A 144179-nucleotide genomic window follows, 5' to 3' on the forward strand; every position below is an offset into this window, starting at 1 on the left:
TGTTGGTGGGTTTTTTTTTTTTTTAATTTACAGCTGGGAATTCCAGGTTCAATTGCTCTTCAGAGGCAGGTGACTATGTCAAACCACCTTTTCTCTCACTTCTTGGTCTAATTTTTATTGCCCCGGCCTCCCAGACCCACATGCTGACTCAGAGGCAGAGCAACAAGTGGAAAAAGCACGGAAGGCAGAGGAAGACGAAGGAAGCAAGACAGACCTGAGAGATGGGAGAAGCAAGGACTGCCCCTGTGCACAGTGGCTTGGTCATTGCAAATTTTACCCTTGGTAATGGCCAACCCAGCTCTGGAATGCGCAGGGGCTCCACACTTTCCCACAAGTAAAGTCCCTAATCCCTAGGTTGACGTTTGGGACTCTTGCAAGTATGGCTCATGGATTTCTCTTTTGGGTTTCTGTTCTCACTTTCATGCTCTGTCCCTATTACAACTTCTCTCTGAAGTGCCCTTCCCCCACGTTGGCCACTCCAAGTCCTCTCTGTCACTTCTGACCCAGGGGGCAGAGATTTCTCTAGCTGTTTTCTCTCACATTGTAACTTGGAAGTTAATCTTTCCTCCTCAGCATTCCTTCCAAAGTATTTTGTCTCTGTCTCCCATTTAGCACTTAGCATGTTTTAGCACGTTCATGTCCAGAATTCTAGGTATTTTGTGTGTGCGTGCATGTCATTTCCTTTCTTGTATCCTTAGAAATGTTGATGACAGGGGCTGCACCATATTCATCTTGGTGTTGTTTTACCTTCACAGAACCCAATGTGGTGATTCATATGTAGGAGACATTAAAACATATTTATTAACTGAATGAGCAAAGGGAGGAGTACATAGAAGGAGGGTCACATGATGCAAGGAAATACCATTACTACCAGCCAAGGGAGTGGGGGTGAGAGAATTATGGGTGAGATTAACTGAGGAATTGCAGTTCAGTGCGGAACAAGATGTCACCACTATGAGAGAGTGGGACTAAGGGATGTGTGAAACTTGGACGGGACAGCCATTTGCTCTGGTGTTTGATCATGCCCTCTCCTCCTCCTGTTACTCCTCCCATCAACTCATTCATAAACCAGTGAATAGATACTTCATTTTATTTGAATTCAATACCTAGGAAATCCATTAAAACAATGTCCTGCTACAATGTAAAGTAGTGCCTGTGAGAGTGCCTGAGTATCTGCAAGAAAGCTGAGAGGACAAATACTTGTCCTGGGAAACCATCACAGTAAAGAATCTAGGAGAATGATCTGCTAACTGGTCTCTGTAACTTGTTTCTTTTCATTTTGATTACTCCTCCTGGAGTATCTAGATTTTCCACCACTTCTTGATTCAAATACCAATGGTGTTTTGAGGATGAAGTGGGGAGAATGCAGCTGCTGAATTCCTTGTTTTATTTGCACCCCTCCCACTTACTTAACAATACACACCTTAGCACATATGGTGTCCTTCCATGCTCTGGCCCCCACTCCTAGGAAGAGAAGGTCCTGTGCCTCCAGCATTGAGTCAGTCTATTTGCCATGGTGCTCATCATGCTGAGCTGTGACAGCATGCAGATCACACACTAGCCCGTATGAAGGTAGGAATTTTATCTTAACTCATTATTGAATCTGATCCAGCATCATAGCGTCTGGCTCATACAGGCTCATTAAAGAGTTGTTGAGTGAATATATACAAGCATAAGGGAATGAATAATACAACAAAAAAATCACTTCACTTTGGCTTGCTTGAAATTACTTGGCAACTCTTACCTTAATTTTATTTTTTTTTACTTACTGTAGCCTTTTGAGAATTGTCAAGGAATTTGGGATGTTATGATTCTCTTAAATAATAGGCAGAAATGCAATTTTACAAAGATTTAATGAGACAATATCATTGCCAGCTGGTTTTTAGCACTCACGGAATTTAATAGAATTTGTAACATTGTCTTTAATTTGTTTAAATATTTATGAACATTGCTTTTGAGAGAACGTATCTGGGGTTATTGTTTTATATAATTCATTCTGTTGTGGTTTCAATGGTTTGGTGGTTTAACTTCTTTTAATAGATCCTGCTAGAACTGTCTGTAAATGCTCTGGAGTCTGAGTGGGAGTCTTTTTTGGATCTCATTTCTTCTTCTTCCACCTTCCAGGGCCCCAGATTAAGTCAAAGTTTCTTCCACAAGGATCCTGGGACATTTGGGACAGCAGATCAGAGCTCATCATCTTCTGATATGGAATCTAGATAATCCGTGTCAACATAGAGGAGAAATCCGGAGAACAAGCTGTCTGCCCAGCCTGGGTCTGAGAAGAGGCCGTTCTGGTCAGTGAAGAAGATCTCCAGCCAGACTTCATCCTCTGGCTGCAAGTAGATGACCGTGGACCCCGAAGCCACGTCATGGTTTCCTGTGTTGGCGTCAAAGGTCTTTATCCGGTACTGCCCGTTGTGTACCAGCCCAATGGCCAGATGCTTATTTGCCAATGTGATATCATAAGAAAAGTAATAGATCCCAGGGAAAGCACAGATGAACTTCCCTGTTGCAGGGTTGTAGTGCTCTCCCTCATTGAAGAGGACCTTGTTAAATATGATTGGTAGCCTTTCTTCTGGGTAGCTTGTGGTGATGCCAACAGAGAAGGCAGATTTGAGCACGATGCTTCCACATCTACAAACACCAGGCAGCCCCGGGTCCCCTTGCTCCCCTCTGTCTCCTTTTGGTCCAGGAGGCCCAACAGGACCTACTTCTCCTTTCTCTCCCTCAGGTCCCATGGGTCCTTTCTTCCCAGTCTCTCCCTGGTCCCCTTTCTCTCCAGCAAGGCCCAGTGGTCCGGTCTTACCTCTCAGACCTTCAAACAGAGTTTATAGTGGAATTAGTAGGTTCTGTAAATATAGAGTCACAAGCAACATGCCCACAGACCCTAAATTTGTCTTTTCAGTCAATTTCAACAGTATACTACTAAATAATTAATATTTTAAAAAATCACTGATGCATTAAAGTGGAAATAGAAAAATCTCATCAGAACATCAAGAACAACTTCTTGCATGTGTAGGAAGTCATTTAAATCCCAATTAATTTAAAATAATTAACCATCATTTTGATGATGGATCACCTGCTGCTAAACTAGTCACATACAGATACTCATCACCACAGGAGGAATTCAGTGGGCACAATGATATTATCCCCCGGAGTGGGATCATGGGGGCAGAGAGAACAAGACGAATGCTTAGAGGCTACTTAGTTTCATGCCCCATTCTCCTTCTATCAGTGTTAATAATAAAAATGTCAAAATTAGATGAGCTCATATTTATTGAACATTTAGCATGCACCAGGGGCAATGCTTTGTGTGCATGCATTATCTTCTTTAAGTCTTGCCATAACTTTATGAACTAGGATTTCATTTTACTTTCACTGTAGATGAGAAAACTAAGCCATGGAGAAGGTAGTTCGCTCAAGGGAACAGAGCTAGTGAGTGATGGAGCTGTGATCTGAACTCATGCCTGCCTGACTCTGGTGCCTGAACATCTCCTGGGGCAGTGGCCAGAGTATAAATTGTAAAGTGCACCTGCAACACAGCGAGGGCTCTTCAATATGGCACGATAACTAAGCAAGGATGACTGTCAGCACTGCATGTAGTTCTTTTTTGGAGGAGAAAACTGAGTCCCAGAGAGGTGAAGAAACTTGCTTTAGTAGCAAGGCTGGGACTGGAATCCAAGTTTCCCCGTCACCAAAATGCCTCTTACCTTTGGGGCTGAAATGAAAAAGCTTTAATTCTTTTTGGCACCACAGCTAAATGGTTGTATTATTTTAGATAGATCTTTTAATTTCTCTGGGTCTCCATGTATATAGAAAAGATACGAGAGTTGTGGAAGGATTTCAACAAATTCAAAATCATCATACAGGAATATTTTCTGTTTGTTCAGATCTTTATATCTACAGATCAATCAAAGGCCAAATGGAGAGAAATTATGATCATGGTTTGAAAGTGATAAGTAAAATCTATTTAATGTTTAAGTCATATATGTAATAACAGTGTTTAGAAGCATCAAAATGTCATTCAATTTTTTTTGTCAAAAGCATTCCATAAATAGTGCTTGTATAATGATACTTTATTGAAAAGTATCCAAATTATTGGTAATTTGTAATGCAATTTTGTAGTCAGGGAAACTACATTGTTGTTACATTGCATAGCTTTACTCTTAACTATATTATCTGTTCTGAGGAACCTTTATGAAGCTAAGCCTTTTATCTTGATAGTGCTTTAATATAACTTATTTGAATATTACACATACATCAATATGAGTCTGACCATTTTTTAGTTATTTGGCAAATTTAGCAATGAAGCATTCTGGATACTACAAGTTTTAGGACAATGAAATCCTCACCCTTAAAACATCAAGTTTTTTTTTAATAATTTTAGAAGAGGTTGTTTAATAATTTGTGATGCACGGAAGATGCTAATAATGAATTAGCAACTGTGTTTTGGTGACTAGGGTCAGCATTGTTACTGACCCCAGGACCATCCCCCGGTTCTACATGACCTCTGTTACTAGGTTGAAATTCCACTGGCCCCAGTCAGAACACACTCTGGTATTTATTTCTTGAAATAAGGCCATGATAGTCTGATCTTTCAATGTTTGCTTCTTTTTGGTAGAAATGGAATATGAGTACTATTTTACTGTTAAATTAACTTTGGAATCAAGGACTAACACAACTTATACGTTGTTATTTTATGTTCAGTAGGAGCTTAACTTTTGCTGTCTTAATCAGTGACCTTAGATACAGCAATAAAAACACATTTTGACATCAGTAAAAATTCCTACCATTAAATTTCATTATGTATTGAAATTCCTCTGCCTCTATAACTTTGGTCAAGTCACTTCTTGTCTGAGTTTCAAATGACCCATTTGTACTGTGAAGAAATTGGATCTAAATCCAGTCTAAACCTAGTGGGGAAAGTAGTAGACAGTGACTCAGTAGACTTGAAAAAGCCCTTGTCCAGCCCTGGATTAGTTAGATGAGTCTGAAGAAAGGGCTTTGTCCTTCTGACTTTAGTTTCCCGGTTCTTGAAATGAGGGTGTTGGACTAGAATGCTAGAGGTCTCATCCTCTTGAAAATTCTTTGAGACCAAGCCAAAAATACTAAGATACAACTTTATAGTGTGAGCCATGAAAAAGTCTTTACAATCTCAACACCTGGATTTCTGTAGCTATTTAACATTTTGAACTGCTGAGAGTTAGCTAATCAAGGGCTAGCTGTAATAATTTATTGAAATTCTTCCTGTTTGCATAAAGGATTTGCCCTTGTGATAAGGGACAATTAATAAAGAACGGAATGAAGGGATAAATCATCCTCCCCTCCCTATTCAGGGCAGACATCTGCTTGGTAGAGAGGAGAATTATGGAGTGTTAGTCTATGCTTAGATACTGAAGCTTGGAGAGAAAGGATTTCTTCTTAGTTCTTCATGAAATGAGTCTACAAGGAGTTTTTCTTCAGTACCATTTCTTTTTTCCATCCATCCATCCACGCATCAGTCCATCCTAGATTTACATGTGCATGCATGCATCCATCTAAACCATCTAATACTGACTGATCATCCACTACATGCTAGGCACTGTGCTAGGGGCTGTGGGTGATTGACACGGGAAAAAAGTGAGAACTACTGAATGAGCAGAGGACAACTGTGTGGCTGTACAGAGCTATAAGCTATAAGACATCTATTTTTTTTAGCTGTTACAGGACAGGTGGGAAAGTGTTGAACTGGGAAAGATAGGCTTTTTAATACTACTGTCATGTCGTCTGTGAAAAGCAAAATCTAGAAGCCTTTTTGTGCCTTTGTTCAGGATATTAGTGCAGAGCAGGATGGCCTCTGTGCCTCTGGCTTCTAATTTCTGCCCCCGCTTCATCTGTCTGTCTCCTCCCCATGCATCTGTCTATCTATCCATCCATGCTCTCACATCCAGCCACTGCCTGCTAGCTGCACCAGCCCAGCAGTCACGGGCTTCAGGTGTTCCAGGAGAATCCAGCTCTGTGCTTCACTAGCAGTTCACTTCTGTCCCCATTTATGCGTGTCGTCATGCTATCGCTCTGTATTCTCATCTGTACAGCATGATCACGGCCCCTTGAAGGAGCTGTCATTACAGTGAAATGGGAATGCAGGTAGACAATTGGGAGCAGAGTCTGAAGCGCAGTGAGGACTCAGTGAGTTGCTATGATGAATAAAGGTGACGTAGAGTGGGGATTTAAGGAGCTAGTCTTGTTAGAAAAAGAGACAAAGCAAGGGAGTCATTTTAAGGTGGGGGTGACAGAGGAGTGTTTATGGAAATTCATCCTTTACCTGCAGCCCCCTTTTCGCCTTTCTCTCCTTTCCTGCCGTCTCTACCGTCTCGTCCTGGGAGGCCGATCCTACCGTGGGGCCCCGGGGAGCCGTTTGCGCCAGGGGGGCCTGGAGGTCCGGGTAAGCCAGGAACGCTGCAGATGTATTTGGGGGAGTAGCTGTCCCCTTTGAACTGATGGCCGCGAGGCTGTCCACTTGCACAAATGGCAAAACTTGTGACATAGAGCAAGACAAACATCTTTGGTTCTGGAAGAGAAAAACACGGACATAAATGCACCCTCTTAGGTGGGGGTTCTGGCAGACCTGAACATGAGAAAGGGCATTTGCAACAATCCCCCCCAGTGCTCACCTCTCCACGCGTGTCTAAAGCCCCTGTTCACCCTCATTATTCCACTGGATCAGCATGTTATTGATGGAGAGTTCTCAGTGCCCCACACAAGGGTGGGTGGAGATGAAGTACTGATTTAAAATATTCCAAAATAAATCACTTTTTTTGTATACATATCTTTTTTTGAAGTGTAATCAGTTTACAGCGTTGTGTCAATTTCTGGTGTACAGCACAATGCTTCAGTCATACATAGACATACATATATTCGTTTCCATATTCTTTTTCACTATAAGTTACTACAAGATACTGAATATAGTTCACTATGCTAGAAAGTATGAACTTGTTGTTTATCTCAAAATAAATCACTTTATTGCATTTTTTTTCCTGCAGGAATCAAAGATGGACTTTTGAAAACAGATGTCTTTTCTTTGAAAAAGTGCCCATTTTTTGAAAGAAAATTAGAGATGCAAATGAATAGGATAAACATTAATGTTATTCCTACACCCAGAGATAATTACTCTTTACATTTTGATGTCTACATCTTTCTGGTCTCTTTTTCTGTGCTCTGAAGAAAATTGCTATCATATCATTCCTGCAACTCTTTAACTTTTTTCACTTAGTGTGTCATGAGTGTCTTCCCATGTCAAAAAGTATTCAGAAGATTAAAAAACTGTTGCATTTGTCCTGCTGTTTTTTATGTACTCTGTTCCCTGTCACAGACATGCGCTTCCAGTTTCTTGCCAGTATAAACACCGTGCTAGGTAGGCATCCTCGTAGCTAACATTTGCATGCACCCGTGGTCGTTTCCTTAGAATTTATGGGCTTTTTAAAGCAAAAGAAAGGAAGTGACATTTTCAGGAAAATCATGTTTTTCACTTGAGAATCATGTGTCATGCCAATTAGTGCTAATTGGAGAACTCTGCATGTCCTGAGTCACGGGGGTGTCTCAAACTTTAATTCAAAACCTGCAGGATACAATGCCATGATATCCCATTAATCTGTTAGCACTGGGGTTCCCTTAAAGAGCTGAGTGAAATTAATCCATGCAGAGCCACGTGCTCCGAGTGAAGCAGGCAGCAGGTCCCTTCAGCTGTGATCCAATGAGATTTGGTATTTCCCTCCACAAAGCTGGGCAGCTGAGAGTGATGGATCGTTTATTAGCATGGCATTTGGCATATAGGCTGGGGACACAATTTTCTAGGCTAATGGTCTTTAGGATTATCAGCATCGAGGATGGGACAATGCATATATGTGGTTCTGGGGCGGTGTAAATGAGTGGTTTTTGCATGGTTGGGCCTGTGCTTTAATAAGAAACCTGTGCGAGGCTTGACATACATGCCTGGTGCATACTTGCCCAAAGGAAATAATTATAACATGTGGGAAAAGCAGTTGGATGGAGTTTCTGTGTGTTCTGACAGCCACACCAGAAAATTAGCCAGCACACTGTACCACTTTTATGGTGCCCAGGGGGACATTGCAACATCTTGGAATTAGATATAGAAATTTGCCAGAGCATTGGAATGACAAACTGAGAAAAACACAGTGTGCACATGTCATTTGAGATACATCTGATTCCTAGAAATCTTATTAGTGAAAAACTGAAGCAACTTATCCAAATACAGGTTCTGTATCCTTGACCAAACCTCCACGTTACCAGCGTCCTGTCCCTTCCAATAAAACCAAAAAAAAAAAAAAAATCAAAGAGAACATTTTTGCTGTCTACTTATAGAGCACAAACTCAGAATTACTTATCCCATTATTCAACTGGGATTAAGGCACTTTCTTTACCAGCAGATCTGATAAACATACTAGCCCTTCCAAAGGTGCCTCAGATGAAAGAAAATGGAAAGAATCTTTTATCCAAACCTCTGCCAGTTAAAACAAGACATGATGATTAAATTGCTAGTTCTCCCTTGGGGAAAAAAAGAAGAACAGCTGATTAGAGGAGGCTTCGAGAAGGGATTTGAAAGAAGAGAACAGATATGTATAAGGAGGGTTTCAGCCAGGCATGGGATGAGACGCTGTAACTGGGGCCAGGAGCTGGTTCTAAGCGGGACTAAAGTGATCTGGAGAGAAGGTGCTTTGGGCAGTGGCATCTCAGACACTGGTGGAGATGTTGGAAACACACATGCCAACAGGTGCGGGTCAGTCTATGATGGAGCATGCAATAAGAGTCAAGATTATGGTGATAGAGGATGCAGACATTTTAAAGATGTGCTCAGAAAAAAGGATGTTAATGTTTCCAACAGCCAGGCCACAAGGTGCTCAAAGAAGGAATAAATCAAAACAACCAAAACAGATGCACTCATCGAACAAATGAGTTGCCTTTCGTTGACAAATGCACTGGAGAATGATCTGTACGCAGTATGAATGCTGAAAGCATCCCCAGTTGAAGATTTTTTAATTTTTATTTTAATTTTGTTTATTTGTTTTTAAAAATTTCGTTGAGGGGGAGGTAATGAGGCTTATTTATTTATTTTTAATGGAGGTACTGGGGATTGAACCCAAGACCTTGTGCATGCTAGGCATGCACTCTACCCCTGAGCTATACTCTCCCCTCTCCCCCAGTTAGAAGATTTTGAAAGACACTCAGAATGGTTGTCCATTAAAATCCTCATCAGAACTGAGGAGCAAGGTGATGATGGTATGGTGGTGAGTGGCCAGCCGAGGCTTGTGACTCAGTTCACCAAGATGACAACAGGCGTGGATTACAATGGAAAACTACAGTGGCATCACTTTGTAAAGGTTTTTCATTTCATTTCAAAGTCAGAAGCCTCATGGTCCATGGTCCTCAAGGCCCTGCTTGATTGGTCGCCCACCATCCTCATCTCCCAGACTTCATCTTCCTCTAATCTCCTTCCCATGTCCTCAGCTCCAGTCACTGGAATCCTGGATGTTCCCCAAAGATGCCAGGTATGCTCTGCCTTTGGGCCTTCACACTGGCTCTTCCCTCTGCCTAGAACTCTCTTCTCCAAGATGCATTCATGTCTCACTCCCTCATCTGCTTATGTCTTTGCTCAGATGCTGCCCCTTCATTAAAACCAACCCTCACCTCCTTACCCAACATTACGAATGACCTGCTGCTATTCCTGACCCTCCCTCATTCTGCTCTATTTTTTTCTCTTCTCCATTCTACTCATCAGCCTCGAACTTACTAGATTATTCTTATTTTTATTGTGCTATTTAAATATTATATTCATGCATCTGATAGGATGTAACTCCAGGAGGGCAGAAATCTTTGTCTTAGCCTTTGGTATCTCCAACTGCCTAGAACAGTGCTTGGCACAAAAAAAATTCAGGCTTGGGGAGAAGTTTTTTTTGGGGGGAAGGTGTGGTTTTTGTGGAAAAAGAACTAGAGAGAAATTATGGAATATGGGAATACTACAAAAGAAAGAGAAAAGAAAGGATTTAGAAAAATATTCCTGGGATCTACAGGTCTCTTTTGTGGTGTTTGAGAAACACACATAAAGGGCTTGAGTTGTCTTACTTTCATATGGTCTAGAGTATTCAAAGTGTTTTTTTTTGTACAGATAAAACATGCACAGTCATAATTTTTTTCTATTATTATTATTATTATTATTATTATTACTTTTTTAATTGAGTTATAGTCATTTTACAATGTTGTGTCTTCCAGTGTAGAGTGGAATTTTTCAGTTATACATGAACATACATATGTTCACTGTCACATTTTTTTTCACTGTGAGCTACCACAAGATCTCGTATATATTTCCCTGTGCTGTACAGTATTATCCTGTTTATCTATTCTGCATATGCCTGTCAGCATCTACAAATTTTGAACTCCCAGGTGGGAAGGGACAGACTAGGAGTCATAAAATTTTCTGAAAAAGGATATACAGTGAAAAGGAAATCTCTTCTCCTTCCTTCCCGTCTCCCAGACATCCAGGTTCCCTCTCTAGAGACAATCACTGTTGCTGATTCCTTGTGTGTCCTTCTGGCACACTGTATGAACTTCTTGCACTTTGCCTTTTCACTTATCTTGGAGATCTTTCGATATCAGTATATAGATAGAGCTACCTCATTTTCTTTTTAGTAGCTATAGAACATCCATCATATGAATGTATTATATTTAACTAGTGCCCTATTGATGGACATTTGGGATATTTTTATTCTTGCGCTATTATAAACCACAGTGCGATGAATATTTGTATATATCTCATATATATATTATTCCTTGCCCTATGGTTCATGACAGGAGCAGCAAATAACTTTTCCCAGTTTGTTTTTTTCACTTTGTTCATGTGTTTTTAAAAATATTTTTATCATGAAAACTTTTTTTTTTTTTTGAGGTTCAACTGTGTTTAGGCGTTCCCCACTTTGAGATGATAAAAAGAATTCTCCCACTTTCAGTTCTTTGTTTCATTTTTAAAAAACATTTCCAACTTGAGGCCTTGGAATTTTTCTGATAAAAACTGTGAGATAAGGATCCACCTTTACATTTTCAACACCTTGTATTGAATAATCCATCCTTCACCCGCTGTCTGACTGGTTTACAATGAGTTTGGTTATTTTGGCTTGGAATGAACTGAGTCATGGCTCTATACACATTACAATATTTTAAAACAACTTATTTGAGATTTAACTTAGCACATCATAAAACTGACCAATTTAATGTACACCATAATCTAATTTTAGAACATTTTCAAAACTACAGAAAGAAACCTCATGCACAATAGCAGTCACTCCTCATACAAAAAACTTTGAAGGATTGCATTGCATTATGCAAATATATGTAGAATATGTGCTCAAATGTATTTCTTCCACGAATACGCTCCTTTGGAGTTAGACAATCAAAGCTCTGGAAATACTGTTAATTTGAACAGATTTGTCCTGGATGTTAATTGTAAATGACTCTCCTATTTTTCTGTAGGAATTACAAAGTAGCAGGTCTTTAATTCTTAAACACATACTTAAAAAATTACTTTGTGGTACTGTAGATTTCAAAGCCTTCATGTTAATGTGTGTTTTGAATCTGTAGGGCAGAAACGTAGTGTCAGTGTTTTGTAAGCTTTTTAAGCCATAGAATCCTTTGTTTTTGCTGCACTAGCTGTGGAAAACATTTGGAGAAATACTAAATAAATCAGTGCATAGATTTAAGTTTGAGATCTGTTTGTAAATAGCATGTTTTTTCTTTATTTTAAAATAAAATAAACTCATCCATACATGGTCAACTAATCTTTGACAAGGGAGCTAAGAGTACTCAGCAGGCAAAAAATAGTCTCTTCAAAAAATGGTGTTGGCAAAACTGGATATTCATATGCAAAGTAATGAAATTGGAACTCTATCTCACACCACTCAGAAATGAACTCAAAATGGATTAAAGACTTAAATCTAAGGCCCAAGACATAAAACCTCTGGAAGAACACAGGGGAAAAGCCCTATGACCCTGGCCTTGGCAACCATTTTTTGGACGTGACACCAAAGGCATAAACAACAAAAGCAAAAATAGACAAGTTGGGCTACATCAAACTAAAAACCTTCTGCAAAGCAAAAGAAATGGTCAACAGAATGAAAAGACAACCTATGGAATGGAGGAAAATATTTGCAAATCATGTATCTGATAAGGGGTTAATATCCAGAATACATTGAAAAAAACTCATACAATTCAATAGTAAAAGCCAAATAAGCCAATTAAAATGGGCAAAACATCTGAAATGACATTTTTCCAAAGGAGACATACAGGTGGACAGTAGGTACGTGGAGAGATGCTCAACATCACTAATCATCAGGGAAATGCAAATCCAAACCACAGTGAGGCCCCACCTGTTAGCATGGCTGTCATCAAGAAGAGAAGAGGTAACAAGTCTTGGTAAGAACGTGGAGAAAAGGAACACTGTGCACTGTTGGTGAGAAAATAAATCCGTACAGCCACTAGGGAATCTTGAGATTCCTCAAGAAATTAAAAACAGAACTACTATATGATCCAGCAGCCTCACTTTTGCATAGTATATATCTGAAGGAAATGAAATCATTGCCTTGAAGAGCTATCTGAATTCCCATGTTCATTGCAGAATTATTCACAATAGCCAAGACATGGGAGCAGCTTAAGTTTCCATTGACAGATGAATGGGTAAGGAAAATGTGGTAAATATATATTTATACATACAATACACACTGAAATGCTATTCAGCCACTAAAAAGAAGGAAATTCTGTTAATTGTGAAAACGTGGATGAAGCTTGAAGGCATTATGCTAAGTGAAATAAATCAGACAGAGGAAGACAAAGTATCTTGCTTATATGTGAAATCTAAAAAGCCTAACTCATAGAAACAAAGTAGAATGGTGGTTACCAGGGGCTGAAGTGTGGGGGAACGAGCTTTTGGTCAATGGGTACAAATAAAGGATCTTCCAGTTATGAGATGAGTATGTCTTGGGGATCTAATGTACAGCATGGTGTGTATAATTAATAATACTGTATCATATACTTTAAAGTTGCTGAGAGAGATCTTAAATGCTCTCACTAATCACACAAAAAAAGATAATTATGTGAAGTGATGGATGTGTTAACTAATCTTATTGTGGTAATTTTGCAATACATATGTGTACCAAATTTTCATGGTTTACACCTTAAACACTCACAATATTATATATCAATTATATCACAATAAAGCTGAAAAAATTTAAATGTAGCTGAAGTAAATGTAAAATAGTTCAGCTGCTGTACAAAACAATATGGTGAGTCCTCAAAAAATTAATAGAGAATTATCATATATTCAGCAATTCCAATTCGAGTATACCCAAAAGTAGTGAAGGAAGGGTCTCAAATGGATATCTGTACCCCCATATTCACAGCAGCATTATTCACAATAGCCAAAAGGTGGAAGAAACCAAAGTGTCCATCAACAGATGAATGGATGAACAAAATATGGTACATATATAAATGGAATATTACACACCCTTCAAAAGGAAGAAAATTTTGACACATATTACAAGAGGGATGCATCCTGAAGACTTTAATGCCAAGTGAAATAAGCCATTCACAAAAGGACCAAAGTTGTATGATTCTACCTATCTGATAAATCCAGAATAGTCAAAACTGTAGAGACAGAAAATAGAAGCATGGTTGCCAAGGGCTGGGGGTCAGTCGGGGGATGAGGAGTTAGTGTTTAATGAGGACAGAGGTTCAGCTGGAGAAGATGAAAAGTTCTGGAGATGGATGGGGGTGTGATGGGGGTGTGATGGGGGTGTGACGGTGGTACAGCATTGTGAATATACCTCATGCCATGAGACTATAGACTTAAAAGTGACAAATTTTGTTATGCATATTTTACCACAATAAAAAAAAACTAAAAAAAGATGAATTGGGATGTATGGAACACATTAGTATTCTTATTACTGAGGTAGGTGCTCTAAAGACGCCATTTCCCACTCCCCACACCACTTTTAAGAAGTAGGGGCTGGTTCCTTCACTTTACAAATAAGAAAACAAAATCTGAGGGCTCAAGTCTACCCAGCTCTAAAGATGGCACAGGCAGGATTTGAACCAAGCTCTTTGGTCTCTAAACCCTTGGGTTTTCCCCTACATCACATGAGGGAAATTGGAATCTTCATGACAAAGGGCTGGCCTCAATTACTAATTCAAGTTGAAAATGTGTTTGGCCTGGAAATGATTAGGAAGAGGATAGGTAACCATGGCAGCCAAAATGGGACACAGCCTTGTCCTTCAGGGAAGAGATTTCACAACAGCAGGCTTTGTCCTTCTCTGGCTGCACTAGGAGTGGCACTGCTGGCAAGACAGGATGGGACCTCAGGTGTTCACATCCCAGTGCCTTCTGGTTGGTGCTTCCTCAGCTCTGCCTTTGGGGCTCCAGTTTTCCCCTTCAAAACTGCTTCTCCTGTTGGCCATGAACTCCCTTCCCCTCTCCTGTCACTACCACACCCTGCAGAACCAGAGCACACTGTGTTACGGCTGACTATTGCTTTTTCTCCACCCAGATGTTAACTCTGTCACCAACACTTAGGACAAAGACTGGTCTACAGTAGAGGCTCATCAAAGGTTGAACGATGGAAAATAATTACCCATCAATATTTATTTTTGTCAGCAGTTCATGATCTATAGAGGTTTGGCTGCTTTCAGTAAAGGGATAGGATATCACTAACAGTAATCAATCCTGACATGTGTCAAACATTTTGTTGTCCACAGAGCAATGTTAAGCCCATATCATCTTCCCAAAGACCCTTTTGCAGTTGGTTGGACAGGGAATCAATATCTAGAGAAGTCAGGTGACTTGTCTATGGTCACAAAACTAGTGTCAGACCAGAGATTTGAACCCAGGTCTTCAGTTTCATGGATTCTTCTTACAGAGGCATCTGTTTAATAAACTCAAAAGCTACCGTAACAATACAGGACGTTGCAGCTACATTTGCCAAAATTCTAAAAAAAAAGAGTAAACACCATACCTTGCTCTGGGATGGTAGGTTGCTCCAGAATTCTAAATCCACAAGAGACTGAGGATCTTTCATGAGAGCTCAGAGAAAAAACTTGCTTTGGTACCAGACAGAAAAACAGATCCAAGTTCTCAGAGGTTTCCAAATAGTTGTGCTAAAAATAATTCTCTCCTTTCGTCCCAAAGAGCCAGAGGCCCTGGAAGTCATTCATTGGGTGAGGCTCGATCCGGGCCAGTTAAAATCACGGTTTTGTTTGAGATAAACCTTAAAGTGCCTGCTTTCCTTGATCGTTAAGTGTAGAGGCGCCTCCATCTCTGTGTGTTGTGGCCTCATTTTCAGATTTGTTTACTTAAGTTTTCCTCTCTTCATTTGTTTTCCACTGAGTGGATGTCACAGGAAAAAAAATTAGTCACTGGTTGGAAATTAGTTATTAACTGAGAGAAAAGAGTCTTTTCCTACTTGAGAATTTTCGATACAGAATCTTCAGATTCTGGACGTAGGATTGTGTCTTGTGGGATACCAGGGAGAGTGGCCCCACTCCGGGTAAATATGGCAGGAGAATGGCCCCTCACCCTATGTGCTGCGAAGTGAAAGAGGGTGGTGAGTCCTGTGCTGATGTTTTCTTTGTTCTCTGCTGAATGGATAAATGATTGGGGATTTGTAGGGAAGATTAATATGTCTTTGTTCCTATAGAGAGCTGATCACAATGAACTCAAAAGGCAGAATGGTTCTCCAAACCCCCTGACGACTCATCTTCAGTGCAATCAATTTCTCTTTGTCCTTTTGATAGGAACCTCATGCATCTCCTTAGCAACAGCAATGTGTGATTCATGCTGTCATTTATGGAAATAAAGTGACCCCAAATTTCTTTTTACCTTGCTGTCCCCAACATTCTTCTCAAGCTATTGAGAATGAAAATTGGAAGAAATGCTTTCAGTTGGGGAAGCGGGCATTAATCACAAATGTGATCAAGAAGATCGGCGGGTTCCCCATTCCAATAAGCTTTATTTTGCCTTAGCTAGCCACCCTCCCGGCCGGAGGAAATCGTCTTTTGAATTTGCTGGCTGTTCAAAATCTGAAGGCCATCACTGGGCAGTGAAGACCATGCCTTGAGCAGAGAAGTAAGACACAGTTTTCGGTGAAATTAGAGTAGGACCTTAATCAGAGAGAGTCCCTGGGTTTGTCTTCTCATCCTCAAAATACAGTGGTTGTCCTTGATCATTTCTGCATTTTCTCACAGTTCTTAACATTCTCTCATATTGTGCCTGCTGAGTTAGAGCTTAAAAAATAATGCCAGAACCCTATGCACAGAGGTAGAGCTCCAGGTCAGCTTGAAGGAGATGTTTGTTATTATTGAGAGCAGCCACTCAGGTGTCTCTTCTCCCTAGTGCATAAAAGGAGGCACTTGCCAGTGGCTCGAGGAAGGTTTTCCTCTCAGGGACGCTTGGCTGGAGAGGGGTTGAGATTACTTGCTTAAAGTATCCAGGGCCCTTTGGAAAAGGAAACACCAAGGACCCAACTCCTTCTCTCCAAAATGTAAATTTAGGGAAATTAGTCATTGACAACAGGGTTGTTGGCCTGGTCCAAAGCCTGCTGCGAAGAAAGGACACTGTGGGCCACAGGATGGAATTGCCCAGGTGGCACGTGGGGCTCTGGGCCAACAGGCCTAAAGGATTTTGGAGTGGCAGAGTATGTGAACGAGGCTGGAAGTCTGCCTTCTTTCTGTCATTCTGCCATAGCAGCTGTCCTTTGGGAAACAGTGGATGAACAGACGACGGTGAATTGAAAGGGTCATTACACTGAAGCTTAGTAAGAGGATGAGACCGGGGTCAGCAAGAGCATCTCCTACCAGCGGACAAGCATGTCTTAGACTCTGCACAGTTAGTGTTCAACAGTGGAGCAGTTTGGTGGTGACTAAATCAGCTGGGCGAGCGGACAACCAAAGGCTTTGCTTTTCACTTTCTGCCTGGGTTAGAATTAGGAATGATCCCATTGGAACCAAGAAAGCCCCTAGAATTCTTAGATCATTCGTGGAGGGGAGGATTTAGATCTTGACTAGTCTACCTGCTAATAAAAGTAAGTGGGATCCTGAGAACGAATTGGAAGGAAAAAAAACGGCATGACTGTATTTGAACTTGAACTGGCAAATAGATCCTAGAGGACAAATGCTTTCATTAGTTCACTCCTCGCATAAGATCACAGAACAACCCACTCTCACGTGTAAGGAAGCCCTGCCTATCTGACTTAAAGGAACCTCCCCACACTCCCCACTGAGATCTTCTAGAAGGCTGAACTAGAATACCTGTCCTTATAATCTTAATTTCAGGGCTGCCGGCTTTGGAGATGGTCATTTATTTGTCTACAAGTGATGACTTCTTAAGAGGCTTTTCTCATCCACTGGTCTTAGGGTTGGCACAATCTCTGTCAAAGAGCTTAGAAATGGATGCGTTTCTTGCCACCCAAAAGAGATAGATGTGCTCATATTTTCCTGTCTTAATGTGGCCAAGGGCTGATACAATTTACAGGTGTTCACATTTGCTTGTTCTGAGTCATTCACAACTTCCTTCAATTACCTTTAGTGTTTCATGGTAAGGTTTCAGATATTATTAAAGTGTCTCAGTATTTTTTTTCATTCTGCAATATTTGATGTTTTTCTTTATTATTTCTCATCTCAGGTAACTTATACTCTATATCTTCCTGGACTAACTCTTCTTCACAGATAGAACAAACCTTTGAAATTGTCTCCGTGAGCTTTCAGACCTCAGATGCAGCCACAGCTTGTGAGTGCTTATCACTCAATCATTTTCACACTTATTCTAGAGGCAGTGGCAAAACATGATGGGTAGAAAAATACACTGAAGGGAGGAGTGCTGGCTTAGAGTGAAAATTTGGATTCCATTTTCACCTGCCACTCAGCCAAGGTCAAGGCCTTATTCTTTCCTAGGCAGATTTATTTTTTCCTTCCAGCCTGTACTTTTGTTTTCCTGCGGCCTTACCTCACTTTTCAACTGAACTTAGTTCAATCTAGACCAATCCAATCAACACTTACAGAGTATCTAACAGCCTGCTGGTAAACCAGCTCTCGAGAGAAAGGTTGGGATTTGTAGCTTCGTCAGTTTCCTTGGTGTGGAGACTCCCACCACGGCCAATTTCAGACTCCCAACCTGATCCTCACTGAATGCAAAGCTGTGTGGATTTGGCCCTTGTTAGCCAGTCTAAGCTGACTCAGCACATCACTGGAAACATACATAAGCCTATTCCAGAAACTAAAATTATTTAAAAAAAAAGGAGGTTCTAGCTGATATATCGTGTGTGCTTACGAGCTAAAATATTACATCACTTTCTCCTTTAATGCTCACCTCTTGAGGTGAGTATTTTTATGGCCTCCTTCTGTAGATGAGGAATCTGGGCAGTCTGATCCACAGTTGGCCCACTTAACCCCTAGGATGTTGCTAACTTTATGAGACCGGGTTTCTGCATCTAAGCAGCTGGCAGGCAGGTGGACTGCTCCCCTGACTCCGCCTCCTCTTCCCCAGACCACTGGGACTGGGCAGGAATCTAATTTCTCCCTAGCCTCAGTGCTCTGCTTATATCATCTCCTCTGGCCTGCAGGTCCGTGCCAGCCGTGTCTTTCCCGTGCCGCTTTCTTCATCTGCTCACTTTTGTCCTCCTAATGCGTCGCTTTTTCCAGGAAGTCTCCCTGACACTCAGCAGGTCCAGCCTTGCTGTCCCACGACCCCTCCCAGCACGTTATGGGATCTCTCTTATGCGCCTTAGCTCACGGATTCTTCACTAGGTCTGTTGAGTCAGCAGATTAGCTCTACGTGTTTCTCTATTTCAAAAGCTCTGTGGGTAGTTCTGATAAGCCGCCAGGCACTGGGATCTTTGCCACATCTGCTTTTGCTCAGATGATGCCTCCTCTGTTAGCCCTTCCAAACCAGGGAGTTTCAGTGGTAGAAATCTGATCTGGTCTTCTCACTCTTTCCCCCTGTTCTTTTAGTCATCATCTCATCACATACGTGTTGAGCTCCTGCTATGTGCCAGATACTGAATGTGTGATCTTGGTATTCAAGGAGAGCAAATACGGAGTCCTTAGAGAGAGAAAGTCTAGTGGGGAAGACACACTCATCAAATGATCACAAAACTATGTTTAACAGAATGTTAATTGGGACTTTCCATCAGCTTGGAGTTTCAGTTGAGGACTCAAAGCAGAGACTAATGGGCAATCAGTGCCCACACATCCATTTAAGACTTGCTAAAAACCAGCTGGTTCTGATACTGGCCATTGCCCACTTTTATCCATACAAGAGAAAATAAGAAGTTCAAAAAGGATTAATGATTGGAGAAAGACATCAAGGTAGAGGGCAATTAGCTGATGAAGGAGTGCTGAGGACCTCGCCCCTCTCTTCCTACAACCCGCCCCCCAGCCTGGTGGCAAGGACCCTGAGAGATCACTGATAGTATCAAGAGGTTTCTGCAAGAAAGAAACCATCTTGCTCTCCAGTTGGATGTTAACTTTTGAGTCATGAAACTGAGAGCCTTGCCGCTCTCTTGGGATCAGAGAAATGTGGGGGCGCTTGACTCATCCCTAAAGTTTGATGTCTTATGTGAGCATAGAAACTAGGGAATTCTGAAGGCAGGAGGCTGTCAGGAGAAGAGAGAGCAGTGTAGAAGTGGCAGTTGGAGAGGCAAGGATGTATGAATTTCCCAAGAGGCAAATGGTACTGAGGGTGGCAGCTGAGACTCGGCCATTTAAGTGGGACCTCTTCAGCCAGGAGAATCTCCTAGGGTGAGAAAGCCAGTCAGAAGCCACTGAATATATCACTGAGCACAGAAGCTGAGGCTGGTGTAGGTGTAGATACCGTGCGCGGTATCACTTAAGGAGTTTACCACCCATATCAAGAACCTGTATAGTGTGGAAGTCCCTCAGAAAGCCTCTAATGGCCCCAGGAATGTGTTCTACCAGAAAGCGCCAGTGTTTGAATACCTAGGACATACAGCAAGCATTGGCAGCCAGGAAAGAACCGCACAAGTAGCACCGATTAAGGAAAAATACTTGACTCGCCTTTTTCTAGTTTTCCCATCTTCTGATCTGACTTGAGCCACGCCCGAAGTGGCAGAGGAGCTAGGACACGGGGGAAGGTGAGAGAGCAAATAACCTGCTCTGAGACGAAGGCTTGGAGGGACAAGCTTCGGGTTGGGTATGATATTGAAGTGCTGATTTAGATTTGTCTTTTTAATATCTGAAAATGAGTCGCAGTTGATTAATGAGATTGTTCATGTAAACGAAAGTGACCAGAAGCTGAGGAATTTGCCTGAGTTGTCACAAAAGGGCAGGGGAAAGATCCAACAGAATGTGACTGGAAGAAGTGGTGGGAGGAGAATGAAATGGTTTCTAATCTGTATCATAGTAAGGACAGAGAAGATCATTTGATAAATTTGGTAAATGCTGGAGAGTGTTCTGAAGGGAAAGTAAAGGGTATTATGGGAGAGTTTAGCAGAGCCACCTCTTTGAAGAAATGACATCTGACCTGAAATATAAAAGGGGAGAAGAATTAACCAACAAGAAAAATCGGAAAACACTTTGAGGCTGAGGGAGTGAAATGTGCAAAGGCCCCGAGGTAGAAGAGGATGATTTTGAAAGAAGGTCATTGAGATTCAGGCACAAAGGAGAGCATGAGCCTAGAAGGAGGATGTGCCTGGAACAGACAGGGTGCTGCTGGCCATGAAAGTTTCTGGGCTTCATCATGAAAGGATGAGGGCAGAGTTTTACGAGCCAGGCTGTCGACCCTCCCTTGACCCCAGCTGATTACAATAACCGAGTTGATACAAGTAGAGCTCGTGCTTGTTGCCGCTTCCCTGGCTTCTCAAGGTGACGTCAACAAGCTACACAGAATCCGTTTGGTTTATGAACTGAATCTGCTTTCATTGTTGAGAAAGATGTAAGTTCTTGTGAGAAAAGTCTTTTGCATATTTCAGAAAAGGTGGTTCACGCACGCACTGAATGAAGTGTCACTGACCCCTACCGTGTGCTGGGTGCTGCCCCAGGACCAGGAGAGAGGGAGTTGAAAGAGGAAGGCAGGGGTCTAAGGCACGCGGAGCTCATATTCTAGAGGGAATTTCGTGTCTTTAGGGAAGGAAGGGGTCTCTGAGGGCATCTGCCTGACTTTCCCATTTTATAGCTGAGAAAACGGGTTCAGTGAAAAGTGACACTTCCAAATGTCTTGTTTATACGTAAGACCAGAAGTAGGACTCGGGTTCCCCGGATCATTTCCAAGATTATCTCCTCTGTGTAGCATCGCCTGTCACCACGACCTGATTCTTGACTTCATGTGGGGAAGACACTGCAGTGTTTTTTTTTTTATGAACATTAATCTCCATTATTGTGGATAACTAAGAATTAATATGATTGTATTATCCCATATCATAGTCCTTGATTCTCACCTTTCTGCCCTGAACATCCCTTCTTATATTTTAAATCCTAAGAAAGTTCTTAAAAATTACAGGAAAACTTTAAACTTTAAACATACACAACAGGAGAGGTCAAATGGACAATGAGCTGCTCCACAGTTACCCGAGCGGAACACCGCTTCAACAACACCCCTGCTCGCATATCCTCACTTTCCCCGACCCCTGCAGTCGGTATGTTTTAAAGCTAATTCCACACATCATATCATCTATTACATAACTATTTCAGGAAAACCTAGGACTTTTTATCACCCTGGATACTAAACAGCACAGTGACTGACACCACGCAGCTTCAGTGGCCCTTGGGACTTTTAAAACCCCAAATGGGTGTCCTTCAGAGAAGTCAAAAATGTCTTAAGAGCACTTTGCTCACCAACTTCTATACTGTGCGCTCAGAGTTCTGAAACGTAATTTTATGCGGTTGTCAAGCTTTCTCAGTGAGGTTTTCGGAGTTCTTGGGATGCCTCCAATGGCTTGTTACAGAAATTCCAAGAAACCTTGAGGCTCGTTAAAGGCCTGTCTGTGGGCCCGTGGGTTCCGGGAGAGAATCCGGCCCTCAGTTCGCCACACGTGGAGGATGGGTGATGCTGCTGACTGGGCCTTGATTTTGGGGTGTTACTAACAGAACCTGTCATGCTGTCCTAAGATCATTTAGGAAACATGACAGAACTGGCATCCTCTTTAAAATGTCAGGTAAGCGTGGAATCTTGGGGTGAGAAGGTTTGTAGGATAATCTGAGTTGTCTTGGGACCTTAAGGGTCAGCAGGTACCAAGTGGAGGCGGTCTGCCCCGGGGCGGAGCTCAGCGAGGCTGGGCGCCTCCTTCCCCACCGCGGTGCAGAGGAACAGAGTGGCAGCAGGAAAACCTAACCTGCAACGCAGACCCCAGGCCCAGACGGCCGCCTCTTTGCTCCACCTCCTCTCTGCTTCCTGTAGCGCTGACTTCAATTTGCACGTTTTCCTGAGAAGTGGTTAGCCTATGAGAGATTCTGCATCTTTGCTTTTTTGGTTTTTAATTTTTGGTGTGTCTGTTCCTTTTCTTACTTGATGTATAATTCACATAGAACATTCTGTTAGTTCCAGGTGTACAAAACAGTGGTTCCATATATGCGTATATTGAAAACTGGTCACCACGATGAGTCTAGTTAACACCTAGTACCTTACACAGCTGCAGATTGGGTTTTTTCCTTGTGATAACAACTTTTAAGATTTATTCTCTTAGCAACGTTTCAAATATACAATACAGTGTTATTAACTAGAGTCACCATGCTGTACCTTACATCCCAGGACTTACTAATCACACGGCTGGAAGTTTGTGCTTTCTGACCACTTTTCCCCATTTCACCCACCTCCCACCCCTGCCTCTGGCAACCATCAATCTGATCTCTGTATCTATGAGTTTGTCAGTCCATATAGAAGCGAGATCATATAATATTTGTCTTTCTTTGTCTGGTTTTCATTTAGCATAACACGCTCAAGGTCCATCCGTGTTATTGTAAAAGGTAGGATATCCTTTGCCTTTTTCATGGCCAAGTAATACTTCACTGTATATATGCACCGTATTTGCTTTATCCATTCACCCACTGATGGACACTTGATTGTTTCCGAGACAATATATCTTTGGATAATAGAAAATAAAAAATAGTTACCAATTATTAAGAGTGTATAATGGCAAGGCACTGTCCTAAGTGCTTTCTATGCATTTCTTGTTTATTCTTTGCCAAGAGCACATGAGGTAGCTGCTATGATTTCCCCATGACAAGTGAGGTGGCTGAGGTTAGGGACAGATGGGCAGAGCTGGACTCCAAGACCCTCACCTTCACAAGTGATCAGCTTATCCATGTGTGTAAAATCCGAAGACTATTTCAAATTTTGGCTTACGAGTCCATCTTCATGACATTTAAACACTCATTAGCGATGAGAATGGGACGTGTCAATTGAAATGTGTTACCTCAAAGTTGAGCACTGAAGGGACAGGGAATGATAAGAGTGCCTTTTCTCTGCTCCTCTGGTCTTCAGGAGGAGAGATTTTCCCGAAGCATCCCACCTCTTTATTTATTCTACCCCAGGGAAGGTGGGATGGATGAATTTGGAACATTTGTGAAGAGCAAATAGGCGTGTTCTGCTCAGCTAACCAGGGATGAAAATCTGCCCAATTTCAGGATATCTGGATTAAGAAACTCCTCTACCATAACACCAAAGCAATATTCTTTTTTTGAAAAAGGTGTATTTTACAAAGAGTAAAATTCAGTCCTTTTATGTGTACTGTCTACTGAGTTTGACCAACATACACAGTTGTGTACCCATCACAGAATTGAGACAGAGCATCTCCATTCCTTCCAAAATGTTTCCACATGCCCCTTCATCGTAAAAATTCTCCCTATTGCAGCCACTATCAGCCACTGAGCTTATTTCTGTCACTATAATTTTGTCTTTTCCAGAATATCATATAAATGGACTCAAACAACATGTGGGCTTTGAGCTTGTCTTCTTTCACTGAGCATAAGTTTTGAGAGTCACTCATGTTTCTCTCCCTGCTGAGCAGCCTTCCACTGTGTGTAGGTGTACCACGGTTTGTTTGTCCAGGTACCAGTGGATGGACATCAGACTTATTCCCAGTGTTTGGCAATTCTGAATTCAAGCTGTCATCAACATTCATGAACAGGTCTTTATGTGGACATATGTTTCCGTTTCTCTTGGGAGAATACCTAGGAGATAGATTATTGGTGAATATGTTAACTTCCATTTTGCATTTTTAGCAGCAACGGATGGAAGTTCTAGTTGCTCCCCATCCTTGCCAGGGCTTGGTATGACTGGGTTTGCTTTCACATGTCAGCCGTTCTCCTCGGTGTGTGGTAGCGTTGAACTGTGGTTTTAACTTGCATCTCCCTAGTGATGTTGAGCATCTCTTCACGTACTTACTTGCCACCTGTATATTTTCCTTGTTGAAGAATCAGTTCAAATACAGGTTCATTTCTGGCTGTTTATCTGCTTATTATTGGTCGTAAGAATTTATATCATCTAGATATAAATCAGATGTGTGTTTTACAAATAGTTTCTCCAGTTTGTGACTTGACTTTTTATTTTATTAACTACATCTTTTGAAGAGGAGCATTTAATTTTGATGAAGTACAATTTATTAACTCTTTCTTTTATAATTGGTGGTTTTACATCCTATATAAGACAACTTTGCCAAAGTCAAGGTCACAGGTATTTTCCCCTAGACATTTTATAGTTTTAGATTTTACTTTTAGGCGTATGACCTCTTTTAATTTTTTTTTATATGGAGTGAGGTAAGGGTCAAGTTTTGTTTCTTTGCCTATTGTGAGACTGAGTATAAAGACAATGGCCAGACCATATTTACAATAGGCTTTGACCCACAACCTGAAGCAGCCTGCCCAGGAAATCAGCTCTCGTACCTACCATGAAGCCAAGGAAGCCAGCCCATTATAAGCTGGATGTGCAGGGAGTCAGGCTGTTGTCTCTAGTAATAATTCAGGAAGCGAGACAATAACCCCAAAGAGCCAGGACTTGACGAACCATGGACAGCTCCCCTAGCTTTTGTCTCCACTTAAGGTCAAGCCGAGAGAACCAAATATGCCCCCCAACCAGTCACCTAGGGTGCTCCCCTCTAGTCACCCCACCTACAGCTTCCTTACGACAATTCCTCCCAATCAGGGCGAACCTGAAGCCTCCTGTGTTTCCCACTATGAAGCTTTCCCACTATGAAGCTTTCCCACTCCTCCGCCTGTCTCTGAATCTCTGCCGAGAGGCAGGTGTTGATGGCTGACCCCCTTGCTATAGCAAGCTCTGAATCAGTAGCCTTTTCTTGTTCTCAGTCAGTTGGTGTCCATTTATGGCCACAATGTGGATGCCAACAGTGCTTTGTTCTATTTCTCAGTTTGCATACACCTCTGGTAGGGAACAGGGGTACTGTTTATTAGGATCCCCAACAAATGTGGGAAAGTCAACTCCTGCCTTTAAGCCAGGCTTCTGACCCAAGTTACACTCGATATGAACTCAGGAGCAAGGACGTGCACCTCACAATGTGCGCCTCTGGGGCACGAACCCTGTCTTACTCATCTTTGTGCCGCCCATATAGAGCCAAGGCCTAAAACCCAGAAATGCTCAATATACGCTGGTTGATTTACTGACTAATTCTAACCAGATGCCAAGATAAGAGCAAGAAAAGTAGCTTCAGTGCTGACTGGGTTCTGGACGCAACCACAACGGGTGTGTATCAACAGCAACCATGATGGGTGTGTTTCCTACAGCACCACCTGCACCTGGGCCCCGACGTCTCGCACGACCTCGTGTAACAGCCTCTTAACTGCCCTCCCTGCCCTCGTAGCTTTTTGCCTTCAAGTCCAACCACTAGTCTACTGTTAAAGTGAGCCCAGACAATGAGCATTTGCTCAATGAATATTTAAGACGCGCAGACATAGTAAACAATCTTATGGTTACTGGAGAAAGAGGATGGGAAGGGATACATTTAGGAGTTTGAGATTTGCAAATGATAGCCAGTATATATAAAAATAGATTAAAAACAAATTTCTTCTGTATAGCACAGGGAACTATATTTAACATCTTGTTCCCTGCTTCGTGCTGCAAACATGAGAGGCATTCTGGGAGCAGGGATGGTGGATGTGAGCCAGGGTCAGAGTCAAGGGCTACAACAGACCCAACAAAGGCAAAGGTTTAGCAGCAGGTGGTGCCCCCTGCACACATCCGCTTCCAGCCAGAATGGTGTTCTCACCGACTCCATCCCTGTAGAGGGAGAACTAGAAATCCAACAGTGATGCATCGTGCGCTTGGGAAGAAAGCTGAGCACAGTGGTTTTGGCAAAAAAAAAAAAAAAAAGACAAAAGCAGTGAAATGTTACCAAAGTCCAAATTAGCGGGGCTCTCCACATCTCCTTCCCACTGACATCGCCTGGTGGCAGCGGGCAGAGGACGGTCACTGGCTTTGAAGGTCAGGGTCTTCATTGCCCTGCCACGTGACCTTGGGCAATTTGCATAACCTCTCTGAACCTCAGTTTTCTCTTCTGTGAATTGAAAGTTTAACGATGCTCAGACTAAGAAAGATGCATGAAGCAATGCTTCTCATGGGCCAACATTTGTGCCACTCGAGAAATACTGGTTTCTCTTGGTGGTTGGAGAAGCAACTCTAAGTCAGGGACGTTCCTTTTTTTTTTTCTTTTTTTTTCAAATAATGTTTAGAATTTACCTTCTTGCTGAGCTAGAAAATGCATGTCTTGGTGACACTCCTTTTGGACTCTCTAGATAGAGAAACTCTCCCTGAAATGACTTGTAAGCAATTTCTTGAGACGTGGAGGGGGACTGAGAGGTATCCTGGAAGACAGGCGTGAGGGTGGGGTCCAGTAGGTTTTCCAGGCAGAGCTAACGGTCTGAGTACAAGCCCGGCGTTGAGGGAGAACAGGATACCTGGGGGAAAGGGACAGAAGGCCGATGAGGAGGCCAGGGCGGAAGAGTGTGGGGAGGGAGGCTGACAGGTGAGGGCAAGGGCTGCGGCAGAGGCTGATTAGAGGGAAGCTGAAAGTCGGCTGTGATCTTGGGCTTAATCTGAAGGGCAGCAAGAAGCAGGTGAAGGGTAAGGCTGGGAACGACAAACCACACGTACACTTTAAAAAGCTCTCTTGGGTTTCCACGTCAGGAGGACTGGAGGAGGGCAAGCCTGAAGGGCCGTGGCAGGGAGCATCCTTGGGGACGAGAGGTCAGCAAGCCACCCAAGCACCGACAACCATTCTGTCAGAACCAGTAGCAGGCTTGTTTTGTTTGCTTTGTTTGGCTGTGTGTGTGTGTGGGTGTGTGAGATTTCCTTCCTTTCTATATTTAATTTTTTTATTGAAGTATAGTTGATTTACAATGTTGTGTTAATTTCTGGCGTACAGCACACTGATTCAGTTATGTGTATATATTCCTTTTCAGATTCTTTTTCCTTATAGGTTATTACAAGATATTGAATGTAGTTCCTTGTGCTGTACAGTAGGATCTTGTTGTTTATCTGTTTTATGTATAGTAGTTTGTATCTGGTATTTTTTCCCTATTCGTAGTTTACAACTTTTTTCATCAAAATACATGTACTGTTTTTTAACCTAAAAATTTATTTTGATGCTCTATATGCTGACTATAATTGTCGTATGGAATTATTTATATTTTATTTTATGAAAGAAAATTTGTCGAGAAGGAAAAGGTAGAAAAACAGAAGAAAAAAGTTGCATTTCTTTCTCTTAGATAGCTACTATTACAGCTTGGTTTACTTTTTCTTTCTATTTTTTTGTTTGTTTTTTATGTGTGTGTATATAGATTTTTTATTCAAAGATTTGTAGTATTGCCCATATACTGTTCTTGTTTGCTTTTCCTTTCTTTCTTTTCTCAAATTGAAATATATTTAACGCATAACATGGGTAAATTTAAGGTGTGTAACATGTTGATTTGATATATTTATATATTGTAATATGCTTGCCACTCTATGATGTTACATAAGTCATTTCTTTTTTTGTGGCAGGAATAATTAACATCCATTCTCTTAGCAAGTTTGCTGATTATGTTACAATATTGTCATCTCTATTCACCATACTGTGCATTAGGCTTTCAGGACTTATTTGTCCACTGATTGCAGGATTGTACCTTTAAGCAACACCTCTCCTGTCCCCTCAACCCCCAGCCCCTGGTAATCACTGTTTTACTCTGTTTTTATGATTCAGCTTTTTTAGTTCCCACATATAAGTGCTATCACACAGCATTTGTTTTTCTTTGTCTGACTTATCTCACTTAGCATCATGCCCTCAAGTTCCATACATGTTGTCTCAAATGGCAGGCTTTTCTTTTTAATGGCTGAATAATATTTTATTATATATACCATATATGTGTATATCTATATATATCTTGACCTGCCCGGCCGTTGATGAGCACTTAGGCTGTGTTCATACCTTGGCTATTGTGGATAATGCTGCAGTGAACATGGGGGTGCAGAGATCTCTTTGAGATCCTGTTTTCATTTCCTTTGGATAAATACCCAGAAGTGGGATTGTTGCATCATCTGCTTGCTTTTTCTTTAACGTGTTACTATATCATGAGCATTTCTCCTCTGTTCTTTGGAACCATTAATGGCCAAACAATATCCACCAAGAAGCTGCACCATAATTTATTGAATCTCCTTCTCCCCAATTAAGCTGTTTCCATTTTTTCCTATTATAAATGAGATTATATTGAACATTTTTGTATATCAGCATTCATCCTTATTTAGGATTATTTCCTTAGGATAGATTCCCAGAAATGGAATTACTGGGTCAAAAGATTTGGATGTTTTATATCTTTCTTGGTACATGCTGCCAAACTGCTTTCCAAAAGGCTGTGTGAATTTATACTGCCCCATCCATTTATGAAAACAAATGCGGGGGAATGTAAGCCCCTTAACAGTCAGGCACTGCCAGTCCCTGGAACACAGACGGAGCCAAGAGTCTCCAACTTGGAAGTCAGTTTACGGGTCAGTGAAGCTGATCTCCGCTGATGCTCGATCACAGAGGTGTGTTTGGTGGAGAGGACAGCGGTGTTGATGATGGCATCCTCTCTGGGTTGGGTGGCCCTAAATTCTCCACACAACCTCAGCCAGGGGCTAAGCCCTGCTCATTTGTGATTTCACAGAACTAGTACCACGCTGGGCACGTAGCGTGTGCTCAGCCTACCTTGGCAGATGGGATATAGGTGATGAGACTTACTGCTCAGATTGATGCCGTCTCATTGTGCCCCTGGGTAGACAGCTCTGGCAGGACACCAAGGGCAGCTCTGTGTTGGGACAGAACTGTTGTCCCATGTTATGGATGGAGCTCCAAGGCACCAGAGGCCCTCAGCCCCCAAGGCCCCTCTTCTCTGGGGTCTTTGAAGTGCGGGACACTCTTAGAAAGCCTTCTAGGGATCCTTGCTCACAGAGCCACACGAGCCGGGAGGAGTCATGTGACCAGGGAGGTAGAACCCATTTCTAGCTCTTCTGCCCCTAATGTGTCCGGTCCTCCTGGCCTTCCCCTCAAAGTACTACCCTGACTCGGACCTACCGGTGACTTTTGTCTTGGTCGTGGCTTTCAGTCTGACCCTCCCTGGTCCGTCACTTGACTCTCTTGTTGCTCTATGACTTTGCATGTTGTTCCTCTCTTTCAACCCACAAGACTGTTCTGTCTGTTTCTCTGTCTGCTTCAACCCCACACTCGTTGAAAACATCTTCATTACTATTCGGCTACGTGCCCAGGCATTGGCCACCACCGCTGAGCAGACTGTCAGGTCTGGGCTGCAGAGTCAGGGAGCTGGAGAGCAAGCGGGACCCTCTCTGAGACATTGGGCTCAGAGTATCACACATCCAGTTGCTCCTTCTTCTTACAGCCTTAGAAGCTAGTGACTATCACCATTATTTTATACACGGAGAAACTCAAGCACAAGAGGTAATTCTCTTGTCTGAGGCCACACAATCTTAGACTCTTAACCACTGTATTTTACTGCCCCTTTTCAGTAACCTCATACACTAAAGACAGCAACTGCAATACAGAAAAAATAATGACGGGTTGGTGATAGAGATTTAAAAGGGGAAACCTACTTCAGATGGAGGGGTCAAGGAATGCCCTTCCAAGGAAGGGACTTTTAAGGGGATTCCTGAGGGTGACTCAGCTAGGAAAAGGCAGGAGAAGAGCCTTCCAAAAATGGAGAACAGCATGTGTAAAGTTCCTGTGGCAGGAGAGGGCATTGGGAACCTTGGAAAATGAAAGGACAGTGGGTTGGAGCCTAGAGGACAGGGTGGCTTATAAGAGAGGAGGTCAGAGAACTTGGCAAGATCACATCACTTCAGAGCTTGAAAAGTTTGGCTTTTCTCTTCAGAACAATGGGAGCCATCCAGCAGGGGAAACCATGATCTCTGTTATGCTTAAAATGATGCCCTGGCTGCTGTGTGGGGGATGGGTTGGAGAGGGCCAGGCAGCAGTGATTGCTGACCCATCGGGAGGTTGATAAAGCCAAGTGGGCAAGAGATGCTCACTGCAGTGGCAGGAGAGAAAGAGAGACAGGGAGAGATTTTAAATATGTTTTTGTTTGACTGCTGAGGGATCAGACACAGGGTCCTGTGGGAAGCCCCTTCTGCACTAGTCAACACAGCTAGCTCCAGCATCTTCTCTCTGCTGCCAGGGGACCTCACCCTCCTCTCACCCCCTTGTCACAGGGGTGATGATCTCTGCTGTATCTCCTCCACGTCCTCCCTGGACTGTGAGCTGTCTGTGATTGATCCCTGTGCTGGTCACTGTACTCCCACCTCCAGAACAGTGCCTGCCACGTGGTAGGGGCTTGATACATGTTTTGCAAATTTGTTGTTGGGTCATTTACTGTGTGCCATTCACTGAGCAAAGTTTTATGCACATTGTCTTGTGTCCAATGCTCAGCAATCCTGTATGAGGTGGTCACTATTTCATCCCCATTTTATAAACGAGGAAACAAAGGCATAAAGGGCCATTTGCCTTTTTCACACCCATGTAACTATGAAATGCTAGAGCTGTGGCTGGAATCGAGGTCTGCTGGTGACAAAGACCAGGTGCGGGTCACCCAGCTGTGCTTCCTGCCTGCATCTCCCCCAGGCCTGCCCATTAGCGGAGCAGGGTCCTTGCTTGGATTGTCACCTCATTAGATGTTCTGGTTCAGTTCAGGAGACAGCAAGTGGTTGTGCATGGAACTCACCCAAACTGAATTAGACAGTATCAACATGCAGTGGAATATCCATCCAAAAGAATGGATTACTGATACATGTTACAACCTGGATGAGCCTTGAAAACATTTTTCTGATTGAAAGAAGCTGGACACAAAGGACCACGTAATGTGCAAGTCCGTCTGTATGAAATAGCCAGAATAGGTAAACCCACAGAGACAGAAAGCAGATTGGTAGTTGCCAGGTGTTGGAGTTGGGAGTGAGGAACGGGGAGTGACTGCTTGATGGGCACAGGGTTTGCTTTTGGGGTGACGAAAATGTTGTGGCACTTGATAGAGGTGGTGACTATACAACATTGTGAGTAGACTAGGTGCCACTGAACTATTTAAGATGGTGAATTTCATGTTACGAACATTTCATCTCAATAAAAAATAATACACGGGAATGAAATGTACTAGCTTCAGGCTAGTAGTTAATGGAGGAGCAAGAAAAGGATCAAAAATGGGGCTTCAGTGAAACCTGTAATTTTTTATTTCTTTGTAAAAGATCTGTAGCAGAAAAAAAAAAACAAACTACTGTTACATGCATGAGTTGTTGCTGAAATTCTTCCGTATCCAGAAATGTATCTAAGACAAAATGTAGTGCAATGGATTCCACATATAAGTGATATCATATGATATTTGTCTTTCTCTGTCTGACTTACTTCACTTGATCTGATAATCTCTAGGTCCATCCATGTTGCTGCAAATGGATGATGTTAATTCTATTTACAAACCCCAAACAGACTCATAGACATAGAAAACAAACTATGGTTACCAAAGGGGGAAGGACAGGGAGGGATAAATTATATATTTGAGGATTAACAGACGTATGTTACTATATATAAAATAGATGAACAACAAGGACCTACTGTATAGCACAATTTCTTGTGGTGACATATAATGGAAAAGAATCTGAAAAGAAAAAAATATGTGTATATGAATCACTTTGCTGTATACCTGAAACAAAGATTGTAAGTCAACTACACTTCAATAAAAAAATTAAACTAAATTAAATTAAAAAAAAAACAGAGTGCAAAGTGTGCAATAGCTAAGCAAGAGGCAGAGTTGGCCAAATTTCAGCCTAATTCCCTTTCCACCAAAGCCTCTGACTTTCATGTTAAAGGAGGGACTACAAAGTCATGAGATTCAGATGTGATGTTTGTGGCCACAGTTCTCACTATGAAATGAATGCAGCGTCAAGGTGAGAAGTAACAGAGCATAGAGATCAGCTTCCCAGAATCAGTGTCCCTGCCCTCAGATGGAAGAGGAATTGACCGGACACATCAGAGTGGAGGGCGGAGTCTCCCCAGTGGAAAGAGCTGGTGCAGCTCAGGCTTGTAGAGCAGGGCAGCTCAGCCACCAACCCTTCCTGAGAGGTCCCTGGACCTCGCCGGGGCCCCACCACTGTGCACATGTCACCTGGCAAACTTTCAGAACCACCTCTTAGATGGGTTGCATTGCCGCTGTTTTGTAGCTGAGAAAACACAGGCTCAGGTGAGGAGGTCACAGGGGAACAAGACAGGGCTGGGATTCCAACCCTGGCTGCCCAGTGCCCCATCTGCCTGTGTTCCCTGCAGTGCCTCCTGCCCGAGAACAGACCCTGGCACACAGACGGTGCCGGGTCAGCACTTATTCATGTTCGTAAGTGAATGGTAGCAACATAAGATAATTTTTCAAAGGTTTAGTAGTTTGGTAAAGACGCAAAGAATCCAAACCCACTAGGGGGCAGGCATGCTCAGAGGCTGTGCAAATACTAGGTGGTACAATCATTTATTGGTACAAGTGCCACTTCTATATCAACAAGTATACATGAAGAGTCTGGAAATTGTGCAACTCTTTGTCTCACCACTTTTAGGATTTAATATGAAGAAAAAGAAAAAAGATACAGGCAAAGCTATATGTACAGTGGTGATGATCACAGCATGACATATCTTTTTTTGGTCATTAATTTATAAATTATAAAATTATTAAATTAAACATATAAATTAAAAAATGTAAATTATTTGTGCTGCAGTTACGGATTGGTTAAGTCGATGGCACATCAACAAAAGGACTCTTTTGCAGCCATTAAAATCTATGTCCTGTAAGAACATTTAATGACAAAGGCAAAGGTTTAATATATTACTTGAAGGAAAAAAGTAGGCTACCAAATGTTGTCTCAAGTGTTAGAACATTCATTTTGCCTTAAAAAGTAGTATATGTATCAAAAAGATGAGACGCCTCAAGCCAAAATATTAATGTGAGTATATTGCCATGAAGAGGGTGATGGGATTTGTATTTTTGGCTTTCATTTCTATTGTGTTCTAAGTTCTCCTTGAGGGGCAATAAGCGTATTCCTTTTGGTTTTAAAAAGTCAATAAACACTACATAAAAACAAAACCAACTCACTCCGCCCAACCAGTGGACAATATCCCATGGAGATGAAAAGAACACTATTTTTCTCAAAGAAATAAAACATTGATAATATAAATGATTATTCATGGATATTTAACTCAGTGTATTTTCTCTTCCTCTTCTTCTCCTTTTTTTTTGGTCCTTTAATATATAATTTTATCACCTTCTCTTTCTAGTGCCAGATTTAAACATTTGATTAAAGCCCCAGATTCTCTTCTTCTACACTTTCTCATTGATGAATTTGACAGCAAAGAGTCTTGGATTTTAGACATCTGGGAATGTCCATGATTTTGGATTTGTTCTGTGAAAAGATGGATTTGTTTGGTGAAAAGATGTATTTGTTCAGATGAGCAAGTGTGAAGCAAATGCTTTCAACGTGTTTATTAATCTTAGTGGCCTGAGTGATGTAAGGGTATGCTCAGTCATGTTTTATGGTGTTTGGTTTCATAAAAATGTGTTTGGTTTCAAGGCATTGGCCCCTGTTCTCTGTTTACTAGGAACGGGTTTGGAGTATGGAAGGCATCTTGAATTTTCTCCCAAACCTAGGTTTGTTTTTTAATCATCAGTTGGAACTTTATGGTGGTTATGACTAACACATTTTGTAAGTTCGTGAAAACATTTGTTTAAACAGGAAAAAAAAAATCAAATAGCACTAGAACCCGACACAGTGTTTTACCAAAAAACTCCTGCTGGAGGGTTTTAGGGATAGATTTAGATGGCTGTTGCTGCTTCATACATTGAGAAGAAATGGATGCATCTTCATTTAGGTCATAGATTCTAAAACACTGTTGGTGGGAATGTAAATTAATGCAGCCACTACGGAGCACAGTATGGAGGTTTCTTAAAAACTTAAAATAGGGTTACCATATGATCCACTCCTGGGCATATATCTGGAAAAGATGAAAACTCTAATTTGAAAAGATACATGCACCCCAATGTTCACAGCAGCACTATTTACAATGCCCAAGAAATGGAAGCAACCTAAGTGCCCATCAACAGATGAATGAATAAAGAAGATGTGAGATACTCACATACACACACACACAAACACACATGGATATATAAAATGGAATGTTACTCAGCCTGAAAAGTGTGAAATATTGCCATTTTCAGCAACCTGGATGGAGCTAGAGATTATTATACTAAGTGAAATAAGTCAGAGAAAGCCAAATATATAATATCACTTATATGTGGAATCAAAAAAATGGTACAAATGAACTATTTATAAGACAGAAACAGACTCATAGATATACAAAACAAACTATGGTTACCAAAGGGAAAGGGAGGGGGGAAGGATAAATTAGGAGTTTAGGATTAACAGATGCAAATTACCATATAAAAAAATAGATAAACAACAAGGTTCCACTGTATAGCATAGGGAACTATATTCAGTATCTTGTAATAATTTATAATGGAGAAGAATCTGAAAAAGAATATACATATGTATACATGTATATATGTATAACTGAGTCACTTTGCTGTACACTTGAAATTAACACAACATTGTAAATCAACTACACATCAGTTAAAAAAAATAAATAAAAGGTAAAGGAGGAAAAGCAATGGGATTTTCTAGCAGAGTTGAGGAACTGAAGCTTGATTTATGATAGTTGGGTTGCAGGTGGAATCCTCTTTGGACCACACCAGAGTTGAAGGCAATAGTGTGCCTAATGGCATAAAATTAATTCATGCCCTCAGGAGCCATGTTAGAACATTATTTATCAAACTTCAGAGCTATGAGATGGCATGGGGCAATGGTTAAATTATAATGTTTAGTAAAAAAGGCCCCAACACAGACATACGTGCATAGGATTTTGTGAAGAGAAAATGAAAAGAAAGAAAAAACTCTCTACATTTAAAGAAAAAATCAAAGAGAATTATAGGTCAATGTTTCTTTTTTGTTTTTTTTTGAATAATCATGGAACTATGTTTGTTGCCCTCTAGCTTTCCCTATTTTCTGAAATTTATAATGATCAGACATTATTTTTATAATCAAAGACTCATTCATTTATCCAACAGACAAGGGCCGATCACTAAGGCTAGAAAATCAAAGATGATTAGACCACTTATCTGCCATGAAGAGCACCCTAGGAGAAAGAGACAAACAGATAAGAAGTGGATAGTTGCTAAGAGGGAGGTATATTTGAGGTCAAAGTGTGAATCAAAAAACCAGTGAACGCACCTAAAGTAATAAAATACCTAGGAATAAATCTACCCAAGGAGGTGAAAGAATTAAACACAGAAAACTAAAAACCATTGATGAAGGAAATTAAAGAAAACTTTAAAAAAATGTAAAGATATCCTATGCTCTTGGATTGGAAGAATCAATATTGTTAAAATTGTCACACTGCCCAAAGCAATCTACAGATTTAATGCAATCCCTATCAAATTACCCAGGACATATTTCACAGAACTAGAACAAATCATAATAAAATTTATATGGAACCATCAAAGACCTAGAATTGCTAAAGCATTACTGAAGAGAAAGAAAGAGGTTGGAGGAATAACTCTCCCAGACTTCAGACAATACTATAGAGCTACAGTCATCAATGATCAAAAGGCACATGAAAAAATGTTCAATATCACTAATTATCAGAGAAATGCAAATCAAAACTACAATGAGGTATCACCTCACACCAGTCAGAATGGCCATCATTCAAATATCCACAAATGACAAATGCTGGAGAGGCTGTGGAGAAAAGGGAATCCTCCTTCACTGCTGGTGGGAATGCAGTTTGGTGCAGCCACTGTGGAAAGCAGGGTGGAGATTCCTCAAAAGACTAGGAATAGACTTACCAAATGACCTAGGAATCCCACTGCTGGGCATATATCCAGAAGGAATCCTACTTCAGGATGACACCTGCACCCCAATGTTCATAGCAGCACTGTCTACAATAGCCAAGACATGGAAACAGCCTAAATGTCCATCAACAGATGACTGGATAAAGAAGTGGTATATTTATACAATGGAATACTACTCAGCCATAAAAACCGACAACATAACGCCATTTGCAGCAACATGGATGCTTCTGGAGAATGTCATTCTAAGTGAAGTAAGCCAGAAAGAGAAAGAAAAATACCATATGAGATCGCTCATATGTGGAATATAAACAAACAAACAAACAAACAAACAAAAGCATAAATACAAAACAGAAATAGAGTCATAGACATAGAATACAAACTTGTGGTTGCCAAGGGGGTGGGGGGTGGGAAGGGATAGACTGGGAGTTCAAAATTGTAGAATAGATAAACAAAATTATACTGTGTAGCACAGGGAAATATATACAAGATCTTATGGTAGCTCACAGAGGAAAAAATGTGACAATGAATATATATATGTTCATGTATAATTGAAAAATTGTGCTCTACACTGGAATTTGACACAACATTGTAAAATGATTATAAATCAATAAAAAATGTTAAAAAAAAGCAGTGAACATTAAGCTTATGCACAGAGTCAAAATTTAAAAATAATTAAGTGCACATGACTTGACCATCAGACAATGTCCCATGTGCATGAAAGAATCTCATCTTTTCGAGCCTGGGTTGTTCTGTCTAGTTATGTGTGTCTAAGAGGGTAGGGCCTGCAGACCGAAGTGCTGCATTCTGCAGGGGGCCAAGTGGGGCACACACAAATGCTGGGGGTGGGGCTTTGCAACTCATCAATTTCAGGAATGTAATGAACCAATCTCTCTGGATCCTTATCTCCATCTACAGAGGCCATAGCTTTACTGATGCGTCCCTTGAATATTATAACGTTGATGCCTGATTACCTCGCTTCCTTGGATCCTGTGTTTTAGGTGGATAAACTTCCGCTGAAGTTTTGACTATAATTGAAGCATGTCTTTTTTAGCAGGAAGCCAAGTGATAAAGAGCTCAACAAACTGGTTCAAAATCACTGTTCAGAAAGAGAACACAGGCTCTGGATTAGGTCTCCGGGAGTTTTCCAAAGAGATAGAGCATAAACTTGGACTTAGAGTTGTTTATTTTGGCTGTTGAAGAGTCTTTTGGGGGGTGTTTGTTAATTTTTGGTGTCCCACCCTTGTTGTAAGTGGTTGAGTTTGCTCACATTGGTTATCTCTGGGTCAAAGGACTGTTACTCATTTATTACAGAAATATTTTGTTTAGGGTCTGCTATGTTCCTGGCCTGTCTCAGAGCCGGGGGGACAGCAATCAGAAACAGACAAGATCCTTACCTTTGTGGAGAGACAGATAATAGACACATAGACAGACAAATAAATAAGGAAATGGGGGCCAAAACACTGTGAAGGGGGTGGCGATGGAGGGGTTGTGTGCAGTGCTGGATCCCCATTGCTGGTGCTGTTCATTTCGATCAACTTTGGTGTCAGTTGTCTGGGCAGGGTGGACAACTCCTGGGCTTTGGGCTCTGGACAACTCCAGAGTCACCTGGGTCCTTATCACAGACCTGGTGCCCATCAGTTTTCCTAGATGTGTGATCTCATGAGAGTTTCAAAACTAATCTGAGCCTCAATTTTCTCGTCTCTGTTTTGGGCTTAAAGATACTCCCCATCAGTGGTTGTGACAATGAAATGCTGTTAAGGTAAGTGAAGTAGGTGGATCATATTCGGGGCTCAAAAACTGAGATATGTGGTCTTCTTATGCTATCTCCAACTCTTCTTACTGGTTCTGTTGAGATGCTGGAATCCTACCTCTAAGGGCTTTTCCCTGTGTCATCTCTTGAAAAATAACTCTGCAAATACACTTGTGACTTTTCCAGTTGTCACTTAGCTGTCCTTACTGGTGGTAAGTGGAATAATGGCCACTCACTGGTGTCCACTTCCTAAGCCCCAGCACCTGTGAATATAGCAAAGGGGCTTTGCAGAGGCAATGAAGTTCAGAGTCTTGAGAGAGGGAGGAATACCCTGGATTAACTGCATTGGCCACTGATGTAATCGCAAGGGTCCTTATACGAGGGAAGCAGGCGGGCCAGAGTTATAGAGAGAAGTTGGTGTGAGGACAGGGGCAGAGGGAAACAGAATCAGAGAGAAAAGGTGCCATATCACGGGTCTGAGGTTGGAGGAGGGGGTCATGAGACGAGAAATTTTTGTAGGCAGCCTTGAGAAAATAGAAAAGGCAAGGAAACAACATCTCCTCTAGAGCCTCCGAAAGGAACACAGCCCTGTGAATCCATTTTAGGCTTCCGACCTCCAGAGCTGTAGATACTAACCGTGTTGTTTTAAGTCACTGAGTTTGTAGTAATTTGTTATAGCAGTAATAGAACATGAACACAGGGGAAACCTGCCTGGTGATGCTGCTCGAGCCCCAGGCAACAGTGAAAGTTGGGGTCTCTGAGGGGCTGGGCTTCTTAACATAATGATTTCTGAAGCTCCAAGCCGTGGTTTGAAGCCCAACTCTACCACCTGCTGGCTGTGCAACTTTGAGGAAATTACAGTCTCTCTGTGCTTCAGTGTGCCGTCTATAAAGCTGGGCGAAAGTTAGTATATGTTTAGAAAATTTATTAAGACATTGGCATATATGTGCTCAATAAACACAAACTGTGATGACTACAAATGAGTTCCTGCTGAAATGAATTACTATCCCCCTGGAAGAGTGGAAGATGAGTGAACTGTTGCTGTCAAGTTGCTGATAGAAACTCACCAGATAGTTTAAATGGCATGAAAGATGATTTTCGTTCATATACATGTTCATTTCCTTAAAGAGTCTCTCTCCATGGGGCCAATGGCAGTGTCTTTCCCTTCCTGTTCACATGTATTAAGGGGATGCAATTGGATGACAAACACTGATGCTTCTGAAAACTCTGTTTTGTCTCTAGCTCATAATTCAAAATTGATGGTGAAGCTCTAACAGGCAAATGAAATGTTGCCCTTTGAACTTTTTGCAATTTCGTTTGTCTCTGGTAGATCACGGGCTGCCTTGTCTCTCCTTTACAAAAAGATACCTCCCTCATAATTCTGAAAACCAGGGAGAAAGCACGTTCATGTGAAGTGGTTGCAATTTTTCGGTTTATCTAGTTAGGGTAATACTCTTTTCTAATGTAATTTTATATTTGAAAAACAGATGACTCTATGTATGTGAATTTCGCCTAGGAAAATAGTTCCTAATTCAATAAAAAAAATCTGCATATGAAGATGTTCATTGTAGCATTAAAAACAACCAAAAAATAGAAATAAACTGAAATACTAGACAATAGGAGAACTGTTAAATATATTGTGCAAGAGTCATTCTGTGGAATATTATGCAGCTAGTTGAAAGTGTGGTTATAATGACTTTGCCATAACAAGGAAAATATTTGCAATAGACAGGTAAGAGAAAAATCAGAAGATGAAATTTACTCTGTGTGAATATAATACTTTTTATGATTATAACTCACATATTAACAGCCTAGCAGGAAGTACACCAAAATACTGCCATCCATTGTGTTAAGGTGGTGAAATTTTGGGCTGTTTTTTCACTTCTCTCTGTTTTCCAAATAGTTAGTAATGTAGTTATTTACATATCTAAGGAAAAATTAGTTTAGAAAAACAAAGGAGTAAGCCAAATCTTCAAAATAGTGTGGAAGATGGCCAAGAAAACTACGAATACACACATTTCTCTAAATGAAAACACCCAAGGGGCTCAAATTTCCTAGATCAGTGCTGATGGCTAGAAAACTGGGGCGAGAAATCTTGGCCATTAGCACTTAGCAGGGCATGTGGAGAACTTTCTGGCACATACACTTTCTTTGCTTAAAGTCAACTGATTTGGTTTCACGAAACAAAGAAGAGTTTTGCTTTCCAAAATAATTCAGTTCTAATCATATCAGTAATCTCCATCCCAGCGCAGGGGCTCCGGAACAAAGAAAGAGGAAGCATGTCTATTATTTACTGGGGGCTGGCTATGTGCCAAGCTCTGTGCTGAGTGTTTTGTATTCATTGTCTTCATCCATCCTCTCAGGTCTGGTAGGTGGGTCCCATTATACGGATTTAACAGACAAGATGCTCAGAAGAGTGAACACAATTTAGGGCAGAGTCTGGTTCAGACCCTGGGCTGTCGGACGCAGCCACAGTCCACTATCTCAACCGGGAGCTCCACCCAGCTAGGCTGCCCTTAAAGCTGACTCTGTACAATCCTCTAGTTTTAAGAGATCCAACAGTGTCTCACTAGGTCTGTAATTCCCTATTATGGCTGTGCATGGGGAATTTTAAAGTTTATTTAGTTTTAAATAGGCAGCACAAAGTGGTATTTGAAAAATTCACATAATAAAAAGGCATATTGAGTGGAAATAAGTCTTCCTTCCACATTCATCCCTCATCCTTCATTCTCTAGTTTGTCTTTGCTGAGAAAAATGGGAGCTCTACATATAGGTATCAGGGACCCATACTCAAGTTTTAATGATTTAAAAAAAATCTAGGTTTGCCCAGCAGCCTGGATTTTTAATAAGCTTCCTAGATAGTTTGGGTGCCGAGGACCTTCGCTTCAGTCATACAGTGGTGTGTAAGAAGTGAAAAAAAAAAGAGCAAATTCATGTTATTTACATCAACAATATTTCACTTGTGTCTAGCCTTTCAGGAACATAGATGTTTGATAAAATGAATTCACCTTTGCAAAATCCAACAATTTTAGAGAGTGGTACATTTTAGTTAGAACTGTTTCTGAGTAGAGATGGAACTGAAAATTGACCTCAGAATTACATGTGTCCTCGGACCCCAGCTGGTGTACTGGAAGGAGCACTGGCCTAGGGGAGTCTGGGTGTCTCAGTCAGCTCAAACTGCTACAAAAAATACCACGGACTGGGTGGCTTAAACACCAGACATTTATTTCTCACAGTTCTTGAGGTGGGGAAGTCCAAGATCAAGGTGCCAGCCAATGTGGTTTCTGGTGGAGCCATCTTCCTGGCTTACAGACGGCCACCTTCTGATCGTATCCTCACGTGGTGAAGAGAGAGAGCTCTGGTCTCTCCCCCTCTTCTTATGGGCACACTAATCCCACCAAGGGGGTCCCACCCTCATAAATTCATCTACTTAATTACCTCCCAAAGACTCCAATCTCCAAATACCATCACATTGAGGGCTAAGGCTTCAGCATAGGAATTTTGAAGGAACATAAACATTCAGTCCGTAACACTGGGCTTCCAGTCCACTCTGCCAACGTCTAGCTGAATGGTCTTGGCCAAGTTACTTCCATTTTTGGGCTTTGATTTCCTCATCTATAAAAGTGAGCTGATTGGGCCAGCTCAAGGATATCCAAAGTGGTCCCTCGGGGGGTCTGGAACTCTCTTTGGAGCTGAGATGGAAGGAGGTGGTGGTGACGGAGTAGATAGGTTTCTACTTTAGCAGATTAGCCCCCTCCTCACCCTCATCATTCCATCTATCTGTCTGTCTGTCTATCTATCTACCTACCTACCTACCTACCTACCTGTCTATCTTTTTACTATTAAACTCCAGACTCAGATTTCACCAGCTTTCCAACTGATGCTCTTTGTCTTTTCCAGGACCCAGATTGGATACTGCATTGTAGTCAGTGTTCTATTTGATTTTGCCTCTGATTAAGATTTTATTCAGACCAGTGGTTCCAGAACAACAAGAAATGTTTGACAGCCACTGGGTTAACTGCTCACTTGGTGTCTCCCGCTTGCTTAGGCTTGAGGCTGACACGTATGAAGGTTAATGGGTGCAGGGAAACTTTGGAGTCAGGCAGAGCTGGTCTCGTTTTCACTCTTGGAGTATATTGGACAATTGAGAGTCTCCCTGAACTTCAGGATTCTCATCTGTAAAATGGGAGAGTGACACCTAATTTGCACATGCTGAAGATGGAGTGAGTCTGGCACAAGCTGCAACTTGACATGGCATTTTGGCCCTGGTGGCTGCTTCCCAAGTCCACACGGTGCTACTGACCCTCAAGTTTAGGGCCACCTAGGTCACCTCCTGGCTGTGCCGTTGGTGCTGCCCTCCTGACATGCTTGTCCACATGCCCAGCTGAGACTTCTAAACATTTGCATGTGCCTAAAATAATATTTAATAGCAGGCTGCTCTCCTGCTCTGAGGAAAGAGCCTCTGATGTCTAGTGCTTCTTCATACTGTTGAGAGGGGATTTGAAATGTGCATTCTGACTCAGTTATTCCAAAGTAGAAGATCACACAATTAATACATATTAATCATGGGAAAATGAGGCTATATGGGTAAACAACAACAGAAAAGAAAATCAAAATCAGCTGTGATCAGACCACCCAGAAATAACCTTATCATTTTGGGATCTACATCTGGAAAGATTCACAGTCTCTCTCTTTCTCTCTCTCTTTTTTAAATTACACGATTCTCTGCATTACTTTTTGGGGGAATCCCTTGTCATTTACTCTATATTTACTCACATTTCTGTATAATAAAATCTAATTCTGCAATGCAATTTAAATGTTTTATTATGTGTATATGCTGAAGTTGTCTCAACTAATTCCCTATTGTGGATGGTTTGATTGTTTTTAACTTTTGCTTTTGCCAATAATATTGCAATATGCATGCCTCTAGTGGAATCTCTGTGCACCGTTCTCCAGTTTGGAAATGTGAAGCTAGTGGCTGTCATACTTGCCCACACCCTCCTTTCCTCTTCTTTCCCTTTACAGAGTCCCCTGTGTGAACTGTTCTATGCATGGTGAGCAGTGTGCTCCTTTGAGGGCAGCGAGCTCCTTTGAGGGCAGTGAGCACGTGTTATTTGTCTTCTTACTCTCCTCTCTGATACATCGCACCATTAGGGGCTCTCCGTGGGTTCCTACCCTCAGTCTGCTACCCTGAACTCATGTCCCTGCTGGTTCTGCTTGGATATTGATCTCTGGGTTTTTAACTCTGGTCCATCCCCTTGCTCACTCAACAGAGATCAGCTGAGAACCTAAGATGTGCAAAGCACGAATCCAGGCACTGGGGAAACAGGGCAAATAAGACAGAAAATAGTCCTGCCCTCAGGGAGTGGTGCTGTAGAGTGGCAGGCAGATGTCAACCGAGGGAACAAATGCAGTGATAATCTCAAGGAGCAGGAGGTGCTGGGATGTCTAGAGAGCACTTAAGAGGACGGTGAGTCTTGGGGAGGAGATCAGAGGAGGTCTCCAGAGGAGGCAACATTAGAGTAGAGATGTAAATGAGGCAAAGGTGTGACCCATGAATCTGGGGGGATGAGAGGTCCCTGCAGAGGGGTAGCCCTTGTCAGGACACTGAAGTAGGAATAATCCAGCCTGTTCCCAGGAGAGCAGGGAGGGCATGAGATGGCTGGGAGAGAGCCAGGGCAAGGGTATTTACTGAAGATGAGCTAGATTATGCTGGGCTACATCCTGCTGGGTCTTGGAGACCATGGGGAGGAGTTTAAATTGTATTTGGAGTTCATCGGGAAGATCTTGAAGGAAGTGGGAGAGGAACGTTATCTGGTTTTCATCTCTGAAAGATCACTCTGTTCAGATTTTATCCTAAACCAAAATTATCCATGTGACAAAACACTCAGTAGGGGAAGTGATAACTCCTCAACAGAGATGGACTAGGAGGAAGGAACAGGGTTGCTACATTTTAGTTTCCTGAGCTTTCTGGGTTTCTTTTTGTGGCAGATACTGGGAATAAATCAATATCCATTTCTCCTCTACTATTGCTACCAGAATTCCGATTTCGTAAGATGGCAATGTATGCCCACTGCGTAGCCTCATTTGCAGGTGGCCTTGGGAGGCTGGTGACATGATTCTAGTCAATCGGGTACAAAAATACATCAAATGGAGAATTCTGGAAAGGTTTACTTTCCCATTGCAAAGACAGACACAATCGGTACCTCCCTGCCTTCTCTTCCGCCTGTGATGAGCACAGAAGCTCTGTCTCAAGCTCAGAGCCATCTTGATGACAAGCATGAGGATGAAAGATAACATGTTAAGAATGAAATAGTGGGAAGAGAGAAGCAGCCTGGATCTTAGTGGCTTTAATGAGCTGTTGAACCGATGCCAGCGACCCTCTGATTTTTTGCTATGTGAAGAAATAAAAACCCTTCCTAGTTTAAGCTGCTGTTACTCGGATATTCTGTTGATTGCAGCCAAAGTGTCCCTAATTGACACATTTATCACCAAGGAAAAGTGGGCGCTGACTCCATTAGTAACTCCACGGAATAATATGCAAATTATTAAAATTCCAAATAACTCAATGTACATTAAATTGAAGTGATTACTGAGCCCAATTTGGGAAGCCTGAGTGTTGTGCGCGAGGGTCTGCGCTCTCCAAGCGAAACCTAAGTCTGCTTGAGTTTCCCGGAAGAAAAACAAACTAGAATCAAACAGAAGGAATTGTAAAACCTCAGAAAAATATTTATTCATAACAACTGATATTAGCCCCTGAAAGATGTTTCTAAGGATAGAAGACAATTATGAAAAAATATTAAGAGTTTGGCATTATTTTGTTTTTATAAAACTCTGTATGTTTCCACTTAATACAATACGCATTTACTTTGTGCCGTGAAAGAGGATGAGTTTATGCCCTTCCTGCTTTCTTCCACCCTGATTCTCCTGATTCTTATTAGTTACATTATTATTTTTGGACTGCCTGGAATTACCATGTTTATATTCTGTGCTGCCAACACATTCCCAGTTTCAGTGCTATGATTAAACGAATCTAGAGTGTACTGTTGTCCTTTTTCTCCATGCCTGGGTGTTTAATTTTGATTCATGCCTTGTCCTGGATGCTGGATTTCATCATCAAATATTTTTCAAGAAGCGCTTTGTTACTGTGGTCCTTGAATTCCTGCATGTTTAAGAACGTGTGCCTGTTTCATTTATAGTTGCAGCATAATTTGCCTGAGCAGAAAACTCTTGGGTCGCCCTTTCCCCCTAAGAATGTGGTAGATGTCCTGTTGTTTTCTTGTGCCGAGGGTCATAGCGGGACAGAGAGGAATCTTGTGGTCTGCGTTCTCCGCACGACGCAGATGGAACATTTCCCCCCCGAATTTCAGTATCTTCACAGTACACATCCTCATGTTGCCAATCCTGCTTCCCCCGCTAGAATACGGTGGGTGTGCCCTTTAAATCTAGAGATGTCTAGCTTTCTTTACTTCAAGAGCCTTTTTAAAATTTTCTTCCAGCTTTTTCCCCTGTTCCCCTTTGTCCTGTTCAGAATATCAGTGTGTGTTTGTCAGCCTCCCTTTTCTCTCAGTTTGTGTTGTCTGCTGTGTAATCATTTTTATTTCATTCTCCCTTTCTGTTTCATTGCGTGTGCTATCTTACGCTTGGCTTGTGCTTTCAACAGCTCTTATCTCTTTTCTGTTGCTTCTAAATTGACTTTCATCTCTATAATTGCTTTATTTTTATCTTCCAGCTTGCTTTTCAACTGATTTTCTTTTTATTTCTCTTTTGATCACTTCTGTTTCTTCTTTGAACCTGCTTTTTCTTTAAACCCACATTGTCAGTTTGTTTAAAACTGAAGAGAAATAATCTCCTTGTTCTCTGGGATAGATCATTCATGTCATATATATTTTAATCTGCCTTCTGTATTTGTTTTTCCTCCCTGTCTTCTCCCTCTCGCATCCCCCATGCAGGGGCCCTGGCCACCTGGTTTCTTTCTGGGTGTTACTCAGACATTAGTAGGTACATCCAGCTGTTTGACCAACAATAGTGCAGAGAGGGGATGGGGGCCACAGGTAACTGGGCTCCAAATTTGATTGTGGTTTCTGCCCTCCTATGCAGCCTTTGGTCTCCAGAGGATCAGTGTAGCTCATGAGAAAGCTATGACTCCAAGGTTCTCTCTTTCCAGCCCTACTCATCCGTTTTCACACCAGCCAGGCTCTCCTAACGAGAGACGTCCTAAAAAACCAATATGGCATGTATTCCTGGTTCCAGTTTGTTTATTTACCACTCCCTCCTCACTGACCATCTGCAATGTGGAAACAGACCTTTGTAGGGGTATTCTGACTTCTCCTACGTGAGGTACACAGCACTTGTGCCCACCAGCATTTCCAGTTCTGTCCTCTTCCGCAATGTCCCCTTTCCTCCACCTTCAAAGCTAGTTGTGACCAGGTGAATTGCTTGGGCGGCATAATGTGAGTGTAAGTGACAAGAACCACCGCCATGCTTTCCTCCCTTTCCACAGTGAACTATGAAGCCTTGAGCCATGATGGTGGTACAGTACAGGAAGATGGCGGAGCTGGCCCGGTCCCTGAATGCCTTCTCTGTTGCCCCACGTTGAGCATGCAGCTATTAACAATATTGTAGCAACAACAAAATGTAGCAATAACTATAACAGCAATAAAAATACATAAATCTTTGTGGTCTTAAGATTTGTGGTCTGAGATTTGGGATGTGTTTGTTACTCCTGTGTAATGCAGCCTCTGACTAATATAGGGCAAGAAAAGCCAGCAATTTCTGTATCAGATGTTAGGAAGTCTGGACATGGAGGAGGTTGGAAGGGCTGGCAGGAGGGTGTGAATCAGAGCAGACCATCCATCACCCATCGTGGACATGGTTTCCCTGAGTTTTGAAGGGGAAATTTTGTAGAATCCCCAAAGTAATCTTCTTTGTTGCAGAGGGTTTCAGATTTCTTGTGTTCACTGGGAAACAAAACACTAGAACCTAACCCTTTTCTGTTTCTCTCCACTTCCTTTCATGTATCTTCTTGTGCACCAAATTTAGTGCTGTTGACAGCATTATTTACTACCTCTGAACAGACTCGGCTGATTTCAGATGGATTACACAGATCATCTAACCCTATCACAGCCATGGGAGCTGCTGCCTTTAGGTTTTCCTGCAATTTACGGTCCGTAAATGCTTTCTTCTTTTTTCAGTTATTTCTTCTCTCTACAATTAAAAAATATATGTACGATCTTAGACATTCTCTAAGAATGAAGCGTTACATCTTGGAATTATTATTGGCCCAGAGACAATGATCTTAGCTTCAGTCTTGTTTCCCTAAAATCCAGGGTGCGTGTTGGATCACAGTAACAGCTCCTCTCTGGAGCCAGGCAATCTGGGCTTAAACCCCTGTCTTACCATTCTTTAATGGCAAAGCCCTGGAAAAATTGCATAAACTTTCTGGGCTTATTTTTCTCATCTGAGAAATGTAATCATAGCAGCGGATTTTTTAATCCCCTAGGAATATTGGGAAGAGCAGATGAGCTGATATCTGGGAAAGCCCCTGGAGCAGTGTCCGGCCCCAAGTGGGCACTCAGGACAAATTACTTGAAAAGCACTTTGCAAATTTTGCAAGTGGCCTATCAATTCATTCATTCATGTCCTTAACACCTATATAGTTATTTAGAGTCATGCAAGCAGTGCATGAGGAAGTGATAGTCAAATTAAGGTAACAATTAAAGTCAGTGTTGTAAATATTCTGAGATTCCAGCAGCTAACACTTAAGTGCTTACTATGTGCTCAAGCACTGGGCTACGTCTTTACCAGGGCCATCTCATTTAATCCGTACAACTCATTATAGGTAAAAGGAAACTGAGGCTTAGGGATATGAAGGAACTCTGCCAGGGTCACAGAGTAGCAGATTTGGAATGGGCAGTGCAGGCAGTGTGACAAAGAATGCATGTGCTCAACCACTATCTAGAGCGCTTACAGAGACACCCAGGGATGCTGAAGTGGACTGCTGCCTCAAGAGGGATGGTCACGGAAGGTCTTCTGGAGAAATGGGTGTCTGAACTCAGCTCTGAAGTTTGAGTAGGAGGTGCCCATTCAAAGGAGACCTGAGCGTGGGCAAAGATGGTCATGGAACGGAAATTTTGAAAGCACAGAGCCTTTGCAGGTTAACATTGGAGGAGAAGGCATGAATAGTAGGCAGGAATCTGTCAAGATGTCAAATAAAGGCGCTTGCACACTGATGAGAGATCAATGATGGTTAAGCATGAGTCTAATATGATTGGGCTTGTGCTTCGTGTTTGGTAAATGGATCCTAGCTGGGGTTCATTAGAACTCTTGGTAACCAACCCCATGTGTTTCAAAATTCCCAGCAGGGTGTGGAAAAATAAAGTCGCTATTGTTTTGAGGGCCTAAAAGCTCATTTTCACTTAGGACCATATCTCATGCCTGTTTGTGTTGCCGGAAACAAATACAGCCTCTGACCCATGACTGGTCCTCAGGAAACTGTTGGCTGAATGAGTGCATGAGTGATTAAGGGTAGTAGCCAAGATGGAGGAGAACAGCAAGACCAGATTTGTTGCAATGCTCGAGTGGTGGTCTGGTTGAGGATGGGCTCTGCGTGGGGCTGGGAGGGGGTGCGGGGGTGGCACTTTATCTCACTGTATGCCCTGGTAACTTCAAATGCAGTTTGGATGATTTGGGGAGTTTTGGAGGTAGAATAGTTGCCGGCATTGGGTGGGGGATTTTCATGGGGTTTGTTAATGCAACTCCTTGGCTGTGAGTGGGGCTTTTTCAGGTGGGCTGTTATGTGTCCTAATTTAGGATCTAGAGTGAAGCTGATTCCAAACAGTGTTGCTTATTTTCATTTCTCAGAAAGCCTGTTTCTAAGTGAAGCCTTAGAGTCTCTGGGAGTGTTCACAGCCTAGAGGGTGCTGAGATGGTCTCATTCTGATGACTGTGAGTCCCTTGAAGGAAGAGCCATGACTTATGGTCTTCATGCCCAGTGTGACATGGAGCATGTGTGCCTAGCCACGACTGTGAGCTCTGGTGATCTCATAGATCAGACGTTCACCCAAGGTTGGATGGTTGCAAAAGGCCTTTAGGAGAAAGAGATGCCTGAAGTCAGCCCTGTCGTGTGATTAGCAAACTTTGGGGCTCCTCAAGTTCCCCTCAAACTAAAGTTAACACTGGAAGCTCACAGAAGAGTTAGTGCACGGTTGTGTTAATTCACTTGACCTCTGGATAAGAACTCTGTAAGTCCCTGTCTGCCCCTGGCCCTCCCGTTTAGAAGCACTGCTCCCTCCTGTCCACTGCTGGCCCCTCTGGGTCCAGCCTTGTCTCCGAACCTGACTGAGGCTGGCTCTGTCCCTCTTTGGTGGGGATCTGGACTGAGGGGCCCAGGGTGCAGTATAAGTGCTGAGTTCTCACATCTGGGTGCTCTCTGGCTGCAGCCTTCCTCTAGTCCTGCTGCCCAGCCACTGGAGTGCCACCTGCCTTGATTAGAGCTTTATGGAAGTCTCAGCTGCACTAAGTTACTTGTTTGGCTGCTGTGCTGTGCTTGGAACTGTCATGTGGCAACATCCTGACAGGGAACCATCATTGTATAAAACCCTCTGCCTTCCCCTTAGCTCACCAGACTCAGTCTCCTTGGAGAGCAGCATCTGCCCAGGTTCAAGCCCACATTTATGAGGAATCAGGCTTTAAATTTGGAATCATCCTGACAGAGATGAAATCCTGTCCCCACCATTTACAGGCTGGGTGAATTTGTGTAAAGCACTTATCCCCTCTGAGCCTCAGTTTTCTCATCTGTCAAATGGTGATAGTAATACTGTTTCAAAGGTTTGTTAGAGATAATATATTTAGGGTGCTTGGTTTTGGCTCAGCACACAGTAGGCCTGATGACTTTCTGCTGTTTTGTTCAGTGTCATTTAGATTATTGGCCCTGCTCTTGGGCCCCTGGTCTTGGCCCTGCCTCCTTCTATTTACCCATCTCGCCCCCTGCAGAGGACATCTGAGTGATGACCCAGGATACTGGCCTCTTAATTGGGTCATTGTTCTAACTATGTTTCCTTAGATTCTGAATCTGTCTATTTGACATTCATTCATCACAGAGCCGATTGTTGTCACCATATTTTCTTATTTTCTATGTTCCTGATGCCCCGGCATCTATGGCCTCACTACCCTGGGAGAGACTGCCCCTCCCAGGCCTCACCAACTTGGAGACATAGCAAAGGGCTCATCTGGGAGCGTGCCTTTCATATCCAAAGTCCAATCCAGAGTCCAGACCCCCAAACAGCTCCTTTATCCAGCTCTCACACACCAAGCCAATACTCCCCCTGCCCCAAATCACCCCAGAGACAGGTCCCAGACAGCTAGGGACAGTCCCTGTGCCCCAGAGTTGGCTGGAATTTTTTTTTAATATTCTTTTTTTAATTATTTTAGAAATTAATTAATTTTTTGGGGGGTTGAAGGTAATGGGAGGTAATTAGGGTTATTTATTTATTTTTAGAGGAGGTACTGGGGATTGAACCTAGGACCTTGTGCATGCTAAGCATGTGCTCTACCACTTGAGTTATACCTCCACCCCTGGCTGGAATATTTGAAACTAGCCAATCCTATTTACCGAGTCCTGCCTCACCCTTCCCGCGGAAGACACAATAAATGTTCTGGTCTGGAGTTTTCTGTCTCTCCTTCTGCCTCCTGTCCAGCCAGGTGCTTTACCAGGTGGCCCTGGGTGTCCTGGCCTTTTCATGGCATTGGTCAAGCACCTCCATAAATTAAAATCCCAAGGATCCATTATGAGACAGTCTACTTTTGGGAAACAGATGGAGTGTTCACATTGTTATCAATGCTTAGCATCCCCTTGGCTGCAGGCTTCTTACCCAGGCCACTTCCGGTGCTTGAGGTAAGAAAGTGCTAGAGTCAGGTCTTAGGGCTTACGACCTGTGAGACTCCTCTCCATCTCGCCCGCAGTCCCCAAGTGTGAACAGCAGAGTCCAATTCAGTTGGGATCAAACACCTATTCTGTTTTTTAAATTGAAGTATAGCTGATTTACAATGCTGCATTAGTTTCATAGGTACAGTAGAGAGATTCAGTTATATATATATATATATATTTGTTTTTGTGGAAAGTTATTAACATATTTGTTGTAAAAAATCAAAACCATACAGAAGTATATAAAGAAAAAAATGTGAGTCACTTTCCACAAATCTCTTCCTCTGAATTCTAGTCCTCAATGATTCCCATTAACAGACTTGCATGCACATTCTTCCACGCATTTTTCACTCTGCACAAACATGTACACATACTGAGATAATTTAGTTTAAAAAGTGGGGTCCATACACATCTGTTTTCTCCAACATTCTGTTTCACTCAGCAGCGCTCGGTGAGTGCGCAGCTCTGCCCAGGGCTGGGGTTTTGAGGTCTGGGCGGGCTCTGACTCACCTGGGCTTTCCCCTACCGACATGCATCAGGCTGCCTAGCTTCGTCTAGTCAAGGATTTCTTGCAAGCCCTCTCTATGCTACAGGCTCAGAGAGGTGGCCTCCCTTGCCCCAGGTCACACAGCAAGGAAGCTACCTGGAGTGATGGTTCTAGGACCCATCTTGTCCTCGGAATTTCCAGGGACCCTCTTAAGACAGCAGATGTCCTGGCCCTGCCCTACATGTTCAGAGTCAGAATCTTTAGGAGTCTACCTCTTAACAAGCTCCCAGGTGACTCTGAGAAAGGCCCGGCTTGGGAACCACTGACCTAGAATGTGCTTTAGCTTTCCCAGAAGGTCCGTTCCCTCCCCACCTCTCTCAGGCACTGTGGGAGAGCTCTGCAGAGCTGCCCCGGGGGACCAGTCAGTGTTCAGTGAGGGAGACCGTGTCCCCAGCCAAGCTCATAGTCTATTTCTGGGCTTTTACTGCAATTGTCATGATTGCTTCCTTGTTGAAGGATAGCAAACTCCCAGTCTTTGGAATTCACCTGTTTTCCTGGTTCCTCTTACCCCTACACTTTCACTGAAATCCCTCTTGAAAACTCTCTACGAGGCTTTAAAAAAAAAAGCTAATTACTGCAGTTTCTTGCTAGGAGATGGAGAAAGGAAATAGATTTGCAGACAGGCAAAGCAGACTCACAAGGAATTCCTGGGTCAAACACCTCTCCCATTTCATCCTCTACTCTCCCGGAGCCTCATGGCCCCAGCCCATACTCTGAGAAGGGAGATGCCACTCAGCATCCCGGAGAGGCTGTGCAGAGTGTGGGATAGACAGGGATGTACCTCGGGGTTCGTGGAGTGTGGAATGCAGGGCTAGCACCCTTGGGCTGGGCTGCTCTCCTGGACGGATGCCTGTGACTGGAGCTGAAGAACTCTGGATTTGGGTGAGGTTTGGTTCACACATGGGCTCTGTCCCTCTGTTCTTACCCATACCGTGGGGCTGAGAGGAAGGTTGTATCCACTCTGGGGCCATCTTGGTGAGGAGCAAATTAGATGATATAAGGTAACTGCCTCTAGATACACACAGGTGTGGACCATGACGGCATGAACGTGCAACCTCCATCTCCTGGCAAATAATGGAGTCTGGTTTCTCCATGTCTGGAGTGGAGGGTTTCAGGATTCCATAGAAGAGCACTTAAATTCAACATGTTATCTATGGCATGTTCCTAAAATTTTCAGTTTTCTTTTCTGATGCTGGCTCAAACTTTCTCCAACCAAGCCATTCAAATTACTATCACTCACTCAAAGGCTAAAGGAATATTCTAGAATACCTGGTTTACTCCTGCTTAAAATAAATCCAGGTAAATCCCCCTCCCTTCTTTCTTCCCTGGCTCCTGGTCTCCCTCCCCACCTGCCTGTATCTGTCAGGTCCTGATGAATTTTGTCAGATCTGGGTTCAAATCTTACTTTACTCACTGAATTCTTTTATGCATCAGTTTTTTTCATCCAAAAAAAAAGAGGAATAAGAATTCCTACTAATCCAGATGATTTTGAGGACCAATGACAATAGTTAGTATTTATAGAACACTTAGTACATACCTGGTGCTTTACCTGTGTTAACACATTCAATCCTCGCAATTATCCTGTGAGGCAAGTACTATCATTATCCCACTTTGCAGATGAGGAAACAGAGAGAGAGATGAAAAAATTTTCCCAAAGTCATACAGCTAGTAAGGAACAAGTCTTCCCTATTATTATTTCAGTTCATTCTCACAGATAGAAATTCTGAATACAAAGGATCATTGCATTGCGTTAGGACAGAACAAGCCTCCCTTCACCTGTGGGTGACTTTGCCCAGAGAGTGATCTTCTTCCTGCTGGCTTTCTACCTTCCTGCTTCCCCTTTGCAGCACAAACTCAACCCTCACCTCATGGATAAAGTGCTTATCATGTCTTATTTGCATATGATTTATGATTTATAAGGCATATTTATATATACTGCATTTGATTTTTTGATAATACTTGTAGCAGTGAGACATAGTGAGTGTTGTTATGAGTCCCCCCTCTTCCCTTTAGGGATGAGGAAATAGCCTGGAAGTTGGGGCAGTACACCCAGTGGAATTCCCAGCTCTATTCTGACTGGCACTGGTTTCTGGACCTTCAGTTGTAAAGTTCTTGTAGCAGGGCCTGCCTTTTATTGTCTACCCAATGTCTGTTCCTGCTTCTGGAATAGCCTCTTGATTTTCTGTTGGGGACCTTTCTCTCTCCCACTTACGTTCCAGTCTCTTCAGGTTATTACACTGCTCTGGTTACAACGATTCATTCACGGGAGGGCTCGTGACTTACATGAGTCCAGTGAAACTCAGCCCTGGGACTTTTCTGCTGGGATTACTGCACTAGCATGTCGGCCTGGAGGTTTTGTTGACCCTTTCTGCCATTGCTGGAAGTGACCTGACCAAACGTGAAGTTACCTCAGAGAAAAGCAGAAGTAAGAGATGTGCAAAGCCAGAGTTCCAACTATGTTCTTAGAGTACCTGGATCCAGCAGAACCTGAAGCCAGAGATATAGCCCAGACTTTGATGAACTCTTCCCCAAACTTGTTTTTCAGCTAAAGCATCTTGAGGTGGGTGTCCTCTCACTTTCAATTGGAAGAGTTCCGATGGCCTCCCTGGGGAAGCTGCCTCTTGGGAAGGGGGCAGGAACTGTTGCTACTTCCCTATTTTCATTAAAATGCTGAGCACTTATTAAGTGTCCATGAATATTTGTCAATTCATTAATCGTGAATTCAGTGGTGCCATAGCTGCTGGGAACTTTGAACTATTAGTTAAAAATCCTTGTGCACTGGACAAACGTGTCCTTTCTTGGAATATCCAGGGAAATTTGGAATAACTTTTCTTTGGGGTTCATTCCAACTTGCTTTATTTCCCACTGAGATCAACTGTAATTCACATGGATTTGCACTGGAGAAAGTCATATTTTATTTTTAGTACTGTTTGCTCAAATTCCTTCCTAAGAATTTTTACCACTTAAGACCAATGATCTGATTTTTCTGAAGTGCAAGGTGAACCATCTTTACCCTCTCCCTGTCATCCTCCACAGACCACTCCTTGCTCACAGAAGGAACTCTCACCATGGATCTACAGATTTTAGGGGCGACACTGGTGTCATACTTAGTTTGATGACCAGCTTGGCTGGACTTCAGTCCCCAGTTTTCCTCCAAACATTCACCTAGGTTTTGTGGAGAAAGTATTTTGTGGATGTGATTAAAATCCATAATCAGTTGGCTTTAAGTAAGGGAGATTTTCCTAGATAATCTGGGTGGGCATGATTCAGTTAAAAGGTCTTAAGCGCAGAGCTGAGGCTTCCACGATAAAGAAAAAATTCCACATACGTATGGATTTCAGCATTAGCCCATCCCTGATGGTTCTAGTCTGCCCTTCCTGGAGGTCTCCCCCATAGATTTCAAACTCTCTAGACCATCTTTACATCTGCATAATTCAATTCCTCACAATCCATCTCTTAAAATATATACCTCCTACTGGCTCTGTTTCTCTGGTTGAACACTGACATATACAACTGGTAAATCCTCAGCTCCCCAAAGCTGTGGGTAGAATGGATATGTAGGGTGATGGGGGAGTAGAAGTAAGACCAGGATCTTCATAAGAGCCCCTGTCATAGCCCAAAGACTAAATCTGTGGGATAAAGGCTGAAGTCTCTAACACGATGCTAAGCTCTCCATAACTTGCCGCTGTTGACCACCGTTAGCCTCACTTCCTGGCTCCCCAGCCTTCTCACATTTTATCACCCAGGATTACCAATATACTTGGTCTTCTCCAGAGTTAATGAAAATCTATTGGGAGAGCAAGGAAGGCACCCGAGAGCTTTCTGGGTGCTCCAGGTAAGGCTTCTCACTATCCCAGCTCCAAGCCTCCATGGACCTGACATGGTTCCTGGAGACCCCACCTCGCTCCTCCTTCCCACTTACAGTCTCACTCACCACCACTCTGCCTGGAGACCATCAGGGGAGCCTCACCACACCCTTTATGCCAGTGCATGTCCTTCAAGCTCCCATGGCATCACTCATTCCATGGACTCTCAATCCTATGGTTCCTTTCTTAGCCCGTCCCTCACTCCTTCCTGACTCCAGAAGTCCTTCCCGACTCCAGAAGTCCTTCCCTGGTGTCCCTTGGAACTCAGCTTCCACTCATCAGCCAAGTCCGCTGTATCCTCATCCTCCATTCTGAATGTCTTTCACTTTCTTGTTCTGCCTGAAGCCTGGGTCTCCCTTGAGGACACCTCTGTCCCTGCTGCCCACTCAAGTGGTGGCTGTTTCCTACCCTCACTCCTCATTCCGCTGGGCCTCGAGGGGAAGTTGGTCACCTCCTTGCTCCTCCCTACTGTTTCCAGACCATTCATTATTCCACCTTCTTCTGTCCCTCCAGCACTGAATCTCCTGTCATTAGTCCATGCCACCCACTAGTCATCGACTAATCTACAGCAAGTCCCTCGTTTTTGGAGATGTCAGATCATGGCCCCTGTCACCCTTTCCAACATCACTATCATAATCCTCAGCGACTGCAATATCTACTTAGAAAACTCATCACCTATCCTGGCCTCACAGCTCCTGTGGTAGTGTAATTACATACACACACACACACACACACATATATATATATAAAATATATACATATATATACACACACACATATATATAACATATATATTACATATATTCTATAGAAATTGTCTTTGTAGCAATGTATATACATAGAGTATAATATAATAATGTCTAGAAGTATATAAAGCAAATTACATATATGTAGTGATATATATGACAGATACTAGATACATTACAATATGTTACCTTTTCCAGACACTTCCATCTCTGGTCACTGACTCATGTCTCAGTTTCCCTTTATAGCAAACTCCTTGAATCAGTGTTCTCAACTCACTATCTACAGTTTCCTTCCTCCCATTCTCTCTCAGACCTACTCCATCAGGCTTCTGTCCCACTGCTCCACCAAAATCCTTGTCAGGGTCCTTCCTCCACAGCCCCGTGTGTCTCCCTCCCCACCTGCTGCCCTCACTCTCCCCATCTCACTAATGGGTAGCAAATTCTTTCAGAGACTCAGCCCAAATCACTTGCCTGAGGCCCATCACAAAGCTATTTGATGCTCTTCTTTCCCAGGAATCCCACATTAGCATCCTTTGGGCTCTCCTTCAGCCTTATATCAAGCATCTCACCATTTCTCACCATCTCACCATTTCTCACCGTCTCACTGCCGCCACCATTGTCCCTCTCCACATTATCTCCTGCCGGGATTATTGTAACCACGTCCACCTGGTCTCCTTGCTCCTGCCCTTGTGGAAGCCACTCAGCTGACCAATACAGTTGTGACTCCCTGTCCACAAGACACTTCCTAGTGTGAAAATGAAAGGCTTAGAATGAGCCACGAGCTTTCCCTCCCCACTATGTTGCCTCATACTCCTCTCTCCTTCATTCATTGGGCTCCAAGCATACTGTTTCTGTGCTGCTCCTTAAGCAGATTCCTGCCACAGGGTATTTGCACACACTCTTCTTCCTGCCTGGGAAGCTTTTTTCTCAGATGTGTGTGTAGATCTATATCTGTACATATACCTATGTATCTTATTGTGATATTGTGATATGTATATATGTGATATGTGATATACATATGTAATAAGAAGTATCTATTTGGTCTGTTGGGCTCTGGCACAGACTTTCTAACACTCTTGCAATTTGTTAAGTGAGGAGAGTGCTAAAGTAGTCTTTTGCTATGTTAATGAGGTTTATTTTTGGAAAGCTCCTAAGGGTAGGGTCTGGTTGCCGGTGGAGCCAACCCCTTGGATTAGAAGGTTGGAAATTTCAGCCCCACACCCCACCCTCTGCCCCCCACCCCTTATCCCCACCTCAGGAGAAGGGAGAAGGGCTAGAGATTGACTTCATTCTGATGGCTAACAATTTAATCATACCTATATAATGAAGCCTCCACAGAAACCTACAGGAGGGGATTCCGAGAGCTTTTGGATTGGCGAGCATGAGGAGATCTAGGGACAGCAGTACCCTTGGGGAGTTCGGGAGCTTTGTCCCCCCCCTCCACATCTCCTGCCCTCTGCGGCTCTTCCATCTGGCGGTTCCTGAGTTATATTCCTTTTATAATAAACTGGTAATCAAGTGAGTAAAATGTTTCTCTGAGTTCTGAGAGCTTCTTTGGCAATTTAATGGAACCCAAGGAGGTGCTCATTGGAACCTCTAATCTACAGCTGGTCTGTGAGAAGCCCAGGTGCCAATCCAGACTTGCAGTTGGCATCTAAAGTTGGGGGGTGGCCTTGTGAGACACCTGTAACTTGTGGGTCTGGGTAGATAACGTCAGAGTGGAGTTGAACTGTAGGACTCCCAGTGGAGCTGAATCACAACTGGTGTCACAGAGAACTTCCTGTTGTGGGGGAAAATCTTCACACTCTGTAACTGGGGTCAGAATTGTGATCATCTACACCTGTGTCTATATTATCCACCCTCCACCTGCACCTCCGTCTTCCTATATCAACACCTACACCTCTGTCTTTCTCTACCAATAGCTCTGTCATCTTTTGTTGACCTAAAACAAATAGTCAGTCAGCCAGTTATTTCTCCAGCAAATACATTTTAAAAAAGGACTTATTCAGGATCAGCAGAGAACTGCAATTTGTGGTCTGCACAACCACAGGGAGCCATGGACAAGTCTTCATATGGCAGGGGAAGGAGATCTTTTTTTAACAGAGGAGAAAAGAAAGTTTGGAGGGCTCTGGTAAACTAAGAGTCCATGGCTTATTATTGGCCGAGTCCTTGCCAGGAAAGAAGAGGGGACTTTTCTCTTGTTGGACTGATCATCACAGCGCATGAGAGCGCCCCCTTTTGGCTTCCTAATTTTCTTTAATTGAGGTTTCTGTTTCAATTTTTTACATTCTTTCTATCATCTATACCCACTTATACCTACACCTACATCTATGCCTGTATCTGTACCTATCTCATCATTTTGTTCTATCACTTGTTTTAGGTTTGCACTCAAATTTCACTTTGGCATTGAGGCCTCTCCTGACCACTCTTCTTCAAATTGCAAATGCAGCCATTCCAAATCCCCTTTTAACTTTGTTTTCTCCATTAACATAATATTGTGGATAAAAAAAAATATGTTGCCTGCCACTTCAGTAAACAAAGAAGGTTGCCTGCCGTTCCAGGAAACACAGGATATTGTGGCCATTAAACCATCAGCTGCTGCAGCCGCCCAAGATGTGCACCCAGAGGGGAGTTGAGGATGGAGAAAAACAGAGCACTGGCCCTGGATGGTTAGATGCACATCAAAGGAGCAATTTCTCTGAGCCCAGACTCTCGCAACTTCCCACACATAGAAAAGCACTGAAATCATTACCTTGAGATGTCTGTTTTTTTGTGATTAGCACTAAATCTTTTGACGTTTGATTACATGATTTGTTGTTGTTTGTTTTTTAAGCAAAACCTCCTATATATTGTGGCTCCTCCCTTACCTCTTTGGAACAGTTCCTCAGAGCGATCTGAGAATCTGTCCCCTGGGTTCTAGTCCTCAGTAATTTCCCCGTAATAAAACGTAACTTGCAACTCTTATGTTGTGCTTTTTTTAAAAAAAAAATTGGCACTGTGTACTTTACTTATTCTATATCATCTCTTTTCTCCCATAAAACGTAAGATGCACAAGGCCAGGTATTTTCATTTGTGCTTTTGGTTGCCAAGTACTAACCATCTAGAACAGTGTTTGGTGAGTGTTAGGGACATGTATTTGTTGATGAAATAATTAAAGAAAGCTAACAATGCTGATAAACAATATTTAATTGGGACTCATGATTTCTTGTATCTAAGTCTTCGATTAGCTGGTTTCTGTGATCAGCCTCCCTTCACGTGGCCCTTCAAAGAGTCTCATGCACAAGAGACAAGCCAAGCAAAGGAACATCTTGTTACAGCTGGTGCTTTGGTCACAAATGCCTGAGAAGGACCCCAGACCCCTGGTGGGCTGGACTGGGATGGAGACATCCTTCATGCTCTCTGGGGATAGCTCTCCGATTGCCAGGAGAGGCAGGTCCAGGGAAAACAAAGACAGACAGTTTTTTCTTTTGGCTTCTATGTCTGGTTTTGAACATAACAGTCTGGTATTTGAGCTTTCTGGCTGGTGAAATAACATGCCACAAATAGAAGGTCAAGTTCACTGCATTTTGTCACTGGGCTAGGATGTGGTATGTCTGTCCTTCAGCAGAGCCGTGTAATGCACATGCCATCTGCAAGGTGAATGTCATCAGACTTTTAAGTGCATGTCCATTATATTGCGGCCTGTGAATGCTTTCTCAAGGGAGTCTGCTCTTGCTGAAACCACGATGGTCCCGGCACTCATACTGAGCGCCGGAGCCGGGGTGATGTAATCTATCTAGACTTGCTATCCAACAGCCCATTTTCCAAACAGCAGTTAGAGGGGTCTTATAGAATTTAAGGCAGAACATGTCACTCTCTTGCTCAAATCACTTCGAGCATCCCTCAGGATGAAGCTCAAAGCCTTGGAAGAGGCCTTAGATGCTCTCCTGACCTCACATGTCTACCTCCTGTGCTTCTTTCCGGCCACCTGGCATCCTCCTGTTCCTGCACCAAGTCAAAGTCCTCAATCCTGCCTTCTCCCCTGCCTGTTACTCTGCAACCCAGAGCGCTCTTCTCCAGCTGCTGGTGTGGCTCATCCTCTCCGCCATCAAGTCTCTGCTCCAATGTTGGCTCTCCACGGTCCCCGCCTTCTCCGACCCACCTGTCTGATGCAGCACACCTGCCGTCTCTTACCCCGCTTCCTCCTTTGTGGTCCCCATCACCTCTGACACACACACATCTTGGCGTGTTCTTTGTTTGTCTGTCTATCCCTCCACTGGCCAAAGGGTCTGGTGGGAGGGAGTTTGTTTTGAGTACAGCTCTGTTCCAAGTGCCCAGGATAGTGCCAGGCATTTTGTGGAGACTTCCTCCTGCCTCTCTAGGGCCGTACTGGTCTTGTGAATGACCAGAGGTTCTAAAAGACAAGCCAAAGAGACCAGACTTACTTGTTTACAAGAGATGAGAGCGAGGGAAAGACAGAAAGACGAGAAAGAGAGAGAAAATCAGGGTTCAAGAAATCCCAAACTCCTAACCCTAGTTCTCACCAGAGAATCCTCTTGGGAGCCCTGAAACACTGGCCGAGTCTAGACCTGCCCGTGGCATCCGTGTTCCTCCCATCCTGCTCTGGGCCAGCAGTGGTTGGGCGGGGAAGAAAGCAGGCACCGCCTGGTCTGGTCTGCCCGCCAGCTGCCCTCAAGTCTCAGCACAAAACCTCCCCAAAATGACCCTTACGGTTTTAAATATTCAAAGGAAGACAGCCTAAATCTGAAACATTTGGGAGCTAAGAACCTGGTTTGGCCCAGGAAAGCTGATACTCATTAACATCTTCAAAGGCCAAACATGCAAACGGTCCATGTTTTAGATTATCCCCGTCTCATTTGTCAGGCTGGCAACAATTTTTACAACATGGAAATCAAAATCTCCCAGAGTTGCGTTTCCCTCCTGCACTCACCTCTTTGCCGGAGAGGTCCCAGAAAATGGTGTGGGTCAGAGAGAGTGAGTGTGTGTGGTCAGAGGGCCGTTTTGACAGCCTGCACTTGGGCCAAGTTATCTTCCAAACTGAGATGCGTTTAGGGAGGTCATTATAGTTCGAGGTTTAAAATAAAACTTTCAGGAAGGCTCGTGTGTTTCACTTAAAATGCAAAATATATGAGTGATGTCATGGTGGCTATTTTTATATGAGGCCTTTGGAGGTAACCATTTGCTATAAATTTCAGTCTGTCAAGAAGAAAGAAGGGAGTATAATTTTTTGTTTTCTTTCTTTCTTTCTTTCTTTCTTTCTTTCTTTCTCTCTTTCTCTCTTTCTTTCTTTCTTTCTTTCTCTTTCTTTCTTTCTTTCTTTCTTTCTTTCTTTCTTTCTTTCTTTCTTTCTTTTTCTTTCTTTCTCTCTTTCTTTCTTTCTTTCTGTCTTTCTTTCCGCCTTCCTTCCTTCCTTCCTTCCTTCCTTCCTTTCTTTCCTTCTTTCTTTCCCTTTCTTTCTTTCTTTCTTTCTTTCTTTCTTTCTTTTTCTTTCTTTCTCTCTTTCTCTCTTTCTTTCTTTCTTTCTCTCTCTCTCTTTCTCTTTCTTTCTTTCTTTCTTTCTTTCTTTCTTTCTTTCTTTCTTTCTTTCTTTCTTTCTTTCTTTCTGCCTGCCTGCCTTCCCCTCTTTCTTTCTTTCTTAAGTGCTTACTCTATGACAAGAACTTGTCTGGGTACTTGAAGCAAACACTCAGCCAGCTCACTGTGCTTATCTTAAGCAATCATCCCAGTTCCAACCTCCTAGAGAAATACAGAGAGCATTGTCATGAGTCCCACAGTTTCCCCACCATCCATGATGTGTTCACATTCTCATGCATGCCTGCTCGCTGTCTTGGTGGACACAGGTGTGAGTCAGGACCCACGCTTGTTCAAGACCAAGCCTTCGCCCTGGGCGGTGGTTTCGCCCTACCTCTTCCCTCTCCCAGATGACCTTCTCTCATTCTCCGGTATTTTCAACTTCGACCACCGACTGGTTGCCCTCAGCCTGGACAAATGTTCAAGTCTCTTCCATCTTGAAATAATCTTGACCTGACTCCCTTGACCCACCTCTAGCCGCCACACATCTCTGTTCTTCCACAGCAAATGAAACTTGTAGGTTATTAGCATCTTGTTGGATCAAAAAGGGGTGAAGAAAGCATATTATCTTCAGGAGCTGCTCCCTGAAATCATTCCTGTGTGCCCCGCCGTCCTGTGCTTGGAAGGAAGTGGGAGTGACTATTTCCTAACTACACCAATTGAAGGGTTCCAAACTTATGACACATTTCTCAGATTTCATTCATTTCTAGAGTGTTCTAGCTAAGACCAACTAGAAATGAGAGACTGACCATGAAGGGTGAGAGGCTCACGGGAGGGGCTACATAAGGACAGTGGAGGGTATAAATCATTTCTATTCTAGTTTTGAGGCTTTAGGGAGAGAGTTGTTAAAGGAATGTTCCCAGGGGAACTTTTCAGGCAGACATTTCCAGTAAAGACTTGAGTCTTTGGGTACAAGCACAACTCCTCTGGGGCCAGGTGACTCAACATGGGGAGGGGGCTCTCTCTCCATCTCTGCCCAGAACTTAGTAACACTCTGGCTGCATGGAGATGATCAGTTTCAGAGAAGACAGAAGACTGCTTTCTTCATATGAAAGTTCTCATTCTTAAAATGGACACCAGTAAGGTGCGTGATTTGCATAGTGGACTGTGATTTGGACCATGATTTGCATAATGACTGTGCTATGGAAATTCATGAGCACAGCGTGGAAACACTTGGGGAAAGTTGCTCAGTGAGAGGAGAGGGCCTGACATTGGGTGGTTGACGTTTGATGTGGGCTAAGTTCAGATTAAGGGTATGGAAGAGAGGGGGAGGCAGGAGCGATGGCCTCTGGTTAAGGAAATTTGGCTGTAAAAATAAGATGAGGATTCAGACGGAAGCCTGAGGAGGCCATGGGATCCATCACATGCTACAATATGGTACAAACTCTACCACAGTAGATGGGAAATCACAAAAGAGGCTTGAGTAGCTCAGGCGTTATATTGACTGGCAGGTCTAGCACATTCTCTCAACCACATAAGATGGGATGGGCAGGTATGTTCATTCCTTTTTCCAGGTAAGGATCCAGAGAATAAGGTTAAATAGCTTCCTAAAGGTCACAGAATTAGTACGTGAACAGGAGCCCATGGCCCTGAACTGCATTCTGCCATTCCCATTTTACCAGAGGATAGAAATGAGATTTTGGCTGATGGTTAGATTTCGATTCTGCAAATCTGTGAATTCTTTTTGGTTCATTTCACTTCTTCTTTCTAATTTTGCCATCCTGGCTCTAAAGTGATAAGCTTGAAACATCCGTCTTTGACTGGAAAGGTTGGAGCGACATGGGGAGATAATTAAAATGGAAAGAAACTCAGTTTAAAACCTGGCTTCCTGAGTTAAGATGAAGATCGTGTATTGAAACAGCTGAACATCTCTGTGAAGGCTTTAGTTCACATCTCAATAACACAGAACAAATTGCACAAATTCTAGGAATTATATCCCTTGGTAACAAACACTGAAGTCACTTTTTAAAATGTCACCAAATGGCTCTGTTGACTCTGTTTTGTAACATGTCACAAGCAGATGGCACTTTGAAGCATTGATGCAGTTTGAAAAACAAAATCGCTTAGACATTTTTGTCTGGTTTGCTAAGATAATGTGATGAAGCCCAATGAAAGAATCTTGGCGATTGCTGATGGAGAAAGGCTACACACTGTTCAGCAGCTTTGTTCTAATTTCTTGCAATCAAAGAGCTGATTCCTCAGCTGTCAGCTCTTGGCTGTGTTGCGTTTTATGAAGGTTTTTGCACTTGCTGAAAAAAGGGCACAAAACAAAAGAGAAGGGAGCTACTATTTCTTAAATGTCTACCTGTCATACTCATTTTATAGTATTTAATTTAATTCTAAAGCAATTCGATGGGTAGCTTTATTACTCTTATTTTGAATAAAAAGAAATTGAGGTCCAGAGACATTGCATACCTAACTGGGTAGAGGGCTGGAATTCAGACACTGAGCTGACATCCAGCTCTATGTCTTTCCATCACCTACTTCTTATGACTTGTTTTAGAAATATTTTCATGCTCACAAGTAAGTATGCAAATAGATGCAGCTGAGAAATGTTTGTGTAATGTCATCCTACTTATGTACCAAATTCCAAATTTATTGCTTTCAGAAATAGGAATTTATAGCATTTTGACAAGTACTGTAGGTTGGCTCGCTTATAACTCATCCCAATCCACATTTCCCTTGCCTTTTTCTATACTGAAGCCTAGAAACAGAAACGCAAACTTCCAGACTCCCTTGCAGCTGCAGGTGGCCTTTGGACACAGTTTGGCCAATAAGATACACAAAGAGTCCTAGAAGAGGGCCTCCCTTCCCAAATAAAAAGGCAAAGTTTGACAAGAAGACTTTTCCTTCCTGTCTGGAATATGCTCTCAATACCTGGAGATGTGGCAGCTGTCTTGTCATCATAAGGATGAAAGCCACACTCTGATGCTGGTGAAGTAGGAATACAGGAGGCTGGTTTCCTGGTGACTTCTGAACAGCTACACCATCTTTTGCTCACCTACCTCTGGGATCCCTGTTACATGAGAAAAATAAACCCCTTATATGTGAAAAGAACGAGGATTTCAGATACTCATCAATGAATGCAATTCTAATTGATACACTTAATAGCCAGAATTTTAAAAGCCATTCCTACTTTCTAATAGTGTTCCATTTCTTATGGGATTTTGGTCCTGATTTATAGTTCTGAAACATTGGACGTACAGGCTCAAATTAGATAATAGATTCATTGGAATGGTGTTCCTTTGGTTGGGTACAAACTGGAACAGAGTTAAGTCCTCTCCCTAGTTGTGGGAAAATGGCCAGCAAAGTCTGTGAGCTGAGTGACTGTGGTTCTTCCAAAAAGTCTGGACATCTCTTCCACCAAAGCAATCAGAACGGAGGAGGAATGAGAGAGCAGGATGGCTGAAATTTACCCATCACCGCCATCTTGCCTAGCATGGCTGTAAACTTGGTCTTTGGTTGGAAAAAGGAGAAGGAAACTTGCGGAGACAATTCCTCAGCCTCTCCCCTCAGGAGGCTGTTTTAACAGTCAAAAACACGTAGTAAATTCTCTTTTTACTTAACTAGAATGTGTATGGCATATGGGAAAAAAAAAAGTCCTTTCTCTTTCTAAGGCAGAGTAGTAGAGTGGAATGTTGGTTGGTCGTGGAGTAAGGCAGTCCTGATTCACATTGTGGTCCTGCCACTTCCTCGCTGGTGAACTTCCTTGTTCACCTTGTTCACCAACCCTGAGCCTCAATTTCTCATCTGTAAAATAAGTGGAGTAGTAGCCACACGGCACTCGGATTGTGGCAAGGAGCTGATGCACATACAATGCTGGAGTATTATTTGCCTTAAACGTAAGTGCACAATAGCAGTTCCCCCACCCCTCAAATCTTACTCTCCCTACTGAACAGCAGCTCACTGCTTAAAATCATGTCAGGGTGTCTAGGAGCATCACTGAATTGCCCACAGCTCTCTCTATTACCAGTTAATTAACTCCAGCGTCCTAAATATCATCCTCTTTGCTCTTATTTTTTCAATCCCTGGAGTCTAGCATTGGACCTTGTTTTCAAAACAATTTTAAAAATGTGTCTGCAATTTGGAGAGATCATGTTTTTATAAATTAAGCACACAATATCAGTATTTGAAAATCAAAAACCTTAACCTGTACATTTTTTGTTGCTGGGGACACAGAATTCTCATTCTCAATTGTAGATTCATAATTGGAGTTTATAGCATGGGAGTAATGGCAAAATGTAGTGATTAGACAATTATCTGGGTTGTTACAGCCAAAAATACTCTGGCCACAAATATTTGAACCACTGGAAGACAAAGGCTTCTCTGGTACGAGTTATCTGCACCGTGACTCTTACTTTGGATGGATGTTATCTCAGCCCCAAGTGAGGTCTGCTGCACCATTTTAAGAGAGGAAACATTTCAGACCATGGATTGTGTTTTAAAGCCATGCACATGACTCCTGGCTAACAGAGGGTTGGATCAGCCAACTTCTGGCAGCTTCGTGTCTTGGCTCCAGTGACATATGTACAATTTCAGACTCAAAGCCACACATGAAGTCATTGCAAAGCTACACAGTTCGTCCCTAAACATCTGCCATACAGTGGTTCTTGTCTTTTCCAGCAATGCAATCCCTAGGAATCGTGATGATTTGAGCTTTTAAAAAAGAATCATTAATTAATCTTCATTTACTTAGGAACTACTAATTTATCTTGTTGAGGAAAAACCAGTTGCAAAAACCTAGAAAGTAGAATGAAAGAATGAAATAACCACAGTATAGTTTGGTTCAGAGATTTTTTCCCCTTCTTTTTGTACAATTACTCATGGCATAGGATCCTAAGACAGGGAAAGAAAGCAACAAAACAGACCAACAGAAGTCCTGTAAATCTACTCCAGCTCTGCAGAGTGCAGGTGATGAAACCGGGGTCTAATGAGTTTCAGCGACTTGTCTAGTGTCACGTGGTTAGAGGCTTAACCACGGCTTTTGTGTTTTTCTTATGAGTCAAGACTGCAGACTACCACTTCCTCAATGAGGCAATCCCTGATCACCTTAGCGAATGAGGCACCCCCATCCCCGCACCTGCTAGTCCATCTGTCTAGTGACCATATTTTATTTTCTTCAGAGCATGCATCAGTCTCCCAAGTGACATTCTGATTTATGGTTCTCTTGTTTTCTCCTCTAAAAGTGTGAAGGCAGAGGCTTTGGCTCTTCACTGCTATATCGAAAATAATACTTGGCACATAGTAGGTGCTCAATAAATATTTGTGGATTGAATGGACCAGAGCTGGGAGAAAAGGAACTCCTGTTGGTTGGGTGCCATGCTGAGTTGTTTATGTCTGTTACACACACTTGAGAGGTAAGTGGCATACTTGGGGTCTTGCAGTTAGAAAATGGTAAAGGCAGAATTCAAAGGCAGGGTTATTTCACTTCAAATCCTGACATTTACCACCACAAAAAAATTATTTCCAATGTTCAATGGTTCCTGCCCTGCCACGCCTTCTGTGACCTCTTTTTGAGGCATCTAGTGTTGCCAGTGTGTGTTTTGACATCTCCCTGCTGGCTGACATCTCCCTGTTGGCTGACATCTCCCTGTTGGCACCTCTCTGTGTTGCCCTGGTCTCCAGAGAAATCAATCTGATCACAGTCAGCACAGGAAATACTCCATGTTGCTGGTTTCTCTGTGTGAAGTTTATTGAGTAACTTTCTTATATTATAGAATACAGATATTCTAATATGGTGATGAATTCCACTGAGTTGTACTGACTTATAATAAAAACCCTTCAAAGGGAAAGAAGTCTACACATCTGCTGATCATTGAAGCCTGATGCAATCAAAGGGGTTGATGAGAAAACTTTCGCAGGGCTCAGAAGGTGACACGTGCCAAAAGATGAGGAAAGCACTGATATAAACAAGACAGTAAATAACTCTGAAAGAATGGTTCTGACCGCAGAGTAATCCAAAGCTCTGAATGGGGCAAAGTGCTCAGTGTCTCGTCCTTAACAGAACTTTTCACCTTCTTCAGGTGAAGGTCAGATGGGAAGACCATACACTGACTTTTCCCAGCTTACAAAAAGCCCTGAGGAGAGCGACTGTCAAACTCTGATGCGCATCTGAGTCTTCTAGAGAATGATTAGCACAGGGGCCCAGGGATCTGCTGGATTTGGGGCGCTGGGCCAGGCACAGAGTGAGGGCCTCCTTGGTGATAAACATGCCCTTCCCTAGCTCACTCTTCCCGGCAGGGGGCAGTGTGGGCCCAGCCCGTTGCAGAGCATGGGGTCATGACAAGAGCCCAGGACTTCAAACCCCTGGGCTTAGCCCCCAGCCCTGCTAATTTCTAAGTATAGGACTTTGGGTGGGTTACTTTGGGTGAGTGTTTGAGCCTCCATTTCTTCGTCTGAAATCCTCATGGTCAATGGTTGACAATACTTACGCAGAAGGCCATTGTGAGGGCAGAATAGAGGATGCACACATGAGGGAAGGAGGTGATGGTTAGAAAATGGACTTCCTCCATGATGATAAAGCCTGATCATTTACTCCCAAACTCAGCCCTCCAGCCATCCTCCCCGTGTGGCCACGGGCACCTTACTTTGTTATCGCTAGCCTCAATTTCTCATATATAAGAGACAAAAACAATACTTTACTTACATTAACTCTCAAGCTTCACATGAAGCCCACCTGTATCACCTTTATTTCACAGAAAGAAAACCGAAGCACAGAGGAGTTAAGTAACCAACCCTGGGTCGCACGGACAGGTCCCCGGGTTCTCTGCTTGCAAAGTCGCTACTTTTTACCAGGGAGCCACCTGCTCCTAAGACCACATGACACATGGGAAGTAGAAGTAGAGGGCCAAACACATGGTAAATGCTCAGCAAATGTTTCCCAGTATTTGAATAATTTCCTGTCACATTCCAAACACACCCCCCCTCCGTCTGATGATTCACTGCCCCACGCATGCTCCTTGCAGCCATAGAGTTCTTGATGAGGGACCCTGGAAAAGGACACTGGAGTTCCCAGGGAAGCTTCAGGGTCTCACAGAACAAAGGCTGATTCATACAGAATCAAGTAGAAATCAAACTTGAAACAAAACTATTTCTTTTACGTGAGCTGTATTCCAGCAATTGCTTCCCTGCCCTTAACCACCGTCTGATTTAAGATATTCGTAAAAGACACACTCTAGTACAATGCATTATTTATGAAACTATGCAATCCATTCATATAATTACTATTAATACACACTCATAGTTTTACCAACTCCGTCTAGATATTTACATTCACAGATCGCAAAGAATGTGTTCTCTGCTCCCTGGCCTCCCCGAGCCATGTGGAATGTCGGACACATTTGTTTAATAAAACAAACAGTAAATAAATCAGCACCCTTAACCAAGCATGAATTAAGCACAAGATTTATGCTGCGACAAGGAAATCTCCACAGAATATTAGCGTTAATGTATTTTTCTCCTCTATTAAAATCCTACAAAGTGAAGGCACACCTTAAACTTGAATTATGTAACCGCAGACTGGATGGCAATTTTGTTTCTCGTGAGGAGGCTATGGAGTCCCCTCTGTTTGCTCCCGCGAGGGTACACCAAGGTCTCTAGTCATTAGGGAGCGCAACTGCCAAGTCGAGGGCTGTTTTCAAAACTACCCCAGCAAAGCCGATTCTGACAACTTTCACTTTCTCTCTTCTGTTGAGGGGAAGCTTCCCCCAGAGGAGATGTTTCATTGACTAAGCCCTGGTCAGTAAACATCCTCAAACCTCGCAGCGGAACAGAGAAAGAGTAACACCAGCGTGAGCCAAAAGACTCGTCTCCGGGAGAAACAAAGCCTGGAGAGGCTCGTTTCAGTCGGGAGGGAGGGCTTTTTACTTACATCGCTCGCAAGACCTTCCAACAGCTGGCGTCTTTGAACTCTACTGCACACAGATGTGGAGATTTCACTTGAAATCCCCTTCCCTTGGCAGTGAGGAGCACTCAGAGCTCTTTGGGGCTTCAGATTGATAAGTAATTTCCTGATTCGTTTCAAAAGCATCCTCCCAGGCTTCGAGCGGTGGCAGGGGGGAGAGGGAGCCGCCAGGCCACGTGGTGCAGAGATGCCGGGGCCTACACACACCTCCCATAAGTTCCATCGAGCCTGGAAGAAGGGTTGGTGACCCTCACAACCAAAAATAAATCTCCTCCTCTATCTGTGGGCTCTCTCCCTGAACCAGACTTCGGAAACAGCACAGAGTCTAGACGATATTTGCTTGAAAAGTGTAAAATTCAGGTTGAGCGGTGTCTGGTTTTTCTTGCTGGGGGAAATAGCATGAGCTGTTTTGCTCACTAAAGCATCTGCAGCCAACAGACCGCTAACTCGAGAACCTGCAGAGGAGGGGAGGAGTGGGAAAGGTGGACCAAGGGAAGTAAGTGCTAGAAAAAGCTACAAGATTCATTTTCAGTCGTGTGGTTGGCAAATATATGCCTGAGAGCACAGTCTAATGGGGACCTTTATTAAGTCCTCTGTGTACCACCAACTCTATTCTTCTTGCTATTTTGCATGGGGGTGTGAGATCTGGCTGATCAAGGATGAGGTTCTTGGAGTAAGGAGAGGTCATTGCCGAGGAACAGATCTTGGGTCACATGTTCTGGCCTGATGGTCAACCCCTGGACTCCTGTAAGGGCAGCACAGCCTGGCCCTCTGCATGATGGGGATGCCTGTTCATATCCTATCAGACTCAGTCTCTTTCAGGAAAGAGAGGGAGCAAGAACTTGGAACAGGGTGTGAAGAGGTGCAGGACCTGCCAGGAAGAATTTGTACCAGGGAAAGACATTCTCAACTAAATGTCCACTGACAGATGACTGGATAAAGAAGTTGTGTTATAGTTATACAATGGAATACTACTCAGCCATAAAAAAGAATAAAATAATGCCATTTGCAGCAACATGGATGGACCTGGAGATTGTCATTCTAAGTGAAGTAGTCCAGAAAGAGAAAGAAAAATACCATATGATATCATTCATATGTGGAATCTAAAGAAAAAAAAAGAACAACAAAAAAAAAGACACTAATGAACTTATCTATAAAACAGAAAGAGATTCACAGACATGATAAGCAAACCCATGTTTACTGGGGGGAAAGAGGGTAAGAAGGGATAAACTGGGAGTTTGAGAATTGCAAATATTAACTACAATATAAAAAAATAGATTAGAAAACCAAATTTCTTCTGTATAGCACAGGGAGCTATGTTCAATATCTTACAGTAACCTATAATGAAAAAGAAAATGAAAATATATGTATGTGTATGTATAACTGGGACATTATGCTCAGAAATTGACACACTGTAACTGACTTTACCTTAATAAATAAATAAATAAATCAATAAATCATGAAGTTAAACAAATGACTAGTGACATCAAAAGTAAATGGTCAGTGGATAAAGTTGTGGTATATTTATACAATGGAATACTATTCAGCCATAAAAAACAATAAAATAATGCCATTTGCAGCAACATGGATAAGACTGGAGATTGTCTTTCTAAGCGAAGTAAGCCAAAAAAAAGAAAGAAAAATACCACAGGATATCACTTATATGTAGAATCTAAAAAAAACAAAAACAAAAAACAAATGAACTTATTTACAAAACAAAAACAGATTTACAGACAGAGAAAACAAACTTATGGTTACCAATGGGGGAAGGGAGTAGGAAGGGATAAATTGGAAGTTCGATACACATTACTATATATAAAATAGATAAACAATAAGGTCCTACTGTACAGCACAGGGAACTATGTTCGATACCTTGTAATAGCCTATAATGAAAAAGAATATGAAGATGAATATATGTATGCATGTGTATGACTGAATTATTATACTGTACACTAGAAATTGACTTGAAATTGTAAACTGACTATATTTCAATAAAAAAAAAAGAAAAAGAAACCACATGTGTGAAGATCTGAAGACAGTGTTTCTGCTCTGGAGAACTACAAGGAGCAGTCTTCTGTTGGTGAGTTGCAAGGAAATGTGATGATATAAATAAAAGTGAGAAGTGAGTATTCTATGTTTTCATTATTATCCGTTTCTCAGCATTGTTTGGTGGGCCAGTGAGACAGTTCATGTGGAATTGTTTATCAATCGGAAAAATCCTATTAAAATTTCCTTTTGGATGAAAATAGTTTTGAAGAGATACCAAGGAATTATTCTTGGAAGTTGAGTTATTTATGAATTTCTTCTATTTATAAATTGCCAGTTTTGTCTAATTTCCTTTTTCTAATCTCCTTTTCAAAAGCTAGATTATAAATTAACAGTATCTGTTCAGTATCAGTGAGCTGGGAGATTTTTTCAGCTCAATATCATCCAACCCTGGACCTTTGTACTCCCTCTCTCACAGCCCAAGGAGTGGAAGCCTGGAACGATGTTTCTCAGAATCCCTTGCAGTCAGGGTCCTGGATCCCAGCCAGCCAACCAGGGTGTTCACAGGGATGTGGAGGGCAGAAAGGACTGAGGACATTCTTTGGTGGCAGTTGCAGGCAGAGTGAGGACAGTCAACCAATGCAAGGTTTACAGGAGCTTCGGAGTGAGCTCCTGGAGTCACACACTAGTGTGGCTTCCTAGCAATCCTGCACTTCTGGGTTTCCCGCAAAACAGCATGGTTTTTCTCCAATTGTTGGTTCCATAGCCCTCTTTTTAAAAAAGTGTTTTATTTGGAAATGATTTTAGGTGAGTTAATTAGTATATGTAATACACTAACATATATGATCATCAATACTATTAGTTATCGATAATTAATGTAACATTATATACAATTATAATTCACAGGAAGCTGCAAAAAATTCCATAAAACCAAATAAAAACTAGCCTCCCTCACTGTAATAGGATATCAAAACTAGAAACTGGCATCAGAGAAATAGTATTAACTAAATACAGAACTTACTCAGATTTTAGCAGTTTTTGCATGGATTCTTTTGTGTGTTGTGTAGGTCGATACAATTTAATCCTACGTGTAGATTCTGCATAGTTCTTTCAGTGTTTGCTTAAGGTTTTGATTTCCCATCTTAAAATCCCTACCTAGAGTGATTTTTTCCTAACTGAATCCTGATTGGTATGACTGATCATTTCCTGGTGTCATCTCATATTTAAAGACTTGTGGTCAAGTTTTGTTTCTTACAGTCCATTACGTTCATTCATTTATTCAATTAAAATATTGCTCATTGGTAATTTCTTCCAACTGCTTTTTTACCCATTGTCTTTGCCAGGGCACTGTCTCTCTACCTACCTATAATTTATTGCAACAGATTTTTAGCTATTTCTTGGGCTTGTCATTGCTACATTCTCAAAGTCATCCGTATCATAGTGGATCAAAAATGCAATACTATTTTAATCGTACATAAATTATGGTAAAATAATTTACATGTGATGAGACAGGAAACAAAAAATAAGGGATATAGAAATTGGATTGGAGGAAGCAAACATGTACAACAGATAATACAATTGTACACCTAAACAGTGCAAGCACTTTAAAAAGGCTATTAGAAATAATGTACCTTCAATATGGTTGCCAGAAAAAAAAATAAAAACAGTAAAAATAGCTTTACTACATTCTCAAATAATCAGATAGCGAATAGAATGTTTAAAAAATTATCAGAAATTCTTGTGATAGCAAAATGATGCTGCCTTCTCCACAGAGAAAGGGGGGACCAGCCTCCCCCTAAGTCTTGGCTGTTTTCTCATTGGGCCCATAATCAGCTCAACTTGTACAAAGGACTCACAAAATTTTGGTAAAACATATTTTTCCCCCTTCTGGTTCTTACCTCTGACTCAGTAACTACAGGTGATACACATCTGGTCTGGGGGAAGTCAGTTCAGAAAACACGATGACACACCCATTGTTCCTACGGGACTAGACACATTTCCTCCTGAAGTGCCCTAGTGTGCAGAGATGCCCCTGGCTTCTAGTTAATTAAAAAAAAAAATTTCCCCTAAGGCATTGTAATGACTTGAAACCACACATTGCAGAACACGCTCTTTGCATTACATTTCCCATTTGGTTGGCTTTCCCAGAATAAGTAAGCGATCTTCCCTACGGGACCATGCAAACCTTTGTTCTCTCTACTAATGGACTAAGAAGAAATCCTGACTAACATCTGCTAAGTGCCAGCACTGTTCATCAATTATTTCTAGGCATCATCTTAATTAATCCTCACAATCACGCAGATAGAAAATTGAAGTCACTTTTCCAAAATCTCAAGGCTACCAAAAAGTAGAACCAAGATAAGAACTAGGTGGTGAGGCTCCAAGCCTTTTCAATAGCACCACAGTGTACCGCTTTGCTTGCGGGTAACAATACTTTCCTTCCCAGAAAGGTTTAAAACACATCAGGGTCCGGGAGGCAGCCTGGGTTTCTGGACAGTGCTCTGCATGAGCCCTAACGAACCTCATTGGCTGTCTCATCTTAGCCTAACTTAATAAGTACACTTGTAGGAAACTATTAGGTAAATGAATGGCACAAGTGATAGTATGTAATGACAAAAATTGTGAACGCTGATATTTGGAAAACTCAAATGTAATGGAAGTTCCAAGTCTATGACCCGGACTTGTGGATGGAACCCTTGTCACGAGGGAGGGAGCGTTTGGATTTGCCTCCAAAGGTTGATTCTTCAGAACTTCAGCACTGTGATAAAGGCAACAAAGTTCTCATCCCTCTCCAGAGTTTAGTTCAGAAGGCTCCGTTCTTCTCAAAGATAGCTCTTCTTCAAAGACTAGGAATCGCTTTCTTTCTCATTTTATTTTAAGATTTTGATTGAAGACATTCAGATGCAGGCCTGGCTTCAAAGCATAGTTTGTAACCAAGAAGGATATCCTGGTTTACATTGCTTAATTAATGATAATATTGATTTAAAAGAAGAAAGAGTTCCCAAATCCCAGCAATTTCCATCAGTAGTAGAGGCAGCCCCTGTGCAAACAGTGAAACCAAAATGTCCCTTGAAAGAATTCAATCTCTAGCCCTTCCAACCTCCAATCTCCTCATTTCACAACTATCACTATCTTTTTTGCTTGTTTTTTTCCCCCCAGTTTTTTCACTTTTCACGCTCAGCCTCGTGACCATGCCCACAGTAATTGTGCATACATTTTTTGCCTTAATCAACAGTGAAGTTTCTACTTACTTGGTAGATTATTCAGAATAAATGTATTTACTGAAGCTGGCTTGTTTCAGTCAAACAACACATAACAGCTCCTTTGAAGATCACAAACAAAATCTAAATCACATGTTATTTGAAACGTACATATGTTGCCAAGTAAGAAAGTAAAAGGAAAAGAAGAAAATAAGAGAGAGAAGGAAGGGCGATCAGAAGGAAGATAGGAAGCAAGGAAAAAAAGAAAAGACAGAGGAAAAGGGAGAAAGAAAAGCACTGAAAGAAAAACAGAGAGCAGAGGGGGAAGGCAAAGCAAAGGGTCAGGTCTTGTAAGTAAATGAAGGACACAGCCTGTGCATTTTCCCAGGAGACTATTTATCTCCCATTTCCATGATTTTTGGTGTACCACAGCGCATCATTCGTCTAATGATGCAGCAACTAATAAGCTAACCTAACAAGACCTCAGTTGCAGCTACAACTTATACTTGCAAGTGCCAGCTTTCAGCTGGGAGACCAGTTATCCTGGTTTGCCTGGGACTGTGGGGATTCCCCAGATATGGGACCTGCAGTTTTAAAATATAGATGGTCCAGATAAACCAAGATGGTCTGCCTGGGACTGAGGAGTTTTCCAGGGCATGAGACTTACCGTGCTAACACCAAGAAAGTCCTGGGCAAATTGAGAAAAGTTGGTCACTTTATCCTATGCCATTTGAGTGTAGTGCAGAAATGTCTCCAGCTAGTTTTAGCACATATTCTGTGTGTCAGGATCTGTGCTAAGTGTTGTATGTACTGCAGTGGACATTTTTTTCTGCCTTCCCAGCACCCCAGTATTCTCTGAGCACTGCTCCCCTATCTTCTGTGGTTCTAACCGGGCTGTCATGTACAGTTACCTTTGCTCCTGGCATCTCCCTGGAGGTGAGAAAGTCAACCAGGCTGGACCAAGCCTAGTAAAAGACCACATGACACAATGCAAACAGTGACTGGCTGAGGGCTGAGCGTGTAATGCAAGAGAGATGGCCTGTGGGAGAGAGTAGTCCCTTTTGCTTCTAGTGAAGACTAGATTATCGCTGGTCATCCCGTCCAGCACATATGACAAAGTCAGCAGACACAGAAGGAAGCGGGGCAGCAGAGAAGGAGAGGATACAGGGCAGCATTTGAGCCCCTGGATCTTGTTAACACGAAGCTAACACCATTCCTAAATCGCCCAATTGCGTGAGCTAGTGCATTCTCCCCATATTTTTAAGTTTCAGCTTTATTGAGGTATAACTGACAAATAAAATTGAAAGATATTTGAAGTGTACATTGTGGTGATTTGATAGATATTCCCTTTTTCTAAAGCTAGTTTGAGTTGGGTGTGTCTCATGTGCAATAGTAGAGTTCTGACTGGTAGACACACGTGGACTTAGTCTCCGAGACTCGGTCCTGCGAATCAGGTGTAGGCGGAACGATATGAAGTCGCCAACATTTGACATTTGACTTCTCTTGGCTTCAAAGTTCACTTGGTTCAACTTAAGCATTATTTCCATTTTACAGATGAGGGAAAATACTCAGTGGTGATAAGCAGTGTGCCCAGAGATGCACATTTATTAGACAGCAGACCTGGAATCAAATCCAGGTCTGTTTGATTCTAAGGTACACAAATACAGTTTTGACTGTTTACACTGCCTGAAAAAAAAAAATCTCTTGAGAGCTACCCTTTGTTAGCTAACAAATGCCTTCAAAAGACACTAGGTTGTGACTCACCCTATGTATGAAGTTACATATGGTGCCAAACACCTGCTTGTTGTGTCCAAAATTCCTGTTTCACTGGACGTTTTGTGAAAAGAGATCAGATACGTAAGTGTGTCCAGCAAGCTGGAAACCCCGTTCTACACTAGTGTGAATTTACATTTTGGAAGAGATAAAGCTCCAGGTGACCATATATTAGATTTCCAAATTAACTCCAGCTTTGGTTTTCACTGACAATCAACAGATGTAATTTTTGACAAGGAGACATTCTTCACCCATCTACTGTCTGTACAGAGACCGTGTAGTTGCCTCCCATACCTCAAACCAAACGCAGCTGTGTCAGTGAGATAAGCATTCTGGGTATTTTCTTTTATCATCCATGTCCCATGTGCTTCCTCACTGGTGCAGCAGAATTACGCTTGCCTAGAAAGCATCTCTTTTCCACGGTGGTTTTCTACATACTCTAAAAACCCCAGAGTAGGATTTGGAGAAGTTCTTCTGTCATTTTTTAGCATTTATTCTACGTGAGGTTATTACAATTCAGGATTGTCTGTTAATTGTAACAAGGGCTAGAGAAACGAGCCTGGTTACAGCGTGGATGCTATTCTTTAGTAAATGTCTTTGGCATTATCTGCTGAGCATCTCCTTTCTATGAATCCCCACCCCGCCACGTTGGCAGGCCGTAGTCACTGGCTATTGTAGCTGTAATGCTGCAGCATAACTCCAAAACAAACATTTATTTTCTCTCGTCATGGCAGGCTTGGAATGTGCCCAAGATCACACAGCTGGTAAATGATGAAGCTAAGGTTCATTCGTTCAACAGATATCATTGAGCACCTTCTAAGTGCTAAGCCAGGCAGAAGAAGAGGCTGATAAAAACCAAACCAAAATAACCAAAGGCTATTTATGTCACAGCTGATGAAATTACAAGTGAAAATGATACCATCACAGCTCTGGAGAGAAAATCAAAGAGAGACTACATCCAGGAGGAAAGATCTGACATTATCTAATAAAGGCAGCGGTTGCTATGTTTGCCAGGGGCTGGGGATACGGATACACTGGCCAGAACGGTAGCCACTGTCAGGTCATAACAAGATTAATTAGACAATGCAAATATAAAAGCAGTCCAAGTGGAAGCTGGGGTTGTGTCTCTAATTTCATTTGCATGAGAGGGTGAAGAGAAGGGAAATTATTTGAAACCATTTTTGAGTGTCTCTTCTGTGCCAGGCATTGTTATGTGAGAAGAATTCACATGATGATCTTCTAAGAAAAGTACATGTCATTTCACATGTTACATCTCCCTGGACACCATTTTCTTTAGGTCTAACGTAAGCATAGTGTTCTTACTTTCTTAGCATTGTCTTACTTTGTGTCTGACACATTGCAGGCTTCCAAGGCCAAAAGCAGTCCTTTAAGCAGACTCTGCCAATTGCTTCCCAACGTTGATTTTTCTTTTCTTTCTGATTAACGGAGATCTTGTCTGTTTGGGGGGTAATGCGACCATGTAAATACCCATTTCTTCAGACTCCCTGTGGCCAGGGAAGGTTGTGTGACCCCCCCCCCCCACACACAACCCCAGTAGGGATAATGATATGCCAGCAGAGGTTGATGGAAGAGGTTGCTGGGAAACTTCCTCAAGGGGAAGGACAGCTGGTGTCACCTGCTCAGATTTTGTTTTTTTGTGTTTTGCCTTCATGCAGAAGGCAGTCGTCACACTGACGTAGACCAGACAACTTGTGATCATGATCAAGAAAGCCACGTACCAAGATGGACGAGCAGAAAGGCAGAAGGAACCTGGGTCTCCGATGACCTTGTGAAGCCATTGTACCGACCCTTGACTGCATATCTCCAAACTCACTGCTATTTAGGTGAGAAACAGAAACCTCTGTTTACATGCAGTGGAACATTCCCTGTTGACATAGCTCTACTGCACATTCTTACCCTGTCCTCAATATGGAATACTTTCAGATTTGTGTACAATACTTCACTGTTGCAAAAGATTTGGCTTCGTTTTGAACAAACTGTCTGGAATAGTTCATTTTTCTTTCTAGATGAGGCAGTATTTGGCTGCAGTATAACAAAATTCTGCTCAAAAGAAAACACCAATTAAACATGTCTTCTTTCAAAAAAAAAAAAAAATCCAGCACACAATCATGATGGCCTGTAGAAATGGCTTCCACCTGGCTGAATGGCTGTGCTGAGCTCAGTTTTGCCAACCAGGGCAAAACAGAAAAATCAGAGCTTAAAGTGAAAAAAAGGACCTCCAACGGGAGTGATGCAAGCAAAGAACTAACGAGGCTTCTTTGAAGGCTGGCACTCGTTAACGCTCTAACTTTCACAGTGAGGTTCGGTAGAAAAAGAAGAAAAGAATTTCAAAATAGAGAATCCATGTTCAAATCTCCATGGAGTCACTTGCCATCTGTATGATTTGAGGCAAACCTTTTCATCTGTTTAAGCTTTAGTCTTCCATGCTGCAAAATTACGATGATAACAACAAAAACAGCAACCACAATAACACCTTCTTAAAGAGTTGATATAAAAGTAAGGTGATGTCTGTGAACGGGGTCTGTAAGCACCAAAATATTACCCGAGCTTTCATTGCTACTGAGAGGTGAAAAGCTCTGTCAAGTGCGAAACAGCGCCAAGTTTGGTCTGGTTGCCTCTGGCAGGGAATGCATGGTCTCAAGGTGAGAAACTGAGATGTTGAAGGATATATGGACTGTAAATTCTCTGTTAAACGTGAGCAACAAAGGTCTCTTTGTGGTTATAATGAAATGTTTCTTGCAAACACAGGCCTCGGTCATTAGGGCAGGTGGGGGAAAAAGGAAGAAAACTGGTTTTTGAGCACTGATTACGGCACTTCGGTGTTTTACGTATGTGATCTCCTGTAATTAACTGGAGGTGCGAAGCTGCGTCCACAAATCCTCTGAGGGCCGAGCTTTTATATTTACGTACGTGGAGTTACCCTGGCCACAAAGTTGGTGGGATGGCATGGCTCAGGCAAGAGGATCAGGAATGCTGACTCAGGTAGGGAAGTCTGGGTCTGGATCAGACTAGGGGAAAGGTCTGGGATCTGAAGTTAGCTCCTTAGTCACTCACGGAAGGATGAGAGTCTCCTTAATCCAAGCTTAAGGAGTCTCAGCCCTGCTTATATGGAGGGAAGGAAGGAAAGAGAATTTCTAGCCATTAAGACCTCCTACATCAGCTCGTCATGCTTACCTCTTAGGTAATAATGAGTGTAAACATTTTGCTGTGTGGCAGACTCTGTACTAAACACTTTTAATTATTAACTCACTTATCTCCACAACAACACTGTGGAGTCCTATGATTATCCTCACTTGACAGATGGAAAAACTGAGGACTAGAGAGGTTAAGGGACTTGCCCAAAATCACCTGGTTGGATTGAAATTGAGGCAGCCTGGCTCTGGGACCCCACATTTCATGGAGATGTTATTTTATCTCTTAATGGGGAGAAATAATGTGGAACACATGTCAGACAGCTGGGCTGTGAATCTTGAGGACTCAGCTCATAAGAAACTCAAAAGTATTCATACGTTTTCTTGGTGAAATAAAGGTGGAAGAATTGCCCAGAGATCCTTTTGGCTTTTCAGTGAATTAAAATGTAACCCTCTACTCATATAGAGCAATATTTGCCCTTAGTCTAATGTGAGATTTCAGGATTTGGGGAGACATCTGGAATTTATTTATGCCATTTGGGTTTTGAAATTCAATATTAACTTCTTATAATAAAAGAGACAAAGAAAGAAGTCAGAGTGGACCAGGTTAGTGAAATCGGACACACAGGGCATGTATTTGCGAAGCAGGCTTTAACGTCTGGCTGAAATATTGCTCCAAATACCCTGCACCACTGCTCTTTAAAGGGAGAAAACACATTCCTGAAATCATCTTGACAATGGAAAGGGCTGTATTTTAGGGTTTTCTTTCTCCTCCAGATAATGTTGTAAATGGCGTAAGTGATTAACTTGCCTTGGCTGAGATTAAATATGGCACCAAGATAATTAGAAAAATACCACATTGACTGTCCGAGTTTTTCATTCTGATCCTGGAGAGGCAGCCCCGGCTTCAGATCCAGGCCGCCTGGACTGGTTTTGCCAGTTACGTAATTTTGGATAATCTCACTGAATCAGTTTCTAAACCTAGAGGATATTTCAGGCAGAAAGTAGAAGGAAAGCAGGGATAAAAATTGGGGATATTTTCGATGGTTCATTATGGCCAAAGTGGAAAGTACTGGTGAGGATGGTTGGGTGATGGAGCTTGGGAGGTAAAATCGTAAGCAGGCTTGTGTCTCTGGCCAGGTATTTGGACTCCTTTCTGAAAGCAACAGGGAGCTACCAAAGGGCGGTTTTAATCGGAATCTTTTAAAACGCTGAACAGAATTGGTTTTCCTTATTATGAACATAATAGCTTATGGTAGAAAAAAATAGACAAAGAAAAAGGGAAACGCTCTCAATTGAATCAAACTTTGAGAGTTTTTGTTAACCTCTTGGGAATGTTTTCCCTCCTCACAGATGGGGGCTTTAACAAGATGTAATCAGATTCTAACCACTCATTTATAATCTTTTCTATTATGATTATATAAATACCTATGTAAGTCAATGTAGATTTGTTAACATGGTCATTTGAATGGCTACGTAGTATTCAATGGCTGTACGGACAGACCATAATTTCTTTAATATTGTTCTATTCTTGGGTGTCTCCACGTGTTGGAATAATAAAGACGCCTGTAATGAACATCTCCATACTAAGTTTTAGCACATTTCCATAATTATTCTTTAGCATAAACTTTAAGACATGGAAGGTTATGCTTATTTTAAAGAGTGTCACATATATTGCCAAGGCACTCCTCAGCAAAGCTGTGCAAATTAACCTGCAGACTTTGAGGCTACTCATCTCATTCCAGAGCCTAAGCAGGACATGGCAGTTAATTTCTGACAGATTTAGAACGTTGTTCCAGGAAAGCAATAAGGATGGAAAAATTGGGGTCAATGTGAGAAATGGGGATGTCAAATGTGGGGAACTGCCGTCTTGAAAGAGGGAACCGGTAATGTCTTCAAATATTTGAGAGACCACCATGAGGAAGGAGGTTTGACCCTGTACTGTGTAGTTTCCAAGGACAGAACTAAGATCAGTTAGTAGAAGTTCCACAAAGAGAGTCTGCCTTAATAGGAAGATTTTCTGTCCATTTGATGCTAGAATATGTGAGTGGCTGATGCAGTATCTTGGTAGGATGTCTCAGGGATAATTCCATTTAGTGTCTATGTCGTTTCAAGGGAAAAAAAAAACAATTCTATAATGGAATGTTTTAATTTTTTCAACATCAGTAATGTCCTCTGGGCTAGTTAATGCTTACGGGTCTTAGAATAAATCAAGCTGAGGCTGAGTTTAAATGCAAATGTTAAGTGTGTGAGTAACTTTTAGATATAGTTTATCTGTGGATTCTGTATTGTCGAATTCTCCTACTTGCTGAAATGTATTTGCAACCCGGAAATCAGCACTCAATGCTTTCCTGGTTGTTGGCGGATATGCACAGAACTGCAAAATATTCGAGTCACCTGACACGCATGTTCCCAGCTGAGGGTGACCAAGGCTGTGCGCTGCTTTCTTCTTTCAGCTCTCACGCTATAAATGGGTATCCGTTTCGTCATCTGTGTCGTGCCACATTTTTTGCACTTTTTGGTTTTTGTTGGTGATTTTGCTGTTTACAGTGGCCCCCATGCAGAGAAAAGCTGGTGTTCCTAAGTGCATGTTCCTAAGAAAGCCACGATGTGCCTTATGGAGACAATATGTGCATTAGATAAGCATCCTTTAGGCATGAGTTACGGTTCTGATGACATGTATTCAACGCTAATGAATCAACAATATGTACTGAATAAAGCGTCTTTAAACAGAAACACGTGTGAAACAAGGGTCTGTGTAGGTCAGTTCTTGAAAACGCTGTGACCAGAGGCTTGCAGGCACCTAACTTTGTGTTCCCCTAGGAACAATGAATTTGCTGATTTGGTCTTTGAAATGACTTGAAATAGAACAGCGCTATTGTGAGCAGCAAGAATTGATTATATGTGGTTTTAAAAGGTGGGTGATAATCATCCTTTTGCTTGTAGAACCCAACTCTCACATGACTGGTCTCCCACTGCCATCCCAAAGCCCTGGCTATTCAGAGGATGGCTGGCTCTCTCCATGTGGAGACCCCGAAGCCTTTCAGTGGCCAGACCATCCTATTACTCCTGCCAGACGTTGGTGGAGGAGGCCAAGCCCAAGCATGTCAGGGGGCAGGGACAGCCCAAGTCTAGTGGCAATGCCCTTTTCATGAGTCATTTAAATATCGCAGGTCAGTAATGACACTAGTACATGCCTGTAACAGCCAGGGTCTGTGTTTTCCTCAGGATTTATAGCCCTTAACACAGCGCAGTGTTGGGTGACATAGAACCTTTCTGGATGGAGAGCAGCAGTGAACCTTACTGGAGCCTTAACAGCACAGGGAACTATTCAACTTCTTGTAATAACATATAATGGAAAAGAATCTGAAAAGAAAAAAATAGATGTGTGCGTACATGTATAACTGAATTGCTTTGCTGTTCACCTGAAACTAACATTGTAAACCACCTATGCTTCAATAAAAGATAAACAAAAAAAACTGTTGTCATTTACTGAACATTAAGGAGACTGAAAAGTGGAGGAAGAGCTTTGGTGAAAGCTGCTGTGCCAGTCTCCCACCCACTAGACCCCCTTGCAGACCAGTGACTGAAGGGTTAATGTCTGGCACAGCAGGGGGCTTCCCTCCCCAGCTCCGACCTCCCTCTGCTTGCTGAGCCCAGCACCCTTGGTCTCAGTCAATCTCCAGCACTGCTCTCTGCAGCCCCCTTATTATCCACATTTCTTTGACGGGAAAAGTAAGCTTCAGGGAAAATGTGAACCTTGTCCAAACACACACGACTCGCAAGTGGCAGAACTGGGCTTTGAGCCGAAGAATCTGCAAGCAGCCAGTCCATGTTTGCAAGCTGGCAGCCCAGCTGGGTCCACTGCTTTGGTTGGGGTATGTAGATGATCCCAGTGAGCTGCTATTATTTAAAAATTGGGAGATAAATTGAGTGGGGCTGAGAGGTTGATGCTCTCTCTGGGTGGGGCACGGCGGCTCCGGATACCAGGTCTTCCCCGCTCGGCCCACTGCGTTGGTTTGCGTCTCCTGCCTGGCCCTGGAGGCCTTGATTTCTGATTCTGCGGACCTCAGGGCCAGCTCCTTACTTTGAGGAGGGTGCTGTCATCTGTATGACTTCATCTGATCCTCGAGCTTCTGTGACTTTTCCGCAGCTGAATGAACTTGCCCGAGATCAGATGGCTGAGCGAGCTGAGATGAAACCCTCGTTCTGCAGCCTCTTTCCCCACACAGTCCCCTTCAATTTTCACAACTTGTAATATACACAGATCTCCTACCCCCCCCCAAAACAAGGCCCCGTGAGGATGTTCCTAATGCAGTGGTCTCCGGAGATGGCTCTGTTAAAAGAAGGAACGGGCGAGCCTGGGAGGGGTGAGGCAGTGTCTCCATGGAAGTTGTTCTTTAAGTACGAAGTTCAAGGGAACCCTTCACGTTCTGATGCTTTTGCTTTGGGACCATCATTTAAATCGTGTCCTAGGGCATTGAGAACAGCTCTTTAAGAGGCAAGCACATTTTTTTCCCTCTTTGCCCAAGCAGCTTTCTTCTCATCCCCGTCTCCCTGTTTCCTAAGGTCAACGTGCCTGTAGCTGGGCCCCCTTCTATAGTGAGTGTTCTCTGCTGGAAGGGTTCCTGGAATTCACTCACTGTCAGGGTGACATGTCCACATCAGAGGCCATGGGAATGAGACCATCCCACGGGAGTCTGTTCGGTAGAGCGCAAACTGCTTAAAGATGCCTGCTTCATCCAAAGAGCACACAGCAGAGCCAAAAAGGCATGCACAGCCTTCGAACGGCCATGGCCTTGAGTGTCATTGAATTCTTCTGCAGAAAGCCCCCCAGCTGGCCTCCCCACTTCCAGCCGTTCTCCCAAACCCTGGCCAACTTAATCCTTCTAAACCTCTGCTTCCCACATGTCTCCCTCACTCAGAAGACTTTGATGGGTTCCCAGTTCCTCGAAAACAAAGGCATAATTACCTCTCGTATTCTGAGTCCTTCATGGTTTGAACCTTTATTCAACCCTTATCTGATTTTTATCTCACTCCTTTCCTTCCAGAACATGATCAAACCAAGGCCTCCATCTGCAAACCTTCCTCCTCTCACCCTCTTCCCAGTCTCCACATGGGTCCATATCCTTTCAAGATCCTGTCCAACCTTCTTTCTTTTGAAGTTTGAGCCTTGTGACTCTCATTTTCCCTGGGTTGGAAAGTGGGTTTTGATGGGAATTAAATGCACATAAACACCCGACCACAGAACAGCTGTGGAGGAGGAAGAGATGGCCGTACTTCTTCCTGGAGGTCCACACATACTGGGACGTCCCTAGACTGAAGCTTTAGACATGAAACTACAGCTTCCAATTTCCAAAGGTTGAAATGGACACACAGCCTATAGACCCATTGGAGAATATATGTATAATATATATGTGTGTGTGTGTGTGTGTATATATATATATATATAAATATATATATATATATAGTTGTTGTTACCTTCTCCGATTCATTCATTCATTGATTCAAGCCCATTCTGGGTAAACAGTAGTTTCAATCTCATTCTTCCACCCATAGCTCACTCATACACTTGTCATATTTTCTATTCTTTTTTTCTTTCTTGGTAAATGAGACGACTATGGTTCCAAAGGGGTGACTGCGAGGATGGAATGAAATATTATTCATCTAATACCTGCTAGGATGTAGGACACATGCCAGACACTCAGTGGAAACTCAGCAAACATCCCACCTCCCCTTCTGATGAATTTTGTAATCAATCCAGGACATCATAGACGGGACTCTTGTCCCAATTACCACAAATTCCCTGGACTGATTTGGTCTGAGATCCCAGCTCTGTTTGAGGTGTCTCTATTTCATGGGTGCATTGCAGGGCTTCTCTTGAATTTTTGTTAGACTAACTTTTGAAGAAATTCTGCAAACAAGAACCCAAAGAAAATATTCAGCTGATCCCTCCTTTTATGGGCATGTTGGCAATTTTTCTGTCCAAACTAAACAGTCTCTGTTCTGGTTTTACCCAATCTGATTCTCAAAGAATCTAAAACTCGTCCTGGAATGAACTTGCTGGCCAGTTTCTTTTAAAATACAATAGTAAAGTTTTTTTGTTTTTTTTTTAAAGGCAACACAGAATGTCACTGGCTCTTCTGTGTGGACATTGCATGAGCAATTTCCAGGCCTTTTGAGTGGATGGGATAGCCATAATCTTGCTCATTCCCCCATCTGAGAGCAAGAGATAACCGATAATGATGTCCATGGATGGCAGCCCAAATGGAAATCATCTCTGACACGGATTTTGCAGCTATTTGGAACAAATGTTATATTTTTTATTGCATTTTATTCTCCTTGAAGCTAATATCCTAGAACTCAAAGCAGCTCTCTGGACCCCGTATACCTGGATGTGTGAGGAGGAAAATATTGCTTGCAAATGAGTACTCATTATTTGTTCTGGGGGTAATCAAGGGATGTAGAGGTTTGGTTTCAGCAAGAGAAGATGGCCAAATGAACTGGCACGCCTGGGGGGATTTGGCAGGCAGAAGTCATCAAGGACGACATGTCCAGGGAAGGAGGAAAGTGCAGGCAAGTGGCCGAGAGGAACAGTGTTGAGAGTGGCCGTTCCTGTCCACACCCCACTGCACTTGAGCACAGAGCTCAGGACACTATGTTCTCTGATTAGGGTCAGTTGTGGGCAACCCCCATTCTGGCTGTTTCTCCATCACCTCCTTGGACATCTATATCAGTGACGACAGAGACCGCATGCCCACCTCCCTCTAAGCGGCTTTGTACCTTGATCAAGCCCTTCTGTAGCCTCTGATACATTTTCATGTTTTCATTCGTTTCACTCCAAAGGCCTGGTGCTGGAACACCACGTTTCAGGGCATAGTTTTTGTCGTTTTGCAGGTTTCGAAGGAAGCATGCAACCCTCCAAGGACTGAATTTGTGCTTCATCTGGAGGCACGGGGGCAGGGTAAAAAGACTGTTGGCTTTGGGGTCTTAGAGACCCAGGTCTCAATCTTGGTTTTGTCACTTACTCTGGATAAACCATGGAATCTCTCAGAATTTCAGTTCCTTATCTGAAAAGTTTCCTTGTCTATAAAAGGGAGGTTGACACTTTACAGGATTTTGTGAGGATTATGAGAGGTCACTGAGTGACAAATTTGACATAGAGCAGAAAATTTAACAAGTGGCAGTTCAAATGAAAGGAGCAGTAAGGCAGAGAGCAGAGGGTGTAGCTGGTTAAGAGCCTGTGATGGACCTGAAATCATCAAGATGAAATCTACTGTATCAGCTCCAACAGTTTTTCACTATTTCCCAAAACTTAAATGGCAGTATACAAGATATGGTAGACTCGCCTTTGGCTGAAGTATGTTTAGGTCTCCCATCTAAAAATAAACTGTTTTGCTTTTGCTAACACCTCAGGTTGTCTTTTTTACTCTTCCCTTCTGGATTCCACCACACTGGTTGAAGGATTGAGCTACTGTAGACTCTTCCTAGCCACTCACTTCTCCTTTTCAAGTCTGATTTCTATGTCCACAGCTCTCCCGAAAGGTCTGTCTAGAGTCTAGAGAATTATCCACGTGCTCACGCCACGCGTACTCATCCAGCCTCGTCATCTCTGCAGCTTTCCCCACACTGGCTAACAACTTTCTCTAAAGCAGCAGTTCTCAATCTTGGCGACGTATGAGAATCACCTCCAGGGCTTTAAACAATTATTTGTGCCTGGATCCCAGCACCAGGGATTCTGATGTAATGGTCTGGGGTGCAGCCTGGGCTTTGGGAATTTTCAAAGCTCCCTTGTTGATGATTACAGTGCAGCTAAAGTTAAGAACCACAGCTAAGACTCTCTCTCTCTCCTTTGTTTATATAATACTGCAAAGCTCTGTTTCACTTTTTTGGAATCTCTTTCAGGGTCTCACTCAAATCCTGTTCTTAGAGTGTGGTTCTGTGTAATAAAGGATGCAAGTGTTGTGATTAGGGCAATGTATAGTTGGAGCTGTTGCTATGGCGTTGCTAAAGGAAATCCGTCAATCTTGGTTAATCAGTAAGCAGATTCAAGGTATGGCTAGATGGCTTTGAGGACAGAGAGAGGAAAAGAAAAAAAGAAGGAAGGAAGGCAGGAAGGCAGGAAAGAAGATATGTTTTATGATCCAAACAAGAACCTCATATATCTACTCCTTTCTCTTCTATTGCCTTTCAACAGAAGTACCAAGGATATTAATCTCAGCTCTGATGGACTGAGTACCATGTTACAGCCTCACAACAACCTCAAGGACGTGGATACTATTATCCTTATTTTCATATCAAAGAAATGGAGATGATGGGGAGAGTTAGTTGCCCAAGGACATCATAAGCCTAGAAAAATGACACAATTGTGACTGTAACTCAGGTCAGATCCTCTCTGGACTAGAATTCTAAATAATTGATGCCAAGTCTTGGAGAATTGCTTCCAAAGTTCTACTTGAGTGATACATTCAAACCCCTGAAGTCAGTCTCACAGGTCTCAACAGTTTCCCCTCTCCAGGGTAGGACCCTGCCATCTCTGTTTGTGTGCTTTGGTTTTAAGGTTTCTCATCTTCTGATTCCCACAAGCCACGTCTCCTTCAGCTTGACAATGTCCCTCTTGACATTGGAGTCCAGAGTTGAGCATCACAGTGATGGTCTTAGGCACTGCCCTGTTGTCACGCGCGTCTGGGATAACAGCTGAGTCAATGACAAAATGGAAAATCTGTGCTGATGGTTTCATTTCTACGTTCAGGAGAAAGCGTTAGAAATGAGGGGCCACCTGGGTTTTCACTGGGAGGGAGTGGCTGGTTTCTCTGCAGGCTTCAGAGGGAAGGTGACAGTGACAGAAAAGAGGAAAGAGTAAAGGTAAAGGAAGATAAGGAAGTTGAGTACCTTTAGGGAAAAATAGAAAAGGATTCAGAGAAACCGTTCCTCCCTCCCTGCTCCCTTCCTACCTTCCTTCTTTCTTTATCTGATATTTTTCTCCTACAAACCACACAGCTGTTGCTTGAACCTGCATTCAGTAAACTTTCTGTTTAACCGCAGATTGTGGATTTCCTTTTGCGACATCCTAGGAAAGACCTCAACTACAAATTGCCTTGATGATAGACTTGCATTCTTTACTCCCAAGACGACATTCTAAAAGCGTGAGGTTTTTACACAATACAGTCCTGGGGAGCCAGGGAGAGGTCCATCGAATATTGAAAATGCAGCTAAATGGTGGTGAAAACAGTCATTCCAAGGCAGGACCCGGGTCAGGGCAAGAGGAAAGGAATTCATTTCCTCTCCTGCAGCCCTTCACCCCGAGCCAGCACACCACAGAGGACACGGGTCAATTTAAGTCTGAAAGGGCTCTGCGTTTGGCTGCCAGGAAGTGAAATTTCATGCTCAATCACAGTAACCAGATTGGGTCCTGTGGTTCACATATTTTGTTTCTCTTTCGTCTCATGGCTTTGATTTTTTTTGTTTGTTTCTACTTACATTGCTTCACTTTGCACATTTCTTTTAACTTGCTTCCAATACGGGGTGGAATGAGCGTGCTCCCACTTACGGGGGATTCTCCTGCGTCCCAGGCCCTGTGCGCAGCACTCCCGTTCCTGGGGAGTACCCGGGGAACCACACGGGAGAAAGAGTAAATGCCAACAAACCAGAAACATAATTTAGATCTGAGGGGTTGTTGTGGAGACGAGGACAGGAAGAAAGTAAAGAGAGAGGAGGGGACTTTGGAGAAGGCGGTGGTTACAATGAAAGAGGAAAACAGAGAAAGGAGAGGAAGAGAGAAACAGAGAAATAAGGGGAGATGCTACGAAGAGAGGGGGTTACAGAAAGTGAGACGAGAGGCTGCATAGAGTAAACAACTGGAAGACATAAAGAACGGTGTGGAGAGAGGGAAATGGCCGGGTGAAGTGGGCTGGGTGGGAAGAAGGGTAAGGGAGAGGGTGGAAAAGGAGAAAAAGGCAGGAGAGGCTGATTTCCACGGAAGCGGGTGGGGTATGAAGGACTTAATGGTGTCCCCACCTCCCATATTTATATGCTGAGGCCCTAATCCTCAGTGTGACTGTATTGGAAGGTAGGCCTTTAAGGAGGTAACTAAAAGGTTACCTGAGAAAAAAAAGGACACTATGAACCCGTCTACAAAACAGAAATAGACTCGCAGGCTTAGTAAACAATCTTATGGTTACTGGGGAAAGGGGGTAGGAGGGGATACATTTGGGAGTTTGAGACTTACAAATGTTAGCCACTGTATATAAAAATAGATTTTAAAAAAGTTTCTTTTGTATAGCACAGGGAACTATGTTCAATATCTTGTAATAACCTTTAATGGAAAAAACATGAAAACAAATATATGTATGTACATGCATGACTGGGACATTGTGCTGTGTGCCAGAGATTGACACATTGTAATTGACTGTACTTCAGTAAAAAATAAAATAAAATAAAATAAAATAAAATTAAATTAAATTAAAATAAAATAAAATAAAATAAAAGGTTACATGAGGTCATGAGGGTGGGGCCATATCCAACAGAGCTTGTGTCCTTAGAAGAGGAAGAGACACCACACCAGATCTCTCCAGATCGCTCTCCCTTTCTCTCTTTCTCTCTCTTTCTCTATTTCTGTGCCATGTGAAGACACAGCAAGACAGGGGCCACCTGCAAGCCAGAAAGAGGGCTACGACTGGAAATCAATCCGGCCAGCACCTTGACCTTGGACTTCCAGCCTCCAGAACCACGAGAAAATAAACCCCTGTGGTTGAAGCCCCCGGTCTGTGGCGTTATCCTGTCACGACAGCCCTAGTGGACTAATACAAGGTGTGTGGCGATGGGAAGTTAGCCGGCGAGGCCGGAGAACCACAGTTCACCCCAGCCTGCCCATCTCCTGCTGTGGGGGCAGTAACATCGATTGTAAATTTCTTCCTGCAGTCCAAGAGAGAAAAGGACACCGGCTCACATCACATGAGTCACTGCTGACAGTGAGGCTGTGGCTTCATTTGTAAACTAGTGACAAGCACAGTGCCAACATTACAGGCGTGTCAGGAGCATTAAGTGAGGGTTCACCTGCATGCATCCTGGTGTAGCAAGTGCTCCCTGTTAGCTATTGTTATTAATAGTGTGTGTGCATGTTCGTTTAGATTTTTCTGAAGGGCGAGGGCCCTTGAGATTTCTCACATAGCAAGAAAATTAGAACTCTTTTGAAGTCTCTAGCTTATAATGAGTTGAACCATAAGAAATTGTCATTTCTGTAGGTCGAAAACACAGCAAGTGTTTTTTTTTTTTAATTGAAGCATAGTCAGCAAGTGTTTTTAAAACAGGAACGTGTCACGTAAAATTTCAGATATATAGATTTTCTTGAACGATCTGAAGATCTGGCACTGTCGGGCCAAGCTGCCCCTGGAGCGGCGGGTGACAGCCCACTGTAGGCGGAGCATGAGGTTTCCGCCACACACTTATTCACTCACGCGTGTTTCCAGCCGGGTCCTGTTGATTTAGGGACGGAGCCCCTGATGTGGTGTATGCTGTACAGCTGCTCTAATGAGTCGCTGATAACAGCATGGAATGCAGGCAGAAGCTTTAGGACAGAGATGTCCATTTGTGTAAGCAAATGGCAAGCTCGCTCATGCCAAACCACACATCCCAGGCTGAGTAATCCAAGCCACAAGGGAGAGGCACTCTGGATTTCAATTGCTGCTCTGCTTTGACAGCGTCATGGAAACGATTTGATCTCAGCTGAAATTCCTTCCCTTGATGAGTTTACATTCACATGCAAGTCCATTCACTGAGTATCTAGCCTACATTCATTCCTCTCGCTTGTACTTTTGTTTTTAGTCCCCTATTAGATGTCAATTTGTCCAGTGAGAAGAAATCCCCTAAAACAACAAAGCCGAGGTAAAAAACTAGCTGGCCAGCCAAAAACATCAGGCTTCTAACATTAACTAGCATTTGTACTTCCCCTGCTGGTTTGCAAACTTTTTCTCACATAGTATCTCACTGAACACTACCAGTGGGTCCCCTGAAGTAGGGGACTAGTGTTCTCAATTTCACTGAAGAAAAAAAGCAGAGGGCTCAGAGAGTTCAAATAACTTGCCAACAATCACACAACCAGGAAGGGTTAGGGTTGGAACTGGCATACAAGGAGGTTATGATTTCCGATTCTTCATTCTTTTTAGTTAACAAGGAAGAAACTGGGATTTCAAAATTGTAGAATAGATAAACAAGATTATACTGTACAGCACAGGGAAACATATACAAGATCTTATGGTAGCTCACAGAGAAAAAAAATGTGACAATGAATATATATATGTTCATGTATAACTGAAAAATTGTGCTCTACACTGGAATTTGACACAACATTGTAAAACGATTATAAATCAATAAAAAATGTTAAAAAGAAAGAAAAGAAAAGCAGCGTGACAGCACAGATGAAAGCACGGTTTGCTGCAACTAAGTTTAAAAAAATAATCTGAGTGTCAAACTTGGTCTTTTTATGACATGGGTTGACTGGCAAATCTGATGCAAATTTAGCATGAAGGAAAATAGATCATTTAAATCAGGGACCGTAACAGCTCCCTGTGCTCTGGGCTGTCACATGGTATCCAGAGCGGTCGTTAGAGCAGCTCTAAGGAGCATGGGATTCTCCCTAAGACAGCACTAATTGACGTCTACTTTCCTTCCCGCTAACCCTAGATTGGGTTCAGATTCTTGCTCAGTTCAGGGCTCCACGTGGCTGCTGCCCATCTCAGGAAGCTCAAGTGGAGCTAACACAGGACATGAAGCTGATCCGGAATCCGGTGTCCGGGTCTGGATGTCCATTTCAAGAGGGGCTTGAACACCCTTGGTGATAGTCAGTGTCCCACACAGTGTCCAGGGGAAATTCCTCCCTGCAAGTGCTGGGAGGCCCTGGAGAGGGGTGGGGAGGCACATGGTGGTGGTCTTCAAGCATTTAAGAAGCCAGAGGAAGGAGGTGGACTTCTTGCTGCTTCTAAAAGCAGAACAAGGACGAGTAGAGAAACATTAGAAAGGGCCAGACTCTGGCATAAGAAAGAACTTCCTCGTGACAGTGGTATTTTAATGGACGGGGCTGCCTTCTTAAGTGTGAGTTTTTTGTTATTGCTGGTGTTGGAGCTGAAGGTGGGGTCTGTAGGATGGATAAAAAAGTCTATTTGTAAACCATTTCATCTCAGACTCAAGGGCAAACAGGAGGATGACCAACAATTCTATGATATTTTTAGGACCTAACACATAAATTGTTTTCAAGAAATGAGAATTTTTAAGTCTCCAGATTATATTGGAATTATATAAAGTCACTATTTTCTGTAGGTAATGGAATGGTTGAAGGGCAGCTGTTTTCGGGGTTCAACATAATTCATACAAAGGCAAGGGGAAAGATGTGTATCACGTGGAGAAAAGGGGTGCCCGAGAAACTGGAGAGTTTACCACGCGTAGCTTTTGAGTTGTTCTGGATTGAAGTGTGCGCCCCCCCTGAAATTCACATGCTGGTGGTACTTCAGAGTGTCACTTACTTGGAGATAAGGCCTTTAAAGAGGTAATGAAATTAAAACAAGGCCCTGAGGGTGGGCCTCAATTCAATCTGCCTGGATTATAAAACTCCTTAGAAGAAGAGGAAATCTAGGAACACAGAGAGGCAGCAGCGGTGTCTGCACAGAGGAAAGGCCAAATGAGAACACAGAGAGAAGGTGGCCGTCTGTAAGCCAAGGAGAGAGGCCTCAGGAGGGGGTCAAACCTGCTGGCACCTTAGTCTCGGACTTCTGGCTTCCGGGACACTGAGAAGATAAATCTCTGTTGTTTAAACCACTCGGTCTGTGGTGTTTGGTGCACTTGGGTATATGGATGTATGGGGCAGAGCAGTAGGGGTGAAGGGACAGGGAAGGGGGGCAAGAGACAGATTCTGAAAGCTCCCCATGACTATGCCAAGGAATAGGGTCTTTATTGTGAAGGAAAAGAGGAGATGCTAATGATCTGAGGAACTGATACAAACACCTGTGATGTAATGGGTTGAAAATTCAGATAATCCCTAAACTAAGATTCTGCTGATGTCAAATTAGATTTTAGAGTGAACTGGGGTCACATTTACTTCTTAAGCTGTATTTTCTAAACAAATTAATGGTGCAAGAAAGAAACTAAAAAAAAAAAAAAACGCTTACCAATTTAAGAGAGTAAGCTGTTTTGAGGATTTTGCAATTGGCACGACCAACTAAAGTTCTCTGACAGCTCTCAAACACCCTTAGAGCACCTCTGGTAGGACGCATTTTAAGGCAACTGCATCAACTATGGCTTCCTGTTATTGGTAGATGAGAAAGCACTAACAGTGCAAATATTTACTATTGCTCTATAATTAGATTTTTTTTTAATATTTCCTTTTTTCTTTTCTTTTCTTTCTCTTTTTTTTTTTGGTGCCAGAAGTAATTAGGTTTACTTATTTATTTATTATTTATTTATTTTTAGAGGAGTAACTGGGGATTGAACCCAGAACCTTGTGCATGCTAAGCACACGCACTACCACTTGAGTTATACCCTTCCCCTATAATTAGCTTTTGATTAATTAGGACTAACTCCCTCATCTTGACTCTGCAGAGGCAGATAAATTGGTGTTGGAGTTGGAGCTGTCTCCTAGCTCTGTGGCCTGGGACAAGTAATTCACCTTGCTCTCATCTTTCAAATAGGCTTAACCCTCCCTCCCTGCTGCCTTATAGATGAGTGATGAGATGGGGGAACAAACCATGCCATGAAAGTACCACTATATCAAGCATACTCTGTTCACGGTGGAAAAAAACATCTTGACTTAAAACAAATTTAATTGGAAATGACTACTGAAGAATTAGTCAAGTGCAAGTCTCTGGACGGCTATTTAGAAAATAATAATTCTATTTAGAAAATAATAATTCTTTCCAGGAGTTCACGCTGCAGTGTGGAAAAGGGGTGGGTTTCGGAGAGAGGCACACCTGGAGTTTAAATACCTGCTGCATCCCGTAGTGCTTGTAAGATGCTGGGTAAGAAGCTCACCTCTGTCATCTGAGAAATGGAGCCTTGGAGACAGCACATGCAAAGTACAGGCACCTCAAAGGTACTTAATAAAAAGCCTCTATCCAGCTCTGGTGGAAAACTGAGCAACTCTGGAGAGACTAGTACATCAATTATTGCAGCATACATTTCACGGACCGTTTTTGAATACCTACAGGGTATGTGACAGAATCATTCAGGTAAATACTCATTTGTGCGTGTTCTCCACTCCCAACTTATCCCAAGAATGTCTCCTGAGTCTTGGTGCTCCCTTGTTTCAAGGTTGCACGGGCAGAGCAGGAAGAAGAAATTTCTTGAAAACAACACATTTTCCTTTCTTTTCTGAAAGTCCAAGCTCAAGCATATACGCTGGGGAAAGGAAGAATGAGGGACCTTGGATGGGAGATTTCCCCAGTCCCGGAGACACTGGGGGTCGGGGATCAGAGCATCTGTGAGAAGTGGAAATGCTTTCTCTATGGCCAGACCTCGCAGAGCAGGGCTGTCTAGAGTTGCTCAGACACTAGGCTCCTGGTTTGGACAGTGATTGCCAGTTTCCAAGCAGGGCTGGAAAGCAGAATCCACAGACATCAAAGGGACAGGCAATTTACAAGAGTCGGGCAGAGCTGATGGGAAGGAAGACCCCCTGGTATTGGTGATGAATGCGTAGGAGCCTGATAATTTCTGAAACTAAAGTTCTTGTTGCCATGAACCCTTGGGATCAGATTTAAGCTGCATTAAATGAAATGGAAACATATGGCATTTCTTGTAAGCCTGCATTTGCAGCTTGAGTCCGAACTACTACAGTTGTAAGGCACTGGGAAATTTAAAGATGAATTCACTCCTACTCTCTGAAGCTTACCCTCTGTGGGAGCTGGCAGAAAAGTCAAAAGACTCCCTACATGGAAAACTAGCACTCAAAGCACTGCAAGACCCTGATGTGGTTGTGCCCTGCAGGAAGAGTTCTCAGTCATGGGAGGTAGAGAGATGAATTTTACAAAAGGCAGACAGTCAGGAAGATGGATACAAATTTTCCCTGAAAGGATACATTAATATACACCCTCTCCCAATCACTGCTTGCCAATACCACTGTTATACAATTGCCGTAGCTGTAAACTCATAAAACCTATGCAGACACTGAAGTTCTCTGGAAATAAGCTTGCTTGATATGAAGGAGAAGTCTGGACACTGGAGATCGAATAGAGGACCATATATTTAATATTTCCATACAAGTGCTTGGAGTTTTATGTTCATGGAGTTTGAAAGCTGAGAAGGTCCTCAGAGGTCAACCAGCCCCTCCTGTCTCTTCCACTCCCACCCTCTTCCATTTTACAGACTTAAATCTGGATTTAGAGAGGCCTCAAGGCTGTTGCTTTGAAAGACCGCTGTGATGGTCAAGGCTGTGAGGTAGCAGGTTTAGGAGATTGGACCCAATGAGCGTCTCCATCCCTTAGGTGCCTTGCAAGCAACTACCGCTTCCTCCCACCTGGACAAAACATGACTTCCTAACTGGAGTTTAGTCTCTGCCCCTCCTGCACAAACTGATTAATCAATCATCTTCAACTCCAGTTCTAATGAACTGCCAGGGAGTTATTTTCTTGTCACTTTTTTGTTTACAAAATTTTAATGATTCCTCCACTAAAAAAATCCAAACTTTGTGTTTTGGCATTCAAGGATTTCTGTGATCTGATTCCAACAACCAAGTTCTTTTTTTTTTTCCTCCAACCAAGTCTTTTGAGCTCATTTCTCTCTTCTTTCTAGACACATGCTTTGCTCTGCCGGGGTGGCTTTCCTGCTGTTTCTCACATTGTTCTCTTTCAGGCTTTTAATATTCTTCTCATCATCTGGAATGTGCCCCCCTTTCCACCATCATCAATCCTTAGCCTTCCTTCAGGGCCAAGTGTCATGTTATCTCCTCTGAGGAGTCTTCCCTGGGTGAGGGAGACAGAGCATCAGATGGACCTGAGTTTGAGACCATACTTTGCCCCTTACTTCCTGGAAGACTTCAGGCTCAGTTTGTTCATCTATGATGTGGGCAACACCCACCATGTAGCCTTACACGGTACACATGGGTTAGCGCCAAGTACTTAGCACAGTTCCTGGTACATGGTAAACGTCAAAGAATGTTACCTATTGCTCTGATCGTTCCAGGGACCTGAGGTCTTTTCTCATTCACTCTGAGCCCCTCTTATGTTCTTTCTTATAAAGCTAATTTTGCATTTAAATATGAGAACACACATTTTATTTTCTCCACCTAGTTGATAACTCTTTGAAGGTGAGATCGTGTTTTATCAGAGCTTGTGCTGTCTCATTGCCCCCTGCACACAGGCCCTCAAACGATAGGCAGAAGCTGACCTTCCGGGTGTGAAAGTCAAGACCGACAGGCATTGGCTTTGCTGTTACGTTTCTCTTCCTTCTGAAAATTAACAATAGTTTTTTTTGTTTGTTTGTTTTTTCAAAGTCAAATTCCTTTGACATGAGAATCCCAATTGTTGGACTTCTGTTCTCATAGAAATATGCAAGACAATTTACGACGTGGCTGGGCTGGTGGAAACTGGTAAATTTCAACCAAATCTTGGGAAACTTCATGGGCTTGAAAGCCATGTGGCCTTAACTCACTGGGCCAACTCAACCGTTTTCCAGCAGCCACTCTGAGCTCTGTGGTTTGTGTGATACTCTTTGTGCGGAAAAAAAAAAAGTAGTTTCATACTCTAGTGAGTTAGACAACATTAGATTCTAACGCCCCATTCATGGAGAGACAGAGGACACATTAAGAAACTGACGCACATGAGAAGTCCTGCAGTAAGGACTTCTAGTGAGAATAGCTAACGTTCACCGAGTTCTTTTATGCCAGACACTTTGCAAGGCCCTTTTCATGAATTCTCTGATTTAATCCTCAAAATGCCCCTATTTGAATGCATACAACTAGCCTCCCTTAACAGAAGAAGAAAATGATCGAAGGGGTCCAAGTTTGCACGGCAGTTAAGGGGTGGAGTTGGGATTTGACGTCAGATGTTTGTGACCCTAGAGCTGGAGTTCTGGTCCTCTGTGGGGCACAGCTCTTCACTTTTCCAGATTTGTCTGACCAGGAAATACTTCTGGTTATCCTCTTGTTAATAACCCATGAAACTGTGATTCCTTGAAGTGTACTTGGGGAAACGGAGCCTCCTCACCCCCCTGGAAGCAGCCGTGACCTTTACACCTCTGTGCCTTTCCTCACTGGCCTCTGCCTGGGTGCTCTTGACCCTCTAGGCTCTGCCATGACCTCTTACTCCTCCTCCAAGGTCTAGTTCCAATGCAGCTAGAAGCTTGCCTTGATTTCAGTGGACTGTTTTGCAAAGCCCCTTTTTGTGTTCTCCGTGCACTTTCTGCACTTAGACTGTTTCCATCTCTCTGTCAAGGGTCATGTTCAAAGAGCCTTGGTAAAGTTTCTGACTCCGAGCGGACAGGCAGTTAAGACTGAATTACAACGGTGTCTGTTTCCCAGGTCCCCTGAGGTTGATTCCCCGGCCTCGGGCTCCTCGGGCCCTGGGTCACAGACTCGGGGTGTGAGACTGTAGCTGGCAACCTGGACTAAGTCCGGTTCAAGCTCTTTGCAGGGTCAGGCAGCAGGGTTTCCCTGCTCCCTGGCAGCTCATTAGTTAATGCTCGCCTCCCTCCATCTGTCCCTCGCAGATGTTGCCTCGCTCCCAGCCTCTCTGAGGTGAGGAGGCACGATTAGGTCACATTGGGCCTCTCATCAGCGTCCTTTTTGGGACAACCCTGACCTGTCCTTTCCAGCGCGCTGTCCAGGTTTCATTACAAAGCCCCACCCCCACCCCGGCGGCTGCGCCTCAGATGAGTCAGCTGGCTTGGGGCTTCATTAGCAACTCTAATTGACTTTTTGTTTTTGTCCTCTCTGGGGCCTCCTCGGGCCCAGAGGTGGGGCCTGGAGGGTCTGGCTTCCAGAAACGCCGCCAGCCTCGGTGGGAGCCGGTGTCGGGAAGCGCGCGCTCCGTCCCCGGCAGTCACGTCATGCCACACTGCGCATTTCGTGGCCGCACCCATCCCCAGGGTGCACTCAGGCGCCATGCAACCCTCGGCCATCCCAGCCCTCCCGCTGCCTGCGATGAGGTCATGGGGTGGGGTCCTGGAGACCCCCTCCAGATAGGGTGGGGGCTACCCCAACCGGCCTGGGAATGGCCGAGAGGACGAGAAGGAGGAGAGGGTAATAATCTTGCCTGTCCAACCCACTGTTCCCTCTCTCGAGGCTGCATGGCTGGCGTGGACAGACGAGGAGGGAGACAGCGAGAGGAGGCAAGACCCGGGAAGGAGAGGGACAGGGAAGCGCAGGCACGTCCCTCACCCTCTCCGCCGACAACTGCGGACGGAGAAAGGCACTAACGGCTTCGGCCCGCCACCTCCCCCGTTTTCTACAGTCAAGTCCTTCCCTCTGAGCTTAATCTTTTCCCTCCCGCTCAGACCACAAAAGGCAGGGGAGCCGCTGTAATCCACTTGCCATAACTAGAATTTGACACACAAGGAACAATATTCCAGAAACATCGACAGCTGGTACCGCAAAGCAGATCGAGCCCTTGGCGCCCCAAGAATGACGCCCCCGGCACAGCACCCCACATTCTCAGCCAGGCCTAAAGGGCTTGTTGCTAGAGTTGCTGCAGCAGTGGGTTTCACAGACTGCGGTCAACAAGGTGTCCCACAGCGCTCAGGCTCCAGCAAACCCATAGGCTGTTTTAACCTCTGCTCGTGAGTACAAATGTGTGCGTGAGGAATGATGTGGGCTCTGTTAAAAATTGCAGCCTGCAGGAGGAATTTGCAGATTTCTGTGGATAGCTAGTTTTTTTTTTTTTTTTTTTTTTTTTGCACCTGGAATTCTGCCTCGGAGAGATGGGAACACTGATAGCAGAGACTTTCTTAGGGAAACAGGAACAACACATCTCACATTTATGTGCCCCTCCACCTAAAACCACAAGATGCTTCTCGCATGACCAATGCATAGGAAAAACCAAAAACATCTTAGCCTCTAGGCTCCCTACCTGTTTCCGAGGCACAATCGAGGGGACCCAATCACCCCGTTCAGATGATAGCCTTGGCAGTCAACCGTGACTTCACAGACTTGGAGCTGAACTTTCTCTTCCCCCAGGACAGAACATCTATAATGTTCTCTCGTGTCATTACGAAGGGAAAGTCAAACGATTTATTCAACTTTTAAAAATATGCCGCAAAACAAGTTTATAAGTCAGAGTAAGCATACTTCAGAGAATTTCTGGAATGACGTTAAAATCTTCCATGGGGAAGATTTCTGAGTTAATAGAAAGATCATGGCTCCAGAAGTTGAGCTGCATATAACGGGATAAGAAAACATGATACTCGGACCCTGGCAGTAAATGAGCCCATCACTGCGCTGGCCAATGCTAGGCGCGTCAGATTGGAGATTTTGAAGACCCGCACACATTTTCTGAGCGAAATGGCATCTTTCACACAAAGATCGTTCACAGAGGTTCCTGCCACAAGCAGAGTGGAAAAGTAGGAGAAAGAGCTACCGCGGGGGTTTTCTGATCTCTGACTTCTCATTTGTTGACATACTTTCTGCAAGCTCCCTTTTTCTCTGCAAGTAGCTGTCTTAAATCCTTCCAGTAAGTATTGTTGACAGAGACCATATAGGAGGGAAAAACAGAAAAAAAATTCAATGAAAATAGAAGCTTACCTTTTCTAGGCATTGCTGTCATCAGACTTTCCCCCAAAACATGAGGCTTTCTTGCTTTGGTTGTCCCATGGATTTAGCAACCCTTAAAAAAGTTTAAAGCAGAAATATGTGTTTATTATTCAAAGCTGCTTCAAAACAACCCAAAAAGTGACTTGATGAAAAATAAGGTTCTCGTCTGCGCACGGGAACGCGTTTGAAGCCTGGAGCTCATGCTGTTGTACGGGGTTTTGCAACTGTCTTTCTCAGTTTAAACGACCTCCCGCTCCTCCCAGGCACTTGCCAACTTCTGTAATTTAAAGCAACTGCGATCCTTCCCATAATACTCACATTTCAAAGAGCCTAATATACTCTCTCGTTAGTAGTGAGTGGGAGTGGGTGACGTTCTCCTGCAAACCCCAGACTGAGCAAATGGGAAGCAAAGGTTTCAAATCTCTAAACAGTTCTATTTCTCTCTTTTATCCACGGCTCTTCTCAACGTGTGACTTCAAATTGTTTTTTCCTTTTAAAGTGTTGCCTTGAGACTAAGTGGTATCACTTCACTTGGAAGAAGTTTAAGTCCCTGCTTCTGGAACAATGACGCTAATGAAATTGTGTTTAAACATCACTTTTGCTGACACAATTATTTCCAAACAATTCCTTCCTAATGTATCTGTTTGAAAATTTAAACTAGTGTAAGTTATGTATTCATAAGAGGGGAAATATCTAAAATGATGTCATTTGCATTGGTTTTATTTTAACCTTCATCCTGTATGCAAATTATAACCTCTGGGAAGGATATTTGCTTTGTAGTCCGTCCGTGCAGCTGAATAAAATCTCTGGCATTAAGTCTGTAACCAAGGTTAGCAATTTTTACTATTTCCACTACCCTTCCGCAAATGGCATTAATCTCTCTCTCTCTCTCTCACACACACACACACACAAGCATTTGTAAATCAAAATTTCAGCCATCTTAAAGTGTGGTCAACTGAAAATGGTGATTTCAAAATTATTTGTGGTCTATCTTAAAGCAGGTCTTGCTCAGTGCCTGATAGATAATAAGTGCTTAATAAATATTTACTGAATGAATAAAGTAGTGCATAGGTTGAGATCAACCAACAGTTTTGACAATTTTGGTTTGCATATATGTTCCCATTAGGGAACTTGTACAGAGAGTAAATATAGAACAGTGTGTACCTCGGCCAGATTTAAAGAATGGTTATAATGGAAAAAAATCCCCTAAATGAATACAGAAAACATTCATTAAATAAATAAACCATTCAGTGGAGAATAGAAATGTTGACACAGGCCCCATCCATTAAGTAAGCTCACTGTGTAAACTTAAGCAAACAGATTTCAAGACAAAAACCTCATTCATTATTTCAAAACCTGTGGATTATTTTCCACTGTGTTTTTGAGTCCTCTTAAGTAACTGTTACGCTCTGGACAGAGAATAATACTTCTGAAAGTGCGAAGAGAGAAAGGATCTGAAACTACAGGGAAACGGTCAGGTTTCAGATTTCTTTTGCTGTAAAAGCACAAGAAAACGCTGGAGCGCACTTTTGCTCTAGCTTCTGCTGGGGGGACGTCTAGAGGTACAAGCACAGGTAAGTGTCGTAGACTTGGATCCCAGATGTGTGACCTTGGATGTGTTCATTTCTTTACGTGTTGATTCCTTAATTGTGAAAGAGTAAATACAAATATGTTAAAACAACCTATTGCATAAGTGCACTTAGTACTGCCTTTTCCAGTCATATTAATAAATCCCTCACGATGTGTAAGGTACTTAGGAAGACCTGTTTCTGAGTCACTATGGTTTATCACAGCACCCAGCGTTATGTCCCATGACCAGTGCCAAAACTGGTAATGGACTTGGGATGCTGCTCTAACAAAATCCTAATGGTGGCATCGGCGTCATAGTCAGGGAGTGGGTGGCAAGGAAACTGATGCCAAAGGCCAGAAAGGTGCAATGCCGTGTTTTATGGTGAGAAAACATTTGGTGAAACTGACACCTGCCACGACTTGGGGTGCCTAGGTGCCAAGTAACCTTGTAGCTCTTGAGGGGAGATGAGGAGGGTGGCAGGCGAATCAATAGTTGTGTGTGTGGGCCACTACTGCCTGCATTTGGCAAGGTGTTTCATGAATGAGATGAGCCTAGGGGAAATTGCTCAATTACAGACAGAAGTGAAAGGGAGTAGAGAAGTAGTAATAAATCTGATGAATGGCAGGAACCCACAAATTTTTCTAGGGACTTGTATTGCTAAAATAACCATAAGCCCATATGAAAAATATCTTGAAAGACTGAAAATCACTTCTTCCACTAGCAGGAGGCGGACTGTTGTCTGCCTGGAGAGCCAGCTCCCTGAAATACACCTGAGAGATGGACACGGGGACTCTCTCAGAAGGAAGAGCTGCTGGCCATGGAGAAAATCGGACAAGGGGGTTCCTGGAGAGAGCAGACCCAGGGCTGTGTCCAGAACCTTCTCCACCCACAAGGCAGAGAGCCTTTATCGTGTCTGCCTGGTCACACGCAGTATCAATGGCTGCTTGTGTCTCCCAGTTTTTCCTTTTTTTGGGTGGGAATTTTTATTGTAGTTACCCTATTGCTGTTATACCATTTGTATTTTGTGTGTGCGTGTGTGTGTGCGAGAGAGAGAGAAGAAGTGAACTTGTCCATCACTCTCCTTTTAATTCCTAGGACACTGGTTCAAGAGATGCCACATGTAGACTTATGACAAGAACTTCACAGAACCTGCACGTCCTGGATTTTGAGCTGCTTGCAGCGACCAGATGGAAGTTAAGGTTGTTCCCTTTGGGGAGGTGTGTTCTGTGTTTGGAAACAGGGAAGGAAATAGATATTTGGTGCCTGGAGGGGAAACTATGGCGGATACTTTGTGTCTACCACTGTCTGCATTTTTCCTTACCATCTCCCAGACTCCCTTGTAGTTCATTTGACCCCGTGGCTGATTTCAGGCCAATGAGATGCGAGCAGAAGTAGCGTGGGTCGATTACGGGCAGAGGTAGCTAGAAATGGATGTACCTGCTCTACATTCTTTCTCTCTCTCCTGTCTACATGGCAAGAAGCAAAGGACTCAGAGGTGTTGGAGCCCCATCATAGAAGGAACCCTGCATCCCAAGACATCTCTTAGAAGATTGCTACCCAGGAGAGCTGCCTGACCCGCATCAGATGTTACTGAATAGCGTACAAATCTATATTGCACTCCCCCACTGAGTTTGGGGGTTTATTTCTCGGTGTTAGCTAGTGTCAGTTACTCTAATACAGATAACGATTTTGAAAGATTCTAGGAAGACTGAGGTGAGTAATAGATGTAAAGAATGCAGGACAGGGCCTGACACAGTAATGAGTGCTCGACAAACGAGAGTTCTTTTATATTATCCATAATTTCCCACTTCCTTGCTCTTGCAAAACGAATCTGGCTAAATGCCATTTGTGAGCATTTCTATAAATTTACGGCTTATAAATTGCTAATTGTGTGCTAATGGGCGAAATAAATTGGAAACCATGGAAAGATTAGCGACAGGAATAGATGTTGAAAACAAAATTTATTCCCCGTCTTTAAAAATATATGCGTTTATTAGGAAAATCGTCCAATGGCTTACTGTTAGATTTTACAAGCAACCTTCAAAGCAGAGGATAAAGAAAGTTATAAATTCCAAGTTACAAGTTAAGTACTCTCCTTAGCATTTAACTGGTATAAACTCCGCTATACTCAAACATTTGTTTTACTGTGTGTACAGAGCAAGGCTGTTATCCTGACATCAACTGTTCCAGGCTGCTCCTCAGGAGAGATGGGTAAATATCTCCTAAATGCTGGTCAAGAGCTCATTTTTCTCAAAATTGCCCTCTACTCAGGCCATGTGTTTTTTATACTGACTTTGAGCAGCTATAAATAGAGGTACAGAAGGCTCTAGTTGATATATTTTGTTTCTACCTCAGGTATTTTGAAGAATTCCCCATAGACATGTTGCTTCCTTTATTCCACAAACTCTTTTAAAAGAGACTTTTTTCCTTCTACTATTTTAAAGCAACAGCAACAATAATTACAAACATTTGTTGAGCACTAACTATGTCCTAGGAACTGTTTTATGTGTTCTGTGAATGTATTAACTCACTTTATCCTTTTAATGATCCTATAAGGAGACACTAACAATTTACTCATTTTATGGTTGGAGAAACTAAAGCACAGAGAGGTTAGGTGACTAAGTATAGGTCACACATCCAGTAAGCAGCAGAGCTGGGATTTGAACCTAGGTTGTCTGGTTCTAGACCTGAATTTTTCTTCTCCTTCTTTTTTTTATTTTAATGGTGGTATTGGGGACTGAATCTAGGACCTCGCACATTCACTGAGCCATATCCCCGATCCCAGACCTGAACTCTTAAATGCTGGTGAAAACACATTCTTCATGCCAAATAAAGAGCATATACTTACATAATGTATTTTCCTTAGCATCCGTTGCTTTTGAGATAAGCACAGATTACCTCAGAAAGACACTCTAAACTCTTAGAGGCAGCAGGTTGTTATTCTTGGAAAACACCCACTTCCCTATCTGAACGTGCTTACAAAGTTTGAACGTTTTTCATATATTAAGCTCTATGCTCTTATAGTTGAATGTATTTCTTCTCCTTTGCATACATAGAGCAGCCAAGTTTCAAATTATATTCTGAAACCCAGGTGGCTTCATCTGGATTTTATAATAAAGTCTATGCTGAATTTTATCAAACATGTGAAGACATCAAGCAACAGGCCGAAGGAGAAATGAGTCTTGCTGGGAAACTTCATCTTCCTCTTGGAAGACGTTATTGAAGTTTGGAGATTGAAGATCAAGTAAAATGTTACTTATGGAGAGTGGTAGGAAATACAGGCACCCCTCAGTACCTAGGCGGATTGGTCCCAGGGCCCCAGCAGATATCAAAATCTGAGGATGCTCAAGTCCCTTACATCAGATGGCAAAATATTTGCATATAACCTACACACATCCTCCCTGTATATGTGAAATCATCTCTAGAGTACTTATAATACCCAGTACAATATAAATGCTGTGTAAATAGTTGTAAATTCAGTGCAAATGCTATGCAGTTACTGGTGTGCAGCAAATTCAAGTTTTGCTTTTGGAACTTACAGGAATTAAAAAAAATTTTTTCTATCCATGGTTGGTTGAATCTGCAGATGTGGAACCCGTTGATATGAAGGGCCAACTGTAATTCAGTCCCAACTTCAAGGTGCAGCCACACAGGAGGTTCTGACCTTCTCCAGATGGTCAGATGGTACACAGATGTGTACTGTGGGCTCATCACTGTTGGGTCTCAGAGACACAGATGGGGCAGAAGCCATTTCTCTGAGTTTGCTGTCTCTGGCTCACCTTTCGTGGATTTTAGTCACGGTGAGAAAACCTGAAAGCCCCTTCTCACTTTCTTGGTCATATATGGTGGCAGATCAGCTTACTGAAAATAGTCAAAATTTGGAAAGGAGACAACTTATTTGTAGATCACAGGATCACAGATTTGGAAGAAGACTTGAGGGTGTTTTAATTCACTCTCATTTTTTTTATTGATATAGAGTCGATTTACAATGTTGTGTTAATTTCCAGTGTACAGCATAGTGATTCATTTATACATATATATATTCCTTTTCATATTCTTTTTCATTATAGGCTATTACAAGGTATTGAATATAGTTCCCTGTGCTGTATAGTAAGACCTTGTTGTTTATCAGTTTTATGTATAGTAGTTAGTATCTGCAAATCCGGAATTCCCAATTTATCCCTCCCGCCCCCATAACCATAAGCTTATTTTCTATGTCTGTGAATCTTTCTCTGTTTTGTAAATAAGTTCATTTGTGTCCTTTTTTTTTTTTCAGATTTCACGTATAAATGACATCATATGATATTTTTCTCTTTTTGGCTGACTTCACTTAGTATGACGATCTCTAGGTCCATTATTTGAAATAATGCAAATGGAATGATTCCATTACTTTTTATGGCTGAGTAGTATTCCATTATATAAATATTTCACAACTTCTTTATCCAGTCATCTGTTGATGGACATTTAGCTTGCTTCCATGTCTTGGCTATTGAAAATAGTACTGCTGTGAATGTTGGGGTGCATGTGTAAGAAAAAACACAACTTTTAAAGCAACTTTTTAGTGACTTTTAAAATAGCAATCATTTATTATTCCTCATGATCTGTGAGTCAATAGGCAGTTCCATTGATCTTGGCTGTGCTTGGCCAGGAAGTTCTCCTGGGCTTGGCAGGCACTCCCTCCTATGTCTTGTGGTTTTCTGGCTGTTGGCTGATCTAGGATGTCCTTAACTGTGGCAAGTGACTCCATTCCATGTCTTTCATTCTCTAGGATAGTCTGGACATGTCCTCAGGTAATTTTAGTCTAAGAGAAGATGTTGAAATATGCAACTCATTCAAGTTTTTTGATTGTATCAAGTTTGCTATTGACTCATCGGCCAAAGCAAGTGGCATATGCCAGTCCAGGGTCAGTGTTAGAGTCTACCAAATTAGATATGGGTACAAGAATGTGCAAAAGTTTGTATCATGGGTGCAATTAATCTTCCACTAAGGGGTAAAATATTCCATTTCTTTCCAAAGAAATACTTGATTCAAAGAATGTTTATTTTTGAAGCACATATTATTGGACAAATATTGTACAAGGTAGGATTGGGAAGAGGCTGTTTTAAGGTAAAGACACTTATGAGGAGAAAGGAAATATTTCTGCCCATCTGCTCACATCTCATCTTCAGCCCATGGGAAAGAAAGAGATAATACTACTGTTTTCTCTTTCCATAATCTTCCTTTCCTGGTCTAGTGGAGAAAAAGTTGGGTCAAGATTTGGTATGGTTGGTCCAAGACCGAAATTTACTGGCCATAGTTCACTAGCCTCTACAGCTTGAGCGCTTGTCTGATTCTGTGGTAGATCCGGGAACAACCTCTGTCTTCAGGGCTGGGCAATTGTTTTGTTTTACCCTTTCACTTCCTCTGCCCTCCAGTGAGTGTGTGGTTTTCAATTTTCTGTTTCCATGTAGTAACAGGAAAAGTCATCTGCCCAGAGGTGGGTCCACCATTCTTTCACTCTGTGTTAGACTTTTGGCCCATACAGTTGATTAAGTAAGTGGATACAGTATCAAGTGTGTGGATTTGTGGGTGGGAGATGGAAAGTAGCAAAGCTCACTTGGAATTCGAAGCATAAACCTTGTGCTTCAAGACTAAGCATGAGAAAAGATCAACTTTTCTTCTCCTTGGCCAGGGTGTGGTATGAATGGGCACTTGCAAAGCTATTACTTTATTCCCCACTTGGCTACTAATTCTGACATGCATAGTTCTCTTGTCCTGGCAAAGCACTGCCTGCAAGAACACCCAATGCTTTCAAGCTGTAGTCATTCATCTCACTCACAGGATACTTACCACTTTCTGCTTAATGTCGTGGTTCTTTATGTGAGTGGCTTTTTTTTTTTCCATAATGAAGTACAAGTTTCTCAAAGGCTGGGATTATGTCTTTACCTTCCTTGTAACTTTCTATTATCCCCATGGTGCCTCACGTAATACCTTGTATTTATGTGCATACTTAAAAAAAGTCCTGCCAAATGAAACCACATAAGGGTAAAACCATTTGAAAGGTTACATTGTGAAAATGTGGACAGAGGTACGAAGCTGATTTAAGGTGTGACTGTATGCTTTCGTCCATTTTCAGACAGTTGTGAAATGCTACCAGGTGCAATGCTTGGGGCTGGATGTTATCATATTGTGAATCCTAACAGGGAAGGGAGAGACTGTGAAATTGAAATGGTTACATTCTTTTTTTTTAACTTTTTTATTAAGTTGTAATCATTTTACAATGTTGTGTCAAATTCCAGTGTAGAGCACAATTTTTCAGTTATACATGAACCTACATATATTCATTGTCACATTTTTTTCACTGTGAGCTACCACCAGATCTTGTACATATCTCCCTGTGCTATACAGTATAATCTTGTTTATCTATCCTACATTTTGGAAATGGTTACATTCTGATTATAGTTCATGGCCAGAATGAAAGAGGAAAATGGGAAGGAGGTCAAGAAAACATTTTTGCTTGGATTTGGTTTCAGGCATGGACAAAATCCCTGGCTCAACTTTTATTTTGCTTTCATGGGCAAACTTGTACCTGATTGTAGAGTGTGATTCTTTCAGTTCACAAAAGGTCAAAATTAAATGTTAGAGTAAATCTGCAGATTTATTTCAGAAATGACCAGAACTTGAAATAGTATATTTTCATTGATAATCATGGTTTTTTAAACTTGCTGTGTGCTTTATAGCTTTGTTCTCCAACCAAAATAATAGCCTAGAGGAAAGCTAACAGTTCAATAATATAATGTGTCTAGTGTCATATGCCTTTTAATATTGTTAAAGTTTATAATTATTGTAGCATGAATGTGATGAAGTCTCATTGGGTAACTTCTTCTCTTGGCACTTGAATTACAAACACAACAACAACCTTAAATGTGTTGGTGAAAAATGTACATTTACTAAAGGTTTTGTGAAGAGACAGAGGAGACTACATCACACATTGAACAGCAAAACTTAATCCAATCAGAAGACTGCTATGGAGGGACCCCTCTCTCAATTTCATATGCTGACACTCTAATCCCAATGTGATGGTATTTGGAGGTGAGATCTTCAGGAGATACTTAGGTTTAGATGATGTCAGGAGGGTAGGCAGCTTATGATGGGATGAGTGTCCTCGTAAGAAGAGACATCAGAGAGCTTGCTTCCTCTCTCTCTCTCCATCATATAAGAACACAGAGAGAAGGTTGCCATCTGCAAGCCAGGAAAAGAGGCTTCACTGGGGAACCAAATTGGTCAGCACATTAATCTTGGATTTCCTAGTCTCCAGAACTGTAAGAAATAAATTCCTGTTTTTTAATCCACCCAGTCCATGGAATTTTGTTATGGCAGATTGAGCTAGGAAAGGGGTGCTTTGCTATTGGTAATGATACCAGGACACTGGGTGTAAGCCATGACTGTCCTAGGCACACAGGAAAATATGGTAACTCTACCCATTACCTTCTATCTTTGTGCCTGAATCCAAGTTTCCTCTCTTCCTACTTTAACTCATGTCACCAGGGAAATAAAAATTAAAAACAGCGAGGTAACACTATACACCCCCATCGTGGCTAACATGTTACAGACTGATGGTGCCAAGAGTGGACGAGTAAAAACTGAGCTCTCGTACAGTGCTGGTAGGGCAGCAAAACAGTACAAACAGAACCAGTTGGCACCTTCATATCAAGCGAACTGTACCTCTAGCATAAAACCCAGCAATTCCATTCCTAGGTTATTTGCCCAGGAGAGATGAAAAATCTATCTGCGGAAGTTAATACAAGAATATTCATGGCAGCCTAGTTTGTGACAACCAAAAACTGGAAACAAAATCTCCATCTGTGAGCAAGTGGATGAACAATTCAGAGTATGTTTATATCATTGAATACTACTCAGCAATAAACCTGGAAAGAATTCAAATGTCAATCAACAGGTGAACAAACAAACCAACTGTGGTAAATCCACACAGCAGAGTATTACTCTGTACTGAGCAAAAAGAAAAGAATGAAGGGATGGTGTGTATATATATATATATAACAACATGGGCGAATCTCAGAAACATTACACTGAACCCAAGAAACCAGATACAAAAGAGAATGTACTATCTATATGATTCCATCTAGAAGCACTTTTAGAGCTGGAAAGCCCATCTATGATGACAGATCAGTGGCTGCCTGGACCCAGGGCGGGTCTGAAGATCGAAAGCAAAGGGACTGCGGAGAAGGACTGCAGGGAAATTTGGAGAATGATGGGAATGTTCTATATCTTGACTGTGGTGGTGACTACAATAGTAGACTCTTGTCACAACTCATTGAATCATAATGTGTAAGATGGTTGGTTGCATTTTCTTATATGTGAATTATACCTAAATTAAGGAGATTTAAAAAGAAAAAAATATTGAAAATATTTTCTGCAGTTATTTTTGAGAATTCTGACTCTTCTTTCCCACTTGTATATCCTCTTTAGAAAACTGAATGCTGCAGTAGTAAGGAAAACTTATGATTATTTATTGGTATTCAAATGTGCCTTGTTTTGTCTTCAGTTCATTGTATCAAAGATATATGTTTGATAAGTGTTAGAAAGTCTTGAAACGTACTGTGACTTGGTACTTGTTTTGAATTATTACCTGTAAGCAAGCCTTATTTTTATATATATTTTATATATATATTTTAATATATATATTATATATATATATATCTATATATTTATTCTCGTTCGTTTACTTATCTAGGTACAAGGTCCTAAACTAAAACTTCTAAAACTTTTAATCGCCCTAGCTACCCTATCTTTGGGACTGTTTTCCTGGCCCACCTTTGTCCTCTTTCCATTATGCCTTCCCTAGTCTTGGATTTAAATGCCACATAATAATAAAAGTTCAGCTTGGAACTAACTATGCACCAGCTTAAGCGAGGATTTGTCATTAAATTATCAGCTGCCAACACAACTCAAGGGTTGGAGACTGGCATCTGGTGGCCAGCTGTTCAGACTCCTTTTTAAAAAAAACAGACTTTAGAAGACTTCCAGATGAAACAAAGTACGCAGGTGGCATCATTTAACTTGATGACATGACTCACCATACTTTGTAACTGGGTCCCCAAGAGTTTTCCATTTGGGCTGTTAAAATGTCAAAGGAGAAAGTGGCTGACGGTGAGCACTGAAGGATCAGGTTGTGTTTTCAGCAGGACTGGAGTCCCATAGCTGGAAGAGATCCACACCGTTGCTAAACCCAGTTGCCCTCCAGGCTCAAGGTAGGACCATGTAAAAGTTGTCAACAGAGTTCCTCCAGGCCACCTTTTCCTGGCTCCCTTTGATGCTGCCAGCTTTCCTGGCTTTGCTTAGCTACTTAGGCTCAGCTGTCCACCCAGCCCTGTGGGCTCAGAGCAGGGCCTGGGGCCGCCAGGGCTGCGGTAGTTTTCAGGAAACAGTTTCCAGGTATTTGGTCCCCTCCTTTCATGAACATCCCCTTTCACCTACCTCACCACTGTCCCTAGGGCAGGATCCTTGAACAGAAGGATCATAAAGTTAATTTACCAACCAAGGCTTTTAAAAAAACAACCAAGGTTTTACGAAATCTGAGGCTCCGAGGTAGTCCATGATATTCCCAATGACAGCTGCTGATGCCTGGTTGAGAATCCGAGTTCTAGATCCCCAACTTTTCTCCAAGGCAGCTTCTATTTATGCCCACATCACTCCTGGGGTGTGATTTGAAGGATTTCACAGGAAAGGCCCTTGATCCAAAAATATCTCCTCGAAAATGCTATTTGGGTGCCTTCTCTTTGAATTGACAACATTAACGACTGAGAAGCAAGTCATTCTGGAAGGATTTCCTGAGTTTCCTAGACCAGGTTAGAACCCCTCACTGTTACCTTGAGCCATTAACTCCTGGAGTGCCCTGTCTGCTGTCAGGGGTGATAGGCAGGCACCATAGCAAATCGCTCACTAAATACTAAACTATTTAATTAATTATTCTATGAGTCTTTCACCCATCAGAAAAATGAGTTTAATAGCAGAGTTGCTTTCCCAATGATCTACCAAAGCTAGTCTCTCTAAGTGTATAGAAGTATTATCGGGAGGAAAGAGAAAGGGAGGAATCACACTTGACTTTAAGCAGGAGTTCAGGTTCAAATATCAGCTGTTCTGTGCACTTGTCCTGTACCTTTTAAGAACACTGAGGCTCTCTGAGTCTTTTTCATCTTCAGAAGGGAAGTACCCATGACCATACGTAAGCTGTTTGAAGAGTTAAATGAGATAATGCAAGTATGATCTAAAATGAGCTACATTTATTAACCAAATTGTGAGGGTCTCATGCCACAGATTATAAGAACTGACAGTGTGAATCACAATTCTAAAAAGTCTCAATAGCACTTCTCAGTTGTTAATGTTGTGCATGAAAATCATCGGTGTGGTAGGCAGAGTTCAAGGATGACCCCCCCGCCCCCCAGCCTCCTAAAGATGTCGCACTTGTGATAATTGTGACTTATAATCAGAAATACAAGTTTGTATTGTTGTCCCTGTTCCTAGCACAGAGCTTTTAAAACCCTTGGAATTTACTAAATGACGAGAGTGATGAAAATATCTTAATACTCATAACAAATGTCTTTCAACCTCACCTGAGTTTATGTTAGTGAGGTAATTTTTGGAAATCACCAAAGGATGGGGGCTGGTGGCAAAGGGTCCTAACCATGTAATTGGAGGATTGGAACTCTGTCTCCCCATCTCTGCCCCCGCCACCCCTACCTCCAGGGAGGGAAAAGAGGCTGGAGGTTCAATCAATCTCCAATGGCCAATGACTTAATCAATCAATGTTATGTAATGAAGCCTCCGTTAAAACCAAAAGGAAGGGCTTTGGAGAACTTCTGGGTTGGTGAGCATGAGGGTGGAATGCATGGAGAGGGCAGGCATAGAAGCTCTGTGTCCCTTCCCACATAACTTGTCCTATGCATTTCTTCCATCTGGCTGTTCCTGAGTTATATCCTTTCACAATAAACAGTAATGTAGTAAGTAAAATATTTTTCTGAGTTCTGTGAGCTGCCCTAGAAAATTAATTGATCCTGAGGAGAAAGAGGTTGTGGGAACCTCCTATCTATAGCTGGTCAATCAGAAGCACAGATGACAACCTGGACTGTCTCCAGATACATAGTGTCAGAATTGAATTAAATTTGTGGAATATCAGGTCAGTTTTCACTGAGAATTGGAGAATTACTTGAGGTGCTAGAAAAAAACACATATCATACAGGCTAATCCGCAGAACCTGTAAATATGGGGAGATACCACTCTGGTGATTGTGTTTGATGATACAGCACAGTTGATCTTAAGACAGGGAGATTATCTGGATGTGCCTCATCTGATCACATGAGCCTTAAAAAGCAGAGAGCTGCTTCTGGCTGGTTGGTGGCAACACTGGATGTCAGAGAGATTCCAAGGGTGAGAAGGATCCAGTGTGTTGTTGCTGCTTTGAATGTGGGGGAGGCCATGTGAAAAGAAATGCAGATGCACAGAGTGGACCTCAGTTCACAGCCAGCCAGGAAGTGAAGATCTCAGTCCTACGATCACAAGAAAATGATTCCTGCCAATAATCTGAATAGCTTTGAAGCAGATACCCCTCAGGTAAGAGAGGCCAGGCCAATACCTTGGTTTGGGGCTTATAAATTCTGAGTATATCACCTGGCCCTGTACTGCACCCCACCCCAACTTCCGACCTACAGCAGTGGAAGCTAATACATGAGTATTGTTTTCAGTCTCTCAATTTATGGTAATTTGCTATGTAGAAAGAGAAAATGCATACACCTGAAGCTCTTGCTAAAATGATCCTTCTGATTCAGCGGGTCTGAACGGGGCCTGAGATTCTGCATTTCTGACGAGCTCCCAGGTGATGCAGATGCTGCTGGTCTGGAGATTAAAGTTTAGGTAGCAAGACTCTAAAGAACCCAGGCAGTACAGTAAAGTTGGTCAAACTCTTTTTTCCACTAATATCATATCCTTTAGGAAAGAAGTGAGTTGTTAGGGTTAGCCATACTTTTTTTCCAGGCAGTCTTTTTCCTAGGGCCACTTTTGTAGTTTGCCTATTTTACAAGTTCAGTTGTCTCCCCAGAGCATAATATGCTGGAGTGGAGAGAGCGGACTTCATCTAGGGTCACATTCTATCTCCCCTTTGCACAAGTGTTGGTTCACCTTGGGTGATTATCTAACGTCCTGGAGCTTCAGTTTCCCCACACTGACGGTCTACCACAGCCTTCCACACAGGGAGTGATGGTCACTTATCTCCCAATCAGTCGTTTGGCCAAACACCAGTCTAGATGTTGCTGGAAAGATATTTTGTAGGTAGGATTAGCATTGATAATCAATTGACTTTTAAGTAAGGGAGACTAGACTCAATAATATGGATGGCCCCCATCCAATCCAAGAACACTTAAGAGCAAAAAACTGAGGTTTCCTGGAGAAGAAGGAAATTCTACCTCAAGACTGTAACGTAGACATCCTGATGCAATTTCCAGCTTAATGGTTTGCCCTACAGATTTTGGATTTGGCAGACTCCAATCACATGAGGAAATTCCTTAAAAAAATAATATACACACATACACACGCATGCATAGGGATTATATATGTATATACTTTTATAGATCTCTCTGTCTCTTTCTCTCTCTGTCTCTTTGGGTTCTGTTTCTCTAGACAAGCCCAGCTGATACACAGGGGTTAAGAGAAATGGTGGCATATGGAAGGCATTAATAAATGTTTATTCTCTTTAATTTGTATCTCTCCATGTCGCAGTAAAGTAGATGGAGGAATGCACAGCAGGAAGAGTTCACTGTGGATTCCTATATTTCCTCTCCCTTATTTGGTCACATCTGTTGGCGATGTGCTTAATTCTTATTCCTATTCTGAGGGTGGGTGGTGATGGAGATTCAGCAGGTTTCAACAGTTACAGACGATGGAGATGATTATCATTGACATGAGCAGCCACATTGAGGATCGAGTTATAATCATTCTTTGAGGGGAACTTGAGAGCAATTGCTGGGGGTGGATGGGCAGGAAGGAAGCATTTCTCCTGAAGACGCACCAGAACCTTACTGATGATGGTACTGGTGTTCCCCCTTGAAGTCCTGTCTCTGATTACCCACATGTGCCTTCCAATGGGCTTTGTCAGCAGCTTTTGCAAACTGAAGAAACCAAGGATTTGTTGGCAGTCCTGGATGTGGAAAGAAGAATCACTTCATGTAGGAGGTACTGGAAGCGCACAGGTTGAAAAATAGCAGCAATCTTGTGTATTTGTACTTCTGCACCATAAGAAGTGATTTCATTTCCATCTTATCATCTAATGTTTACAAGTAGGCTGTGGCTATCTCTATTTAGATATGAAGGCATGGAGCGCTAAGCCTTGGGGTTTCCCTATGCAAGTCTTCTCAACAAGTCAAATGCAGAGCCTGGGTCTGTCTGGTTTTAGGACAGTCCCTTCATCTCTGCAATAGCCATCTCGCTATCAGTGCAATCCTGCAGGTGGCAAAAAATCTCTGGCATCAAGGGGTAACAGAAACTCTTCTTTGGTCTTCCTTACTGTGGTGAGTAAAGAAGCCTAGTGATTAGAGAGTAACTCTTGGGGCATGGGACCCTTCAATATTGGAACCATTGTAATATGACTCAGGGCAGGAAGGAGGGGGTGGATTTTGGCAGAGAGGATAGGGACCAACAAATGCATAATATGGCTAAGGTTATTAGTGCTCAAGAAATGAGGTCAGTTGCATGAGGAGCAGGATTACAAATTTTTAATGTGGAGTAGGATTACAAATTTTTAATGTAGACCAGACAAGAATATTCAGAAAAAAATTAATTCTCTTGATGGTGAGGTACATTAATTTTATATATCCCAAGGAGGCTCAGACTGTACTGCTTTGTGGGACCAGAAGATAACTGAGTGATCTGGCTGTGTACAGGACAGTGGAGAGTGAAGGTTACTCTGGAGAACAGGCAAGTCCAACCGAACACGGCATCTGCAGGCCAAGTTCTTGAGGAAACTTCTTCCCTGTCTCTGTTTCTAGGACCCAGTAGTTACATCCTTCCTGGTCATAAGGCAAGAGCTCCCATTTACTCTTCCCTAGGGAAACTGGAAGACCACCAGCTGGATCCCAGCTCTTCCCTCCAAGTGGGAAAGGGAGACAAGCCTATGACATAAAGTGGATACCCATTGCTGCAGAATTTTGCCTAACACAAGAAGGAGTCTAAGGGGACTGAGACTTAAAGAGTGAGAGCTCATCAATTCTGTGATTTCAAAAAGTGGAGTGGCTTAACCTGGTCAAGGGCTCAACTCCTGATTCCTTCTCCTCCCCCTCTGTTCAGGGCTCCCCAACCCCCATCTCCAACTTTGTGTGACTTTGACAGTTTTCTAATCTCTTTCGGAGTTTAAATTTTTATTTTTGTCAATGTCCACTCATTTCTGGGAAAGATGGTGGAGGCAGTGACCTCAGTAGGTGTCTGGCATTCCCCTTCGCTATTGGCTTGAATAGTGTCCCCAAACTCTGTGTCCACCCCAAACCTCAGAATGTGATTCTTTTGGAAAATAGGGTCTTTGCAAACACCCTTAAATCAAGGATCCTGAGATGAGGAGATCATAATGGAATATCCAGGTAGGTCCTAAATTCAATGACGAGTGTCCTTTTAAAAGATACACAGAGGAGAGATACACAGAGGAGAGACACACAGAGAAGAGGAGGAAGCGATGTGGTAATGGGGGCAGAGAAAGGAGTAATGTGGCCATGAACCAAGGAGCACGTGGGGCACCAGAAGCTGAAAGAGGCAAGGAACGGATTCTCCCCTAGAACCTTCAGAGGCAGCATGGCCCTGCTGATACCTTGATCTCAGACTTCTGGTCTCCGGGACTATGAGAGAACAAATATCAGTTGTTTTAAGCCATCCAGGTTTTGGTAATTTTTTATGGCAGCCCTAAAACACACTTCCTCCATGATCATCACAGGCAGATGCTGCAGTGTCTCTGTGGATGCTGGGCTGTGGGCAGCATCACCTGCTGGGTGATAAACCAGCTGAAATAGCAGTGAGAGGAACTCTTTCCCAAACCATCTGGGTTCAAGTAGTAACTCCACTGCTTACTAGCTGTGTGACCTTGGGCAAGTTTCTTAATATTACTAGACTTCAATTTCCTCATCCTCAAAAACAGGACAATTCTAGGATCTGCCTCCTAGAATGAGTCAGGAGAGGCCCAGGCAATAACCCCTAGACCTCAGTGGTTTACAACAGCTAAGATTTATATCTCTGTGACTCTCCATTTTCATGGAGGATTGGCTTGGGCTCTGCTCTGCCTTGTCAGAAGCTCACTGTTACAATTACCCACCTGTTTCTACAAAGTAAAGTTTAAAAAAAAACCCTGAATCAGAGCCCAATCTCTAACTATTATCATCCATGTGACCTTGAGAAACACACTTGGTTTCTCCTAACGTCGGTTTCTTCATCATGGAAATTGAGATTGTATTATAGGTTTGCGGCAAGGGTACAATGTGTGAGAAACTGCTTCTTAATGGAGAAATTGGCATGGTACCCATGGCAGAGGGAAAAGGGTGCTTTGGAGGGTCTGGCTGTCAAATGTACACACATTACCTGGCTCACATCTTACTGGTAGGAACCAGTTACATGAACTTACCCAACTACAGGGCTCAGGAGGTGCCTGGGAGGTGGAGAGCTGGAAATATTTGGTGAGCATAATTAGTAGCTAATTCATAGGATTGTTTTCGAGGACAAAGTGAGTCAATACCTGTAATACCCTTAGAACAGGATAAGTGCTCGATGGTGCTTATTAAATAAGCTCTCTCCTTCCTAGAGGACACTTTTGTGGGAAAGAGAAGACACGGGCTGGGTTTGTTGTGTTAAGGAACACCAAAGGGTCAATTCCAGAACTGTGTCTCCTGTGCCCGTGGTCCTGATACCGGGCTGTGAAGCTAGTTAGCATGAGACCTTCTCCATGTTCTTCTCTTTTCTATGCCCTGAAGTCCTCTTCCAGTGCAACAAGAGAGTGAGGGAGCATGGGGTGTGGGGGCCTCTCTCAACTGGGAAGCAGTTCAGCATCTAAGCAGTGGATGGGGTCCTCAGGATCCTGGGGGAGGACATGGGATTTTGAAGGATTTGCAAAGGAAGCAGCAGGGAAAATATCAGAGGTCAGAGCTATCCTCAAACAGGGAGGGAGCCCACATAAATGGTAGCGATTCACATTCGTACAGGGTTTGCCACGGATCCCATGTCCAGAGGAGGCTGAACTCTGAGTTTGTAAGCAGACTGTGGACCATAAAATCACAGGGTGGGCCTTCTGTGTTACCTGACCTGGCTAGCTCTCCAAGGTGACTTGTCCTTCAGCCAATTTTAGTTTTTAATGAATAATCTCTTTGATTTAAAGAGTATTATTCACTGGATTTGAATTCTTGGGTTTTGAACTTTTTTCTTTTACATGAATAACTTCCCTTGATTTATCCAAAGTCACAGGGATGATAGTTAAGGGACGATGGCTGTGTATGTAAGTGCTGATGGAGTGAACAGAGTGCTGATCCAAAAGGGGGAAAGGCTCAAGTTCATTTTTTGAGAAGAACTGCCAGAAGAAATCTCATTTTCACTAATCAAGGGACTACTGTATGGCAGACACTGTTCTAGGGACTGGGGATTTGGCAGTGATCACAACAGACCCTTATACCTTAGTCTTCGTGGCACTGGTGGAAAGGGCAGTTGGGAGAGACCAGCCTGTGTGTAGAAACCCATGAATTCATGTGACGTTCTGTTTACACTTCTGGAGAGAGTGGTCTGTTCAACTCAAATTTGGCTAGAAGCCTGGGATTCTTGGTAGGATCAGCCTGATATAACTATGATAAATCAGGGACCCCTTTGAATTTTTAAATGAGAATGATTAATCACTTATTTGTCTTTCACCCATTTGGCAAATAGTTCAGCAACCACCCACCTTGTGGCAGGCTCTATCTAGGCTTAAGATAAAGTGATTCTCAAAATAAACACGGTTCTGTTCTTCTGGAATGGGTGTTCCAAAGGACTGAGGCAGACCATGAAGGCCAAGTGAACAAAACTTGTTCTTGTATTTCTCCAGTTCTTAGATATGAATTTTTAAAGTTGCAGTAATAAGAATAGAACTAGAAAATGTGTGCATCCTTACATATACACACACATACACACACACAGTGCATCCTGGAACATGTTTAACAGCCAGATGCAAAAACAAATAGGACTTTGCTTTGTGGTAATTACTGATTTCAATGGTATAAATATTCCCACTGCATCCAATTTTAAGCTACCATTATCATATGGTCACTGAACGTGGAGTTGGGAACAGATACAATAAATGCAAGTTAACATCAAGAGCATAAGTAATAGTGAAATACTGAAGGTGCTATGAATTTGGCATATTAATTAACTTCATTTTAAATATAATTTCTTTCATTTAAAATTTATATAATTTAATTTTAATAATAGTTGTGTTAACAATGGGCTCACAGGATGTCTGAAATTTAGCAATGAGATCCCATGAGTCAGTTTGGCTGTCTCTAGCGTGTCACTGACACACTTGTATACACACGTGTGTGCAGTCACATGTACACACACATACATATACATTTTGGGAATCATGAGGGTGCACTGACTGAAACCTGTAACTCCAGTCCAGGTGGTTGTTCTTGCCTTTCCCCACTCCCTGTTTATATTTCCCTTCTTCCTGAGTGAAAACCTTGGGTCCCAACAACATCAATGATACATTAGTCATTTGCTCAATCCTATTATACATCTAAAGTAGTTTAAAATTGCTTCACCTGTATCACTGAGCAAAATAAAACTACTAAGAGGAATTTGGTCACTCCCTAGTTCTCAACCCCGTTCAAGACTAAAAGTACACAGTGACATACTTCTAAAAAATGTACTTTAATATTTCAATTTTTATTTACTTTTTACTGAAGTATAGTTGATTTACAAGTACTAGTTTTAGGTGTATAGCAAAGTGATTCATATATATATATATGTGTATATATATATATGTATATATATTCTTTTTCGATTCTTTTCCATTATAGGTTATTATAATATATTGAATATAATTCCCTATCTATACAGTGGGGCTGTGTTGTTTATCTGTTTTATATAGAGTAGTGTGTATCTTTTAATCCCAAACTCCTAATTCATCTGCCCCTCTCCTCTTTCCCCTTTGGTAACCATACATTTGTTTTCTACTTCACACAGTGACATACTGCATCACAGTTACTCAAATTCATTATCCATCTCCTGCACCCCATCAGTATGGCTTTTGTGTTCATTTAAAAAACATTTAAGCTTATTTATTTTAGGTTGTTTTCTGTTTTAGGCTTTCTTTCATCCATGCCATCCTAGTCAATTTAAGATTATTTAAAAAATATGTAGAAAATGAACTTGGTTCGGAAAGTCAAGTTTATGCAGAAGATGTACACTGAGAAATGTCACCCTCTCCCATGTTCCCTCCACCCAGTCCTCCCCCCACCAACTTCAGTGCTGTCTGCTCAATCTTGCCTGTGTTTCTTTTTGTAAAGATAAGCAGACATATGTTTCTCACTTCCTCTTCTTTTTCACACAGAAGATGGATTTTTTTGCATGTTGCTTTCACCATTTAACCTTATCTCCAGAAATCACTCCATATCAATTCTTAGAGCTCTTCATTCGTTTTTTTTTTAGACACATAACACTCTCTTATGTCTATGTCTTATAGTTTATTCAACTGATAACCTATATTTGGACATTTAAGAAGCTTCCAATATTTTTAATTATAAGTAAAGCAATGAATAATCATGTGCATATGTATTTTCACACTGTTGACAGTGTACGTTTGGGGTAAATTCCCAGACGGGGATTGCTGGGTTGGTGGGCAAACGTTCTACACTGAGGTTTTCTCGCTGGGTGTTGCTCAGTTTCTCTCTCTAGGGGCTGTATGACTTGCATCCCCTCCAGCGTTGAATGAAGGTGCTTGTCCCCCATAGCCTATCATATTTCTATACTCAAAGTGAAAAATAAAATTAAAAGACTGGGCTGAAGAATGAGAGTATTGGATTTGAGCTAAACCTCTGACTTTTACCATCTGTGTGAGTTTAAGGACTCCCCACGTGCAATCCTCAGTTTCCTTATTGGGAAGATGGAGGTGGTGGTTGCAGGTTTGAGGAGAGGGTGCAATGTGCACCGTTGGAGCCAGAGAAGACATGCACCAGTGTTGCTTGCTTACACAACACTTCTGTTTGTTTACATTTATCTTGATTAAGATAGGTCTCAAAAATGAGAATTCTGGCAACTCAAGGTTCCAAGTAGGCAGGAATCTCCTTACTTGCAGTTTTACTGAATGTGGCCCACAGGATTGCCAGATAAAATACAAGACACAGTTACATTTTAACTTCAGGTAAAAATGAATAATTTTTATTATAAGTGTGTCTCAAATATTGTATAGGGTATACTTATACTCAAACTGTACACATCCATTTTTACCTGGAATTCAACTAAGCATTCTAAATTTTTATTGATAAATCTGGCAACCCCATGAAGGAGATGGAAGAATGGAGATTTCTAAGTGAAATTCATGTCCTTGGTCCAAGATGGTTAAAAATTCAAATTCAGTGTCCATTGATGGGTGATTGGATAAACAAAATGTGATATATACATGCATGAAATGGAATACTATTCAGCCTTAAAAATGAATATAATTTGCATATACGCTACAACATGGATGAATCTTGATGATATTATGCTAAATGAAAGAAGCCAGACACAAAAAGTTATATATTGTATGGTTACACTTACATGTGGTCCGTTGAATAGTCAAAATCACAGAGACAGAAAGTAGGGTGGTTACTGCGGGCTGAGAAGTAGGAAACAGGGGTTGTTGTTGAATGGGTATGGAATTTCAGCTGGGGAGGAGGAAAAAGTTCTGGGGATGGTTGGTGGAAATGGTTGCACAACAAAGTGAGTGTATTTCATGCCACTGAGCTACACACTCACCGCATGGTTAAATGGTCAGTTTTATGTTATGTATGTTTTACCATAATAAAAAAATTCAGGGTGAGATACTTCCCTTTTATGGTTCTTAGACATCCCATCCACAAAATGGGCCACTAGACCCGTGCGGAAAGATTATGAAATAGAATGTCCTCACCTGCTGCAGAGTCATTCAAGGGCTTGTTGAGAACACGACCTCCCCCCTGCACTGGGCTTCTCATTCAGCAGGATTAAGGTATGGTCAGGGAACCTTTAGTTTTAATAAGCTTCTCAGGTACATTCTAAGCAGCAGCAGAGTCTCATTTACCAGAAGCATCTAGACACTTTAACAAAGACTTCAGGAGCGGAAATAATTAATGGATCTCATTGAATTCCTCTGTTCCCACCAAGCATCCTCATCCTGGAAGAAATTTCTTTAGATATTTTTGAAAAAGTTCAAAGCCATTGGAATTCAACCCAAACAGAAACTCAAAGGCTTAAATAAAATATGTCTAGGTTGATTTCCTGCCTTGGCATAGATTCTATTAATCCATTTTTTTCCTTCGTCCTTCAACTTTTTTCTCATGTACTTGGCATATTTCCTCCCTAAAGTTTTCAGTTTCACCTTTGAACTTCGCTCTTTGAGAAACATCAACTCACACAATATTGATCTTTGTCTTATTTGTCCCTGTTATCAGAGAAAGAATGTAATTTCTGACGAGGTGTTAATCTGTAGATTAAAGGGGATTTCAGATTGTCTTCAGAGAAAAGGTCTATGCTATTCGTTACTGGAAGAAAGAAAGAACAACAAAATTTCAGACTTTTAAAAGTCCCTTTGCAAAAAACAAACAAACAAAACCCCATCCCTTTCTGTACTTTAAGACTCCAAAGCTGTCTCCCTGGTTCGTGTTAAAACACTTAACAAAATCGCTGCAGTAGAGGCTTCCGTGGTCCAAGACGGGTAATCAGAGCAAGCTGCTGCATCCTACGAGAACTTCTTTCCTTGTTTTACAGGACCTAACATTGTCTGCCCTGCCTGGTCTATGAACAAGGCTAATGAAGTCAGCCTGGGAGTAAAAATTCCAAAGATGCTGCTAATTCTGTCATTCATCACTGAAAGATCAGGAAAACCCATTTATTAAGAACTTAAATGACTCTGGGAAAGGACGTGTGTGGTATAATTGTTTATACTAGTCAGTGCATATAAAATAAATCTTTCTCAAGGGCAGGTGGAGAGGGAACTGGGAATGTCTGTAGTGGGTAAGAGTATTAATGTTGGAGACAGATTTTGCTCAAGTTCTGGCTCTGCCTTTACAAATTGTTTATTTTAATAAAACTACGCAACCTCTTTGTAAAAGACAGATAATAATCCTTACAATTAGCTCTGTAGCTGGTGCCAGGGATACAAAAAGCGGACAATCCTAATAATAATAATAAGAATAGCTATTGTTTAGACAGCAAGTCCTTATATAGCCCCTATGCTGTGACACATGCTGTTTGAAGCACTTCACATTTAATAACCGAATTCCTTTTTCAACCCTGGGAGGAAAGTTCAGCTCGTATTACCAACTCACAGAGGAGGACACTGACGCACATGATGAGGATTAAGAAGTGTCACCAGGATAGGAGCCCCTGAAGGGAAGGACTTTTGCTCCTGCTTTGTCTTCTTTGCTGTGACCGCAGTCCTTGGTAGTGCCTGGCGCCTAGAAAAGGCCTTATAGAGCTCACTAAGTACATGTGTATAAGCAAGGAATGGAGTACTTGTCACACGTTAGGTGCCCCAAGACTGATTAGCCTCATCCACCCAGTGTCTACTGTGCTCCGGTTACCAGGTGTTCACCAAGTGGTTACTATGTGCCGTGCATAGAACTTAGTCCTTTACATTTATTACATCATTTAATTCTCACTGTAATGCTGTGTAAGAGGTACTATTATTTCTCTCATTTTTCAGAGATTCTTACTTGCACAAGATAGTTCTCTTAATAAGAAGCACAGCCAGGACATGAAATCAGGTCTTTTTGACCTCAGAGTATATGTTCTCCGTTACCACGCAGTGATACTGCAAAGTTCTCGTCTTTGAGATTTAGATAATCAAGCAGAACTCAACAGAGACAATATAGACACACGTGGCTCAGAGTTTACGGGAGGAAATGTTCAGCTATTCTTCAATTGGAGAATCGCATTTTCTCTTCCCTTTCTTTCTGCAGCTCAGCTCCGATTTCAGCACCCTATGCAGAGCCCTTCAGTGACCATACGTGGTCCCTGGCATGAAATTCCAGGCTCTTCGCAAAGTCCCCACTACTCACTGGCATGCTGTCAGTGGTCAGTAGATGTTTGCTGTGTTAATGGAACTCTTTAATCAGTGACCTGATTCCTCAGTTTCTCCATGTGCAGCCAATACAAAGTTATGCTGGCTTCGAAAGTATCACGTACATCCCTCCATGTGAGCAGGACAGGGCCTTGGGGATAGCAGGCTTTTTAAAACTAGCATTTGTTGAAAGAATGACAAGTTTATAAACTCTCTATATTCAAATGTGCACTGGTAGTAATCAAGTTCTTTCCCTCATTCATTTATTTGGTATTTATTGAAAAACAATGTATTTCAGATTCTATGCTTTATAGTAGAAATAAAGGGGTGAATAAAATATTATCCTATAATCTACTTGCTTTGCCCTACTGTGAGGAATAGTTAGCTAAACAATAAACTTTTTTTAAAGCTATAAATTTGAACTTAAAAAAGCCCTAAAAAAGAGACATGCATATAGTATGACAGAGTCCAGCAATTTGTTTGTTATTTCTTCATGAAACTTCCTCCTAATTGTATTTTTAAAGCATTTTCTGGGCAGTTAACTTCTTAATTCCCAGAATGGTTGGATCAAGACTCTCCAGAGAGCAACCCCAGCTCTGCACTCTGCTGATCGTGCTTGCAATCACACAAAGGAGGGGAGCTACAATCAGATTCAGTACTTTGGTAAAAAATCTTCTAGATATTAAGACACATGATCCCCTATCAAGCATCCAAACATCCATCCAAATTTCTCTTCATCCATCCATCCATCCCGTCTACCTAACTGTCCATCCATCCATCCAATCATCCCATCTACCTAACTCTCCCTCCATCCACTTTGTAAAGCAGGAGACTGAGGCCAGGAAAGATTCAGTGAACAGTGCCCGACAAATAGTGAACTTGCAATAACCACTGGCTATTATCATCATTCACTTATTCAGTCAACATTTACTGCTGATTACTGTGCTAAACCCTGAGGATGCAGATATGCAAAAACTTATAGATGGTAGAATGACAAGTACAATAAGGAGAGGCATCTACCCTCAGTGAAGGGTCTTCAGAAGACCTAAGACCTTCTACTTCACTGAGACCATAGACTTATCTAGTTTCTGGCAAGCCTACCGGGGAAGAAAGGCTTCACAAAAGAGCTCAGGCTCTGGTGCTAGGGAAATCTAACCTCATCCTTCATTGCCCACACAATCTTTGGCCTCAGTTTCTTCATCTCTGCATTCCATTCTCGAGGCTCTAGAGGAGAACCCATTTCCTTGTCTTTTCTTCCTTCTAGAAGCTGTCCTGCTTCCTCGGCTTATGACCCCTGTTCTCCAGCAGCGGCGGCTTTCGTCCCTCTCATTCATCACATCATCCCATTGCATCGCTCCCTTCCTTTCCTGCCTCTCTCTTCCCTTTGTAAGGACCCTTGTGATTACATTGGGGCTACTCAGAAAAACCAGGATAATCTTCCCATCTCAGAGCCATCAATTTATTCACATCTGCAGAGCCCCTTTTACCACGTAAGGTAACATGTTCACAGGTAGTGGGGGATTAAGTTGTGGACATCTTTGAGGGACCATTATTCAGTCAACCTCATTAAATGACAACACATGAAGTATAAATAAGTCACAAGGGACAACTGGGGGGAAATAGTAAAGATCCAGGTGTGAGAGTAGGCAGCTGGACTTGAAAGAAGTGGAGAGTTTGGACATTCATGGCTAGAAAGTGAGAAATTGGGGCACAAGAGCAAACTAAGAGAGATGTCCAGGGTGAGGTGGGCAAGTCATGCTACAGGGTGAGTGCCTGGACCGGCTCAAGACAGATGGAGGCAGGACAGAGGATGCCTGAGGGATAAGCAGCATCAGACAGGATGAGAAAGTGGTTGCAGGTGTGAAGGAGAGAAAGCATCACGGGAGGGACATAACTGCATTTAGCAGTAACTGGCCTCTAACGGACTCCTTCAAGACGACAGGTGACCCCCCCTCTCACCATCAGCAGGGAGGCTGCAACCAGTAAATCATAGTAACTCAAGTGCAAAAGGAGAGAGGAGGTGCTGGCAAAGGGGCCTCTGTGGTCACTTTCAACTTGAAAACTAATGACAGGGATAGAGGATGGATCTCAAAAGAAGAGAATGTGGAAAGAAAACTCATTTTGACGTGAAATTGCAGGTGGGAGGTGAGCCAAGTACAGATTTCTATCTGAACAGATAGAAGGGGAAAAGCTTGTCTAAATTAGGGCTGTGTGGGACCCGTGAGGGCCAGGGCCTCCTGTCACGGGGCCTGGAGGTGTTCTCTGATTAGTATTCCAAATGTCATAACGTGACTGTGGACTTGAAGCTTCATTCCATCTCCCACCAGCCGTGTGAGCTTGCTCAAGTCATCGAGTCTTCCAGGGCCTCAGTCCTTGATTGGGAGACAGAGGTAACAGAGTCTAAGCCACGTGGCTATTCTGAGGGATTAATGAGGTTAAATGAGCAAACTTAGGTGAAAGGCTTATCACGTTACCGGACATACCACACATGACTGTTGTCACGTAATCAGAGCATGATGACACTTCCTTACACGGTATGATTGCTCTTCCATCCTTTCTGGGTCCCTTCATCTCATGCTTGCTCAGATGACAGTTTTCTTTATTCCAGTGTCATGCAATTTATACCAGTACGGTGGCTGACCCCTCTCCCTTCCACCCAGCATAACATAGCATCATCCAGTGAAATGTCTTCAGAAGCTCTTGGTTTCTTCATACTAGACATATAAACTTCTTAGCCTATTATTCAAGGTCCACCACATTTGACTATGGCCGTCTTTTCCTACTTAATGCTCCCAAAACACGAACCTTTGACTCTAGCTCAACCAATAAAATCACTGTTGGCATCATCTCTCACTCCAGCCTCCATCCTGCCCTTAAGTCAGCTTGTACTCATCTTTGATCACACCTTGGCCTCTGTCTGGAATGTCTGCTCTCATCTACGAGTTGTTCCATTTGTGCTATGAGTTGACACATGAGGAGAGGAGGAAGGGGATCATTAGTGATGAAACCAATAATGGCAAGAGAAACAGCGTGCCTGGTGTGGGGGGATACGCTGGTGGAGGTGTGGAGAGAGGGAGGCATTGGTGTAGAGGAGAAAGAGAGAACAGAGTCAGCAAGCAGGACGTTGTTATCTTAAAGGCAGATGGAAAACCTCTCTGTCAAGGTGGTGGAGATTGAGCAGAGGTGGTCGAGCTGCAGATAACTCACCATTTCCTGGCCCTGTAATTCATGTGATAAAGGGAGGTGCAAGAGGACATTGGAAGCATCCAGATCCCTTGAAATGGCATGAGCTGCCTGCAGTCGTCTGCCCCCGCCTGCTCAGTCTGCCCACCCCAATTTACTTTCCAGTAACACACGATTGCCTAAAGTCTCCCCTACCCTTGTTACCTGCCCCCTGTGTATGGTAACAATTTGAATTACTCATGGTCTTCTTCTCAGCCTGGAATGCTCTTTTCCTGTTTTGTCCATCTCTCATCCTTTAAAGTACAGCTTGAAGAACAACCTCCAAGAAGCCCTAGTCAGTAGGTGCAGCATTTCCTCGCATCCTTGTCCCTCACTCGTTTCTCCCATCTCTGCTAGCTCTGCCCTGCTCGTATTTCTGTTGTCACAAGCATCCTGCTTTCTGCACTTCATTTATTCACTTGTTGTTTGCTCCATGGCTGTAACCTGTCAAGTGTAGGAACTATGGTTTACTTATCTGTAAGTGTTCAGTGCTTAGTCTATTGTGGAATAGATAACCAGAAACATTTATTAAACTAAATCGAGCATCTTAGAAAGATCTGTTGACATGGCAGGCAGGGAAACAAAATGTGAAATTTTAAAGTAAAAATGGAGGAATAACAGTGGTTTTACTGCATAAAAGGGATGGAGGTGAACAGTGCAGTGGGTACAATAAATATTGTCACCTAGATTAATAAAAGGGATTTAGCAAAAGCCGTGTAATAGCTCCAGCCAACCAGAAGCTATATATCTCAGAACAATTGCTGATGATTTTGTGTAAAGCTATCATTATGATTAGGATCCAAAAGTGTTGCCATTTTACTCAAGTTCTGAAAGATAAGAAGGGAACCAGTGTGGTAAAGAACTAAGAGAAAGAACCTGCTCAACAAGACAGTTCTTGTGTGTCTGTTAGCTTTTGCTGCATAACAAACCAGTCGTAAATAACACACATGTATTATTTCTCACAGTTCTTTGGGTCAGCTGCTTTTCTGCACAGGGCTAGCTTGGCAGATCTCTAAGCTCACTGGCATCCTGGAGGGTCTATAATGGCTCCATTCATATGTCTAGTGTCTGGCAGGATGTTTGTTTCAGAGGTCCTCAAATGGATGCTTCATCTCTGCTTCAGTGGCTTCTTTTCTTTTAGGAAGCTAGTTTGGGTTGAAGGTTCCAAAGAGCAGCAAGGAAGAGAAAGCCCCAGTGAACACGTATCTGCTTATATCACACTTTCTATTGTCTTGTGACCAAAGCAAATCACATGGCTAAGCTCAAAGTCAATGTGAGAGGGGGCTTTAGGCACAAGAACAGGGAGATGTGATTCACTGGGGAACAATTATAACAGTCAACTACATTTTGGGAAGTCTTCGTGGGGGATGCAACACTTTTTGGAGATCTTCAATCTGGTATGACAGAGTGAGAGAGGAGTGAGTGCCACAGGGTGGTGATGGAAAGGCAGGCATGAAGTAGGACTGTGTGCTTTGATTTGGCAGGCCAAAAGTGAGTGGAGGTGATGTCACTTGCAGGTCAGTCAACTAATTGCCTGTGTGAGATTTAACCACCCAATTTTCTCCAACCTTAGCAATAATGGTCAGAGAGGAAAAAGTTGAACTATCACATGGAAGAAAGCCAACAGTATGAGTCATCCAGACCCCAAGGGCACTTTGTGTGTAAGGTAAATAAGCCTTTGTTGTTTAAAGCCTCTGAGGTTAGGGATTATTTGTTATTACAGCCTATCCTAACCCTTGCTGACTAATATGAAAGAGAAAATCATAGATCAGTTAAAGCCATGGACATATATGATTTTACCTGGGGAAAGAAGATAAAGAAAGTAGAAAAGTGTGCCCAGGACTGAGTCTGCAGTCATTACAACATTTACAGACCAGGAGAAGCTAACAAAATCACCATGAAAGAGACAAACCTTTGGGTGAAAACTGCGCACATCCACAAGTTTTCTCTGTAAATTCATATATGATGGGGACTGATGTTTTTCATCCAATAGAGCTATTTCCAAGGAAAGCAGATGCCACCTTTGGGTTTTCCTGGGTCCCCTTACATACTGCAGCTGCGTTCACTGAGGAACCAGTGAGAGGAGGTAAAGGCCAGTGCTCCAGCAAACAAACGAAACAAAACTCTTGTGTGAATGCAAATCACAACATCTTTTTGCCTAAACAGGTGACCACTTAAAGCTGAGAAAGGGGCAACAGAAGTGCATTCCTGCATTGGCCAGATTCAAGTCTTCCTTTGCACATTTTCTTGAGTTTGTCAAGTAATCCCCTGAAGGACACAGGCTTGCATCCCCACTGGTCTCTCTAAGTACCCTTCCCAGACGTGACTTCTAGTTTAAAGATGAAGGAGCTAAGAGTCTGGGGGTGACATTGCTTCCTGGGGTCATTTGTTGCAGAAAACTGACTTTCTATTTTCAAAGGTATCCTATGCATGTTGGATGTCAGCCTTTCCCCTCCACAGTGGATGTCTGCAGGATGTAATTGTAGTCTGTCCTTATGATTCTCCTGGGACTAGGGAGAAGTTGCCAGAATTTTCAACTTTGCTAATTAGATGGGGGAATGTGCTGACCTGCCTCATACTGTGTGTCCTAGCTGTCCTAATTTTGTGCTTCTGAGGAATGGCATGGAGGGGTATGGTGTAGCTCAGCTTTGATCCACTCAAAACTAGCTTTGCCAAGCTGTCTCTATTCCATGTCCGGTTTCTTATCAAGTGCAGGTAGCAAGGGATGATGACACCCAGGGACAAATCTTCCATCCTCCCCACTAAGTTCTAGTGTTGCAAACAATCAGGGGGATTTGGCTCTGCAGGTGAGCTAGATTGGTCCCTTGTGGACAATGGACACAAGATCAAGGTTTTAAACTTCAAGATTCAACTTTCTTTGACCTGAACTAGAAAGAGAGCTGTTTTATCCTGCAGGTAGCTCCACGGTGGGAGAACCCTGCTGAGGAGTCTATCCGCACAGTATTTTCTGGATCTCATGATTTATCTACTTGGAGTTTTCTCTGACACTAGTCAGTGCTGGCTTATTCTTTGTCAGTGACCTCAAGGAACTTTTCCTCCAGAAAGTCTCACCAGCAATCCTTGTCTGAATGGGGTGTGCCTCCTCTGTGCCTCCTCTGTTCCTCTGTAACACCTGGGGTCTACCGCCTTCACGGCATTCCCCACCCTTTGCTCTAAGTACCCAGCAGGAGCTGTTTGAGTCTCCTTGGGCTGTGTCCTGGGCTAGAGCTTCAAGCATAACATCTCACCCAAAGCTAAAGGTCAGTGCCATTGGCCTTTTCATTTTACAGATAAGGAAATGGAAGGTTGTAGGGATTAAAGAACTGGCTCAAGGTCACACGTATGGTTCGCATCTGGCACTTTCACATTCAAATCAAAGCACCCAAACTCCACCTGGGCCTCCCCGTGACTCCCAGACTCATGTAGTCAGGGACCATGGTGTGTCCATCTTTGTGTTCTGAGCCTCCAGCATAGTGTTTAGGACATGGTGAGAACTCTAGAACTGACCGGCAGACTGATCACGCACTGAAGTGAGCCACGTGCACAAGTCTGTCTGTCTCGTGAAGCTGCCAGTTCCTTGAGAGCAGGGGCCATACTGTTGTCTAACTGATGGCTTGGTCATCAGCAAGGACTCTGGCACAGAACAATGTAATCAGAAAGAACAGCAAACACAACAGGAGCACGTTTCCCATATGCCGGGCACTGCTGGAAGCACTTGACATCTGTAACATTTTTAACCTTTTGACAATAACTCAATGAGGCAAGTTCTCTTATAATGCCTCTTTTACAGAGATGCAGACACTGAGGCACAGAGAGGTCAGGTAACTTGCTCAAAATTGCACAGCTGAAAGGTAGGCATTCTGATCCATGGTCTCAGTCAGCCTACACAGAGGAAGGGCTTATCATGAAATATGAATGAAATAATGAGTGAGTTGCTTTCTGCACTTGGTTTGATAGCAGTATAGCTTCTTCCTTATCCTTGACTGCCCTTGGGCTAAGGAGTTCCAAAGGGGAAGGTGAAGTCCAGGACCTTTTCTCACAGTTTCCCGTGTGTGCATGTGGCGAAGAAGAGATCCCACTTCTTGTGGGTTTTAGGCAAAAGAAATAGCATCGTGGCCGCAAGCATGAGAAAGTACTGCCACACATCACACGTGGAGGAAGAAGAATAAAACTGGGAGGGAACAGAAACTTCTGAGCACCTCACTGTGAGAGACATCTTCTCTGGAGAGAAACAAAACAGCGCAGTCTACATAAATCTGGGCTATGATTCAACTCCATCCTTTCCTTATGAAGAAGGAGAACAGGGCCCAGAGAGGGGCTGACTTGGTTTTATCACACAGCAGCGAGGGAGTGTTATCAGGAGCGCATCTCCCTCCAGACCAGATCAGAGGAAAAAGAACTTAGTTGCACGTGAAAGAGAAATGCAATCAGCATCTTGAAAACTTTCTATGTGCCAGTCACTGCGTTAGGCTCTAGAAAACTTGATTGCATTTACTACTCAAACAAACTGAGAAATCAGGAAGATCATAATTCAGATGAAGAAATCTAGATCCAATCTGTTCGTCCAAGCTCATGTATCTAGTATGGATTTGAAACAGTGGATTTTGAAAATGTCTGTTTCATCTAGAGTTTCTTAAATTTCCAAGGTGGAACAATTATTTGGCAAGAGACTAACTGCTCAGCATCTGCACTAGACATAATAAAGAATACTACTCAAAAGGCAATTAATTTAGTGTTGCTATAATGATCAGACCCCGTCACCTCCTGACTCCTTTTCTTTTCCAAGTACGTCTTTCCAGAGCTAAGCACATTGACTGCTTCCATTTTAAATCATAGATTGGTATCCTTCACTTAATCTGGAGGTCCAGTCCATCTCAGATACAGATGAGGGAGATTGCCTGTTGAAACTCACAAACCAAACAACCCAAGAAAACCAGTTCCATGATCTAAAGACCAACCCCTCCCTAGACGTGCTCTCTGTGAATGTGGAGATGCGTAGGGTCCTTGGTGAGCTGGGCGCACTCAGGGCACGATTTCAGCCATGGTACAAGGCTACTTCCCTTCCCTTCTCTGGAGACCCTTTTGGCTCTTCTGCTGAAGGTGGGGAAGGGCAGGTGTGGGTTGAGGTCCTACCTATTGCCGATCTTCTCAGGGCATCTGGCTCTTTCTCCCAGGTTGTCTCTGTTTGTCCCAGTTCTCCAGGTTGGGACAAATCCAGATCCAGGTGCAGGGGGAGGGGTGGGCTAGGCTGGTAGGCTCTGGCATTTGCCCAGAGTGGCTGGCTGAAGCAAGAATCCACTCAAAGTTGCCGATTTAGTATGAACTTTTACCAGGAGTGTAATGATCTCCAAAGAAGGTATGGGGAGTGAGGATTCAACTTAAGAGAAAGGAGGAAGGACACTTCTCTTGGCTTCATCCCTAATGGACTGAGAGACAGGTCTGCTCCAGGTCACGTCTCGCAAATCAAGGTTCTTACGCATATTGTTGTACCACAGTGTGTCTTCAAGCAGCAAGTTGATGGAAACAGTGGAAGAATGAGGATGGTCTCAGGAGGGGAAGCAGGAAGTCAGACATATATTTTCTGTCCATCTCGTCCAGGATTTATTGAATGTTATCTTCAAATCACTTAATTCCTTTATATCTCAGATTCCTCAGCTGTCAAGAGGAGAGGAATTCATGGGTTGTTTTTGGCGCCCCATAAAGGTGCTGATAGAGGCCAATTAGTTTAAACCTGATAATATTTGTGATTCTGGAACACTGATAGAAGAGAAAAAGGATCTAAATTCCCTCATTTATATATTAACGGTCACAAACTCCCTACTAGGTACAAGGGCTTTTTCTAGGCACTGAATCATTACTAGTCTGTTATTTTATGTATTGAAATTATCTTGAGATCTTTAAACCTGTGTAGCTCAAGCTGTTGTCTGCAGCTTACTTGCCGAAGGGAATTCAGAGCCCCAGATGACGTGATCTCCACCTCTCCACTGTTATTCAATCGCAGCGATAACCTGGAAATACAAAATCCCTTCTAAGCCATCAGTCACAGCTGACAGCCTGGGCTGACTTCCTGAGCCCCATTTTTTCCATGTCAGTGAAGTGAGGCTTATGCCAAAGAGTTGCCAGGGCACAAAGGCATCATGAGGAGATTAATGATGACAAAGGAAGGGACAGCATGAGACGCACACCCTCCCCCTCCCATCCTTTTATTTTTGGGGGACCGGTCTCAGGGCTCCATCAGCACATGCATTCCAGGTAAGGGGATATGTGACCGCTCCCAGGGTCACAGCATCCCCCTCCAACACAGCCCCTTGGGTGTGTGTACTCCTGGTGACTCACTCCAGTGGCTGACAGAGGGTGTGTCTCAATCTTTGTTTTCATCCCAGACCTGCTATAAAAAGTTGAGTGCTGACCAAGTTCTCTGAACATCACTCATCATTCCCATGGATGCTTTTCCCCAGCACCTTCATCAGCCATTATCTGCCATGGAAGTTCCAGCCACCCATCCTGGGGCTCAAAGGGTCTCATCGTGGCTTTCCCAGTTGGCTACATAACTTCTTGAAAGTTAGTCGTAATAAATCAGATAATCTTTTTGCTCACTCAGCTACGATCATACTCTTCCCCATAGTGTGAATTGTAGATTGAGGAACCTTATATTTTTAGGTAAATGTTTGCATCAGAGACTGAATTTAAGTCTTTACAATTGTTCTGATCAGACGCTATTCTAAGATTGCCGTACTGGTGCCAAGATACTTTTTGCTCAGATCCTCAAGAAGACAGCAGGGATGCAATTACTCATCCACTTAAGCCTGTCAGGAAGGAAATTGCTTATGAGAGGAAGGGAACTGTTATGTGAATTTCCATAAGATTGTGGGCCAAGACTATTACATGTCACTACTTTTCAAATATTGGAAAAAAAACCCACCACCCCCCTATCATTTCTCTGGCTAAATGCAACCTGCTCTTCTATTTATCCAGTTCACTGAAGAAATTGTATTTAGCTGCTTAGAAAATTGCAAGACAATCTACCAGAAATCGTGTACTGGGCATTTTGTTTGGTCTGTGGGGATTGGCTCATGCTTTTGCTTTAGCTCGCTCTGCCTGGGTGGGGGGGGGTGGTTTGAACTGTCTAGAGAGCAGGGAGGATGGAGGGAAATATTCTCAATTAGTGATTCATTTACTTATTTAGGGAAGAAATTGTGTCCTAAAGTTTTTGCTATGCATTCATTCTCCTCTTCAGGTATCAAAGGGGTCTCTTGTTTTGGGAAATCACTCTTTCCCACTCCATGATCTGAGTGACCTGCCCTCTACTCAGAGATGCTAATTCATGCTGGCCAATCAGTGTACCACATTTCCCTAGCCACAGTGTTTTGTGCAGAGACGGACGTTTGAGCCAAGCAGGGCCAATCAGGTTCTACACTGGGATTCTTGTATGGGCAATGCCACTAGCATTAGTAAATTGTGAGGTTGTGAGTCCAGAGGTCTGTGTGATCATCTTATCAACCATGGAAAGAGAACTTGTATAGGAATGAAGCCAAAAAGAGGCAAGTAGAGCTGAATGATGGAGACAAGGCACGGCCTTGATCAGCTCTCTTCAGTACTGACTTTGTCAACCAAGACTGGCTTTAAGCCATCCAGAGAACCCACCCTGGAGACCCATACAAAATCAACTCCCCCTTTTAATAACATGGTTTGACTTAGGTTTCTGTCACTTGCAATTAAAAGAGGCATGCCTCAAAACATTTATTATGTGCCAGGCAAATGGCTAGACACCTTTATCTCTGCACGTCTCTTAATCCTCAGAGCATCCATCAGCACGAGAGAACACTATTACTATTTTACAGAATATCATTCCCATTTTACAGAGGTTCAGAGAGGAGTAAGAACTCACCCACACTCCCATGACTAGTGAGCAGTACACCCAGGTCCCTACCCAGGCTATCAAAGCTCTCTCCACCCTGCAGAGTGGCTCTCTGAGTCATTTATCCTCACTATGCTTCAACGTCATCTCAGGAGACTAACTAATGGTGCATTTTGTAAACATGGGAAAGCCACAAAGAAATAAGAATTATGTTGGCAAAATAGAGGCACACCTTGGGATATGAGCCACCCCAAAGAGAAACCAGCTTCATTTCTGGACATTGACATTCAATTTCTCCCTGGGGTTTCTATCTGATTGTGTTTTTCATGAAATTAATGAACAATGCAACATTGTCTTCTTGAATTAGATTTATGGAAGCATCACAAAATCTGTCCCAAGGAATTATTATCAAATGAGAAGGAGAAATCATTTGGAACAAAAAAAAATTCCTAATTTTCTTCCTTTATTGGATCAAGACAAATTAGGATTTGATTAGATTAGGAAAGAGTTTTCAGCAGTGGGAGTGTGAATCACAAGTCACTGATAGCTCTTGGAGAACTTGTCTGTGTCTTTCTGTGTTTACTTGATGCCATCTTTCTAGCATCTGGCCAGTAAACATTCTTATTTCCAGAATATGAAAATAAGAAATGCTAAAATGGTTGTGTAGGCATACATAGCATCCAGTCTACTCTCAACAAAGGCCACAGGAAAAGGACAATACAGGCGTCTAGATTCTTAAATTGCTCTATGTGCTAATTAGCAGGTAATTAGCATATAAAAACTGATCCATTTTAGACCCTAGAAATCAAGGTAATGATAGCTACTTCAATGAACATTAGGGCTTCAATATTCGACACTTCTAAAATCCTTACAAAAACCTTCTTAAAGGTAAATACTGTTGTTCCTATTTCATGGATTAGGATAATAAGGCTCAAAAACATAAGGAACTGTCTTGAACTTCCCCAGATGAGGAAGGCAGGGTTCAACCCAAGATGTCTCTGATTTCAGTGCCTGAGGGCTTCGTGCTTTGCCAATATGAGCTCTCGACCCAAGTTCTGGACTCTGCCCCACCAAGTTTATTACTGAAAGTGTGGTTTTCACCCTCTGTGTGTGTACTGACAAACTGATGGTGGCAGGGTACCCAAGCATGAGTTTCGTCCCATGCCAGTTGTCAGGCTGGATGAGGCTGCCCACCCAGTCTGCACAAAGCCAAAGTTGAGGCATTTGTCCAAGTCCTGGCTCTGTACTGTCCAGTTTGGTCTGGGGAAGCATGACCCCTCTCTGGGACTTTGAACATTGACCTTCCCATCTGTGAAATGGGGCTAAGCAGCTACCTCACAGAGTTGAGGAGAGAATCCAATGAGATGACCCGTAAAGTCCTTAGCACAGGACCTGCCCCCATGTGCTAAACAGTCTGAATCCACTTTGGACATTTGACTATAGACAGCTCATGAGCCTCACTCCTCCCTTCTCCCCTTCTGCCTCACATCTGGGCAAGCTGGCTAGAAAGTCAGGGTGGTCCCTCCTTTGGAACTGATGGGAGATTCAAATTACACAAGCCCCTGAAATCCTTACCCAGCTCACCCACAGTAACAGCCTCAAGCCGGTCTCCCTTCCTTGCTCTAAGCCAGTTTCAGACCAACCTGGGAGGCTCGCTCTGCTTTCCTAAAGAGCCTGATCACATAAATAACACATCTTTGCGTATTTCTTCTCGGGTGTGAGCGTCGTCAGCCTCGACATCCAGAGCAGATTTGGGGTGGGTGGATGAACTCCTGTTTCCGAAGGGTGTCCAAGACACACAGAGTATATTAGCTATCGTGATTAGCATTTTTAAAAAGTTGAATTTGAAGGTTTTAAATTTCATGCAAGAAATTCCTAATTGCTAGTATTAACTTGAACTTAGACATTTAATTGACAGCAGTCACTCTGGAAGAAATGGCATTAATAGGGTTTTCAGAAAGGCTGGTGGGAAAGTCATTTGCTCCAGGTTTGGACAGGTGTGGATCCAGGGTGTGGAGGGGGAGGGGGACGTTCTGGGCTTGGTGGACGGGGGTGCTCTGACATTTTCCTAGACTGGCCAGAAGTCAAATGAGCCAAGACTCCATTATAAGTTGCTGGTTTAGTAAGAACAATAAAAGTCAAGACTGAAGAAGATATTTCCATTGTCACATCCAAGAAGATGAGGTGAGGGGTGAAGGACCAAACAGATCAACAATAGTTTAGGAGCTGAGTGCATGGCTGTCAGAAGCGGAATGTTGAGTCTATAGGCTCTTATTCGTGGAAGCTGCTTGGTTCCTGCTTAACCCCTTCACTGAACTGTCTCCCTGCTCCACACCAGATTGGCTGAAAGCCAAAACAACTGAGCGAATAATCTGCACTGGTCTTCCTCAGGCAATTGATAAATGACCAGCTCTTTACTGACAACTTAGAAAACCAGTCTCCTGAAGGGATTTTCGCTTGAACGCATCAGTTCTTACCAAGTTGCTGGGACCATAAGTTTGATGAATTTTCCTTTTCCAAAAGTGAGACACTGAAACATCCTGAGATGATTTGAATCTGCTCCAAGTCACCTGGCAAAACAATGAATACAATCTGTCCACTGGACAATGTTTTCCTGATTTAAGTTGAAACATAAGCAATACAATTTATGTTTCTAGTTCAGTCAACACAGGAATGTGAGGAGATTTTATAAGCTCTGTATAAACAAAGGTATGATGTTTGGGCTCAGGATGACAGAGCTGCAACTGTGAAACTTGGATGCTGTGTGCTATTCTTTGGGTGCAAGGACTCAGATTTCTTGAAGCAATGAAATAAAGCATACACGTGTTTGAAACCAGGCAAGCACACTTGGGTAGAGCTTTCAGGATGAGTCACCTTTCTCCATTCGCAGGTGATGATCTGTTACTCAAATGGGACCAGGAGACCAGTGCTCAGGGGAAAAGCCTGAGGGAGCACAGGGGTGTGATTGCTTGCACACACCAAGCCCTCCAGGACCCTGACAGCCGTGGTGTGTCTCAGTAATAGACATAAATTGTTTTAGCACTGTTTCAAGGATTTAGCTTCTATACAGAATTATTTCTGACTGCCTTAAGTAATTTCTAAAAGGCTGGTCCATCTCAAATTGGTTTTTCAAAATTTACTTTATATGGTATGATCATAAAAATTGCAATCTATAAAAACTTTAGTTTGGGGACATTTTTCCCCCCAGAGTTTTTTTTTTCCTCACTAGGGGGAGGAAACCATTGTGAAGAGAGCATGAGTTAAGTATTTTATGCTGTTAGTTGCCTAAATGTTTCTTTTTGACAATTGCCTCTCTCACCATTTACTCACCCTCCAGGATAAAGAGATTCAGGTATATTGCTCTTTCTTTCTCCCTTTCTCCCTTTCTCCCTTCCTTTCTTTCTTTCTCCCTTCCTTTCTTTCTTTCTTTCTTTCTTTCTTTCTTTCTTTCTTTCTTTCTTTCTTTCTTTCTTTCTTTCTTTCTTCCTTCCTTCCTTCCTTCCTTCCTTCCTTCCTTCCTTCCTTCCTTCCTGCTTTTCTTTCTTTCTTTCTTTCTTTCTTTCTTTCTTTCTTTCTTTCTTTCTTTCTTTCTTTCTTCCTTTCTTTCTTTCTTTCTTTCTTTCTTTTCTTTCTTTTCTTTCTTTTCTTTCTTTTCTTTCTTCCTTTCTTCCTTTCTCTCTCTCTTTCTCCCTTCCTTCCTTCCTCCCTCCCTCCCTCTCTTTCTTTCTTTCTTTCCTTCTTTCTTCTTCTGTATAAATATAGTCAATTACAATGTGTCAATCTCTGGTGTACAGCTAATGTCCCAGCCATACATATCATGTATATAATCTTTCTTTCTCCTCCCTCTCCCCCTCTGTCCTTCTCTCCTTCCCCTTTCCTCCCTCCCTTTCTCCCTCTCTTCCTACCTTCCTTCCTTCCTTCCTTCTTTCCTTCCTTCCTTCCTTTCTTCCTCCCTCCCTTCCTTCTGTCTCTTCTTGAACAAATAATAGTTGAGGTTTTGCTGTGTGTCAGACTATGGTCTAAATTCAATTGATTGCTTTATCAAAATGATGTAGGACTCAGTTTACTACTGAGTAGCTGAAAGAGAAAGAGAAGTCAATCAAAACGAAATAGAATCCCTTCCTTGCCTTAAGGGGGGGGAGGTGAAATCGTGAAGTGACCAGAATCACGGCCATGGTTACTGGACCCCCCTCCAGCTGCAGCCCTGTGCTATCTTTCCTTCTCAAACCAGTCATCTGTAACCTCCATTTCAAATTCCTGATCAGCCACTTAGATAATGGTTTAGATAATCATCATCTCAGAAGGGCTCTTGCCGAAAGTCCCCAGTGGCTTCTAAGCTGCTAAATCCAAAGGGTATTTTTCAATCACAATCTCACTTGACGTCAGAAGAATTTTATGTTTTTTCAAGAACCTCTTCCTTTTGTTTTCAATGATACAATACATCCCTTGTTTTCAATACGCTTTGCAGGCTCACCCTCCTCTTTCTGTCCCTTCCAAATTGGAGCTCATTAAGCTCGCATTTCCTTAGTCTCTCCTCAGACAACTTCATTATCTTCATGGCTTCAATTTCGTCATCTGAATGTTGGAGACTTGGGCGTTTATGTCAGTCAGTGGCTCCCTTCCATCTCTCCATGCAACCTCTCCATGGGGGTAATTTAAAGGCATCTTACACGCATCAAGTTCAAAGCCAAACTCAAGATTTCCTTCTGCCTTCCGACCCAAGCCTCTTCTGCTGTCTTGTGCTCAATCCTTGGCAGCAGAGTCTTTCCAGTTCAGTCCAAAATCTAAAGTCACTCTTGACAGTCCTATATATACTCAGCAAGTCCTATAATTTTATCTCCTAAATATCTCTCATAACTGTTCACTCCCATTGTCACTACACCACTCCCATTCTTTTCCCAGTTAGCCCCAAATCAGTGGCCGGACTGCAGCAGGAGCAACTCACCCAGAAGAAAGAGACTTTTCTGACTTGATGAGGAGAGGTCCCAATGTCCTTTCGCACCACTGCTGCCCTCTTCTTTACTTACCACAGTTCGCGATTATACTTTGGATTTTGTGATTATTTGATTAATATTTGTCTCTTACATGATAGCAGAGAGCTTGTCTGACCTTGCCCTCGTATTCTCAGTGCCACCATTCCTCGGTATCTGCCCAAGATTGGTTCCAGAAACCCAGGGGGGTACCAAAATTCACAGATGCTCAAGTCCCTTATATAAAATGGCATAGTGTTTGCATTTGACCTAAGTACATCTTCCCATATACTGTATACTTTAAATCATCTCCAGATTATCTAATACAATGTAAATGCTATGTACATAGTTGTGAATACAATGTAAACACTATGTGGCAAATTCATGTTTTGCTTTTTAGAACTTTCTGATAACTTTTTAAGAAATATTTTCTATCTGTGATTGTTTGAATCCACAGACCCAAGACCTGTGGATACCCAGGGCTGACTGTATTCTAAAACTGTGCCTACAACTTAATGGTCACTTAGACACTGCCTTTTTTTAGCATAATGGGTAAAATCCCTGGCTGCGCCATTTACCACCTATGTGGACTTGTGTTTTTTGCCTTCCTCAGAGCTCTGCTTCCCTGTTTGTGAAACGGAGATATAGATTCCCACATCTGTAGGGTTGGCATGGCATTTACATGAGATGGTGTCTTTGAAATATTTCTGAGTGCAGTGTCTTGTTAAGCACGCGGGAAATGGCTGCGCTCCCCACATACAAGTTCATGACTTGGAGTTTTTGGGGAAAGAAAATCCTTCTGGAAGATCAAATGCATTTTAAATTATTTTTAATATATTTTGTGGGGAACTGGATATGGGGCCATCAAACAAATTCAAAGCGAGCACCAGTCAGATGCAGGGCCGGTAAGAATGATGGCTCCGAAAGGAGGGCTCTGTCCTGCTAGTGTTCAAACACCTAAGAATAAGCAAGACTTCTTTCCTAATGAACCAGTTGTGCAGTAAACACTTAGGGATGCATGGAGGTTGCTGCCGCATTTCTTAGCAGGGAGGCATACTTCCTGGGGTCCGTCAGAGGTCAGGAGGATGGGAAGATACCAACTCTTGCCCCTCAACCAGCTCCCGGGAGAATGGCAGAACCTCACGTGCAGCATTAGCATCTCCGTGGGGGGTGGGGGGCTATCCCTCCAGCTGGGACTAGGCTGTGATTCCTCCTCCTGTGAAAAGTGACGCTATGCAGGCACTTTCTGTCTTTTGCCACTAAAAACACACTGTATTCTCTGACTGTATCTCAGAGGGCACACGTGTCCATGAATGGGGGTGAGGCGGGGGGGAGCTGCTGCTAAATTCTTTCTCTTGGACTACACACCAGGGAAGCCATTCTTTCTCCCTTGGGGAGGGGACATGAGGGGTGGAGAAAGTCCCTGTGTGTTCAGATCATTACCCTTTAGGGAACTTTAAATGAAGTGCTACTTGGAAAGGTCTTGTTTGATGACCTCTGTGCTGTATGTTCTTTTTTTTTTTTAATGGAGGTGCTGGGGATTGAACCCAGGACCCTGTGCATGCTAAGCGTGTGCTCTACCACCTGAGCTATACCCTCCCTGCGGCACTGTGTGTTCTTGGGTTCTTGATATAAAGACAATACTAGGTGTTGGCAGAAGCAAGCCCACAAGCCCAGCCCCTCAGTCCATGATTCTTTCCTCTACGGTTAAACACATGAGTATACGACCCAGGGATGGGCAGTCTTCAGTGTGGTTTAGAATGAAACTTCCAACCATGCTCCATTTTCTGGAGCACAAAACTTGGTAGCAACACAGAATCCACATAATACACACACAGTATTTCTTTCACTTGTCCACCAATGGTTCCTGGAGATTCAGGGGTATGTGTGTGTGTGTGTCTGTGTGTGTCTGTGTGTGTCTGTGTGTGTGGGTGTCTGTGTGTGTCTGTGTATGTGTGTGTGTGTCTGTGTGTGTCTGTGGGTGTATGAAACCACGAGGTAGCAGGAAAGAGTCTAGGCCGGCAGAACAGCCATAACGATGCACAGGAGTCATTTATGAAGCACCTGGTTCATCCAGGGCACGGGGCTGAGAACATTACATGCATTATCTTTAGTCCTCATAATAACACTGCAGGTTGGATGCGTATTATCCCTGAGAACGAAGAAACTGTCAGAAATTAGGTTGTAACACCAGGTCTAGCTTGTTTCAAAGTTTTGCCTCATTCACCACTGCATTCTGCTGTCATAGCTCATCGCTCCCGGCTTTGAAGAGGGCGTGGGTGGAAAGAGAATGACTGTCCTTCAGATCAAATAGGAAGACAGCAGCAAACCCTGCCTGCGTAGAAAGCGCAGAGGAGTGGACAGCCCCTGCCTGCAAACAGCCTTTGAGAAAGAGCGCATTCTCGCCACAATGGCAGGAGTCTGGAGTTCCCTCTGCAGGATGACTGTCACTTAGATAAACAGAATCGGTGTCGAGGCCACAGGGCAGCTCCCTGTTTAATGACTTGGTGAGAAAAATGGGGCGATGGGAAACGACCCAGACCCAGTTTTTCAGAGGAGCGGCTGTGGGCCCTGCCCTGCCCTGCCTGGTTCGCCGCGGCTCCGGCTCTGGCTCCAGCTGGACGATGCCCGCCTCCACCCTCCCCGGTCTGCCTTTGGTGTGGGTTTCCTTCTCTCATTGCCCCGTTTTCACCCAAGTCGTGATGAGACTTGCTTTCAAATAGATCCTTCCAGAGTTGGATGCAGGCCTTCTTCACTCCCTCCCAAGCCCCCGTTTATGCCCTTCGCTTCTGTGACCACAATCAGGTCACCGTTGCCAAGGACCGCAGGAGGGCAGGGAGCGCACTCTGGGGGAGACAGGGAAGGGGTCTGAGCCGCCCAGACCCCAATCAAGGGCCTCCAGACATCAATTCTGCCTCCTTTTCCTCTCGGCAGGAGACATTTCAGCCTCTTTTCTTTTCTTTCTTTCTTTTTACTCTTTTTCTTAAAATTAGTATTTATTTTATTTTATTTTTTTGGGGGGGGCGCAGAGGTAACTTTTAGAAGAAGTGCCGGGTATTGAACCCGTGACCTCGTGCATGCTAAGCGTGTGCTGTACCACTGAGTTATGCCCTCCCCAAGCCCCTTTTCTTTTAAAATCAGATTTTTTATAAGTGCTGTTAAAAGAGTAACATTTACGTGACATGTTGATACATTGTGACTTTTACCATCCTGCCCTTGGGTCCCCAGGTGTCCACGTGGCCCGTAGCGTGTATTTACTTCTAAATGGATTTCCAAAGAGTCACTGAAAGTAAAACCCAATGGACAGTTGCAGCCTCTTCACTCACAGATGAGGCCTGACCGCCTTCCACCGTCTCTGGGCAACACAGAGGAGAAAGGTGTCCAGCTCCAGCTGTCTGGCCAAATGGCATCCTCTCTTCTATTTCAACGCCCAGTTCCTGCTTATCTTGCCGTCTGAAAACTGCTGACACCAAGGGAACAATTTTATCCAGAAGTGGGAGGAAGGATTCCTCTGACTATTAGAAATTAAGACCCTTGGTCCCATTGGGCATGAATTCAAATTTTGGGGGGAAAGAAATCTGAGAAGAAATCACTTTTCCAGCTGTTGTGTGAGCCACGCCATGCTGTCAGAGAGGGCCTCGTTCCTCCGACCCCTTCCTCTGGCCATCATCTCTTCCTCCAGATGG

At 42.8% G+C, this 144179-nt stretch overlaps 1 protein-coding gene across 6 annotated transcripts; it reads right to left on the reverse strand.

The window, feature by feature from the left end:
• Positions 1–1846: 1846 nt before the first annotated feature.
• On the reverse strand, positions 1847–101041 carry C1QTNF7 (C1q and TNF related 7). Of its 6 annotated transcripts, XM_072974221.1 has the most exons (5): positions 100904–101041; positions 100577–100658; positions 6654–6763; positions 6305–6550; positions 1847–2815 (listed from the first exon to the last, which is right to left on the reverse strand). In XM_072974221.1, exons 3-5 carry the CDS (start codon positions 6688–6690, stop codon positions 2184–2186), a joined length of 915 nt encoding a protein of 304 aa, XP_072830322.1. In that variant the 5' UTR covers positions 6691–6763; positions 100577–100658; positions 100904–101041; the 3' UTR covers positions 1847–2183. The 6 variants fall into 6 exon arrangements, with proteins under 6 accessions (XP_072830322.1, XP_072830314.1, XP_006208155.1 ...); XM_072974213.1 differs by lacking the exon at positions 100904–101041 and having other exon boundaries at positions 100577–100883; XM_006208093.4 differs by lacking the exons at positions 6654–6763; positions 100904–101041 and having other exon boundaries at positions 100577–100884.
• Positions 101042–144179: the final 43138 nt, after the last annotated feature.

Source organism: Vicugna pacos, chromosome 2 (assembly GCF_048564905.1).
Source record: "Vicugna pacos chromosome 2, VicPac4, whole genome shotgun sequence".
NCBI classification, from domain to species: Eukaryota; Metazoa; Chordata; class Mammalia; order Artiodactyla; family Camelidae; genus Vicugna; species Vicugna pacos.

Coding starts and splice junctions, on each gene's coding strand:
- C1QTNF7 (XM_072974221.1), bottom strand. CDS start 6,690: ATGAGGGTGAACAGGGGCTTTAGACACGCGTGGAGAG. Junction 6,551..6,653: donor CTTTAGACACGCGTGGAGAG/GTGAGCACTGGG, acceptor TTTCTCTTCCAG/AACCAAAGATGTTTGTCTTG. Junction 2,816..6,304: donor AGGCGAAAAGGGGGCTGCAG/GTAAAGGATGAA, acceptor CTCTGTTTGAAG/GTCTGAGAGGTAAGACCGGA.